We start from the raw sequence: 144,179 nt of genomic DNA on the forward strand, positions 1-144,179 counted from the left end.
TATATATTACAACAAAAGAGCATAGTAAATTTGGAATAGAACACATTTATTAAAAGCTTTGGTTAATATTACTCTATGGTGCTCAGAACTTACTAATTGCTTCTATGATATATCGTCAACCGCATTGTGGGGGTTGGAATTATTACTACTCCTGTAAAATATTAGTGAATGCCAATTCTTTTCGAGTAGGTACTTTATAATAAAAAAGGGTATTTCATAAAGGTTTACAAGTACTAATATTTCTTCTACCAACACGTGTTTCTATGGGCATTTACAATTATATTTACAAATAGCACCGATAATGTACAAAAATTTGCAATTGTTGAATTTATAAAAAAATTTAAGGAACATATGCTAAGGGTTGTGAATTTTTTTACTTCAGTAATTGATGTCATCTATCCTATATCAAATAAATAAGTTATGATTTTGATATAAACTTCCAGACAATAGAGATATTTTGACACGATGTCTTTGTCATATTTCTCTAGTGCTACATTTTAAAATCATTTTAGTATGCGTACTATTCTATTTCTTTTACAGTTAAAGTTCTGAAAAGCGTCACTAAAACATTACGAAACGAGTCGATGATGCTTTTGTAATATTACAATCTCTTCATGTCCTAGATATTGTATAAATTTGTATATACGTACACCTCAAACCATCTCCTTCATGTCTGTCATCTCACATCCACAGGTTGTCTGGTAAAGATCGCCTCGAGCGATAAGACCGCCTAATGTACCACATTAATTGTTTCTTTTTGTCTCTATTTATTGTCTACGGTGTACAAAAAATTGTAAATACATAAATAAATACAATAATGTTTTCATTGTAGACCCTTTCATTTCCTCAGAGCTTCCATCATCTGTGACTACCCCAAGTCGAAATGGTTTATCCATAAGGCCATTCAATTTTCAATGGTTATTGGCTTTGTTTTAACTGTCATCATTATCATAGTTTTTATTTGGTTGATATTCAAACTAATCTTAATACTGTTGTAACACAACGGATCACTAGTTTATGATTTAAAAGTTACATTAAGAAATATAATATCTAATTCTAAATTCAAATAAAAATATCTTTATCTACCACCCGTACAGAAATTTTGCTTCCCAAAATCATTCCAAATATAAAGACGACGGTAGCAAAACTGGCGGCGTCCAAATTCAAATAATGGTCGAAATTTGAAGTCGGACGCACTTGCGAATTATTAAAAAAAAATAATGTGGTCGTAGTGGCCAGCAATATAAAGCGTTTTGTAGCCTTTAAAAGGCAATTTAGAATCGTCAATTATTATTTTATTCTCTGTATCGTTCCGATTTTGGCATATGTACTGCCGAAGTAAATAACCTCAATTATTTTAATTATATAAACTAACATGTCGATCGGAAGACTGATCAGCTAAGAGCAGGCTAGAAACTTAACATTTGCTAGAAATAGAGTAACCGCATATAAGTAAAAATCTTTATATCTGAAATGAATTCCTTTTGCAAAGAACAAACACTAGATGACATGTTTAATCATAGCTTTCTCTGTATAAAGGTAGGTTGCCATGTGACGTTGCGTCATGTGAGACTCCTGTATGCAACGCGGCTCCTCCGCTAGTGCAAGGGTCCTCCAACGCCCATTGAGTTGCGTTCTTACTCTTGAGGTTGTCGTGAGTCGAAATTATTCCTCGCCTCTTGGCCGAAGCGAGTCCTTCCTTGTATGACATAATTACAGTGTATACGTGTTTCATTAGTCTAGTTTTTCCTCACTGCATGCTTGTCAATAAATATGAGTGTATGTTCATTGAAATTATTTTCTAGCATTATAATATATGATACGTTTTTTTTCTATTACATGAAAAAAAATAAAAAGAGACAGCGAATTCTCATGTATGATTTGAGATTACTTCTAATCGCCATAAAATAGGTATTACAACAACTACAGTGAACATATTTTATGATGTCTTACATATATAGAATTATAAATATAATATATATGGGAATGATGAAAACATTGGGTGCCCACCACGTGTATAGGACGATGAGGTGTACATACTTTTCCTATCACAAATCAATACAGATTTCTCCATGTCCAGGAGATCATAAACCACATCTTTAATGATATCATCAAGGATTAAACATCAAGGAGGAGTCCAGAAATTTTAAAATAATAATAGAATGATAATAAATGCGGTGTCAGAAGTAGCTTAAATTAATATATATGTGGAAGAAAAATGTTTATCGGACGGCAACATTAGGATAGAAGGATGTAAGGATTGACATTTCACAGGGGACTGTCAGATTTGCGATGTACGAAGAATGTATCAGTGTTTCTGTATATTTTAAAGTACTTTGCTTAAACAAATGTTTTCACTGCTATATCTCCACGTGTACATACATTTTTTAAATTTTATTTTTTAACATAATGTTTTTCTTAAAACAATAACTTTATAAATTTCCAAGTTATTTTTAAGTTGCATTATTCCAAACGATTAATGTTACATAACATTGAATTGCCGTATGCCTCTGTAATTGTATAAGCATTTACATTCTCAATGTTATTTAGTTTATTAAACTAATCGAAAATTCGCAGTAAGTTGAAATAAGTAGATATATCTAATATATAATCTATTAGGTACCTACGGAGTCTGCGTTTTTCATCTTCAACCACACCGTCGTTATCAATCAGACGAGTTGATGGTCAAACGCAGACAAGTAAACGTTTCAAAAATCAACAACCTCGACTAAAAATTAAAGACCGAACGAAAAAAAAATAAGTAGATAAAATAACGAATAAAAGAAATGTACCCAGCCACATAGGAGTAATAAGATGATGGAAGGAAGGCGATGAAAGCAAGAAGGAATGAAAGAACAAAATGAAAGATATTGTGAAGGAAAAAAGGTAAGAACAAAAGAAATTGAGAAGAATGAAAGTGAGTGAAGAATAAAGATAAAAATTTGAAAAACTTATTTGTAAACAAAGACCCTGATCTCAACAAATTAGGGGTACGAGAAGCCTCCAATAGCGGGGGCCATAAAAAAATTTAGAACGTACTGAGAATCCAATTGCTGGCCATCGCCATGATGTCATCCCTCTATCACATTAATGGCTTATTATACATGACTTTATCAAGTTTTAGTACTATTTTAACAGCCTTAATTTCTAGTCGTCTATGACTATGAGTCTAGTCCATCTACATAGCAGTCCATCCTGACACTATGATCATTTTCAACTCTAATTTCTAAATCACTGATTTTTCTTTCGGCACTTTAAAGACTTTTTCAATTTACATAGCAAATACTAATACGACGGCGATATATTTAAGTAAATAACTATATTTTCTTAAGACTTCACAACCACAGTTACTTATAGACACTAACAACAAATGTGCAATACAGTAATACCCCGCTTTACGCGAGGGATTCGTTCCAAAAAAAAAATCGCGTTAACTGAAATTCGCGTATAACGAGGTTTATGATTAAACATAGTCAAAAATTATTACAAAAAAAATACAAATCATTTAAATCAATCACTTTAATTCTACGAACACTTTATGCAACACATACTCTTATTTTTTATGGAAAAATACATCTATTGTCTTTTGGGTAACATTTTGTTTACGTTCTTGTTTACGTATTTGTTTACGTATTTTACGTTCATGACACCCAACACTGTTTTTATTTATTTGACAGATGGTCAAGACACCATAGAGAAGTTGATGACTACATTATATTTATACGCACTCTTTCGTGTAATTCGAGGCATTTTAGCGCGAAATTTGCAATTCGCGTTATAGTGAAACCGCGTATAACGGGGTCGCGTAAAGCGGGGTATTACTGTAGTAGAAAAAAATGTAAGTCCCCTTGTCGCGTTTAAACGTTGCCTTATAATTCCGACCGCAACAAACGACATAACACTTCGATAAAGCATTACAGTCACGCGCCGCACACATGTGACGCGCCGCGAAATTGTTTTGATTACGGCCCACAGGCTGTATTAACTTAAGACGAATATATCTCGACGTAGATACCAAAGTTATAACTTACTTTATTATTTATTTAATAAGATTTTTTGTTCTATAATAAAAAATAATCGTTTTTATAGTTTTAATATGCTCTTATGGACATACGTCTGCTACAAAGATTTCCAATAAGATCGATGCTTACACCTCGTCGTCTATATACGTACCGGGTCGTCGTGGTCTTCTTGTATGTGTTATTAAATATATACATACTTGCATAACAGAAATGTCCAATTGGTAGTCTTATCGAGAAACGAAAATTTGAGACAAAATGGTTTTAAGTTCTTACTTAACATACACTCTTGTGTAAAAAAAAAGTAGAAGAAAGGCGAGGAAAGAAAGAAGGTATAAAAGAGCAAAACAAAAGATATTGTGAAGGACGAAAGTAAAGAATGGAAGATATTGTGACGCGTGAAAGAGAGTGATTAATAAAGTAAATAATAAAAAAAATATTGAATAATAAAGTCCCTGATCTCAATAAGTTAGGGGTACGAGAGGCCCCCAATAGCAGGGGCCATATAAAAAAATAATAAAAAAAGAGTGTAAAAGTGTATATGTAATATGATCATAATTTCAACCGTACAACGTCCATATCTGGACAAAGAATTCCTTCGAGGATTTCCAATATGACCAATCGGAAGCGGTCTGCATATAGCGTCATACCTTCAGAAGATCATCAGTAGACCTGGATAATCGACGTCCAACGGTGCGCCTTCCGTGGTCTCAACTCAAAAATCTCATTGCCCCAGCGACTATTTATGCAGCGCTCTTTGTACGTAATTACAGAATGTATGAATTAAAAGAATCACCTCCTTTCCCAGATGATTTAGGAGGATGATATGAAAAGAGCCCACGATAAAACAAGAAACTACAAGAATTTTTGATGCCCACTAGGTGGGACCACGACATAGTTTTGGTCGCGGGAAATCACTGGATCCAGGTAGCGCAGGATCGGTCTTCGTGGCGATGTTTGAGGGAAAGGTCTATGCCTTGCAGAGGCCTCCAAAAGAAAGAATAACTGATAAATTAAAAGGCAACTTTATTCTTCAAATCTAATTATCGCTCGTTTATGAAATTATTTATTTATTTATTAAAAGTGTTTTAAATTAGATAGTACAAATATTAATTTTCGATTGGAGGTTAAATATGCTACAAAACAATATATATTTTAAATCGGTTTATTCTTTAAACTTTGATTTATTTGTTTTTAAAATTTGAAATTATTTATTTCTATCAAATTTAATTTTTATTTTTTTTAATGTAATGTAAGCATTCACGTTTTAAATTTCGTAAATATGATCATTCAAGACATTACCTCTTAAAGCAGACAAACAAATTTTTAATTAAATTCCACTTTATAACCGTAATTAGAAAGATTGAATAAATCTTTCAAAGAATAAGACTGTCTGGGAACGTTTTAATTCAATCTGTATGTAGAGCACGTTGTTATAGATAAGCCTACAGAATTTTCACTTTAAACTTTGTTCTGAATTTAATTAGTTTTAAAAGATATTGAGTTTTCTTCATATTTTTCATCTTTGAGATCACAGATTTCTTTTGAATAGAAAAGATGGGGCATAAATCGTCTGAAAGTGCTAGAACCTCTTTGACCCATTTACGACGGCTGAAGGAATATGGAAGTAAGCAAACTATAACTTGAAACCTTGTTTTAATACTTTCCAATTTGTGTCTCCCTTAGCGAACCGCCTGTGTCTTTCTTACGCGAGAATCTAAAAGCTTTTTCTATCTAACAATTTTTATACTTTAGATCTATTGGGATCGGAAAAACTTGATAAAACTCTAAATATAATATGCCCTGTATAACATTTATACTCAATATAAACTTATTTTGATTTATTTATTTAAAACTTAATTTTACATCTTATAATCACATTATAAATACAATAACGATGATCATCATCATAATTTCAGCCCAAAGACATCTTCTACTGGGCATAGTCCTCTGCAGCGTCTTAGACCTTTAGGTCCTGTACTAAATATTTTACTTCCATAACTAAAATTTACAAGATTAAAAAAAATCTTTCTCTCTCGAAAAGTATAGTATAGAAGCATAGAAGTGAATTTTTAAGCCAGTTGATGAAAAAGTGTGTGGTCAACTGGTATTGACAGCAAAAGTCAAGGATAAGTCAAACTCATATTCATAAATTTTTTAGTTAACTCTCGATAGATCTTGTTGACATCATAGTTGAGTTTAGCTGACAACAACAAAAAAAAAAACTTCGGGGCTATATATTTTTTAACACAATAAGATTATCTATTTCATAAGTAATGCGACAGCTAGGATGCGATCGCACCAATTCCAAGATGAGCTCTACATTGAAGTCATTTGCAAAGTTCTAAATTTAAAATTCGAAATTAAAGATATTTTGATTTTAATATAGGCGCATACGCTTTCGAATCGTCGATTATTTTAACACTATTATTAGTTACTTATCATCGGCTCTTAACACTGATCGGCTAAGGAGTCCACCTGACATTCAACTGTTCCTTTTTTAAATGAAATTTAACAATTTTTGTCATGTGTAATTTATAATATCAATTATATAAATTAGTCAACAAATCAAGTTCCACACATTTCGATCATCACAAAACTTTTGAATTCTACAATAAAATTTATTTAAATAGACACTTTTAATTTTAGAATCAAAATTAAAAAAGAATACTCTGAGATATCTTGTGGAACTTCATTATATATGCGGACACGTATATGTTCACTTTTCGAAGACGAAATTTATATTTATATACTTTCCGAGGTTATTTTTATTTTTTGTATATATCACGTGTCTGTTACTATTTTTCATACAGCCGAGTTATCACAGTGTAGCACGAAGAATTGCTCGTCTGAAATGGTGGGCGGGGCATATCGCTCGTGCAATGGATGGCCGTTGGGGCTGAAAGGATCTCGAGTGGCCACCATGAGCCAGTAGATTTGGTGTGGGTGGACCACTAGTTGGACCGACGTCACATTTATGGTGGCAGGAAGTCGCTGGGCCGGTCATAATGTCGCCCTTTGGAGGAAGGTTAAGCCTTGCAGTGCCATATCACACTAACGTTATTTGGGTTTAATTTTTTATATTCAACAATAGAAGATTTCTGAACATTATCAAGGAACCTGTTGTAAAGGTGTATACAAACACACTGCTTATAGATATATTTGATAACTTGTCGGTGTCGGTGTGAATGTCACACTTCCTAATAATAACTGTCAGATATATTGTAGTTTCATTATTTAACACCAATATTTATGATAACACAAGATAGGATAATGTGCCGGGGCTTAATGTAGACAAAGATTACTCCAGGTACTGGATCATGATCCATGATCAAAACAACGATGTGAAGAGAATACAGAAAGAAATTAAATTTGTAAATGATTGAAAACAAATGTAAGGATTTGTATACACGTAACCATATTGTTGTCGAATAATTTATCTGAATTAAGTTTATTAGAATAATGGAATCCTTGGGGCCCGGTAACCAACGCAAAAGCTTTCCGGTTGCAAATGACGGGAACGATTTATCACTAGACGTCGCCGCTACAAATGCGCTCGAGACAATTTAAGCGTTCGCTCACTTAGAGTCCACTGGCTTTGTTGTGTTGAATAATTACGTATATACAGCCCGCATAACGTATATACACATATATGATTTTTGATCTAAATACGATATGTCAATGATCTTAATATATAATTGTCTATGATCCTTATGACGGGGACGTCATATATACAATGAAATTTAAAGTCTCTCTAACTTCTTATTTCTCTTTATGATTTTCCAATGCGTTTATATATCATATCGAATTAGAAATGAGATCTGTAGACAAACGAAAGAGAATTAAATCAAAATATAAATGTTAATAATAAAAACGCGATGTTAACAGAATGTATACAAGAGTTATAGAGTGAGAGATATTGTGAAGGAAGAGAAAGAAGAAGAGAAATACGAGATTGTGAAGTACGAAAGAAGAAAAATGAAGAACAAAGTGCTGGATATAATATTTCGTAAGTCACACATCTTTGTCACAGATTAAGATAAAGGAACAGGAGGGATTAGAAAAAAAAGTAAGTCAGATAATCCAGCGGATCGGAATGTTGAAGTTAGAGTGGGAGACCGCGTAGTGGGCAGAAAAATGACCTCTAGAGCAATAAGGATGTGGAGAGGAAGCGACGAAGCAAGCATAAAACTTTCGCCCATAACATAGACAGACTACCTTGTCAAAATCGTCATAAGATACTGGATGCAAGTTGTTTCTTTTTATGTCGGAAATTTATATCTGGCAGTTCTAGGAAAAACGAAAAATCCTCCTCGTGTCTTATTATGATTATTTTCCAAAATTTTAATCACTATTCATCCAATAGGACATTCTGGGGAAAATACTAGTGTTGATTTCCCACGGTATAACAGATATGATTATTTAAAAAGAATAACGCTTTTATACCGTCTACTTATATTTGTGTATATTTGAAACTATTGTCTATCGCAGTCGTCGGCAAAGTTATTAAAGAGCCAAATACGAAGATTACCACTGTAAAAAAATTGGATGCCAAATCTGCTTATTTAGTAAATATTATTACACTAAATAAAGGTAAATTTGACAGTTAATAAATATTTATTACTGTGAATAATGTGCTTGTATATGCATGGAAAGTTCGAGAGTCAGATTTGTATGATGCCTTTAATTTTAAACGTAATTTTAAGTTCTCATCAATAAGACAACTTCTCTGTTTAATCTTGATAATATTTAAAAAAGATTTTTCGCATACATATGTAGAACCGATAAGGAAAACAGCTAGCTGATTGTAAGTTTATGATTTTTTTTTCTTACCAAGATTTTTTTTTTAAAGTAAATATTATTGATGGATATTTGGGCTAAATCACATGCAGCTTTGGAGACATTTTCCGACCACTGGTCTATCATATTAATGGTGATATTCTACATCCCTTACAGGTGCATTAAGAAGAACAGCAAGTCAATAAAACGCATACACAGGAACATGTTGACTGTGGAAAGAAATGAAACAGACGCTCAGATCGTTCCTACTTTGTGTACGACTTACATTTACACCGTATTCAACGGTATTTTTTTTTAATTCAAAACGAGTCTTCAAGTACGTGTTTCAAAAGAGAGTTTCAAAGTGTATTTGAGTTTAAAACAAAGGAGCTTTCAAAAGAGCTTTTAATGAAATGGTATATTCTGTTTAATAAAATACATTTGTTTTTAGATTATTTTTTTTTTTGTTAGAACGCTCGGAGCTCTTTGAAATTTAATATTTCACATTCCATAAAATTTTAATAACGGAATATAAAATTTAATTAATTTCAATGAATAATATGTAATCGTTTTAAAGTGAGAGAAAATGGTTTATTATATGACATCGTTAACTTTAGTCCTATTTCGTGTAATAAAACTGGTGGGCGATATCTAGATCGTTAGTATTAATTTAAGATTTTAACGAAACGTCAAGTCTTTTTTTTGAGAAGAGATCATCACAATATACGCTCAATTCTAGACATTCTCTCCCAAAGAACGCCACGATGGCTAATCTTCTGCTGCCCGCATCTAGCGACTTCCAGCACCCTGGACTATGTCATCAGTTTACCCAGTGGCCAGTCTACCCATGGCGTCTCTACCAGCTTGTCGTATATATAGAGATATTAAGTTACAAAATTCAATGTAATTGTACAGGGCCCCTTACGTCGAAGTGTCCAATGTTATGCAGTAAACCAATCATGGTGATGGGTCACTCTTAGCCCCCTGCATCTGAATATGACACTTACAGCTCATTTATGGGTCAAATAGCAATTGACATATTTTTCATGATGTTTTATCCACCTCTTGTTCTCTCCTACCATATCCTTGTTCACGGAAAAGCAGATTTTTTACTTAGTATTATTATGTTCAAGCTCCTCTCTCATCCTTCTTCTTTTTAGTTTCTTCTATTCATTTCTCTTTTTTTCCCTTCACAGTATCTTGCATTCCTTTTCTCACCTTTCTTTTCGTGCATCGCCTTCTCTGCGGGATCCTACGTTTACGTTTTCAACGTATTTAATATTGGTATTATTTCCTTCCTTATTATCTATATCACAGTTTAATTTCACCAGTCGTTCAAAATTTGTCAGAGTATATTTTACTTTTCTCTATTTCTTGTTTTATATAAATTATTTAAATTACTCACAGGACTCGCACATTAGCGTCACATTACCTTATTCTTAATCTCACTGATAAGGGAAACCTCAATCTTAACACCAAATTTATAATTTAAGTCACAGTATGTTCTTACGTAGATAAAGGCTACTGCTGTAGATTTAAAATAAGCCCAGAAGAAAGCGGCCTATATCCAGGCTTTTTGATGCCTCTAACAAGGTCATTGGTCCACCTTGTGGATCAATTTTACACTTGCTGGTGGAAATCAGAGTGTAAGAGCTTCTAGAGCCTAGAATTGGTATTTGCATTGGCAAATGCAAGAGTATACTGAAAGCTAGAGTAAGTTAGAATGGTGGAGCCCTCTCCACTGCACCATCATCTCCAATCCATCAATGGGAAACAAAGAGCGTCGCCACATCTGTCTGACGTATTACCAAAATAATTATAAAGGAGGAAGGTATTAAGGTAACAAGATAAAAAATTAATTAAAATGAGGAAAATAAAGAGTTAATATAACAAAAGTGTAAGAATCCTGAAATTGAACAACATTGTAAAAACTCAAAAAGAGATAATAAAAGAAATAAATAAAAATCTATAATGAAACTGTACTGTGATGTTCCAAAAAGGAGTGGCAAGAGAGGCGGCGTGTAAATGAAATACAAATAAATGTTAAGAAAACGAGAGAAAATGATGTAAAGGAAGTTGGAGAGCAATAGAGATCGTGAAGAACAGAAGAGGAGAGTGATAAGAAAACAAACTGAAAACTTTATTTGAAATAAAAAGTCCCTGTCCACAATATGGTAGGGATACAAGAGGCTCCAAAAACGGAACCATTAAAAAAGATCCTGAATACTCCAGCATTCATTCGTTCTGTATGCTTTATGGTCTGTCCACTGTCATTTCAACTAGCCAATTAGCTGAATTATATCTGTTACATATGTTCTTCTATGGATCATCTCATTCCTAAATTTAAAATGCTTTCAGACTTATTTTATTAACTTCTCGAACATATGACTTTCGCACAGAAGTTCTACCATAGTTTTTGCTATAATGTATTTTATGTCCAATATCAATAATAATTTATGAAACAGTGGACGTGAATATGAATTAAAAAAAACGTATATTTTTAAGTAATGTTTATATTTAATCTGTGTAAAATGCACATTTTAGTTTTCTTCGTCTACCCTTATCTAAAAGGTTCGTTTTAAGAGATCATTTGCAACGAGCGGCGCCCGTGACCCCTTAGTGTTTCAGCAACAACTTTTTTAAGAGCCACGCGGTATCGCTCTATACTCGTGTTTCTTAAATGCCTTTCAAAAAGCCTCACAATAAGTGGATCCGCCATGCAAAATAAAGTATACTTTAAGTTCCAGAGTGGTTTTTAAACGATCGAATAAGTGACGTGACTCTCTGTTTTGCGAGTGTTTCTGACTGCATTCCCAGTTTATGAAAATGTTCTTTAAATAAAAAGAATTTAAAAGATGCAAATTAAAACGAATTCTTATGTGAAGTCTATACGCGACATTACCCTAATTCAAATTCGAACGATGATTTGAATTCCAACGCCATCATTGGTGTGACCGCTGTTATTGCATTTAGGTTGATTTTGAGAACCATATAATACATATATAAATAGTTATTCACTTTTGTCTGGTAATCATGAAAAAGCTGTAATCTTATATGTATGTGATTATGTTAACTTTAGTGCTACATAGCTAGCTAAAACCTCATACTGCTCAGGATCTGTATTATAAACATTTTGAAGATCGCGACATTTGTTTTTTCACATCTTCTGGTTTAAATAATCTATGTTAGCGACAGATTGTATGATATTTTTTTTCATATCTGCAGTTGATTATTAACATATGTTAATTAAATTATTCAAACAATTCATTGATACGGTTTATACGGTTTTAATTTGTCAAAATACCGACGAGATTTAAGTTTAAACCACATTGCTTATTTGTTAATTAACGCCATATGTTTATATTGGTATATGATCATTTATCTGCAGTAACATATGAGTACCTATGTTTGACAAATGAATTTTGTTTGTAATTTATACTGTAGACATATTTTATAGAATAGTCTTTGAACCGATGTTAGCTATCACATGGGCAATCTTAATAACTCTAATATGCTTGTTGATGCTCATCCTTTTCGACATTCTGGGGTTTTTCAGTCATTTGTGGGTCTTTAACTTTGTTTTTGACTTCTCTGGTTTTACCTTGCCTTATTGCAAAAGATCCTAAAAAATACGTTTTTACTGACCTTTTTGTATTGATGTATTTTTTTCCAGTTCAATAAGATAAATAACTACACGTAGTATATTCAGACATATGTATTAGGGGGACCAGAAAGTAATGCGCATGACGATATTTGATTGTCATTTGGTAACTTATTAATATATTAGAAATAAAAACTTGTTAAAAATGTAGAATTGTGAATTTAACTTAAGAAAGCTTCATTACTTTCCGGTTCTCCTAATATTTCTTCCCAGCAATTCTAAAAATATAACTGCATATAAGATTTATTAGCTCAACTGTGAGGCAAATGACTTCACCTAGTAGATGAAGATGTGTCTCACTTTCTAGTAGCACTAAAAGATATCTGCGCAAAAAGTCCATCAGTAGCAGTAACAAGCCAAATGTTCTGCCGTAGCAAGTTAGGATGTAAGTTTTTCGAGCCAGTACTCGAAACATAATTGCATAGACAGTCCAATATAAATACTTACAAAACTAATAACTTGACTTGGTACTTTTGTATATATTTCTTACCAGTAGTGTCAAAACAGAACTGCGTAAAAGAACGAAGAATATCATATTTATACGAAAACTCCCAACACAATTGAAATTCCATTATTTTTAGTAAATAAATATTATTTAATGTTTTAAAATTGTTTTCGCAAGTGGCGCCATCTATGTTCAATATTATTAATTAATAAATACTAAAGAAATGAAATTTTAAAACCGCATCTCAAACAGTTCTTTTTTTCATTTTATTCGATTTTATATTTCGAAAGTCGTAAATGAAATTCATAACCGTTTTATAAAAGTTTCGGCCAGTATTGGGCTCAGAAAGTATACGCAAAAGATAAATTGGACGTGTACCAAATTAAGAAGTTTTGGCGTCACAATCGTAATATATAAACAGAAAGTTTTATTTTAAGTGACTTCCATAATTTTTTTGGAAATTTTCGTATTTATTACGAACTTATTAATAAATATAATGGGATCTTTATTTTACTTGTTATATTGACTAATAAATAGCTTAGTATAAATGTATTATTTCATAATTTTCATTCATCATCATTGGGGAAAGTTCATGCCTTGCAATGGGTATTTATCGGCTGTCATGGTAATGATGAACCTGTCTTCAAACGGTGATCAAGTAACTTACAAACTATAGCTAAGAACGTTAGTCCACCACTATTTCAACGTTTACAAAATTTCTTTCTTTGGCGTTATGATATTTGATATTGTACTCAATAATATAGTGAGAAACGGGCAAGATATGATACAGCCAGTTATATCCAAGAAAAGAATTCGTGAGCCACTAAACCAAATACAAACTAGCTTTCGTTATAAGCTTTTTATATTTCAATATTGAATTAAAATACGGTCACGTAGAACTGGGCCAAATTTCTGGCGCGTTTCCAGTTGTTAGGGTAATACAGAGTTGGTCTTTTTATACTCTCTGTTTCGAAGCGATACAGGCAGCATACGACGTGCCAGACTTCAGTTTTTGCGGTTACTTTTTATACTATGCTTCTAGAGTGTTATACTAACAATGTTTTACTACACGTAGCGAATTTGCTATTCTTATTACACTGCGGTGTTCGTTGAAGGAGTTCAATGTTTTTTGTAAACGAAACGAGTAATGGATGAGCACATGGGAGATTCGAACTGTTTCTTATAGTAGATGTCATTACATCGTTATTTCTTTGGGAACTAAATTGGATTTTCATATTTATATAAGCATTGCCTAGGAATACGCTACACGATCATTCTTATACTTACCGGTCATATAATCCTAACCGAAGACATCAATAAATGTTGGAGAAATAAATGGAGTATTGTTTCTTTAACGAATGCGATGTGAGCTTTTTCGATGTTATGATTGTAATTTTTGTGATAATAATACACTACCATACAACACAGTTTCCTTAGAAATTTATTTATTGGGATACGAGGGCTCTTGCAGTTTAAACGACAACTTTCTTCTTATTGCCGAGGCCTCGATGTTAAAACCGTTAAATAAGACTTCCAAATATACATTTACACTGTGGAGATTGTGGAGTGATGCAATTAATAATTATAATATTCGCAGAACGCAAATAATTCGACCGATGCTTATTTTTTCGTTGTCGCACTGACGTTCTTATGTCATTCTTCTTATTCTTAAATTTACGACATTTATGGGGTTGCCCACAACACTAAAAAAATAATATTTAATCATCAGCTGGTCACAAAATATGTCCATACACCAAAATTACCTCACTAAAGACCTAAATGTTGTGGATTGGAGACCACGTACCAGATAGAGACAAGTAGCAGTACCAAGTACCAAGTAGACAGATCTTGTAATGGTACTCGAAATACGCTGGTGCAGACCGCTTCCAATCAGTTCTATAACTAATCTATGATAAAGATCTATGATCAGCAGCTAAATTGAAGATGACGAGTTAAGTTTTCGCGGTCCTGCCACATATACAGAAACATTGCCAGTTTCGGTTGCAGAAAAGGATAGAAGAAAGTAACATCGCCTCACTAGTTAGTTAAGAGGTAGGATGTCAATCTTTCTGGAGTACTTCAGGAGATAATCGGAACAGTAATAAAATTAAAAAAGAAGTAAATCAATAAAAGAGAGATTATAAACAAAATATGAAAAATAAGAGTAAAATAATAGTTAATGATACAAAATAAATATAAAAATTGTAATATAAAGATTAAAAATAAAAATTCAGATTTGTTACTGTATTTTGGATAAAAGACGAACCAGGGTAGGCGATGTATGAAAGGTAATAAGGGATCAAAAGAAGAAGAAATAGAAGAGAATGAGAAGGACAATAGAAATGAAACATCTTAAGAAGGACAAAAGTGGAGTGTGGAAATAAATAAAGTTGTCATTATTGTCCTTAATACATGCAAGTTAATTGGATACAGTTGTAAAAGATTTAAAGGGGTAAATGCATAACTGATTTGTCAGCAAATGAGCTATGCATTAGCCCTATTGAAGTGTTAATATCTATACCCAATCAACCTGTATATATCCAAAATTAAACATTAAGTTATAAAGAAATTAATACTGTCATATAGCGAAACTTTATATATTTCAATATCAAATTCATTTTGGACCGCAAAGGATACCAATTTTACTAATGACATACATTATCTGCATTTAAAATCAAATCCGCACCTAGTTTAAATATATATGCGACGTAGATAAAAGTCATTAGATGGAAGATTATATGTTTATACACGGGTGAGGGAAATGACCCTTCAGTATAGCTATCCTTTGCCATAATCACCGTAGCGGCCGCGTCTTGTTAATCTGGTCCGTTTAGTGCTATATTAAAAGCACTTTAGGGAAGAGTAATGTATTAATTAGTTTTGTCTTATCTGAGATTTTTAGATTCACTTTAGACTATCAAAAAATTAGTCTTACATATATTTAGTGTATATTAGTTTTAAATTATGAAATTAAAAATATACTAATAATAAAGTCACCTAAAGAGCTATGGAAAAATATGCTTAGAGTTTTGCTGCGAAATCGAATCATAAATGACGAGATCTTCAGAAGGATTCAGGGCACTGAGTTAATCTAAAATTGTTCATAGCTCATGCAACCAATGTTCCTTGGGGCCGAGAGGTTCTAGTGGCGACCATAAAGCAATAGACGCGGCGTAGTACGGATACCACTAGGTGGGTAGACGACAAAGTTAAAGTCACAAATAGTAGCTGGATAATAATAAGATATAATAACAAGATCAATTATAGTGAGAATCTTTTTGGGACACCTGTGTCTTGCAGTGGGCGTCTATCGACAAAAATAAAAAGAAGATATCTTGTAATATACATTCAATAGTTTTTAGTTCATCGAAACGTGTGGAACTTGATCTTTTGACGTTTACACTGTTTATATTGTAATATATCTATCAAACATTATTGAATTTTATTCAAAAAGAGTAGCTTGAGTTTCTGGCAGACTCTTGTCTTATCATTCCGAGTCGGTGGTATCTTACTACTTATATTAAAATTGCATGTAAATTATTAAATTGTCTATTAAAGGGACATTACATATACTTTGACAAAAAAGGTTCGTAGTCGCTACTCAACGACCTTTCTATAGGTCTTTTAGTTTATAGATATTAATGTTTAAAATTGTAAATGATTAATAATAACTTATGTATTAAGGTATACTATTTGAATCAAAAATAAATAAACAGTGTAGATGTGCTCCGCATTGATACCATAACTAACTAACCTATAATCAAAAATGTCTATGGACTTTGCAAACGGAACATTACCTAGAGGTTTTGATACGAATTCTTTATCATAAACTCTCTGTAACTCTACTTTGCGGTATGAAACTTACGGTTGCAACTTTTTAAATCTTCTCATGCGCAACTAAGCTGAAAATTTTTAAAGTTATGACAACTGTGTTGAAGTTGGAATATGAATTTACCGTTCGCTGCCGGGGAGAGAAGTTCGTCTTATATTTAATCTTTATTACTTTAGAGGTTAAGACTCTATTCTCTTACAGCCGGTAAGAATGAATGTAGTTTTGATTATATACAATTTTTTCTTTACTTTTAATTCACCGCGTATGTTGCTCGTACATTAATGCACAAAGTTTCTTTATTTGGTTCTAGATGTCGCTAATTGTATTATATCCAATAGTAAATATTAGTACAGTAAACACTTTTATTCTACTTTAAATACTCTTATAGGCCAACTAGTATAGTTTATAACTAGTCTAGTTTTTGTTAGACAACTTATCACTTCGATGGCTATCGAACGAGTGACGTACGAGTGTCGTAAGTATTTGTGCATTACCGGAACGAAGCCTCGATCAAATGCATTGTTATGTAAAACTGTTGTGAGTATCTGTGCATTACTGGAGGGTAGCCCTGGTCAAATGCAGTGCTATGAAAACTGTAGTATTTGTGCATTACCGGAGAGTTAGCCCCGATCAAATGCAATGCTATGTAAGACTGTAGTAAGTATTTGTGCATTACCGGAGAGTTAGCCCCGATCAAATGCAATGCTATGTAAAACTGTAGTAAGTATTTGTGCATTACCGGAGAGTTAGCCCCGATCAAATGCAATGCTATGTAAAACTGTAGTAAGTATTTGTGCATTACCGGAAGTTAGCCCCGATCAAATGCAATGCTATGTAAAACTGTAGTAAGTATTTGTGCATTACCGGAGAGTTAGCCCCGATCAAATGCAATGCTATGTAAAACTGTAGTAAGTATTTGTGCATTACCGGAGAGTTAGCCCCGATCAAATGCAATGCTATGTAAAACTGTAGTAAGTATTTGTGCATTACCGGAAGTTAGCCCCGATCAAATGCAATGCTATGTAAAACTGTAGTAAGTATTTGTGCATTACCGGAGAGTTAGCCCCGATCAAATGCAATGCTATGTAAAACTGTAGTAAGTATTTGTGCATTACCGGAAGTTAGCCCCGATCAAATGCAATGCTATGTAAAACTGTAGGAAGTATTTGTGCATTACCGGAGAGTTAGCCCCGATCGAATGCAATGCTATGTAAAACTGTAGTAAGTATTTGTGCATTACCGGAGAGTTAGCCCCGATCAAATGCAATGCTATGTAAAACTGTAGTAAGTATTTGTGCATTACCGGAAGTTAGCCCCGATCAAATTCAATGCTATGTAAAACTGTAGTAAGTATTTGTGCATTACCGGAGAGTTAGCCCCGATCAAATGCAATGCTATGTAAAACTGTAGTAAGTATTTGTGCATTACCGGAGAGTTAGCCCCGATCAAATGCATTGCTATGTAAAACTGTAGTAAGTATTTGTGCATTACCGGAAGTTAGCCCCGATCAAATGCAATGCTATGTAAAACTGTAGTAAGTATTTGTGCATTACCGGAGAGTTAGCCCCGATCAAATGCAATGCTATGTAAAACTGTAGTAAGTATTTGTGCATTACCGGAGAGTTAGCCCCGATCAAATGCAATGCTATGTAAAACTGTAGTAAGTATTTGTGCATTACCGGAAGTTAGCCCCGATCAAATGCAATGCTATGTAAAACTGTAGTAAGTATTTGTGCATTACCGGAGAGTTAGCCCCGATCAAATGCAATGCTATGTAAAACTGTAGTAAGTATTTGTGCATTACCGGAGAGTTAGCCCCGATCGAATGCAATGCTATGTAAAACTGTAGTAAGTATTTGTGCATTACCGGAGCGTAGCCCCGATCAAATGCAACGTCGTATTTGTGTAGTATCGAAATTAAATATAAATAAATTTTAACTAGCGTTTTAGTTACTTTGTATTTAATGTAATTTTAACTCGTGTTTTTTAATATTACTTGTCGCATGCGCATTTACGAGCGGGCTGGCGGGCGGTGCACTTTCATGCACGACAACCACTGCATGTGCGGAAGTGGCTAAATATTGGTCCTTTCTTATTTAGGATGGACTTCCGCAATGTAACGCCTGAATCCATTAAATACTATAGATTAAGCCGCTCCTTCACAAAGTGTGCTAAACTATCTCAAAACTGCATATCGAAATGCTAATTTTATAAACAATTCACATTATCGGCGATGTAACGTTTATTTGCAGCACATAAATCACTTGACTATCGTCTTATGTTTTCAGCTCTGTTGATAATCGAATTAGTCGTTAGGGTAAAGAGTAGTTAATCTTATTTCAGTTACAATGCGAATATTTTACAAAAAGTAATATTCTACTATTAATTTTCGTAACAGTGTACATTTCACATTATTTGCGAACAGTCGATATCTTGCTGGAATATCATTAATTATGCAAATTGATGTTATAAATAAATACAGTCGTATTTTTCGTGCAGTAAATATTTGCGTGGATACGAATTTATTTTATGTATTTGGTAAGATGGCGGACGTTCTAGGGATGAAATGGTAATAATTAAAAGATGGATACAGTCCAACTTTGTTGTCTATCGACACACTGCAAATAGGCTATTTATTGTTGTTATTTTTCCATAGTACAAACTTGTAATAATTTACCGACACACTCACAATACACATACACGCTCACTCACGCACACACGCACGTGCGCGCACACACACACACACACACTAAATTTGTTGTTTTTTTTACTTAAATGAATTACATGTGATGTTAGTTTTCTAAATAAATTAAAGAAAAAATAGCCGAGGTAGTATTTATTTAAATGAAAATCGTTATAGACATTGCTTGTATGATTTTGTCGATTTCACAAGGCAATGAACAAGTTTCTTTTTATTCCTTAATAAATACTTCTAAAGAAACGGACTAAAAACATATATTTACTACATGTTCTAAGCATATATAACCTGATAATTATTTAATAGAAGTGTATAATAGTCGCAGAAGTTCTTGACACGTTTTTCAGACTAACGAAAGTGTAGCCGTCTGTACCAATATTATTTTGGTATATAGTCTCATTGAGTAGTGGTATCGATTGTAGGTCATGAATTCGATTCCCGGAATACAATCTTTAATAGTTCAAAGTTTGTGTTCAACAAGTTTCTAAATGTTGGCAGCAGTGTACTATGCGTACCAGAATACTTAACTGCGATCAACAACTCGTCTTTAATCTTCTTCCAATACAATTTCAGAGTATCTTCTTATCTTCTATAAATAGTGTAACTACATTTCAGGAGATCGGAACACTCTGGCGGTTCGTGCAACAAATGTTTCCGTGCTATATCAAATTGTTTCTAATGATGTTAATGCCACTATTCCGGAGGCTTTAATAGCTCTATCTGAAATGTACTCACGGAAGGGAAGGGTCCATGAACTTGCAATCTTTTCCTGTGCCACCAGTGTGACGTTTTTTCACCCTTGACAAGATCCTGAAAAATGGTTAAAAAATTAAAACAAAAATATAAATAATATAAGTAATAGTTGAATAAATATAAACTTATATATGAATCATTATTGTATATGCATAAATCATTATTGTCACTGTGATAATATACATCTACAACATTAGCGCAACTTAGTTCCTATATTGTTTTGTATTGCATATAGTGTATCTCAATCAATTCTATGAAGTCATAAACCTTTACATTCATTTATATAATTCATATATAGGTTGTAGTTTGTGTAATCGATGTGTCATGTAAAGAAAACGTATGCCTAAAAAACATGCAAATTTATAAAAGCAAAACCCTCTAAAGCACTAAAACTGGTCACCCTACATTTGTGTCCGAGATTAATCAAATTCATGGTAACTAAGTCACGGCTAACATCTAACTAGATGGAACGCCATCGGACCGTCAGCTCTAATACGCTATTTCGTTTTTGTTTCGCCGTGCAATGTAGGTTACCCTGTAATTTCGGCACTAAGCTAGGCATACTTAGTAAGGTTTTAGCCTGGAGACGTGCCAAGCCCGTCGAATTAGAGCGCTCACTTCGTTAGGTAAATTGATAAGGAAGGGGGGCGCCTTTTCAATTTAGCAGGGTTCCGACCGTGAAATCGTTGACGTGGGTGCAGAGTCCGTATCTATGTATTTAAGTTATTATTAAGTAAATTATTTACGTCGATCGTCACTTTAATACATTTCATAGAACCTTAATATGCTTTTAGTAGAATTGCAGTACCTTATATTTTAATATAAATTGAGAATAAATGTAATGTAGACAAAAAATAAAAATACTTTTGCGTAATTCGAATGCAGTTTAAAGTCTAAGCGAATAACATAAAAAGAATATTTTGAAACTCTTTTAATTAATTTATAGTATTGTAATGCTCCCAACATGGCTGTTGACAAACTAATCTACAAAAAAACGACCATTTATGATACTTCGTGTATATTGTAAACAGTTTTAACAATATACAAACGACTCATGCAGTTAAACATAAGGCAATGCACGCGATGTGCGGAGCCAAATAGGAGAGACAATCTACTTATTCTCTGTTATTGCGATAGCCCGAGGGCTTTTACAACTTCATCGGAGGGTTCAGGGAGCCGAAGGTTCCGTGAACTTAAAAATTCAAAAAATATATTAAGTTGGTCGGACGCGTACCAGTTGCATGAAAACGTTTGTACATAGCAAAGCGCTCTACCCGAGTAGAGCCGAGTAGAGTTTATGTTGTGCGCGTGCGGCTTGGGACGTCAGCGTGGACCACAGGAGAGCTAAGGTAGGATTCGGATCAAACCTCAGTTTGCCCACGCTGTTCATGGTTAGGGATCGGGCGGCCGCTCACTAAAAACGGTCGTTGTGGTGTGGTGTGAAGTATTTGATTATTTTGTATAAAACTCGGTGTCCTGTGCGGAGTGTCGCAGGTACAGTGGTTGCTAGTGCTGTGAGGTAAGCGCTTGTAATGTTTTGAATGTCTGTACTGGGTGTGGTGTAGTGCGTGTTTGTGGGAACCCTGTGATGGGCGTGAGGAGTACTTCTTTGGGATTGAATCTTGGCCTTTACTGAGGTACGGGGAGAGTGGCGAGAAGCTCTCGCTATGAGAGGGTTTGGGTGGGAAGAGGCCCACTCAAAGTAAGTATCTCAGAAGGCCCAAAAAAATTCTTGGACCATACTGACAATCGAATGCAAGTACTGGCTTTCCTTATACCGCTAACAACACCCCCTTATACTATATGTTAAGTTTTTAAGCACCAAGTGGCCTTTAGTACATATTTATTATATAACTATACTACTATCAAAGTTATATAACTCTAACATAGTTATAAACTTTGATATTTTTAATATAAATAATAGACTGACAAGTATTATAATAAATAAATTTAATTCTCCTATAGGAAAGAAATAAATAATAAGATACTTTTAATTTTAGATTTAAAACTGAGAAAGGGAAACATCTATGATATTTTTTGGAACTTTATTATATATGCGAACATCTAGACTCGTAAAGGATTTATTATCTTTTTGAAGGCAAATTTTAGATAAATACAACAAATAAAAATAAACCCGTAAGGTTTATATTTATTTGTTCTATTTATTGTGTGTCTCTTACTATGTTTTTGGCTAAATTATGGCGCATAAATAATTTGTCATTGTCGGATATAACCACCGCTTGGAAATCTCCAACTTTAAAACTATACATACTACATCTGCTACATCTACATCATCATATGCTACATCTTCGATATAATAAAATAAAGTGTATTTGATGACAACATGGATATTAAACCGATTTGTGATTGTCGAAATAAAATAAAATGTAAAAGCTAATCCTTGATTGAAAGAGAATCTTGTAGAGTCTGATGTAGGTGAATAAGTCACTGAACAAAGCCATCGTAAATGCAACTTGCGACTTGAAATGAAACTTAATGATTTTTCTAGCGGTAAACCACAGTCGATTCATGTTATATTACAACTAAGTCTTGAATTATCACATGATAAATTAAAAAAAATATGCAACAAAAACTTGTAAAAAATCTACATAATGTATTTTCAAGTAATAATAAAGTATTCTGTATTAATAATGTTTTTGAAGAAAATCACGTAAAAAATCCTTCTCAGTTTCTTATGTGCGCTGAAAGCCTTTAGTATATATTTTGGTTTTTAGTTTAAGGATATCATTATAAAAGAACCCAATCTGATTACATAAAGTTTACACTCTACTGTATTTTTTATCATGTAAGCATGCATTTTAATCGATTTTTAGTAGAAAATCGTCGTTTTAGCCCATAGACGCCCACTGTAGGACAAAGGCCTGCCCCAAAGCAATCAATAGTGGGATATACCATAATCACCACGCTCATCACCACGCTTGGCAAGTGGGTTAGCGATCGCAATATGGTATTATGGCACACAGAGGACGCTGCATCTCATGCTCTAGAAACTTATATGTGAGCTGTAGCAATCCTATGTTTAAACTAATAAAGTGTGAATTATATAATCCTGGGAATCGAAACCGTGTCCTATCGCAAGATACAGTACTCCACCGCTGGGCCACAACTGTTCATAGTTACAAGTGAATAAGAACATGAATTAAATAAAATAGATTCAATTTTTGCTTTACATATGTTACTGCGCTCTGATATATGTGAAACTGCATACTTTACGTCAACCATACGAGTGACATATCCACACTACAGCATTAATAAAAGTAACAAAGTCGTAAAGCAAATGTGATTAAATTTTCAACTGCTGTAATAAATTACAAATGTACTTGATCCCGATGACAGACCGTTCAGCGCTCGCTTTATAATTAACGAGCGCTCTAATAAATGCAGCTGTTAAATTCCAATAAACAGTTTCAGGGTTTTTTTTTTAAATGAAACGATTTTTTGTTCAATGCACTTTGTTTTAAATATCGAACTAATAAAGCATGTAACACACTTAAAGCTATACCGTCTTGTGTTACAACGAGATGGTAAATTGATAGTTGTTAATACAGGTTGATTTATAATAGAACCTTTAGAGGGGTAAATGTAGAGCGCATCTGTTGTTAATTAATATAAAAATCAATAGTTTAAATAATTTTAAGAAAATAGTTCTGAAGTTCAGATTACTATATATAGAATTTAGTTAATGTTTACTATCTGTTGATGTTGATGCTGTTAGCTCGAAGGCTTTTACAGCTTTATCGTAACTGTGTTTATGGAACTGAAGCACGATGATGTTTGCATGCAGTAGAGAGCTCTACCGGAGTAGAGATGTGTTGTATATTTGTGGCTTAGGATAGCAGCGTGGGTCATTCGGCGAACCAAGGAAGGATCCGGATCCATTCTCGGTTCACTCACGCTGTTCGCGGTTACTACTCGTATTTATTCATGTACATTTTGTACTGCCAGAAGTTGCTACAGATATTCCAATAAAAAAAAATAATGAAACATAGTATTGGTTGATCATTTTATACGAGGTGATGGCAAATTAGTATTAAAGCTATTACGTGTTTTTATTTTCTTTTATTATTTTTAGTTCTATAACAAGGGTGAGGTTTAAAAATAAACAAAAAGTTCATATTTTTGTGCCACTCTACAACCTTCGTTCGTAAGTTACACATCAAAGCCTCTAATCACGATCCTTTCACTGTAACTTATGACATAATCACAATATATTTTGCTCGAAACCGGAGAAGTTAAATCAATAAAACAATGAATAAAAACGCCTACACGATGTTTGCGGTTCGGTCAGCATGAAGAAATGTCGGAAGCCTCTGTTTTTGGCATTATTCCAATCTGAACACAGAACTGCTTTCAACCATTCATATGATACAATATAATATTATAAATATATTTAAAGACATAAAACTGTTTGTATTTTTATTGCGGAGAGCTTTTAAGAATTTTTCATTTGGATGTTTATTTCATTTTTAAAACCGAACATGTCAAAAACAGTTGAACGTATAAAAACAACATAATGTCTAATTATAGGGGCTTCGGTCAATGCACACTTACAAAATATATATATATATATATATATATAAATTTTTCCACCCTTATATATATATATATATATATATATATATATATATATATATATATATATATATAAGGGTGGAAAAATTTTTATCAGAAATAAAATGTATTTCTCTCTCTCTCACTTTTTCATATATATATATATATATATATATATATATGTTGTCTGTCCACCGTGCGGTTACAAGTCCGATGCTGGTCTGTGGTCACCGAGCCAATATCTCAAGATCCAAGCTGCGATTTGTTCTGCGCGCATTCAAAATACCATTTCGTTAGGCTTCACCGCCTACGTTCGTTTCGTATGTCTTCATTCTGGATTCGATATTGTATTGAAATCTCAAGCATCTCTCTCTAGCTTTCCATGGTTTAAGCAATACGCTCTTGCCAATGAAGTCCAAAGAATTTAATAAATTCTTCCCTTTGAATTCTATCTTTAACAGAAACATTTAATAGTTCTCGCTATCGTGAAACTTACAGGTCGAATTCTAGAGTCAAATACATAACGATATAATCAAATATTAAATAAATTTTTGTATTATACTTTGCGTGTTTTCAATTATTTTTAAAGACTGTAGTTAAAGATTTATTTTATACACTTCACAATATCAGCTTTCTGTTCGAGATTAGAGCTCTGGTTTTTAAAAACTTACTAAAGCAATATCACTTTAATAGAAACGTTAGCTGATATTAAATTTATTGCAATTAGGTAAATAAATATAAAGATAACTTTAATTAAAAATTATGACGGTTGAAGTTTCTGTAATTGTATCTAATTATTTTCTTATAATAAAGCATTATATAGCTAGTATTTCAGCACAAGAAAATAGACGGAAAAAAAGGAGAAATAAATTGCATTGACGCCTTGGAAATGTGGTTATGAAAATGTATGAATGGATTTTCAAATTTTAAAATACTTTAGATACTTATGCGAAAGGAAACGTCGCTAGGGAGATACTTGTTGTCCAAAGTAGATTAGGATTAAGAGGTTGTTCAGCTTTACGAAGAAGAAATCCCGTGGAGATTGTCGAAGAATCGTCTTCAAATTTAAGGCTGCATTGGGGCTGATAGCGAGAGCCTGTGAGGAAGGCAGTACTATAATTTCTAGAAGTTACTAGTCTACAGGCTTTCATCTCTATACCATATTGCTATAAATAAAAAGAAGAAATAAGAGAACTGTGAAGAACTTCTGCATGTCTTTTTTATTAAATATTGTTAGAGTGGTTGGTCACGGCATAAATTACTCAACAGACAACCAGAGACTATGAGAGTGATTTATTTGTCACCTGCGGATGTATAAGAGATTCTCCTTTGCCTGAAATTTTCAAGTAATCCAATCCCGTAGAGTGTGGTTTATTATACCAAATTCAAAAAATAGGAGTGATCACCTAAGCTATCAAAAAGTTAGTTAAAATGAACCTCTAATACAGAATGTGTCCGATGAAAAAAGCTGTGAAGAACTAAATGCAAATCAATGGTTTGCTTGAATCTGACTCATACTGCTGTTCACATGGCATTTATAAATTTCGCTTATTCGAGGCAACAGGGCGCAGACCCTAAGGCCTCTTTTAAGATCAAAGATCTCGAGAGCTTCCGGAGGAGCTTTAAAACTTTAATGGAATCAGGCGTTATTTTGCGTAAGTCCATCCACAGTAAGAAAGGACTAATATTCATGAATGTGCGGAAGTGGCTTAATATTCGTCCTTTTCTTACTGAGCCTTAAAACAACAAATAACTACTGAGTATTACGTATTGTTACAGCTTTCATCTGAAATTGGTTCACGACGCGGAAGGGTCCGTGAATTATACTAAAAACTAAAGCATTCGTGTTTCAGAAACTACACTTGACACCGCTAGAGGTGGAAGCAGTGAAGATAAGGTATACCTGGTTAAGTCAGTGTTGATATTGGTGTAGTAAGTGTGGAGTGAGAATTAGAGGGTAGTGTGGTCTAATCGGCAATCTAAGGAAGGATACAAATAACTATTTTGTCCAAGTTGCTTATGTAACTGACAGCGTGTAAACGACAGCGCAATGTAAAATGCAACCAGCGCCATCTAGTTTTGATTAAAATAACTTCAAATATATTGCACTGACATTATTTGTTAGGATATTTAATTTTAAGACAGCTATGTTATATACAATGACATACACGAGCATCCTTCGTAAATTGAAATGTCGACGTTCTGAAGTAAGATTTCACTTAAGACGCGGAGATATTTCACATATAATATTTATACTTTAGTCTCTCTCCTTTGTACTTTCATATTCATGATGTAATTTAATAAAAAAATGTATATATTTTACTTGACGTAGAATTTCATTACGGGCAAAAACAATGCCGACACAGTTTCCGACGAAATTTCGTCCGCCTCCATTTCAAACGCTCGGGTTTTGATCGAGTTTTGATTACGGATCTGCGACCCCAATATGTATATTAGAAACAATATTGGAAATAAGGAAAAATATTTCACAAATACAATTTTTTCCTACCCGAGCATAAAGTTCTAAGTTTGTGTTTTGGTACATGCTTCGGTTGTTTTTATGGAATGGTTCGTGGAAGAATTTTCTTGTTAACTTTTTACATATATTTATACGTGAACGGTAGGTTAGTTTTGCAAAATATCATTTCGGGCTTAAGGTTAGGAAATGGGAAAAGCTACAATTATACCTGTATACCTTTCATTTCAGTGAGTACAGGGAGAGGAACTGTTGACATATGCTGGTTCTCAATGACCTCTTGATGTTCATTTAAACAGTACCTTGACGCTGAACTTTTAGCGTTCATCACCTTACCCCGACGATTTACCTAAAACTTTTTCCACTATTTGGCAGTTGTTACCAGTACGCTTTACGCAGATTGACTGGTTATAGAAGTAAAAGCTTTAAAGGGCAGAATAAATAGCTTTTCTTATGTTGTGATACAAATTTGCAGTCAATTTCTGGTCAACTTATGGTACACTTTTACCAAAAAATCAATGATTTCAAAAATAATAAACAGCTTAATGAGAAAATTGTTTTTTTTTTTAATTCGTACTACATACAAAGTAATTATTTTTATATCTGTCCTTACAGACTTTGTACTGTCTGAAGTAAATAATCCGTCGCATTACAATAGAAAAAAAAATTAATGTACCATATTTTACAGTGATCACTATATAGTTGAAAATAATTTTATATTTACCTGTTCAAAGCTTTTACACCAATAAACAACCACCGTGTGTATTCGTTAAGATGCGAAAAAGTTTCTATAACGACGTAAAATTGCAAAAAAAAAAGTATGCTTCGATTTTCTCATAAATTTTTTAAATTTTATTGTACTGTTCAAGTCTAATTAAAACACCAGTATATTACTTTCTAACATAGCTTCAAATGAACCAAGGAAAAGATTACAATAAAAATATCACACCTTTTAAAAAGACTTGCTGTGTATGAAATAGAAAACATATCATTATACGTGATCCATTTTTAAAACGATATTACATTCCATTTATAAATCTTTAAATTAATATATAAACAGATAACAATATGCATTACAATTTTTTGCATTGAAAAATACTTTTGGACACATGTAGGACGCGTCTAAATATTAATACTTTTGGGGCAATATTGACGTCGTTGCTTTAGCCCATACACACCGAATGCATGTCCCAAGGATATCTATGGGAGATTAAGCCATAATCGTCACTCCTGGCAGCCGGGTTGCCGATTACAGTGTGGTATTATGATACGCAGAAGACGCTGCTGTCCATATTCTCTAAACTTATTTGTGAGGTGAGGCAATCTTACATAATTAATGCACAAAGTGTGAATTGAGACTCTCTGATCGCAAGTCTCAGTTCTCTACCTCTACGCTTCCACTGCTCGGAAGCATTGGCGATATTATAGTGTAAAGAATTTTCTAGAAATTGACCTTTCGATCTATCATCGTAAATGACTAATTAGCGAGTAGGTTATTTAAGATAATACTTTATATGAACGTCGAGTACGTAGTTTCCCATCCTATGGAAACTTGTTTATCAGTATTGGTAATTCTATATAACTAATACACCAAGTGAGATTTATTTAAAAGGCTTTATCTCGGGAATCCAATCCGCAACATACGATCGCAAATCTCACTCCTCTACTGCTGGACTACAATTCAAACATTATAACATGGTCGCCCTTTACTACCCTTTTAAATAGGGCTTACAATACCGAACTAAATCTGAGTACCAGTATTTGATATTTGAACTTTAAAATACCGGTATACCGTTATAAAAAACGGTATTATTAATAAAAATTACTAGTTATGTTTTTACTTACCTCATTTGTTCTATTAACTTGTTTACAAATAATATATGAAATCCAACAAATATTGTTCCGAAATGAGTAGATATTATTTATTCTATTACATATAGAGTAGGAGCAGATAGATACAAAAAACGTGAAAGTAAAAAGAGTACGTATTTGTTTGTCACATTTTACAAATAACAAGCTCGTGTGGCATTATATAATTAAAGAAGCGAAAAATATTATTTAATTTAAAGTATTTATGAAATAATATTAATTACTTGCGTTTTGTTTATAAAAGTATTCTCTTAAAAACATAAATAAGCAATCGATTCATCATCTAAAGAGACCGAATTTTCATAAAAATTAAATTAGATTTATATTGTGCATAAATTCAATGTTTATCAAGTAATGTAATACCAAAATACCCGTATTTTTACATGAATACCGGTTTTTAATACCGGACAAAAATCGTCCGGGATTCCGGTATTGTAAGCCCTACTTTAGATATTTAATAAAATTAAAAAATAACAATAAATGATTAACACACAGGCTATGTTTAATTCCAAATACTTAGTTGTATCGTTTTAATAAATACTCTTTGCAAAGCTAATTATAAAGCTATCAAACCAGTACGTATTGTAATATCTTTAAAGTTCTCAATGATATTAAATAAGCTACATGAATGTTTATTTCATTAGTATTCCTCTCTTTAAAGCGCTTGAGATGGCAAAACGAGAAGTAATAAAAGTAGGCCGAATATCTGGCTCAATTCCAACTATACTCAGTGTACGATTATGTTCTTTATTATTTTATACGCTTTAATTATTTTATGTGGAACATTCTAGAACTATGGAATACGTTGTATGAATTTAAATAATAAATGCAAGTTTATAAATTGCTAAATTAATGACTTTATTAGAAAAAAATCTGGTGTCGACACAAGACTAAATACGTTTGGATCCGTGTTTATAATAACAATTACTTTAATTTGTTCATTATTTAGTATACATTAAATATATTATATGCATACATTATATGCATTTCAGTTAGTAAAACTATACCGTGATTTAACTTAGAAACTATAAAAGTAATACAAATTATTACTATGTCAATATATCATTATCATTTCAGCTATACGTTGTCCACTATTGGACATATGCTTTGCCCATAGATATCCCGTAGGACTGGGAACCGAGTCTATCTAACATCCAGCGTCTTCCGATGATCTTAACAAGGAATATTGTTCACCTGTTTTATGTCTTCTGACTTCTGACTTGTCAACAGATCTGTTCATTACTTATCACAAGTATAGCCTTCATGGCCATATGAAAGTTTTAGATGTTATTTTTTTGTAACAAGCAGGAATTCATTGACGTTCATATATATTATTATTTAAAAACATTTTGTATAAATTACTATAATTTTTATACTGTGATTACAAATGAAGTTTTTCGGAAGATTACTTATAAGTACACAGTAAATTAGGATTTCAATTTTATTTATCAATAGATTTTTAACAGTATTAATGACTTGAAATGTAATATGTCAAAATCTATTATCGTTTTGTACAGGTTGGACAAAATTTAAAATTGTTATACAATATTATGTTTGTATTGGATACGGTATCCGGGGTCCCGGCAGCGGGTACCAAATAGGGTAAGAATTTCCTCACTAGAAAAAAAAGTTTCAATTTACCTGACTTGCAAAAAATATGCCAACGTCATGACATAGTTTAGTTTTCCGACACATTAATTTGCTTCGATTAATCCTGTGATGAAAGTAAATTTCTCAAGAATTGTTTTTTCAGACCTTAATCTTCTAGATTACTTGACCATTATTGTATATCGGTAGCAAAATGCATTTTTTTATTTTTTTATAGTAAAGAATTTGATCTCTGTCTGCCTGGTGTTAAACAATGACTAGATCTATAATGCTACATGCTTGCTTAACAGAAACCTGTACAACCTTTACTTGATGACTCCCAAGTTATAGCTAGCTTGAAACCAAATACGCTACAGACATCTCTATATTTTATAAAATAATAATTATTATTGTAAACATTTCGCTAACATAGAGTTTGGTCTAAAAAATGACTAAAAAGCTTTACGTATTTTTGTATAAGTGAATGATATATTTCGCAATAGTATTTTCAAATGTACCAGTGCCAATACATTCAGGATGATATTGTTTTGTTATAAATCGTCGCCATTTCGACGCAGGAAGTAATTCATTCAACATCCGCGTATTGATATAGATTATTCGAAATTCAAACGATTTCCATTGCTATATACGAATCGATATTTTACTTTCATCATAATAACGTATAGAACATTAAAAATAATGTTTTACTCGCATAACTAAGTAAAATTGTCGCTAAAAGGTTTGTCACGAATAAAGTAAATATAGATTTAGTAAATAAAAACGATAATAAAATACTTATAATTGTACAAAAGTAAATTAAAATCACAACAAATAGTAAAATGTAAAAAATAGATAAATTTAAACAAAACTGTGATAATGTAGCGAAATGTTGTAAAGTAAGGTGATGGATAGGAGATTTAAATGTGAAGAAAGCTATCTTCTTTCTTTCTAGGTTGTGAAGTATGAAAGTAGAAAGAAGTAATAGTAGTAGTAACCTCCTTAACCCAAATATGGAAGAGGGAATGGAAGCCCCAAAAAAGCGGGGCCATTTAAAAAGAAAAAAACACAATCGCCACGCTTGGCAGGCGGGTTGGCGATCGCAGTATGGTATTATTGTACGCAGAGGACGCTGGTATTCATTCTATGAATACTTGCTGTGACAATGATATGAAGTTAAAGTAATATAAGATTTTATCCCGAGAATCGAATTCGCGACCTACGATCGTAAGTTCTTACCGCTGGACTACACAGCTCTCTAGAATTATTTATAGCAACTCTGTAAAATGCACTTACAAAAGTTATAATAAATATTGCTAATAGCTAGCTACGATTAACGTTATAAAATATATTAGCAATTATAAATCTATTCCGGATCCATTTTTTATTTCTTTATACACAGGACCCATTAAACTAAGCAGGTAATATTTGTACAGCGCAAGTATTTTTAGTGCTTTCATTTCACTATACAGAATGATTCTTTCTAGGTACAAAAGCTTTAATTTTGTAGTGATAGTGTATCTAATTTGCTCTCAATTAATTTCTAGTACACTCAATTCAAAAACCAACAATTTAAAAAATAATAAATTACGTAATAAAAAATATAATTATACTTTGCTATCTGATTGTGCTTTGTAATGCCAAAAGTTATTGGCCTATAGGATGTAAATAAAAGAAAAAACAAGTCTGCCTATTTCAGAGGTATCAAATTATACAGGATTGGAAATAGGCGTAAGGGTTTTAAAAGTTGTTTTCAGACAAATTAATACATTCACCCCGTCAAAGCTTTCACACATATAATCAATGACCCTGTGTATTATTCAAAGTATTTACTATGGCCAGGTACAACTAACCAGCTGCCAAGGCAGATTGAATGAAGATATAGCTATAAAAGTTTTCGTTTTTGAGTGTATATGTAAAACTAGACATTTCTAGTTGTGTTCATATGAGCATAACTGCTTATCTACAACATTTAAATAATTATTTTATAGTACTCCGTTTGTACTATGGTTGTAGTACTAGAAATCAAGATAACCATTCAATTAGTTATACAATACAAAATACGGTTCAGTTGAGTGAAACCAGATTGCCTTATAGTATTTCGATTAGTCGTAACGGGACGCCATAGAAACACCCTCTCGTAGACGGCTCCGTTCACGATCGGCTTCGTGCTGATGTCAGACAATTAATCTTTTCCCGCGATGCCATTAGGGGGTGTTAGTTGGTTGTCATGGTAACGCGATCGCTGTAATATTGATTAAGTGAAATCGAAGTCATTATCATCGCGTACACAGGCGTGTTCGTAAATCAAATATATTCAGTTACTAATAAATTAAAAGTAGGTGATGATATTTTTATTTTCATACACTTTGGATTTTTATGAATCTCGTTATTGGGGACTCTCGTTCCACTGTCTTATTTTTGGGATAGGGTTAAGTTTTACAATGATTTTATTATGAAACTTTTTATTTTTCTTCTTTCTCTCTCTCTTTCATCCTTCATAATTTCTCTCTCCCTTTACATTTTCTATCACTCTCACAACATTCATTTACATTACATTCAGATATCGTCTTTAATGCTTCGCCACATTTCATGAAATTTTTATTATTTATATTTCAAATTAATCGTTGTATGTTACAAGATGATACAACGAGATATATATTCCTCTACGAGATAAAATCAGGAAGAATAGACGAACGAAAGAAACAGATGGAGCCTAGTGGATTGGAATGTTGAGGTTAGCAGTAAGTAGACCAAAGCGCGCAGAACAGATGTCTACTAGAAGCGCAATGTAGAACCTTCACCTACAAGATGGATAAACGACCTTTTTAACGTCATTGACAAATGGTGAATTCAAGCAGCTTCCAATCGATTCTATTGGATATCTTTGGAATTTTTTTTTTTTTTTTGGACGGATACTTAAGCTTTTTAGCGTAGTCTAAACACAGTGAAACTGACTAGAAATCCGTAACAAAATCTATGTCAATTTAACAGCTTACTTGTGCAATAACTTTGCTCGTAGGATTTCTACGACAATTTATATATTTTTTTTCTATATAATGGACTTACTAGTTATTCTAGGCGTCAATATCGTTGTCTATATTTGCATAAATTAATAATTTGCTGATAAAATTTGGCAGCAGTGCAACAAACAAGTAAAACTGATTATGAATACTGACTTGAACTGGCTCCCATCCAATTGTACCGGCTGTTAGAAAATAACGGAACTCTAATTTGATCCTTTGAATTGTTACGTTAATTTATTTTATAACAGTTGAGATTTTATAGTTAAAATTTTAATATATATCGTTTAGTATTTATGTTTTAGTTACAAATCAACCTATAAGACTATTTTAAAATATTTATTAAGATTTAACTTAAAGGATGGACATATGTAATTGTTAAGGTCACTAAAAGATGCTAGGCATAGACCACCTTCCCTGAAATTATCTTTAGGAACGATTGGAACGTCTTATAGAAATGTAGGCCCAGCATCAGCGAGCTGGCGGGCGGTACACTTTGTTGTACGACTACCACTGTGACACCACATGTGCGGAAGTGGCAAAATATTGGTCTTTTGTAACTAACCTATACTTACTTTTTAAGTAGCAACAAGTATTTACCTAAAATTACAAATATATTATTAAATATGTGTTATTATAGAACCCAAGAGGTTTTAGTTTATCGAAATGTATGGAACTCGGTTTGTTGTCTCATTTACATGGTTGAAATATAATATCAAATATTAAAAACGTTAAATTTCATTTAAAAAGAACAACTGATGAGTTTTTAGTTGGTTCCTCTCAGCTGATCAGCATTTTAAGCCGGTGGTAGCTTACTACTTTTAATATTAAAATAATTGACGTTCCAAAAATTCATGTCAATACATTCTAAATTGATATTTAATGGAATCAGGCGTTACCTTGCGGAAGTCCAACCAAAGTAAGAAAAAGACCAATATTTAGCCACTTCGCACATGCAGTGGTTGATGACATGATGACATTTCATGGACATGAAGATGCCCCGTGGGGGGGGGTGGACTACCACTGCATGTGCGGAAGTGGCTAAATATTGGTCTTTTTCCTATTTTAAATTGAATTTGAAATCAAATACATATGGTACAAGAACAAATTGTCGTGGCAAATCATGATGTCGATTTAAAAGTAAAGTTAGTGGTGCTTCTGTTTAAGACCTGGTTCAACGTCATATATAATTAATGTCCCTTAGAGGTGAAAGATAGAAGTACATATAAATTAAATTTTTTTAATTATTATCTGAGCATACCTTTAGTATAAAATATACAAATATTGGTAAAGTAAAGAGAGAGATATATACATAGGTCGTATTTTAACAAAAATCAACATCCACCCACTTGAATTATTAAATTTTCAATATTCGATACATTTTCGCCGAACTCGATTCTGACATTAACTCAATAATTAACCACTATATGAATGACCCACATTATAAAATTGGATTGAAATATAACTCAAATTTTAACATTTGTTGCAAGTAATGACTTTTGGTACGTTTTTTTTCTGTTATTTTACTTTGTGTCGAGTATTTTTTTATTTATAAATAAATACGTCACTTTTATTCTTAGATTGGTCAATTTAGGTAATGTAAATGTACTGTACTGTAGTAGCCCAGTGGTAGAAGACTGAAACTTGCGACCGTAGGTCACAGATTCAATTCCCGGGATTACAGTCTTATATAATTTACTTTTCGTTCATTAATTATATAGGGTTAAGACTCTGATCGCCAACCTGTCTGCCAGTGGAGATTGTGGTATATTACCCATATAGATTTTTGCAGGTGGCCTGTGTCTTGCAGTATGGGTCTATGGGCTGAAAAGTCGACGACGATATATCAGAAGGGCAAAGAATTTGCAAGATTTTTTTGTTTTATATTTCTTAATCTTAAATGATATTCCCATATTTATCATTGGATGCTTGTAATTATCGAATTATTTCTATTTAATATTTTGTTTAATTTAAACAGAGTAAAATACTTGTAATCTATACTTGAATATTTATTGAAAATATAAATAAATACTATAATTAGAAAGTCAATTACTACACGATTCTCATTAAGTTTTATTTGGTAACAAAATTTAATATATAACGAAACATTTTACACAGATAAAACATATAGACTATCTGGCAAAGCGAAGAAACAGATCTGATTTAGCAAAACTAGATAAAACTTCCACAATCTCGACAGTTCAAAGTAAAGTTTGTTAAGACTCGAAATAAGGGCAGACTTGAATTTGTTACCTAAATCAGATAACCTCTGTTAAACTATTTCCAAGCAATATTCTATAAAATAAAATATTAAGACCCGGCCTAGTATCCTCCCTTTAGCTGGATCGACGACGTAATTAAGGCTGCGGTCACCGTGACGTTTAGGAGAAGCCTGTCTTACAGTGGGCGTCTATTGGCTGAAAGAAGAAGATTCATATATGTCGCAGAGCTAAGCTTAACAGTGTGATGTCAGCAACTGTAACATTTCTGTGATAAAAACAAACTTTCTATACAACACAGTTGCGTAGAATCCTCTTAGACCATGGATGCACAGACCGCACCCCGCCGATCGAATACTAGTGGCCAGCCGACAGCAAAAATAATACTCTCGTACATTCGAAAAATATTTAATTCTAATTATTATCAATTCTTTATTGTCTTTAATCACCTATACTTCTGGCGGCCCGCCATCAGTTCATGATTTGCCCGAGAGGCCCCTAGTCTTAATAAGTCTGTGCAACCATGTCTTAGACCAACAGGCAACGAGAACGAGCCACGAGAATACAGACATCAAAACACTACTCTATTTACAATCAAGTGTTTACATAATGTGTCCTAAATTACAACACGCGTTATCTACACAGAGATCCGCACACTTTATACCTATAGACAATAATATATTTATGTATATACACATATGAATATATATATATATATATATATATATAATATATATATATATATATATATATATATGTATATATATATATATATATATATATGTACGTATATTATAAATGTTAAAAAACTATTTTCAGAGGTTGCATCGCTTAATGATTATATAGTTGTGAAAATCATTTTGAAATTAGAATTGATACATATTAAAATAAATTACTGTTCACTACGCATACGCAGACTTCGAACTGCTAGAAGTTATTGGCATGTTGCATTCCAATAAAGTCTCTCTATATAAGTTGATTGCGAATAGGTTTCAAATTCTAAAAATTTTAACTGACAATCAGGTATTCTTTTAATCATATATTCAGACTTTTAAAGCCTTTACACACATAAACAAAGTGTTTATTTATATGTCGCTGATTTGTGAGAAGTGGAAACAAATAATTTATTAAAAAAAGGTTTCTTTGTCAATATATTTAAAATTCGTGATGTCCTTAAGCGATATGAAATCGCAAAAGTTATTCCCGTTCCGTCGAATTCGCAAAAGGGAAATCTTATGAAAATGTAAATAAATTCATGAAATCCTACCAATATTGGGCCTGTGTCAACGAAACCGTTCATTTCCCCGCCCTTAATATAAAAGATTTAGTTCGCATAATATTCATACTCCGGCCGGGTCCATTAACTTCCGTTTGAGTTAGGGTTGCCGCCTTAGTAAGAAAATTTACGATTTTCACAGCAATTTATAGAGTTATTAGGAGTTCAACAGAGATTGTGATTTATTAATAAGTCTTTACGCGTAGTTATTAAGACTCTTTTCGTCCATCCTTTAAAGTTCCCAATAGTTCTTATTTATAAACACTCATACCTTATGATGTTTCTTTTAATTTTCATGTAACCTTGCAAAACTTTTAGCCTTTTAAACAAACAGTCTCAACATTCAATAATAATTTATTTTCATTCAAATTCTTCAAATTATTTTCTTCTTATTTTTTCTTCTTTTGTTAAGTTCTAACTTAATTACGTTGATATATTATATATTCTACTGTAGTTTTTATAAGACAATTTATGTTAAAGTATTGATTATAAGTGTATAAATTATATATATACATATACATATTATACATTTATGTATATATATAAATATATATATTACAAGATGTCCGTTCTCAACTTACCTCTACTCAGTGAAAAAAAATAATCTTTCGTACAAAATACATGTCGAAATGCTACTTACCCTTCCATTGTTTTCATATTGTGGCTGCTTGCAAGAAATTGCTTCGAGATATAAGATCACTCATTGCACTTTTAATAGCTTCTGGGGCCTCTTCTAGCCAGTTTCATTTTAAACCAATTGAAAAGCTCTTTCTCTAATAGTGGATGCCATTATTTTTGGTATCGTGGGTGGGGACCTGGGGTTCACAATTGCACAGCTGGTGTGGGGATTACAAAATACCCTGCCCTCTGGCGGTCGTCTTCTGTACCTTTGTTGGGGTCACAGGATATCCTACGGAACTAATACCTATCCCTCTGTATTATAAGATACATCCCGGGAAGAAGCTGATCCTCCCCGGTATCCACACTGTACCGCAGCAATACTTCGCATTACTGTCTTTCTCGGGTGGACTTCCTGGTTGACCCAAATGGTTTTCTCGCTTCCTACGACAGGCAATTAATACCTTCCCTATACTAATAAAACTGAAATAGATGCGGATAAAGAATAATAATAATAAAAATGAAACAGTAAAAGAAGAAGAAGGATTTAAATTACCAATTACATTAAAATCACCGCTCGCAAATTATTTGTAAGCCCTAAGGTTGAGCCCGAAATAACTTTAATAAAACGTGAAAGTAAATTTTCGCTGTAAAACACTGCTGGAACAGTTATTAATGTCAGGCACCCAGCTACAGTTGAGTGGAATTGAAAGTTTCGATTAAAATTTTGATTTACCTCACAAGTTCTGTTCGGAAATTACCTCGCATCATGATTCAAACTGTTATAAACGGGTCATTTTATTTTTTTAAATGGAAAAGTATAAGTATTTAACAAGAAAATATCTTTTTGTTACTAATAATTTTCATGTAACAGAATAAATAATTTCGTAGACACTGATTGGTTGCTACCAGCAATTAAGACTGCACACCAGCTTTTCATTTTGCATAAGTCACAGGTGGCGCAAAAGTAATTGCATAATATGATTGTGGTTTAATTTTTACAAATGACGCTATATGTTACTGCGCTTTGATATTTATTACATTGATATGTCATAAATCTCTCATTTTCATAAAAAAACACTTTTTGGGTATTGAAAAAGTTACTAGACTGTACATACACTGTACACTGTACGTACATACACACAACAAGAATACTCTAATACATGTTGTACGTTTAAAGGAATACTACGATAATTGCAAAGAAACTAGTTTCTTTAATATTCTATTTTAAATTGTGCCGCGCTTATTTAATGTCGGTAAAGCAGAGGCTGTTTAACCTTGACAGTTCATAGATGGCGCTGTTAATATAAGTGTTATGTTGGTGTCCATAGCGGTCACCGGTCGGTAAAGCGGTTAGTATTTAAGATGTTCAAGAGATAATTTTAAATATTTCAGAATAAACTTTTAAAAGGTAATCGCACTTAAAGTTATGTAAATTGTCAATTACATTTAATTATAAGGATAATAAATAATTCATAATTATGGAAGCAGACGTCTTGAACTGAATGAAATATGTTTAACGGATTTTATAACGTTATTTTGCTAACCGGCATGGACCAGCGGACTGATACCTTGAGATAAGAGTGATAAGTCCTAATAGTACGTGTAACAGATGTCTACAGGGGCCTTAAGTTTCTGAAGTAAGACTACGGTTAGACTAGAATGGGAAAGCAAATTGTGATGGTACGTGTAGAATTTAAAAACAAAATGAAAATGTGAACCAAAGAAATTAATTGTAAAATAATTTAATAAACAAAAGTAAAGGAAAAAAATAAAACAGAAATTAAAATATGAAAGTAGTACTTTGGAGGTGAAGGTGATGTGAGAAAAAAAAAAGTATGGCAAAGAATGAAGGAGTACGTGAAGAATAATCAAAAGATGTGTGAAGATAATGTGAAGGATGAAAGATGAGGATGAAATAAAAAAGTCAGTTAAAAATTATTGAGAACATACTGTCCCTGCGTACCTAAGACAGGGGAATGTACGAGAGATCCCAAATAACAAGGCCATATAAATAAAATAAGAAGTGAATCTACGGGCCAGCGAGTGAAGGATGTCCGTGTACATGATGAACAAATGATCTGGTTAAGAAGAGGCTACGTGGAAGCTGTTTCTGGATCTCTTGAAGATCTATGTAAGAGGCTTATGTTAATCGTTTTACGTGCTTCGGCTTATGTGATGATTATTCCTTTATATTTACATCCGTACGGTACGCCAGAGATGTTGGACGTCCATATGTCATAGTTATTCTGAGATATATACGAAAAAAAAACTTGAGTAAAGTCTAGAAGTCATTATTTATTACTCGTCGCTGAATATCGAACGCTGGAACTCACAAAGCGAGTCTAACCTACATACTATGAGGTGTTCAAAAGAATACTTAAAGGCAACAGATGAAAATGTATATTCTACTCCGGGGACGAATTTTTTTCGAACTTCTCTGTACTTTAAAAATTTGAATGGTCCTCTAGAACTTTGTCCTTTATGACGATCACATAAAATTTCCATATTTCAAGCGAAATTATACCGACACACTTAAATATAAAAAGTTAAGCCATTATAATTTGACTTTGGAATATTGTTTGACATAAAATCTATAATGGTTCTCTTTTTTGAACCATTAATCATTTGTTTTTAGGCTAACAATCGATTGAGTCATGGTTCAACACTCCTTGATACTTTAGAATGTCAATCCTAGACGTGTATTGAGTGTCAAGTGTTGTTGCACCTGGTTACTTTTTTTTACTCACTTATTAGGTGACTTTCGCTCTCTCTTATCATATTTATGAGACAGAGCATTACAATGTAATTATAATATATAACATCCTCAATTAAAATACTTATTTAATTTCACAGTTGAACAATTTTTGCATATTTACATAGTTTTCTGTTATATTTATATTAGCTTTATTTATTTCACATTTGTGTTTTTTTGATCTCAATGTACTTGGCTGCTTTATGAAGCGTTCACCGTAACGTGCTCCTGAGTACGTATCTGATCTTCCTTCGACGAAGTATACGCGTCATTTACCACCCCTGCATATTGGTGGAGAAGATAACAGCCAAGAGTGATCGAAGTTGTTTTCACAAATACACAAAGAATATTTACAATTTACATCACCCTAATACAACGGCAGCGACCACATCACCGATGACATCCGAATTTAAATCGGCGTTCGAATTTGAATTAGAACACGCAACAATGATAACACATTAAAGAAAAAATTGGTCAAAAAAAGTCAGCAATACGGAAGGTGAACGCTATAAATCATTAACATACAAATAATATGAATTGTGAACAAACAACATTGGTAGTTCGAAAATGATTAATCTATTTAATCAAATCTAAAAATCTAAAGGAACAAATAAAATATAAAAAAAATATTAAACACGTAATTATTTAAAATGTGATACACAAAGCATATATAAACAAAAAAACTCATAATAATAATTATATAATCGAAAATTTATATTTTAATGACATATGACATGATATTTATTTATATCATATGTATTAGTTTTGATAAATTAACGGTCATATAACTATATAATATTAGTTTTCAAACTATATATTATTAGTTTTCAAAGCGTCATTTCAGCCGTAGAATGCCCACAGCTGGACAGAGGCCTTCTCCATAGATCTCCAGTGGGACGAAGTGGTCTACATCCAACGTTTTCCCACGACGTGTATAATATAAACCCCCTACACGAGCACAGATTAAAAATATTTATAATAACAATGATATTTTAAACTAAGCGAATGTCAAAAAATGTCATTTTAAATAATGTTATTCTATAGAAACTAATTCGAACATTATGACCGTATCTGTTACGTTATTGGGCTCGATCCAAATACTTTCAAACGTTGTACAAATACCTCTTGAATTATAGAGGATGGAATAATAAAGATTTAAGTATATAAGAATAAAACGATTTTTAAAAAATTCTTTTAGTACTAAAATATTTGTGCAAACAAAGTAATATATCTTATTGTAACTTGGCTATATTTACAGTGGGCTCAGTAGTGGTAGCCCAACGATAGAGGACTGGGATTTACGATGTTAGATCACAGATTCGATTTTCACTATACACTCTTATATAATTCACATTTTGTGAAATAATTATATAAGATTGCCACTGTTTACAAACACGTTTACAGAGGATAGGTAGCAGTGTTCTGCGTATCATAATGCCACTCTTCTATACCAGCTACCAAGTATGGCGATTACGGTATATACCCTATAAATATTTTTGGGGGAGGCAGTGATCTTGAAGTAAGTGTCAATGGGTTGAGACAACGACAGTGGACAAGCCGACTTAATTGTGGACGAATATAAGTAGCTTGTTTATAACTACTTATAAAAAACCTGCAACTTAAAATATTTTATTCTGGCGATACTGGCATCCATCGACTCCCCATGACCTTGGCTATGATGTCGGTTCACCAAATAAAGGGCTAAGACAGTCCGCGTCCACCAGCTCCTGGTCGCCACTCGAGAAGCTTCCAACAATACAATTACTATTCATGGCTTAAAAAAATGTACACTGTAATTATTTTTCGATTCTCCGAACATATGTTTCATTGAAAGAGTATCTTAGTTAACAAAATCAAACTAATAATGTCGGAATATTAAATGGAATCAGGCGTTACCTCGAAGTCCATCCTAAGTAATAAAAGGACCAATATTTAGCCACTTCCGCACATGCAGTGGTAGTCGTGCAATAAAATGCACCGCCCGCCAGCCCGCTGATAAATGCGTATGCGGCAAACAATGCGAATCACACAACCGCCACCGCCAAATTACTCAACACGTGTTTCACCTCTCCACGGGGCATCTTCAGGAGTTATTTTACACCGATTAGTGCCAGACACAGAGTCGGTACAATAATAACAAATTATGTCGCTACAATATTTTTTTAAAAATGGAATACCTCGGATAATGTTCCTTTTTTAATGATAATCATTATTACAAATAAATTCCGTGTAAATAGACCTATAATTAACAATGAATATTAATAGGCAAGCTGTTCGTGTAATAACTCTGATATTATGAAAGGGTTACTGTGTATATAAATAGTGTTGGCAGTAACCGATATACATCGGTGCTTAACTATTTGTTACGGCGGAATTACATAACACATATCGGCATTTACACCGCGCATTGGATAATTAATTCTGCGATAACTTCGCTCTGTGTACCATTGGATTTAATATTGGATAATTATTATGTTTTGTTACTTTATTGAATAGATGTCAAAGCTTTACTACATACGCTTACTTGTTTCATGTATTTTGTTCGTTAATCTAAAGCGACATTTACAATTAATGAATATATGTATGCTGTAGTTTCGTATTAATGGAATATAGTTTAACTTCTTTTAGGTGATAGAATTGAAATTAAGAGAGGAAGAAGCGTTGAGACCCGTACGGAATTTGTTTATTTATTTCAGTCAAAATTAGAAATTGAAATTTAAGCACCTTCCCGTTGGTCGATTGATTTGAAATTTTGGTACACATATTTAATTTAGATGACAATACAATATAAAAAAATCAATAACACTATAAATCTAAGATGGCCGTCGATACAAAATGGCGGATTACGTATTTTTCCTTAACCCCCTCAATATGGGTATCAAATGAAAGGGCTACACTAGTAAAACACGATGATTATGTCAAAACTTAAAATTCAAGATGGACGCCGTTCCAATATAGCGGACTAGGTACATATTTTTCCACAACCACCACAATATGGGTATCAAAAACCGTTTAACTTAAAAGTTTTTTAAATGTATTTATTTAGTTGATCACCGGACAGACTATCAAGCAATAATTGTTCTAAATTGGTTTAGAACAGGACAGTAAGAGTATAGCAGACAATTAAAATATAAAATGACTAAATCTCGTCAATTTTCAAAAGTGCATACTGAAGGACAGATACTGTTACAAATGGTCTTCGTCGTCTTTTCAGCCTATATTTTTGATGGCCCCCGCTATTAGGGGCCTCTCGTACCCCTAACTTTTTGGGATCAGGGACTTCATAATTTTTTTTCAGTCTTTTCTTTTTTTTTATCACTCTCTTTCACGCGTCACAATATCTTTCATTGTTTACTTTTGTCCTTCACAATATCTTTCGTTTTGGTCTTTTATTCCTTCTTTCTTTCCTCGCCTTTCTTCCATCATCTTCTTACTCTAAGGTGGCTAGGTACCTTTTATTTACTTTTAATTATTTTTATTCTTTAATTTTACCTTAAATTTATTTTATCTTCATTTACACATTTATTATACTTTCTTAATTCTTTATTACACATTTCTTTTTCTATTTCTTATTATTTTTTCAACCCATAGACGCCTACTGCAAGGCATAGGTCTGCCCCAAAGGTATCTAAGGAATGATATTATAATCGCCACGCTTAGCAGGTGAGTTGGCTATAGCAGTGCGGTATTATGGTACGCAGGGGACGAAACTTTGTTTGCGAGCAGTGGTAATCCTATATAATGGCTTTTTTGCACCGGACGTGGACCAGACCGCGGTCCATCTGGAAGCCCACTGTCCTGCATTCGGAGGACTCCGGGTCTACTCCAAATGCCGTTTAGGCATGAAGATCTGCGAGGAGTTATTGACCTATATAAAAATGACGAAAAGAGACCAACATTCCTCGAACTTTGCAGGAAAATTACAGAAAAAGCACTCAGTAAGTGTAAACAATAAAATAGCAAATAAAGCAAAATAAAAATGAAAGGTATATGGAACAAAATGAATAAAATATGTCTGTCTCTATTATTAATAATAATAAAGCCTTTTATCCAGATCTTATAATATGTTAAATTTTACGAACTTAAAAAATAAGATTAAAATCTATTGTAACATATAATTTCATGTTTACCATTTATTTGTTTATGTTTGCTTGTCGTCAAAATCCTCCTCTAACTACTTGTTCTGTTTTGAGCCTCTATGTTCTAAGTGTGCTGTTGCTTTCTTGATGTCATAATCCTACCGTCTGTACGGTGCATCGAACTTGACTAAGGCCCGATGTTAGTTGATATAGTAGCGTTGGAATATTTACCAGCTGGGGTGTCTTTTGCATGGCAATATATATATTTTTAATTTAAGTTTATTTTTTTTACTGCGCAAACTTTATAATCGCCAATATTTTGAAGTATTTCTACATCAACTTTTTGTTTGAATTTGTGTTTAATTCCAGTTTCATGTAATAATAAGAATAAGAAAATATTATAATGAAATAAATAAATAAATGAATAGACAACGTTAAGATAAATAATTCGTTACAAATCATGAAATATCCGCAAAATTGACTAAGGAAATTATATGATCATCCCATACGACTCTGAACTCCACCCTACGGATGTCCATCATTATATCGAAGAGTTAGAATCGTGTGAGTGAAATTGAGGCCCCGCTTCCGCCGTAATTTGTTTGAACATTCTCGTATCTGTTTATTTTTACAAGCTATCCATATATACTTTTAACATTTAAATATTATTGCCCGATCCAATAAAAAATAACATAAAACAAAATGTATTTTGCAGGCACTTCGATATATATATATATATATATATATATATATATATATGGCAACAATGATAAATCATATCAAATAAGTATAATTAAAGTGTAATCCAAACTATAATAAATTGTTTAATATGTGTACAATTGTGATCCACATTATTATCTAAATTATTATCAGAATTATAATTATAATTAAAATAAAAATAGGTATAGGTCTAGTAAAACTAAATAAAAAATAATGCGATATCATTGAATAAATAAATAACAAATAATCATGGTTATTTTCCAATCACACTCTTGTGTAGTATATCCAGTAGTGATAGAAAGCACTTCCGTACACATCACGCACGACCATAGTTAAAATGTTATTAAAAATATAGCTATAGAACAAATTTAAAGAACTAATGATATAAGAATATCTATTCAAATAGTTAACAAGGAAAGTATATGACATCATTCGCAAGGAACAACAATGCAAGAACTTTTTCATTAGATTCGTTTTGGGTACATTAAGAGATCAAATTGCCTGTATAATTTCTTCATTTAAAATAAATATCAGAAGTTATCAGAAATAAAAAAATCTATGAAGACTAAAGTGCCAGCTCCAAGGCCACTCTATCCATTTTAATCTTCGTTTATGATTGTAACCATAGTTTGCGAATTTTTATGAATTAATACAATCATACCGTTGAGAACGCATTGCGACAACTGCGAGTACGTTGAACTTTTAGGACATAGCTGCCAAACGCGACATCTGGTTGGTTTTTTTTGGTTCCCGTTTTCGGAAACCTCCCGTTCCGCCATATTTACTTAATTATTTATTCACATACATTTTTTGTTTCGTCATTCTTCTTATGTCCATCTTAATATCTCTTATTCTTCTTATGCCCATCTTAATATCTCTCATTCTTCTTCAATTCTTATTCATTTCTTCACTTTTCTCTCCTCGCCTATTTTATAATTCTCTAATTTATATCATTATTTTTTTGATATTTTGTTACGTTCTAATTACATATGACTGGTTAGTGACATTTATTTTTTTTTATTTCCATAGGGGATTTTCCACATTGTGATTCGTTATAAGTGTTAGTTTTAAAGTAGTGAAAATTAAGCTCATTTGCTCACAATTAATGTATTATGGGCCATAAATTTATAGTTTCTGTATTAATAAATACCGTTATGATAACACAGTAAGAAAAAGCAATTTCATAATTTGGATTACTACATATTAAAATTATTTCATGTTTAGTATCTATCCCTGTAAATTTTGTACTGTAAGACGTCATTAGTTTGTTGCGTTAAATAAAAAATAAATGAACGTAACGTATTTCAGAATGATACATTTATAGAGGGTGATTGTTTATGGTTGTAAAAGTTTTGAAGCTTTTTGCTGACAAATGAGCTATAGCAGATCATCCTTTATATCAGCGGTAGATAATTACATTGAAAATGGGATCCAGTTTTATCGTTTTGTATTTTTTTGTGAATTTTAATTGGATGCTTTACTATTTAAAATATTTTATGTCTATTTCAAAGTGCTCAGCCGCTTGAAAAAATGAGCGGTAGAGAATTAAAAATAAGAAACTTTTGTTACCGTAATATCTCTCTAGAGATATCTGTGCCCAGTTCGTAGAAGTAAATATACTGTAACTTTTGATTACATAGTTTCTTTTTTCAGTCAAAGGTAATTATTGGATAGGGTCTCTTTGGTCATAATAATTGTTTTCATAAATTTGATGCTAAGAAAAATATTAAATTTATTTCATTTATTCTTAATCTATAGATGAATACTTCTTAAGAATTCTGACCCAGCATGTATTATCTTCATCATATAAACCGGTACACGCTCACTGCAAGGTATAGACTTCACCTAAGATCGCCATGAAGATAGGTTTTGTTTTGCCGGCTTCCACCGACTACCCGCGACCATATATCATCAGTCCATTTAGGGAAAGTCCTTTGCCGGGTCTACTAGCTTGTGGTCACCACTCTAGAACCTTTCCAGAGGTCTTTAAGTCTGCAGAAATACATGTTGAAAATAGTAGACGAGTAAATGTTACCTGTATAAAGGTACGCTTATGGTATACCAAAAATAAATAAACAGTGAAGATGAACACCGCGTAGATGCCATAATTAACTAACCTATAATCGATAATGTCTACGAACTTAGCAAACGGAATACTCCCCAGAGATTTTGGTATGAATTCTTTATCATAAATTCTCTGTAACTGTACTTTGCGGTATGAAACTTACGCTTGTAAACTTTTTAAATCTTCTCATGCGCAACTAAGCTGAAAATTTTTAAAGTTATGACAACTGTGTTGAAGTTAGAATATGAATTTCGTGTTCCCTACCGGGGAGAGAAGTTGATCTTATATTTAATTTTTATTACTATAGAGGTAAAAACCATTCTTTTTGTACTTAAAAAAGTTAATTTAGTTTTGATTCTATGTGGCCAGTATGTTAATTGAACTACGAAAAGAAGTTCATTTTACATCTTCATACATCTTTATTAGTTTAAAGGCTGTGATCACCAGGTTTGTGCTGACTGTATCTATTTGAGATTGTCATATATCACTGTTAAATATAGTATATATATATATATAGTAATGGCTCATAGCATTAGACGTTTTTTATTTACCTTACAGATGTGAAGGCCGAAAGTCACTGGATACGGGCCGCGGTCTTTTTCAACAACACATGTTTTATTGACATCTGATTCTCATCTTTCTTCTCTGTAAGAAAAGGACTAATATATAGCTACTTCCGCTATGTAGCAAAACACCGAGTTACTCCTGATATTGCCTCGTGGAGGAGTGAAACACATGTTGAGTGATTTAACAGTGGTAGTTGTGTAATTCGCGTTGTTTGCCGAATGCGCATTTATCAGCGGGCTGGCGGGCGGTTCACTTTATTGAACAACTACTGCTACATAGCGGAAGTAGCTATATATTAGTCCTTATCTTACTTAGGATGGACTTCCGCAAAGTAACGCCTGAATCTACTAGATCCTTCTTCTCTATTTTCCTTCGCCACAATCTTTGAAATCACCGACTCAGAATCGTTAGTAGTGATTACTTCTGTTTCATGAGAAGAAAGAGAGAATACAGTTGTAAAAAATGGCAATGTGTGGCAGAGGGTACAATACTATTATCGCAGATGAATAAAAATAATCTTTATATCCCAACAAACCGATACATTAATGGTGGGCAGGCCACATAGTGCGCAGAACTCTGGGACTTTTAGGTTCATGAGTAGAAATCTCAGACCAGGAAGCGCAGGAAAGGATGTCCACGCTAGAGATGAATGAACGTAGCGACCTTAACAAGGTCGTCGAAAGACAATTGATACAGGCAGCTTCCAATGGGTTCTATTGGAAATCTATAGAGGGTGCATGTTCATCAGTGAATACCTTAAAGATAATGATGATAAATGCGGTCATGTGTAAACACAATAGCTCAATAGCTGTTTTCCAATGCTCATGACAAATCAAGTCTCGTTTTTTATCCTTTATAAGCGAGGCATTTGACTTCTTCCCGGCCTGATCTTAAACGATGACCAGGTATACAAAGCTACATGCTTACATAGAAGAAACCTATTCATTCTACTTTTGAAGACTCTTAAGTTATAAATGGAAACGAATACGCCGGTAGATTGTTCCACTCCTTGACAACGGAAGTCGGAGCCTGACTCCGATCCCGAACCGTTATCGCAATTAAAAAAAAATAATAATGCTTTTGTTCATTATTTATATATATGCCGTTTACCCGATGGCATTAGCATCTTCTCCAGCTTGAAATGTAAGAGCGTTCAAGGTACTTAACCTATATATCTTCACAATCATCGAGCAAGAGCCTCTTTGTAAGTCTTTACCCCAGCTTATACCTTATTTATTTCACCGGATAAGATATATCTTTATATATATATATTTATTTTATTTTCTTTATAGTTACTAAGGGGTGGGAAAGTGTTTAATGCAAACTTATTTTAACTGGTCTTATTGGAAAATATCAAGAGAGCCTTACATCCAGCTAGGGCGGAAATTATAATGAATTGAAAACGCTCTTAGAAAACGTGGCTCTATGGAATGGGCGGATGACAGGTTCTAAAATCATTGCCGGACGTTCAGTGAGGTGAAGATCTCTAAAGAGGTTTGAAGACTTTCCTTTTAAGCATTCCAATTGGAATTTGGTATTCATTCAAAACACAGAAAATATTTATAATAAATATTGTCTGTATTAAACATAGGCCAGTTGCAATAAAAACAATATATTTCACCTTTGTTGAACAAAATTACATTCATTATGAAACTCCCGTGAAAGGTATTAAGCTCTCACCCTTGGGATAAACCCATAATCCATCAATGTATTGTTTAATGCGTTAAAAGTTTACGCACTCGATTTGCGGAGGGTGGGCCCAAAATATATTATAAAAGCTCGCACTTAACAGTGATGTTGATCTCTTTGTTTTCATTTTACGGTTCACGGGTGGTGCAAAAATGTTTTGTGTATTAATATTATTTTTTACGGTATTAAAAATATCACAAAATAGTAATAGATGCGTAATTTATTCACGTATAATAATAGTTCTCCACTTAGAATCAGAATAATTTTTTAAGAGTTAAACTTAATAGAAGACTAGAATTAAATGAAGCCTGCTGTTTCATGGACTCCTGGTAGAACCTAAACATCAATACTGGTGGAACTCTGATTGCCTCCTCATGTTTCCAGTGTACACACAAAGTGAATTTTTGAGTTTTTAGATCACATAGCTAAGAATTACGGTGACAACATAGAAAAACTTTTGGTCATCGGAATAGTGAATATATAGTCGGATTTATGATGTCTTTACACTTCGACCCGTCATAAACGTCTTGATACTTTTGTTAGTGCGAACAGCTAAAGTATGAAAAAATCTACAGGCGTCGATGTTTCCAGCTAAATATAGCAAAACATCATGGGAGTCTTCAAGTTCTTATTCAATATTGGAACTTTTAAATGCACTCTTATTGTTCGTCAACTTAATATATTATTAGATACATTTTTTTTTATTCTCCTGTGCTTCACATGGCGTTATAATTGTGGAAAAAAATCAAGAAGAAAATTCACGACAACACATATTTAAATAAAGTTTAAGATAGATTTGTACGTTTACACTTAATTAGATGAAGCCTTAATTAAATCAAAATAATCAAGCGACATCATTGCCAAGGATTGTTGTCATTTAAGTAGCTCCCATGTTTAGTAATGTTTTCAACAACAATAACTAAATAAGTTTAAAGGCACCTCGAACCATGACCGTAAGATATTTGAAATACCAGTCCACATTTTTATCGTATTTACAAATAAAATAAATATCCACTGACGCTTATTAATGTAATATCAAGTCGAACGGGCCACATAATTCAATGTATAACGTATTGAAATCGAATTTCAAATTTCCGCTGTTAATTTACTGTATATTAACCATAATTAAAATGGACTATTACGTATTTCGCTAATGAGTATGGAATAAACAAACAATGATGTGAGCATTTGGTACACGAGTCGCGACCGCAAACGTACCGGCGGTTGTGACTTTCATTTGATACGAGTTATTGCTGCGGTTATTTATTTCAGACCTCATTAAAGTACTAATGAGTTTGCCATTAATTATATTATAATATGAGTGTACTTGTTTTGTTCAAAATTTTTTTTTCGGTATTCAAAAACCGGGTATTCTAATAATATATATCTACAATTATATCGAGGATGTTTAAATAAAAATTTAGTTTCTTTTATTGGCGCCCTAAAAGGGACTACAAAAAATCGTGACCCTATTTGGTAAGTTGGCGTCTAACTATGTTTTTTTATTTTTTGGTCCCCTATTTTTTATCTTATCTTAAATCTTTGACAGGAACTTTTGTTTCAAATATTTTTTCAGTATTTTTTAATAATAGCGTCTCTTCTGTCATCCTTTACAAGTTCTTTCATCATTCATTTCATCATTATTTACATTCTCTTGTTTACTCTTTTCTTTCATTCACAATCCTTAAACATATCGCCTCTTTTACTTCCTCGCATTCTTTTAGTGTCACAATTTTATCCTTCTAATTAATATTATTGTTTCTAATTTTACAATCATTTTGTTACCGTTTCACTATGTCACGAATTGTATCGGTCTTCGGCGGTGTATATTACTTTGGCTTCCGTATCTAGCACGCTGGCACCTGACCAGACCAGATCATGAAGCTGTGGTCACGCCACACCCTTCCATCTATACATATCTAGTAATCACAAGTATTACACATAAATATTTTATGTAATTAATGTTTAGGACGATCCACCTCAGTAGTGTTTTACAAAACGTGACGTCAGCTCTGCAGATGTCATTTACACAGTTTTAGTGATTAAAATAAACCTGTATATAGAAAGGTTTATTTATGTTATTACGCAGTTAAATGTTATACATCCTTATAATCGTACATTCTTCTATACCGGAATAAATAATACTGTATTGATGTCTGCCTGAATAAATAAGCTTAGAATTTAATAATTATTAGTAATAAGATTAATAATAAAAGTAGATTTTAATTTTTCAACTTTATTATATATATTTTTATTCGCTACATAATTCCGACTATACGTAGTAAGTGATAAAAAAACTACTTGATATTGTAATTTGGCAACATCCTGTATTTAAACCTTATATATTAATAAAAACTCTTTCTTTGAATCGAATCGCGGTTAAAGATTGTAATTTGAAGTTATATCCTAGGCCTATATTAGACACATCCTGAGAAAGCATCTAAGAGAAATTAGACTTGTACTAATTTTTATAAAATATCTAATAACCTTAATTTGTAGGAAGCTGAGACTAGAACATCAGTCTCGGTTGAAGGGTAGGAACAGTGAAGACACCATCACCTCCTTGGTGAACAGAAAGGTCATAGGAGAGTGTTTAAAAAGGAGTGTATAAACAATAACTTTAAATACACAAATAAAAACTATAAAAAAACGTACTATTAAGTTTATATAAATATTAAATCTGTATAAAACTATGATATAGTAGTTAAAGAGAATAGATTATTAAAAAAAATAGGAATAATAACAACGTAAAATTGAAAATAAATGCATTATGTATTAGAAAGTAAAAAGTAAAAAATAATGTAATGAGGAAAATATAATACCTGTAAAATTTAATGAGGGAAGGCGAGGAAAGTGAGGTGAGATATGAACGGAACAAAGGATAAAAAGAAATGAGTAATTATGTGAGGAATAAAAGAAGAGAGAATAATTGACATTAAAATGTAAGAAATATGAAGATGTAAATAATAGAATTCTGTGTAATAATAATTATTATTACAAAATCTCCCCCTCCAAAAAGAGGAGCCATTAAATAAAAATATATATACAAATTAACCCTTAATAGCCTGTTTTACGAAAGTGATTTTTTTTTTAATATTACTGTGTTTGCTTGAGGGTCTAGATGAAGGGAAAAATAGATTTTTTTAAAAATTTCGTTGGAAAGAATATTATAGAACAGTAAAATTCGTACAGCCAACCTATAAAAAAAAACTAATAGTAATGTAAACATTCGGTTTAAAAGATTGGTATCAAAATTGAAACTCTAGGCTATTAAGGGTTAATAATTAAGTAAATTGGTTACTAGAGTAAAACTAAATTTATACGAACCCTTGAAATGAAAACCAGTATACGCATTGGATACATCTCAAAAAGGCTTGTTCAATGGAATACCTAATGAAGCATATGCGGTATATTTTTTCTATATAAAGTCGGTAGACCTAAAACTCTGCGCCTACCCCTTTCCGAGCAAATGGACAAGGATAACATCTTTGCATAATTTAAGATGTCTCGAATCGATTTCAAACTGAGATTCTAAGAAGATAGTGCCTGTAAGCCTTAAAATATGTAACAGTATAGCTTTGTACATAAACATATCTCTTTACAGAAATAATATATGAAAGTGTGCAGAGTTTTGTGTTTCATGTTTTACATTTTTAATATTAAATGTAAACCACTCTACATACAGGGTGGTTAGAAGTAGATATACAAGCTTTAAATGGTGAATAAATAGCTTTTTTACAGTTAATTAATTTGTGATAAACCGTATTCAAAAATGAATGTTGTATATTGTAAAAATTAAATATTTTTTACTATCTGTCCCAACTATGTACTTTTTTAGTTTTATAGACCCATTTTTGAGACCTTTTGTTCACCACTATCTTGAGAGAGACAGGGACTTTATTTTACAGTAATAATTATTTAAATTTTTCTTTTACTTTCTTCTTTTATCCATCATATGTTATTTCGCTCTTTTCATGTTTCATCACAACCTCTTACGTATTGTTATCATTCTTTATCATCCTACTATACATGACCTATCTTACTTTTTCACAATTTATATAATATCATAGTTTAACTACATACATATCTTAATTATTTTTTTCCTTTGCATCTTTTTGATTATTTCTTATTACCGACCTTATTTTACTTATTACTGTTTATTATCTCCTGGATTATTGTACTACAACATAGCCGTTCTCGCCCATTAGAGTGGCGAAGTTACCCCTTCTGTCATACTCTCTTTCTCTATCTCAAAATTCTTCTCTAGTACAGACTGTGTGCCGAAAGAAGCTATCGAAAAAATGTAACATATTTCATATTAATCACTTTGCACAGTATGATTGTGAATATGGACGTGCAGATGTAAATTTAACAGCTTTGAAGGGGTAAAAACAGAGCTTATTTGTTAGCAAAAAGGGTTAAAGTATAACACTATATAAGTATAATAATATAGGGTATCGGAATGGAACAGATGTAGAGAGGATTTGCCTTATACTCTATTATGGTTTTATATCTTATATTAAGTTTAAACCTGCCGGGAATCGAATCTGCGATTTACAATCATACTTCTGAATATTCTTGTCTTATGACCATTGTAGCCGAGTTTTAAAAAGAATTAAAAACTATTAGAAAATTTGTACCAGACACGTATGTACGAGAACTTTGAGATAAAATAAAACTTTATTTACTAACCAAGACAAAATATAAATACTAATAAATAAGACTTAATTCAGAAGAATTAGACAATTCTAAAGTTTGCCTGGTAAAGGTCGTTTCAAGCGACGAGATCGGCTTTTGTATGGCTGTATTTTTATAAAAAATTCATTTATTTAAATTTTTGTTATTTTATATATCCATACCAATATTACTAACATTACATAAGTTGTACGGTAATGAATATAAAAGATTTCAGTAGCCAGTTTAAGGTGAGTTTGGTATTAAACTGGGAAATCGAAAATCTTCTACATGTCTCTATTTCAAGTCATCAAGTCATCTTTTTTATCTGTACGGTATATCAGCCTCTAGTTTTGTATATTGGCGGTCGTGGTGTGTTCCATTTCGATGTCCTATTCACACGGTTATTCAAATTCCACTTCAGCATCGAAAGAGGAAACATATTAAGATTTTAAAACAACAAATTTACTTTACAAACTCATGTCAGTCTCCGCTATCATTTCCGGACTTTTTTGATTTCTGAAAGCACTAAGGAGAGTAGGTTGGCGATGAGTTCCTTTGTACTTGTGTCAGACCATCGAGTAAGTGACTGTCTTTTTTTTACTGCCTACATTGTCGACTACTGTAAGATTCTTCACATTTTGCAAGTTCTTCCGTGCATTGTAACCGAACTCATTTCATTTATAAATAATAAAGTTTACAGTAAACATAATTTATCAATAAATTCGGATTTCATTTTTTGTCGAAAATTAGTTCAAAACTCCCCGCGGAGACTTTTCACATCAAACGTATGATTTATTGTCGACAAGTAATGTACGCATGCGAAGAATAATTCGCTTTATAAAGCAAACAAATCGTTTTTATGAACCGTTGAAGAGTCTCAAGGGGTATGTGTATGGTTTATAAATAATATTTATTACAATGTTATTCTTATATTTTAACTGCTATCGCATTAATAAAAATTACATTATACAGAATAACGGATATAGGTGTAAAAATGTTAAAGTTGCGAGTTTAACTAATTTTTCATCAAAAAGCTTTAAATATTGTATAAAGTATTCACTCTGAAATATGTTACGTTAATTTATTTCTTCTGTTAGAATGCGACAGGCCAGTAACTTATATAGTACAAAGAATGCAAGAACAGATAGTGAGCAGTGTAAAAATCTATTTTTTAAAATCTAATATATAAAATTCTCGTGTCACGGTGTTCGAACTTAAACTCCTCCGAAACGGCTTGACCGATTTTTACCAAATTTTACATGCGTATTCAGTATGTCTGAGAATCGGCCACTATCTATTTTCCATACCCCTAAGTGATAAGGGTGGTCCACCCCTAAATTTTATTTTTAATTTTTTAGACATTTTTTTTATTTTTATTTTATTATGATACAGCATACAAAAATACATACAAACCTAAATTTTCACCCCTCTACGATCAACCCTTATCTTACATTTGTTAATTAAAAACAGCGAGTTTTATTATAAAAATATGTTTTTGTGGAGTTTCTTCCTGCTTCTTCTCCACAACTATAACCTTGTGAAGCAGAGTAGAGAAATAAATAAATAGACTATGAATTCTCGATCATTAAGTGTTCTGTAAAAGTTCCAATGTTGAATAAATACAACTTATTTTACCTTTAATTTCATCAAAAAATTTTAAATGAAATTATCCGAGCCTTGATAACATTTCATGCTATATTACTCATTTAAACTTGCTGATTAACAAACAAAGGCTATGCTTATTGTACTAAGCACAGCCTTTGAAATGGATCAGGTTAAAATAACATTTTGGACTTATTAGTGTTAGATTATAAATAAAGAAGACTAGATAAAGATATACTACGATATATACTATCTATAGAAGATTAAAACTAATGTGGTCAATAGTTAAATTCAAAAGAGGTTGAAAAAAAAGTTTCTAATGGTTTTAGCACATAGTATAGTAGTATAAGTGATACGCAGTACAAAGAACCATTTATGATTATTTAAAAAGTTGCAATCACTATAAACGACGTATTTATAAAGTATATTAAATTTAAACTCTCTCAATAATAAAACCAACCTTTTTAATATAACAGGGTATGTTTATAATTTACTTTATTAAAAGTATAATAAAGAGAACATTTGAAAATAATAAACTTCAATTTATGGAGACCTTGTCTGTTCTTCTAGCTCGGGATAATTTCTAAAGAGCGTCTAACTGATATTTCATGAATTATAGTTCATTACTTTAATTCTTCTTTAAAATGAACAACGTTCTTTATTGTACGATTTAAACATTTGTTATTATAAATACAAAAGCTTTCACATATTTGTATATAATGTAATATATAATATATATATATTTTTAATAGTTTACGCAGTATAACAATTTTTTTATCATAATTTACATATTGTATTATAACAGTGTTGCCGTGTACGTTGATAGTCGGAGCCATTGTTCGAAAATTAAATTTTCTCGTTAGCCTCATATAAATACCTATTTAAAATAAATACGTATATATTAATATAAAAAATTGCAGCAATTTTAAAGAAGCTTGGAAACACATAAATAACGATAATACTTCATTTAAACATAGAAACACAAAAATAAAAAAGAAATCTGGTACATTTATCGCAAGATGCAAATAATCCTTCAAAAAGTCACGTGGCTTGCGGGCCGCAGGTTGGCTCTCCCTGTTATAAAAAGTGGCGTTTGATGAAGATAAAAATTCGGTAAAAATAATTGTTAAATTTTTTATATCACACACCAAACTTTCCTAGATTTCCAAAAAGTCAGTAGTTACAAGCACTAGCAAGTACTGACTTTTTGGGAAAAGAAAGACAAAAAAAGCATAGGCGCCGGCTTATGCAGTGAAGAAGTCGATGCAACCTTCTCCCCCTCTCTTTTTGTCGTCGCATGCATACCTAAGGCCAGGTACAAAGGTTTCGGTAGCACTCTGCCAATATAAAGAGCATTACTAGTGTTAAAGTACAAAAAGTAAAGAATCCGATACTAAAACATACCTTTTCAATCTTTAAAAGAAACCGCGTGAGTATAAAAAAAATTGAGATGTACACGTTAGGAAAGATATATATAGTTGCATAAATATAATAAACGAGGTACAAAAGGCAGTATTGAAATAGAAGAATGACATGAAGAGGGTAATTAATGGATATCTACTAATATATACATATACATTAATTTATATATATTATAATAATAAAATACTATAATTTCTGATTATAAATACAAAGATAAATAAAAACATCAATTTAACTTAGATCTCACTAAGAAGAATAAACGGAGGAAGAAAATATTGAATAGATAAGTAATATATATATGTACGTAACAGAATTAGTTATATTACCGCATGAAACGAAAGCGTTAGTTAATATTGAAACCGGATCCGCGATTAAATTCATACATTTGTGTGTGTGATCTTGTGTGTGAAAGGCTTATAGTGTTACCAGTGGATGTGTGCGGTTCACGTAATAATATCTTCTCGCAGAGCGCTTCGGATTTCTGCATGCAACCTTATCTGTAGTAAATTGAAACCGAATTCAAGACATATAAACGTGTATTTGATTTTCAATAATAAATCACGTGCTTTCTCGTAAATCGTAAATACCTTAATTGATATACAATTACGTGTTATTAATGTATATATAACGAATTAATTATTTATTAAAATAAATTAATTCTTTACTATTTTATTTTATTATTTACTAGCAGATGTTCAATATTGTCACAGTCTAACATTAATAATTAAATACTGGATTCATTTTTAAATTTATTCTGTGGTTTGTATATGGATCGTCGTTTCAGTCCATAAAGCATGGGACTATCCCAAAGATGTCTATGGGGAGATATACCATAATCGTAATATGATATCTGCTGATATAAACTGCTGCCCATCCTCTGGAAACTTATTTGTGAGCAATTGCAATCAAATATAATGGAAAAAATGTTAAGTTTTATGGTATTGTATGGTACACTTCATAAGCGACCACGTCTGGGATCCATATGTCATTAGTGGAAACACTTTGGTCATAGACTTTCAATTTCAAATAATGCGGTATTTTAGACAAGAAGATATTTTGCACCTTTCTGAAGGCTACTAAGTTAAGTAAGAAAATGACCAATATTTAGCCACTTTCGCACATGCAGTGGTAGTCGTGCAACAAAGTGTACCGCCAACTGCATATGCGGAAGTGGCTAAATATTGGTCCTTTTCTTAGTTAGGATGGACTTCCGCAAAATAACGCCTGATTCCATTAAATGGCTATTAAATTTGTTAGGTGTATTAAAAAAACGTGTGACAAATTTAGACACACATACTTTCTTTTATTTAAACGTAACTTGTCGTTGAAATCGATATATTTTCATATCTATGAATTTTTCAATCTTTTTTGATTAAATTAAATTTGATCTTGTCATAAATAATATTAAAAATAAAAACAACATTTTTATTGTACATAATATCAATTACTGTTACAGTATGTTAGCTTAATATCTAATATATAAAATTTTCATGTCACAATCTTAGTTACCATACTTCTTCGAAATGGCTTGACCGATTTTTACCAAATTTTATAATATTTTATAATCAGTAGGTCTGAGAATCGGCTACTATCTATTTTCATACCTCTAAGTGATAAGGGTGGTCCATCCCTAAATTATTTTTTTAATTTTTAATATGAAATTTTTTGTTTTTATTTTTTTATGATACAACTTACAAAAATACATACAAACCTAAATTTTCACTCCTCTACAATAAACCCTTATTTTTTAATTTTTAAATAAAAACTTTATTTATATTTGCAAAGCAACGTTTGCGGGATCAGCTGGTATTATTATAAAATCATTAAAAATATTTAAAGCTTATTCAAAGTGGTCTTTATTAGCAGTAATGCAGTATCTTTGAGGTAGACGCCAGTCATCAATTGCTGCAAGCACTCTATGTATGGGACGATTTTTGACTGTCAATCATATGGATTGTTTTAGGGAAACTAAACTATCGTGATATTTAAAGTAAGCTTTATTCCGTAAAATTGATAAAATTACGTTCTGAAAGTTAAATAATGTAATTATTTAAATATTAAATTAAGAATGTGAATTTCAATGTTATACAAAAATTAAAAATTTCTCTACAATAACATAAATCCGATTTAACATCAATCCATATTTCACGAATGTTGGTGTAATAATTTCATGTAGCTGTTATCGATAGCCCTTGACTGGCAGCGGTACTAAAAATGTACTTGACCTATTGCGAATAACCACTTCAGCTTTTTATTTATTACGAACGCGTCGTTTGTACATATTTGCTATTCAAATATTTTTTTTTGTATAAAAAATCAATTGATACACTTTTATTAGTAATGCTTTAACATGTTTTTGTTAAATTATTTTTAAATATGCGATAACAATTCGATTTTTCCGTATTACTATTGATTTAGAATCATTTACACTGATATAAGTCATGAGAAGAATGCCAGATGATGCTCGCTTTGATCACAAACAAATTATTATTGAAGAAGGCAGTATCGCTTCCCTCGTGGAAGACACTAAATGAGGCTTTATATTTTTAGAATTTTCCAAGTAAGTAGTACAATATACAATATAAAAGAATAAGACTCAAAACTATGTCAAAAAGAGTCGAGCAATATCTCAACCTTGTCACGGATAAAGCAATATAGTTTTACCATATAGGAAAAATACTAAGAAGCTATAATTGTGTAGAAATAAACCTAGAAATAAAAATTATATAATTTATAAAAATGTAATTGAAATCGATAGATTGCGTAAAAACTGTTAAAATGTAACGAACGGTCTTGCAACAAATACGAGGAAAGAGGGGTGATGCACGGGAGATGATTTGAATGTAAAGAAAGAGCTTGTGAATGACAGAATAAAATTGTAATACAAGAGATTATGAAGGATGAAAGGAGAAAGTGTGAAAGAAGAACAAAATGAAAAAATATTTTACCCGAGTTGTAACGTACCTATCTTATACATGGCAGGACAGGACGAGAACACTTAGAACTTCCCTATATTATATATATATATATATATATATATATATATATATATATATATATATATATATATATATTACCAAGCATATAATCAAGATTATCATGTAACATTAATTGATCCGAGATAAGGTTTCTAAAATCAAATCGGTTTTTTTTTCTAACAACAGCCGTTAAATGTAATTTTTCCTTTACGTGTTTCATGTTGGTCGATAACAATCTATTGTCAAAATCAATTTAACTTCACCGTCGTTTACAGACTTTATCAGATAATGGATTAGAAAGTCGACTAGTTACGCCATTAATGTAAGAAAAATATTTTTTGTGCTCGTAAATCATTATTAATTGAGATTAAAACTAACACGATTGTTATAAAAAGTGAAAACATTGAATATCTATTTATATATATATTTGTGTGTGTGTGTGTCTGTGTGTGCGCGTGTGTGTTCGCGCACGAGTAGGTGTGTGTGTGTTACACATATTAGTTTATTTAGAAACAGAACTGGCCAATGAAAAAATAATATTAAAAAAATATAATACCAATACGATTGCGTTAGCTATTTGTTTTTGAAAAAAAACCCTTCTTTACCAAAACAACGCGTCAGCGCTTTCTGCCAAGGATCAATCGAGTCAACCATATCAAGTTAATGTCTGTGTGACCTCTAATATAAGAAAAAATATTCCTAGTTATTTTCAACTGATGTCTGCTGTTGCCTTTCTAGATTTTATATCCTCGTCAAAAGCCTCGTGGCTGGAGATGTTTATATCTCTGATGACTGAGTCGATACGCCTCATTTAATTTTAAATCAAGGCCTGCGTGTGTCCTAGCGTGAAGGGTATACCAAGATTTTGTGAGAGGTGATACTACTTACTTTAAATCCACGAGGTCTATGTTCCGGCACATTCTTCTCATTAATATCTCACAATAGTTTAAATAATAACTTGCCATCATTATATATGATTTATAATAACAAAGTATGTTTTATTACTAGACTTGTACGTCGTTTTTTTAATAAATATATGCTTCATTATTATTATTATTATTAAGATCTATTCCACAGATATTAACGTCCGTGCCGTAACGTTTATGAAAAAAAAATTCTCTCGTTTTAACACATTTAGCCTCTTAAAATATTTACTAACATAAATTGTAAACTATTTAAAACTAAGTTGAAGTCAAATAATAATAACAATTAATATTTTTAAATCATTGGTGTTTTGTTTGTTTTTAACGACGCCACAATAATGTCTAGTTTTTAAAATTAGGGTTACGCAAATACATTAAAATAGGCTGAATAACTGTGGTTTACAGTCGAAGGTGGATTCGACATTTGGCTGGTGTGACTATGTATGATATGTAAATCCACTAATCTGTGGTGTATCCTGTAATCTACATGGTCAATTACAGCCTTTGAACTCTATCTGAGAGGTAAAAATATGTAAAAATGAACCCCGGGATTACATATGTATTAGAGGATACATAAAATCTATACAACAAAATAGCAAGTTGCAAATAAATAGAGGGTAATCAGTGTAAATACAGCGAGTTGCCAGACCCTAAGCCATTAGGCCTGTCGTAAACAGAACATGGTGTAGCGATTAATACAGAGGGTGGGTCAGGTCCTACTGCATCATTAAGAAAGCGCTTGATGGCACGAACTGTTTACGTTCAATCACTTCGACTGATTGTTGTAGTGGCCGCGTAATTGTTGTTTTATTATCCTCTAGCTTCTGCCGTGTGTATGTATGTAAATGTAAGATATATATGTACACATATCGTTACATTGGAACACCTTCGAAACTTTGTGATACTAGCCGGCGCGCTCGGGCCGGGTTTTTAATTAAATTGTAATTTTTCTCTATGACAATGTATCTATATATACAGATATAGGTCTGCGTGTCTACGCTTAGAAATTAACAAAAAAAAAAGATTTAATTTATTTAATTTTTGCTTTTTAGTTTGAGTATTTTTCTAATGTAAAAGTAGCCTAAGTTACTCATTATTACATCAGCTATCTGCCGGTATAAGTCATGCCAAAATATGTCCATCCATTTCAGAGTTTAGCCTGAACAGTCTGACAAAAAAATTTTAAAAATGTACTGTGATACATGTATCGTATACATGTATATTCATATGCATGTAGTTAATAGCGGTTATTTTAATGTTACAAACAGACACTATAATTTTTTTATATACATAATGAACACACAACGCCTGACTGACTTTTATAATCGTTGACTTACTTTTTTATTTTGTTGTATTGGAAAACTTACAAACATATAGGTATGCACTATAAGTGTTTATACATATCTTTCTTATTAAAGAGTGAAAAAGAATTAGCACTCTTTAAAATTTACAAGGGTTATTTAAAGTAGTATTATTCACAAAAAATACATTTTCTATACGTTATTTGGTTCATTATTTAATATTTTAACATTTATGTTTTTTTTTTTGGTGGTTTTTTTAAATTTTAGTTAAGCGTTGAAAATCGTGGCCGATGTTCCTATTGGAATAGTACATATGTAAAGTTTGTTTAATAATTTATTGAAATATGTGAAGGTTGTTTAGTTGATTTATTTGCACGGTTGATATTATATTCACATCAACACTGTTAAATTTACAAAGAGCAACTTTCGTATTTCTAGCCGACTCTTTGCAGCAGTGGTAAATTACTATCTATAATCTTAAAATAATGACACATTCAAAATTCCATATAAATGTCAACATGAATAAAGATATTTAGAATTCGAGTTAATAAGGTAACTTTAGTTTATCAAACAACAATATACAGGGTGATTAAAGTTACAAGGTTTCGACTTCCCTCATACTATATGCGTAATCTCCCCCGAGCTTTAATTATCCACACCCCATGTGTAATACGCAATTGTTTAATGCAAAGGTTTATGTTCAATTCAACGTACACCGGCGGCGCGGAGATACGAATGTTAGTGTACCATCGCTCCGCGTGTCTCTAATGTAATTATTGCTCCGTGTTTTATTTTATCATATAATTAAGTCTTGAAATATACTATATCACTTCATATGTAGGTACGTAATGTACAAAGAGACTGGTTATATACGTATATCATAGTATATAAGTATATATTTATATGATGTAGAAGTCATTAGCATATTTATATGTTGTATGTGTTTCTGTTCCTTTTCAATTTGATTTTATTTTCTATTCGTTAGAAAAGGACCAATTTTTAGCCACTTCCGTAGAGTCAACAAGTCACTCTGTGTTTGGCACTAATCGGTGTAGCGTGACTCCTGGGTATGTCCCGTGGAGGGGTGAAACACGTGTTGAGTGGTCAGGCGGTGGCGGTTGTGTGATTCGCATTGTTTGCCGCATACGCATTTATCAGCGGGCTGGCGGGCGGTGCATTTTATTGCACGACTACCACTGCATGTGCGGAAGTGGCTAAATATTGGTCCTTTTCTTACTTAGGATTTACTTCCGCGAGGTAACGCCTGATTCCATTAAATTTTTTATTCGATTTTTAGTATTTTATGATATTAACTAGTTTCACTTACCTTAACAGTTTATCTCTGCACCGCCCAAACGATAATCTGGCAGAAAATGCCCTCGGCATTAAGTTCGCTGTTGTACGAAAATGCATAAATAGTTTTTAAATAAATAAAGCCGACTTATCAATTATTGTATGATATACTTTTATTGAAAATTTATGAGAGTTTTCAAATTAATATTGTATGAGCTACCTGAATATTTTTGAAATAAATTAAAATTATATATAACACTTTTGCATTTATAAGTTGAATTATGAACGCGCGAAGTTTTGCTGCCTTTTTCCTGCTACCATTGTGAGCTAGTCATATTTGCTGAGAATAAAATAGTAAATTTCACATAAAAGCAAAGATACCTTAGTTTGATAGACTGATGTCCGAAAGAGACAACACGACGAAAAAAACATGAAACCACGAAACACGAAAACACTGAAAAAAAAATGTAAATAATAAAATAAAGAATAAAAAAAAATTACCTAGCCACCTTAGAGTAAAGATGATGATGATGGAAGAAAGGCGATGAAAGCAGGAAGGAATGAAAGAACAAAATGAAAGATATTGTGCTGGAAATAAGGTAAGAATAAAAGAAATTGAGAAGTATGACAGTGAGTGAAGAATAAAGATGAAAAATCTGAAAAACTTATTTGTAAACAAAGACCCTGATACCAACTAATTAGGGGCACGAGAGGCCTCCAATAGCGGGGGCCATAAAAAAAGAGACAAAACGAATTCATATTTGATTCACTTACATGAGACCAGTTATTTATTTTAATAATATTGACAGCTTTGTAACATGATTTTCAAGTGAGAATGACATTTTTCGATTAATATAGTAAAACAATTTCATTACAAAGGTCACTAATATGTCACTTTATTGCCAACAATTTATCTTTTAATATTATGTCCAGTCACGATTCACCAGTTTGCAAGCGCTCCTAGGGGAAGCTATTAATGTTTTAGCATACAGCGATATTTGTCGCTTTTCCTAGCGTCTATCCTTTTATTTTTAAAAAAAGGAACATATAAATAGCTCAGTGAAGCATTTCATTAGATTTGTATACCAGTATTTCTTAATAAAAAGAAAGAAATAGATATAAAAACATGCCATTGGATTTTTGTATCACTACACTTACTATTCAAAAAGTGAATTTTACATAGATGAACCCTCAGATTTGTCTGTCAGTCTTAAAGATTAAAAAAGGGACAGTTAAACATCTTAAAGAAACGTACTATTAAATTTACATGTCAGTCTTTTTACTTTTAAAATAATAAGTACTTAAATTTCTTAAAGAAGCAAATCATTTGATGTATTCTTGTTCTCACTATTCAAAAAAGGAACGCTTATATAATATATTTAAGTAGCATTCCGTTACATTTATCTTGCAGTCTTATTAACCTTATCACATAAATAGTTTAGTGAAGAATATTAATACATTTCTGTGCCAGTACATATGTCTCTGTTTATATTTATAAAGTATGATAGAGAGATACAAAGATACAGCTTAAAAAGAATATACAATTAGTCTCGTGTACCAGTAACGATACAAATTTATTATTTTTAAAAATAACACTTATTTTTAAGAAAAGTATGATATATATTTTTGAAAAAGGAATAAACATTAATAGTAATTTATTCATTTTTAAAAAAGGAACATACCGATAGCATAACGAGGTAATATAACAAAGTAAAGTGCTCATTTGATTTATATTTTCGCGCCGGCTACAGTGGATGATTTACTCAGGCAAATTATCCACTATAGTGTGATATGGCTTATCAGTTAAACAATATTTATTTCGTTGACTGTCACTAATTTGTTTTGTAGCTGCTCGCTTATTATAATTGAGTTACTTTATTTGACTTATTGATGTATTTACTTAACTTTGACAGTTTTTTTTTAGCAAATATTTAAGATTGCTACGCATTCATGCTCTTTGACAAGCTGAAGGAATCATCACTGTAATTTGATTATTGTACATATCATTTATTCTAAATACATATTAGATAATGTTAATATAAAAAAAAAATATATATATATATATATGTTTATAGAAGTGGTAACAATTGTAAATAAATATTATGTTTACACACGTATAAGGCTGTTATAAAATCTGACCCTTGTGAAATTTAATAAGCATCATTTTGTTTAAAAAATAGAAACTTTCATCTGCGAGATCGAATTAGAAATGGAATAATTTTAGGAAGAACTAAGCTCACTGACTAGCTCGAAGAATTACTTGTCTGAAATGGCAGTAGGCGAATCATATTTATTATTAATATATTTATAATATACTGGTTAGTTAAACTATTACCAACCAAGTTTGTAGTTGCGTTATTTAACATTAGATACGCGTGTAAATAAACTATTGACGTAGGTAGGCGCCCACTAGTCGTGGGATGTCGCTGTATGTGGGCAACGCAAGACACGTCATTATGGGTGAGGCCTGCGACTTGCAGTGGGCATCTATCGGCTTACATGCGATTATGATAAAGATATTACACACACATACTTCTATGCACATACATATATAAGTATACAGACATACGCATTCAATAAAACTTCGTCGTAGCACTTGTATAATATAAAAAAAAATGTGGAACTAAATGACTTGAATAATAACAGTTGAACAAAAGGCTTATAAAAAAGTGTACAGTATAGTAATTATAAATGTGATCATGGAACTACTTTAAGTAGGATAATTTGGTTTTAAGAACAAAAGTGTTAGTTTTTCGATAAGTTTCGTCATGTTCTACGTTTTTTCGTAGCAGATTCGTAGTGTTGTAGTAGATGTAGAATTTCAAAAAAGTTTGTGGGAGTCGTATATATACTGATGTGATGTCTGAATGAATAATAGGTGTAAGATTTTGTGGGCGAGCGTAGCCGACGGGCGAACTTAGTGTGCCGAATTAGTGCAGCGGGCACATGCACGCACCGGCGACGCGGGCGCAGACCTTTTGTTACTTTTGTTTCTTTTATTTCTTTTGCGCCTTTGTTCTATTGCCCGCTTTCACTCGGTCGCAGAGCACATTGCACCCCAGAGTTCCACGACGAATACACGCCCTTTTTTGCTCGCACTCAAGCGCTAATAAAAATTTGTTCGTGTGTTAAATAAATTGTTAAAGTGTTACAAACGTCTTTTAATAAGACACAAAACTCTTTAAGTTTATTTATGTAACAGTTTTGTCGTAGTCCAGTAGTTTCTAGAACTACAATCTGTAATAAAAGGGGATCTCACTTTTGGAAATATTGATAACGTCGTCATCGACACCCCATAGACGCCTAAACGCCCACTGCAAAGCTTAAGCCTCTCCATACCATAATCGCCACACTTAGCAAGTGGAAACTTGTTTAAGAGCAGTGACAATCCTATATAATTAATATATAAATATAAATTGTAAAATTGTATCCCGGGAATTGAATCCGTGACTTACGACTGCATGTCCCAGTTCTCTACTGCTGAGCCACAACGACTCCACGAACAGTTATATTCGTAATTCATGTTACAAAACACTTGAATATTGTTTTAACGCTAATTATAAAACTCGTAAAGTTTTATGTGTGCCAAAAGCATTTCCAGCCAGAGTTAACGAAAGTCGGTTTTTATGTAAGACTTATTTTTACTTTTGTTCTTTTTCTTTTCAGCTTGATGAAGTTTAATGCCGCGCCGGCCCTACAATCTTCCTTTGCCATTTCTTATTCAATATTTCTGCGAGAAAAGCGCAGATTGAAGCTTGAATAAAACAACTACTCGACTGCTTGCGAGTGAATGTTGTATATTTGATCATAATCAATTTATATGTTAATAATATAAAGGATTATAAAGTGAGGAAATGAATTATTCTTAATCCTCTATTAAGTACTTTGTAATAATATTAAAAAGAACATCAATAAATTTCTTCTTAGACCTACGGATCACATTTGAAACACTCTTAACTTTATTAATAATTGAGAGATATCACTGTTGATATAATTTCATATGAAATTACGCTCTTTTGGTATATCTTGTCGTAGCGAAGTTTATAAATGAATGACTTAATAGATTAAAGGTTAGAAATTACTGTATAAATAAATATATTACGTAGCAATGGATTTACCACAAGGCGTACAGATGACATTAAAAACGCAGGATGCAAGCTTCTTTTATTCACTAATACGAAATCTACTGCGGAGATATATCCAGTGGTGGACTTTTGAAATGATGATATAGTGTATATATCAAACAGAATCGAAATTTAATTCAAGTAGATGATAGTTTCGAATAGTGTGGTGTAGTATTATTTAATGTTTTGGTTGATAGCAATAATAAACAATTTTAATTGCCTGTGATCATACAATTCTGCAGAAGCTAAATATATACAGTGATTTGTTATAGGTGTTAAAGTTTTTAGTGGGCGAAGACATAGCTCATTTTTCAACAAAAAAATTTCTAGCCTTTACACCTATTTACAACAATCTTTTATAAAGGTATCACTCAAAAAATTGTTTTTATGTTGTAATGCTACTACTGGTCGTAAAAAGTTTGCAGAGACAGATTATAAAAATAAAAAAATTAATTCTAAAATGTAACAGTTTGAATTTTAAAACGCTTTTGCTTACTATATTATCATCACGTTATTTAATAGTTCTAAAACCGTTAATTCTTGTATAGGATGTACCATACACAAATGAGCTATATTTTAATCTTTTAAATCACTTTATATATGAATATAACATTGAGATATATTGTAGGTTGATTTAAAATTACGTAATTTTAAATAAAAACCAATGGTTTCTGTTTACACGAGGAAGCAACTGTGAACAATTTTATATTACCTTTGATCACAAGACACTGCAGCTAAATTGAAATACACGTAATTTATGTCACATAACAATAGAAAGTAAAATCCTTTTATTTTTTTATTCGACCTGTTTTATTCAGTCTTGTTAAATAATTCGAGTGGCATGCGTTTTATTGTTCCTTTGCCTTCCCCCATTCAATCTTCCAGCAAAAGAAAAAGCGAAATAAGGTTCTGAATAAAAAACCCGTTTTCTACACTGTTCTTGTATACAGCGAAGTCCCTTTTGCTATTTAACTAGGTTTGACATAAAAGTTTTATTAATGAAACTAGTGCGGTGATATATATTTTTAAACACGTGTATTGTAGCCAACCGGTGTCTTCAGTTTGAAATAAAACCTTTTCGATAAATTGAAATAGAAAAGAATGTTAAAAACACGTCAAAACATTGAAAAATATGGTAAAAGAAAAAGCAATCGACACACAACCTTGTACACACTTAGCAAAATCACGTACGATTAACTAAAGTATTTTACATCTTTAATTCCTTTTTTTCTCAAGCGACAAGTATAAGTATCTGCGACAGCTTTGTCGACATCTATAGTATAATTATGTTGATTGGAATATAATTTCAAACAATATATATAGTTGATTTACAACATAATAACGTCTTAAGACGAGTCACAACTAATTTTTGGTTCCGTACCATCCGTGCATCTCTATTTCCATGTCAAAACATAAAAAAGGACTTTATTCACCTACTTTCGATAATTAGTCTATAATAATAAATCAACAGCTTAATCAAATTATTATTTATTCTAAAAAAATATGGAAACTTTTGTTATTTTTTATATTTAACACAGGTACAGATAATATTACTTTGTTCACGTGTTATTTTACCTGTGAATATAATTAGTATATTGTAGTGTCCAACAGGCGTCCAAAGAAGAAAAAAGGGCACTTGGAGAGCAATAGAGATGGCTATGCTTGGAGTTTGACTGCGAGATCGAATCTGAAATGAGGAGATACGCAAAAGAATTAGGAACACTGATGTAGCTCTAAGAGTTGCTCGTCATATCGCTCGTGCAACTTATGGTGCCGAAAGGTTTTCGAGCGGCAACTACAAACCGATGAAATAGTTAAATTCACAGGAAGTCACTGGATCTTTGGGAAAGGCCTTTGCCTTTCAGTGGGCGTCCAGCTGAAAAAAAGTGTTACCTCAAATGAATTTAACTAAAGAACATTATACAAAACGACAATTTAAGATATTCTTTGTATATTCATGTAACGTTTTCCGTAAAATAAAAACTATAAATTTCAGTTAATTTTTTGAAAAAAGATTTCAATTTAGAATGACGTTGTTTATTTTTAATGGCGGTTTTAAAACATTGACAATTATAAATTAACTATTTACCTACACTATAATCTATTTAATAATTAAAAGTAAAAACAAAAATAGAAAGCAAGTGAGAAATGAACATCTTAAAGTGTATACTACAGTAAGATTTATTTAAAACTTATTTAGGTCGCAGACGTAAAGAAAGCATCGCAGAATAAAATCAAGATAAGATTAACCTCCTCCTTTATTATTTTATTAAACGTTGTGGTAAGTTATTAAATTATTGCTTAATCTTTTATAAGTGAGATAAGCTCATTCTATTCGGGCGCCAAAAGTTCATTTAGAAACAAAGATTAAGTGAGTATTGTGAAGATCATTTTTATTATAATTCTACAGGATCACATTATATTCTGTTTTATTATTATATGAATTTCATATATATTTTATTTAGATACTTGTTATTTTACTTAAATGAATAGTTTCCCCATCTCTATTCTTCCATCGGATAAAAAGACTTACCAATTCACGACATCCGTACACGGTTGAAATTACTTGTACCCGCACTAGGCGTTTTGCTAATATTTTTTATAGTACGAATAGCCAAGAAGTTTTCAGAAATGTTTCCAGACAATTGTAACTAAGGAGTCTTCAAGAAAAGAGTGAATAGGTTTCTTCTGAGCAAGCATTTACCATTTTAGGTCTCGTCATCGCTTAAGATCAGTCAAGACAGAAGTCAAATGCTTTGCCTATAGAGTATAAAAAAATTACTTATTAAAGATAAAGTATATGAAATATTTTATAACAAATGTAACATATAAAATACATTTTTCACAAAACTAAAGCACATTCGTAGAACTAGTCGCAGAGATTTTATTAAAACTCACTAACTTTTAAATCCACCGACACGGCGCTGAGATGAAACTTTTGAAAGTTTCCACTGGTCCTTATTAAAAATGAAACCGCGACGGGAAATAACCCTCGCGTCGCGATATTTTTGTTTCAGAACCATCTCATTTATTTGCTTTATTCTGGCAGATACGAGAAATGTTTATTATTGTAACGATTAGCCAACGATTGTTTACACTTACCTAAGTACATACATATGTAGACTATATAACTATTTATAAACAACGTCTTAATAGCTAAATACAAATCCATAATGAACCTTGATAAAATTGGATAGTTCTTTAATGGTATCCATTGACTAGCGGCGTGGGTAGGTGATTTCCGTCGCAGGAATTTCCCAAATGCGGGAAGCGTAAGACCATGCAGTGGGCGCCTATGAGCTGGTATGATGATAATGATGCAAACTGATCAAAGATAGGTTTCATTGTGATCACTTTCACAAATATCCTTAATAAATTAGTAAAAGATTCAGTTCCTAGCTATATTTTGTTTCTTCATGGGATGTCTCAAAGATATCTATGTAGGATTTATAATAATCTATACGCTTTGCGGACAGGCTGGCGATTGCAGTTTGGTATTATGGGCGCTGTTGCCCATTTTCTAGAAATTTGTTAGTTGTGGCAATCCTATGTAATCAATGCACTAAGCGTCAATTGCATAAGATTGCATCCCGAGAAACGAACGCGTGACTTACAATCACAAAATAAAAAATAATATTTATATCAGCTATAATAAGTATTTAAGACATTTAAAATAATTTAAGTCAATCCCAATCTTGTTTATGTTATATATATGTTTAAAGTTTAGAGTAAGTCAATTCTAGAATTAAATTAAATATAAGATTATTTTATTCTTAGCCTGTACAATTTTTTGACAATAAAGTAGTATTGAATTGAATCGTGTGGTAGAATTGAACAAAACAGAATAATATGTTGTTAAATTGTCTGTTTGTTATATTAAAAATATTCACAATTATATAACATGCATATCAATAGGTATACAATACATATACCAAAATTGTATTTTTTTTTATTTATATCCATCTGTATGTTTGTTTATTTGTTAGTGTGTAATAAGTAGTAATTTAGAAACTTTTATTTTAGAAAAATAGTTTTAATATAAAAGTTAAAAAAATACCTAATCTAAATAGTATTTTTATTAAATTCCACGCAGATGAAATCGCAGATACATCTATTAAAAAATATTAAAGGTATCTATGATGGCAAGAGATTTCAATCGTGACATATAACGTGACGTATACAAATATTTGTAAAGGTTCACGTATATATATATATGGTATCCATTTGTAAAATGTGTTGAACTAGTCCATTTAAGGGATCAAAGATGTAAGTCCTCGAGATATCTCTTAAAGTTCTCATAACGATCGGACAGAGTGCGTATCGGAGATAAAAACTTCTCCCCCTCTGCATTATATCAATTACCGACCCCTCGCGTGACAGCTGGTCCCTAATGTCTATGGGTCGGTACAAAGACTCTTATGTAGTTGGTACTTCACATAAAACTCTATTACAATCTAACGGCATTGCGAACGTTGTAACCTTTACAAACGCTTATCTTTTTATGCGACAAAGTAATTAATATAAAGTAACAAATTAAAACTTGTTTTCAAGATTATAAAAGACAAAACTCTGAGAAAACATTGATAGAAATTGGGTAGTAGTTTCTAAAGCAGCATTGTTTTGTAAATGTTTCTGCCTATTTCAAAAATAAAAACAATTATATACGGAGTGACAAAATTTCTTTGATTTTGTTGTTAATACCAATTAATAATATCATTGTTTAGTTCTGTGAGTGAATTTAATAAAAACATTATTATAAAATTATTTCAAAACTACTACTACATAAGTTATTTTTTCTATAGTAATATATATGTATGTTAAGATAACTTATTTTAAAAGCTTTAGTAACATCACCTTAGGTTAACGATGTTTTCACTGATAATGCTTTAACTAATGAAGATGCAACTTATGAGATTAAAAGCACCAACCAGATATTAAAATTCGGTAAGATTGGTTGAAAATAACCAAAACTATTAATAAAATCATATAAAAATCTATACAGGCAAAGTAATGAAAATTACAAAAAAGTGTAGTTTTTAAGTGTATTATATAAAAATCAATTATAAAATCTGTTACATGTGATATAAAATTGTGATCAGGGAATGATGAAGATTTTCAAATGGGGAAAGACAGAAAATATTAATAACAAAAGAAAGGCGTAAAAGATATCGTGAAGGAAGACGAATGTCAACAAAAATTAAAAAAAAAAAAAACTGAAAAACACATTTATCTGAAATTTAACTCCCCTTATCCACACGTGGCAGGTGGAACTAGATATACTAAAAAAAAAAATATAAAAACTTATAGGATTACCACAGTATTGTCTCTTGTAACCAACTTCGATCACATAGTCAGGATTGATTTAAAGAAGAATATCAATAAAAATAAAAAATTGAAAAACACGGTTATCCGAAATTTAACGTCGCTGATCCACACATGACAGGTGAACTAGATATAGTCAAAAACTAAATATAAAAATTTATAAGATTACCACAGTATTGTCTCCGGTAGCCAAATTCGATCTGCAAGTCAGGGTTGATTTACCTCGAAATATTGGGACCCTAGGTATACACAAATAGCAAAATATAAAATCAAATTTCTTCAAGTTTTATTTACTTCAAAAAACAGTTTCTTATTTTATTAAATGTTAAAATATTAGATTAAATAACAACTTTGTATAATATATCAACTATTCTTTTCATCCAGATAATGTTACTTCCTTTTACAATGCGGTTTATGGTGATAATAAAAATTTACTATCTTACATGTTTGTAGATCGCCTTTATGCTACCAAAACAATCCTCTAACACTGACACTGTATTTTACGACTATTTTATGTAATCTTTTTATTTGATGTACACTCATTTACTTTTCTACTTATAGCAAAAATAACTTGACAATAATATTAAAAAAAACGATGGTTTTCAGATATGTTATCTCATGTTTATTGGTGACGTCACGGGCCTTTTTCCCATGGATCTGTATTTTTTTCTTTTCACCACCGATGGTCAAGCTTAGCACTTGTTACGGCATTGAAAGACGTTGATTACAGACAGCTTTGAACTGAACAAATGTCCGCTTATACCTTCAGGTTCTGGAGTAGAAATCAATAAAAATTAAAATGTTCTTTATTCGAATAGGATGTTTGGAGTACTTTCAAATCAACATAAAGTGTCGACATTCTTGCTCGTTAGACAATTCTGATCAGAAGAGCCGGCGAGAAACTCAACAGTTGCTCTTTACAAAGAGCGCTTGACAATAATTAGCTTCATGAGCAAGCATGAAAACATTTAATTTCACTCATTAACATCAGTATAGTATTCTTGGATACAATAATATACTTTTTAATAATATATTTTTTTAATGTTGGTTTTAAATCGCTCTAATGGCATACCTGAAATTGATTGTGGATTTTATTGCGCATACGTATTTATAGTAGCATAAATGATTTATTTATTTAATAATTGAAAACGAAATCTTGGAGTGTATACCTTATTTTTATTCCTTGTATTGACACCGTTTCTATTACTGTTTTTATTAAATAACTTTGTATATTTTTGCAGACAACCATAATATTATTATAGATATATTGCTACGCAATCGTAAGAATACCAGCTTTATTAAAAAATTCTTGCAAAGAATTCCGACCTCTTATGCAATAAATGATAATGAGCAGCAAGCGTAGCAGAGAACAATTACTAAAAAATATATGGCTTTGTTTAGATTTTCAGAGTATGCTAGATGCAAGCCGATAACACCTGGTATTATTGGAAATCTGTAGTTTAGACCTTTGACATACTACTTATGAAACGATAATTCATTTATTTATTCGTCTAATCATACATTTTCTTTATTTATTCATCGCGGAAGTCCATCCTAAGTAAGAAAAGGAGCAATATTTAGCCACTTCTGCACATGCAGTAGTAGTCGTGCAATAAAGTGCATTTATTACTATTACAGTATGTTAGATTAATGCATTAATATAAAACTATTAAAATATATAAAGCTTATACCATTGATCTCCACGGCCCCAATACAAGACTTTAGACATTAGGGCAGTCATCAATAGCAGCGTGCACTCTGTTTATGCGAAAATTTTTCACTTCGCATGGATTGTTTTAGTGACTCTTAAATATAATTGTTTTAAGAGTAAGCATTATTCTTTAAACCTGACCATGATTCATAACCCAATGGATTAAGATCAGGACTTGATGAAGGCCAGTATTTAACTTTGACGAAATTATGAACGTTCGTTCGTCGAGCCAAGTTTAAGAGGATCGATATTTATCAACAGGCGCCGAGTATTGCTGTAAAGGCCATTCCTGGTTATTGGACATGGTGTTGTTGTAACTAACTTCTCAAGAATGAATATATAAACTTGAATTATTTTTTTTTCAGTCATAATATGCATAGGTTATTTAAGATATAGAATCTTCTTCGGTATTTTGACATGCTTCTATTGAAATCTATTGATTTACTGGTCTATATCGACCTGGTGCCGCATTTATGCATTACCAGAGTTTTATGCGAGACATCTATTAACGAAACCTTTTTCAACGGTCATATATATAGTGATATTATTTATTAATCATAATAATGCAAATGATAATTGCATAGTGCAAGATTTCGTGTTTATTTTCGAACATTAGCTCTGTGTTTCAATTCAAAAAGCGTAGCGTTTACCGTAGCAATGTGGAACTGAAAAGAATAGTCTTTCGAACATTGTTGACTCATTACTAAACTAATGTTCAAATATCTCGGAAATTAGAATATGAGTAACCTCCTGTTCAATTTTCACTCACAAACTTTTAAATTGTTTGGCTATGCTTAGCAAAATCATATTAAATAAATAGCGGAATGCTCTAAGATCGTCAACTGTTTCTCGTATTCTCGATCATTCCTGTATTTTTTAATTTAATATTCATTATATGTCGCATACATAAATAATGAACTTTTATTATTATTAATTAACTTATTCATTTAACATATCTCAAATAGGTATAACGATGAATTTAAAGCCTCTGGCATTTTATATCGGTAAACCATTAGGGTGGTGCAGAGATAAATAGATGAACGTAAGTGAAATAAGTAAATATCATTAAAGATAGAAAAAAAGAAAAATCAAAATTGGAAAGAAAATAAAAACGAAGGTAGGGAAAACACCTCATGTAAATATACTCATGACAACTACTAATACATATATTTAAACATTTATGTATACTGTTTATTTAAAAATCCTTGAATTATTTTCCCTGGTTTATTTTACGCGTGGCTACATAAGCCTTAAAAATAGAAAATAAATACTCTGCGATGTTCCAAAATGCGAGTAACTTTTTTTCGAATTCTTTCAAAAGTCCATTGTCGTCTCTTGATGTTCCTTATTCAATCTGCCGTATAAAAGAGCACGAATGGGAAGTCCAAATGAAAAAGCTGTTTGTGCCAGTCACCGGCGTCCGAAATGAAGTCTTTTCACTCATTGTGGTGTTGTAACAATGAAAAAAATAAAACCTTCCGTTGTACGCATTCATTAATTTAGGCGGTACTTAATCATTGATTACAAGGTCGATTCAATGTTGTAGAAATTAATTATACTTTATATTAGGGTGACCGCAAAGTAATGTCGTTTCTGTCGACATATTTCACAGAAAAACCGATAAATTTTTATCACTCCGGCATTACAAATTTGTATACTAGATGACAAAAGGTTGTTGTAAATAACGTGAGTATATTGTTTATTAGAAATAAAACCTTTTTAAAAATCTAGTCGCGTGAATATAACTTGAGAAAGCTTCATTACTTTCTGGTACCCCCATTAAGGGGTAAATAAATTAGTAGTAATGTTTTAGGATGATATATTAATATCATCCTAAAACATTGCTACTAATTTTTAACGTTTCTTTTTTTATCCAATATTCATTTTTAATATAACAATAATTCATACAATGCGTAATTTTATAAGTATTTTTATAATATTATTTTCAACGAAATACTTTAATTATGTGTACCGTATTGGAATAAAAGGGTGATTGTTCTCATTAACCCAATAATTACGAACTTAGTTACATTAAAAATGAAAATAAGTGACGCTTATATAAAGTTTAGAGTCGGTAAATATTATTCTGTGGTGGTAACCTATATATATATTAGACGAGTATATTCAGACAAAATATCATACAATTACAAATATATCTAGCAGTTCTTATATTATAATTAATAATACATCTATAATTATGGTAGTTTCTAGCTAATGCAACCATTGACCCGTCTCGTTAGGTTCTATTAATAAAATAACTACAGAGTCAAACATAGTGATACAAATCGATATCATAGTAGCACCTATTTCTCTATACTATTGAAATGCTCTTTATTAATTGTTGTTAATTTTTATAAGTGTTTGCAGCTTCCAAATCTTTAGGCTGTTTACTAATATTCAATATAATCAAGTAAATAATTTTTGGTAATTAGATGCTTACAAAATTAGATGATTACCATTTACTTTTATTACACAGTTACGCTAACAAACATGTATGTTTGTGTATGTATATATTGACATATATGTATGTCATATATGTATACCGTCCAAAAGTTTGAAAGCACGTCTCTTATTGCCCAAAACGGAACAACACCTGCTATAGGCGGTAAAATTTGTAATTAATGTTATCTTTGCAGCTTTTTACTATTGTTTACAGATTAACAAGGCGATCGCCGGCTCGTATTAAACATATTTTACCAATTTCTTAGATTTTGACGAAACACGTGTTTTATGACTTAGGATTGCGGTTGCATCCTTTTGTGGTATATGTACATATACATATATGTAAATATGTTTGTGTGTGTATGTGTGTGTGTTATCTGCGTCTAAATTATAGTCGAGATTTTCGAAATTTAGGCATTGTTAACAGTATAACTAGAGAAGAGTTGAAAAATTATTAGCAGGGTCAAAAAATATATATCAAACCTGCTGTAATATTTGCATGCTATAGGCCATATACGAAACAATACTGGGAACTACTTAACAATCACAGATCCCGGATTGCATTCCCCATCCGGTGTTTTAATAATTCAATTTTAGGCTACAGTGTCTATACAAAGTAAATTTATAATACACGCCGGCAACGAGTTACAAACAATTGTTTTATTCAGCTCCCGGTACCCGCTCCGTTCACCGGAAAATTGAACGAGGGATGAAAAAGAAACAATGAAAAGGATGTTGCTAGACTTAATATTTCAAGATGGAACAAAATAAAAAGGGAATTAAAATTGAAACGTTTTATATGTTATTTAAAACGTTATTTTTCATTTATTTACATATTTATGGTAATTTTCATTCGATTATTAAAGCAATGTTTTAGTTTAATAATAAACCTCGATAGTAAATGAAGTTATATTTTAATCCAACGTCATCAATCCAGATGTATGACGTCCACTAGTGGACATAATTTTCACAGTAGATTTCACTAAGAGGGTCTTATTTTCACTTATCTAGTGAACTTTCTTAGCTCAATATCAATTTATTTCTACATTACTTACAATATCTCTCGTTATTCAGTCATCTATTGATTTGGCACTACAATGTTTGTTTAATTACATAAAAATTTAAATCAGAATTAAATTATCTACAAAAAATTGAAAGCGCAAGATATAACAATCAACAAATCTCTCTATAACCTGCTAAGAGATTTAGGCCAGTCAAAGGCAAACATTAGCTTATTTATAAGCATCTGTCTTCTATAACAACATAAGTTAAAAGACTGCAAAGCCCCTGAGATAATTTCTTACAGACAACCATATCAAAACAAAATTACCAATAAATATAATATCTATTACTTTATTATATTATATTATATTATATTGTAATACATATTCCCTTTATAATTACTATTATCTTTTCCTTACTATGGTTGTCTGTAAGAGATTGCCTTGTGTGATAAGACCGCCCATTGTACTTTTCTGTATATTATTGTATCTGTATATTATGTATCTTATCGTGTACAGTATAGAATATTAAATAAATACATAAGTAGTTATGTTTTATAATAAAAATGTAAGAATAATAGTTACAACTTTTTTATTTTAAATTTCCTTTTAAGAAATCGTGTCGTGAATTTACAAAGGCAATTAAGTTAATCGCGTTCGTAACATTTCGTGACGTCTAATATTGTATAAAGCTTAGTTCGCTCGTAATGTGTTAAAATTGCTTGTTTAAAAATTATTATTCCCTTGAGTGTCGGGGCACAACGGTCATTTGAATTTGTTCGAAATATTTGTGGTGGTTTTATTAGGTTGAATTAGAAATGAGGCGATACGCAGATGTACCAAGATCGCCAATGTTGCTCGAAGAATTGCTCATATGAAGTAGCAGTAGGCGGTGCATATTGCTCGTGCAACCAAGGTTTGCGAGTGGCGACCATAAGTCAGTAGACGTGGCGGAGATAGGCCACGGGAAGTCACTGAATGTGGAAAGCAGGACTATTCCTCGTGGCGATCTTCGGGAGAAGCCTATACCTTGCAGTGAACCGCCATTGTTTTATGTTAAATTAGTGAAAAATTAACATGGCATGTCAAAATGAAATTAATAACAAATAATTTTGTACATAAAAAAATGATAGATGGTATATAAAAATTCTTGGTCTTTCCTATGTATCTAATGGCTTGAAAATCGACAAGAAGTAAACTCAAATGTTAATATTAAAACGGCATCTTGACTCCAGAATAAAAAAATTAACACCGCATACTCAATCATGAAATAATATGTAGCTTAAATTATTGATCTTGTTTATGTATTCGTTGGCCTAAAAATCGATATGAAAGCCAACTATTATGTTAATGTTAATGAACCTTCGCGATTTAGCAATTCTTCAATAAATCTGGACTATGTTGATATAGTGATAGATGATACGTATTCTTCTTGTTTATATATCCATATGCTTTAAACGACGGCGATATTTAATTCGCTGTTAGGTTTTACTGTGGATTTTTTCTATCTTCTTCAATTGAATTCTTCCTATATTGTGGTTTTATTCTTTTATATTTACCAAGGATGACAATATTTTATTTTTCCTTGTGATCATGTGTTCTAAATACTTAGTAGGTTAATAAGTGATTGGTATAAATCGTTGAGTGACTTAGTTTTAACTTACGATCATGTGCCCAACAGGCATACACTATAAATTGCCAGTGAAAAAAAAGGAAAAGAGCTAGAGAACAAGATACGAAAACATCGCAATTAAAATATCATATCATAATATTCAAATTTCTAAAGATATGGATCTTTGAGACGAGACGATGAGCTAGCGGGATACAGCCTTCCCTCTAAGATAGAACGCTTCTATTCCAGCGATAGTAACAAAGCTAACATCGTCAAATAAATGATAGCTTTGTACTATATATCCTTGAATATCGAAATGTTCGTTCATTTTGCCGACCGAGTTACCGCTACAGCAGTTTAATGAAGGGTTATTACTCACTGTACCTGTAGAGAGTACGTTATTATTTATTCATATTTCGTTTGCTCGCGGCCTTTAAACTGAGGTAGAGTCGCGTGACACGCCATTAGCAGAGCGGCATTTTAGCGTAAAATTCGCGATTAAGTTTAATAAGTGTCATGTTTTATTCACCTATAACTTTGCTACTACGGCGTAGCACTATATACTACGTCGTAGCACTATATACTACGACGTAGCTCCGCTACTTAAAACGTGTAAAGGTTTTGTTACATTATACGGGTTATATTTGTAGAGGTAATTCATGAAATAGGGTAAAGGGTTAAGTTTCTATTTTCCTGGTAATCTCTTAAGGCTTTCAGAGATAAATTTACGGTAACGGTTCTATTTTTGGCTACCTTAGTTTGGTACTAGGTTGTGCTTAAATATATAATGCAGTGACAAGAGTAACTTTGAAACTATTATTATACTTAACCACAGTTTAATCTCTCTTACAAATGTTTTTAATTATTAATAAAACTGTACAGAAATAAACGTAAATTCAATAGCGCTTTTGCCTGTTCAATTTACTTTGATTATAAGTATGGTAAGATAAATATTGAAAGGATAATTTTCGTGGTAGATGTGTTTTTTAATTTTCTTTGCTTGCATAATTTGAAAATTAAGTTTCTCACGTAAAAATAGATTACTAAAGAATTCTTTTACGGGTGTTAATTTAAAATTATAAAATAAAGTTGAAATACATTTCATAAATAAATTAATTAAAAGTATAGTAAGTCTAAATAACTAACAACCAATTCCTACTTTTATAATTTATAGTTACTTAATCTTTTTTGAATGTTATTTATTTCAGCTTTAAGTTATCCAAATATTATTTATGTGATAAAAAATAAATAAAAATATATCATGAGGTATTAGTAAAGAAAAATTAAAAGCCATAAAATAGATAATAACATGCAAAATCTTGTAACAAGGATCGAATAAAAGAATATTTATTTTTATTTATATTAACTAATTTATTGTCTAAAGAAAAATAGGCATGAACCGCTAACAAAAAAAAAGCAGCGATAGATTAATCTTATTAAATTCTATATACTACATTGTTGTAGCCTAGAACGCCCACTGTAAGGCGTAAGCTTCCGTCAAGAATATCTATGGGAGAAATACCATAATCGCCACGCTCGGCAGGCGGATTGGCGATCACACTATGTTATGGTACGCAGAGGGCGCTGCTGTCCATCCTCTGTAAACTTGCATAAAGTGTAAATAACAAAGATTGTATTCTGGAAATTGAACCCGCGACCTTCTATCGCAAGTCTCAGTCAACACAGCTAGTATAGTATAAAAGTAGACTAGCTGTGCCCGCGAGTATATCCGTGTGGAATTTAAAAAAAAATTATTATTTTTTGTTTAAGAAATTTTCTTAAAATAAAGTGGCCTATGTTACTCATTACTAAATCAGCTACCTGCCAGTATAAATCTCAGTGTATTTTGGAGTTTTACTGAGACAAACACACAGACAAAAAATTTAAAAAAAATATATCTTAATATATATATTCATAGGCATGTAGTGAAAAGCGGTTATTTTAATATAACAAACAGACATAATGCTATTTATTCGTATAGATGTAACGTACTATGATAGCATAATATAAGACGATTTATTTGTAGCTTTACTTTGATATTATATAAGTAGCTAGTTTAAAAGTGTTAAACAAGATAAAGCATTAAGCCGATTGGGGTCATGTTATTCCTATGCTGCTATTGTGTCTGTAATGTTTCGTGTTTCACGTGAAAAAAGTTTACGAAAGATATTATTTCTGACAAAAAGATTATAACTTATATTTTAGAATGAATTACGTATTTTAAAAAAATGAGTAATTTTGATCATCAGCATTATTTCAACAATGAGATGTCTCTTGATGGATGACTCTACCGAATTCGCACAGATTTCCGCTAAGACTATCCATTTGTTCACATTGTTCACCTGAAAGAAGTTATTTTAAACTTATTATAATGTGATGTTTAAAATAAATTGATTTTATTTCTTTTTCTTTAGATTCTACTTGAGTTAGCAAACAAGTAGAAATTGCTCCAGCGATATTTAAAAATGTTTTCTAAGTATTTTAAAACTGAAGAAATTTTCACTTGAATTGTCTTCGGCATGAGATTAACTTAACAAAGTTACTTTTATCTTTCGTTTTCACTTAGCGCAAACATTTTAATTTGGAAATGAGCCAAGGACCCTTTCAATTATTTTTCTTTTACCGAAATTTCTTGGACGTTTATTATATTTTTGAATTTACTGATGCAGAGTCTTGTAATGTTAACTAGTAAAAGTGACTTTACTAATTTATAACATATTATCGTCGTAATGATCAACCTATAATTACTGCTGCATATAGGCCTTCCTTTAAATTCACTTTCAGCCACTTTTCTGTATTGTAAAATTTTCTTCCTCATCGGTCGAAAGCAAAACGACACCAGTTGCTATTTTTTACATACAAAACTTGCTAACATTATAAACACTCATACCATTAACAATGATTATAAATACTCATTAACTAGTTTTATTTTTTTTTCTAGGCGTAGCATTTGACCTCTATCTCGCCTTATGTTATGCAATGACGAGGTCTACGATGGTACATGCTTGCTTAGAATAAGCTTTTTCACTCTTGTCTTGACGAATTTGCTGAATCGGCTGAAAATTATGACGCAATTTAATTGTTCATATTATAAAATATAGAATAACGCTAAGTGCGAGTGTGATGTTCTGAGTCCGTGCGTCTTATTGTCCGACAAAAGAAAGTATATGGGGGAATTATTTGGTGTGATTCCGCTGCATACTCTCCAAAATGCAGCCTGTAGAATATATATATATATATATTGGAAACTTTTCGCCGATACTTCAAGGTTTGATATAGAACATAACTAAATACAATAGATTGAAAGGTATCTAAACACTTAACTTGCACACTAAGTTAAAATTTTCAGGAAACAATAACGCCGGAAGGTTGTTCCACTCCTTGGCTGGGCGCACTATAAAAATATTAGCAAAACGCTTAGTGCAATTAGAAGGAATTACAGCCGCGAATGTTCTGAATCCGTGCACATTATTGTACTATAGAAGAAAAAAATATTAATTGTTATAAAATAACTAACAAAAAAAATTAAATTTAAAGTTAAATATTTCAATATCAAAAGATTTTTGACTGTCCATCTACAATATTAGTTATCCTTTAAATCTCATTGTTATTAGAATTAGACTTATTTCAAAGATTTATTGAGACAACGAAAAAAAATACGTAAGAATGGAATGCTTTCTCTCTTTTCATCAATAATTCATGACTTACATTATAAAATGTTCCTCACATAGAATACCACTAACATGTATTAATATTATATTGTATCCAAATTACATAGAAATTCATTTTTAATCACTTACCGCACTTCCAAAGCTAACGTATCTTTAGTTCTGTAGTTATACAAATATATATATATATATATATATATATATATTTATATATATATAACTACACTGTACATAACTTACACAACTATAGATCTGTAGTTCTCTGTTAAAGGCCTATCGATATGTGCTTTACAGTTATCTGAGACGACAAACAATCGAGTTCAAACATTGTTGCATACCGCTTTGAGGTAGAGAAATTAATTTGCTAATGACATGTATCTTGTACTTGCTAAAATGACTATATGTCAATGTGATATGTAAGTACGTCTGCTTCTTATAAACACATACCAGTTTGTGTTATTATATAAATATCATCTGGATATTTCGTTAAAAATAGGACAGCATCGAAACAAGCGAAATGTAGAACCTCAATCTCTTCTGCAAAGAAAAAATTCACAAATGACCTGAACTCATTGTGATGGGAAAATCGTAATAAAATCTCTATAAATGAACGGAATACATTTATGTTGAACAACTATTTTAACTCGCTAAGAACAAAGAGAAAGATAAACAGATTAAACGAAATGAATTTTAATCAAATATTCAACTTAAATTAGAGCATCAACTGCTGGAAATAGGTTTACCTCATAGAAATCTAACATTACTGATAGGAAGCGACATGGATCCGAAAGAATAAATTACAATTATCTTTACAGAGTCGTTTGTTCTTCTTTACTACGCTACTCTTATCTTCCGTGTTCTCCACTCTAGAGCCTCATAAAGCTATGAGGTTCTTCCAGGGCCAGTAGGTCTTGAGGTAATAACAACACGAAGTCCGAAGTAGAAGTTCGTATATTCGAGTTTCGCCCATATTTATACCCATGTAAATAAATAATTATGTTTCTGTAAAATTCCCCTTTTTGATGACAATGACGTAATGTTGCTCCTATAATAAAGATGTAAATAAAGATTTATATTTCTGTAAAATTCCCCTTTTCGATGACGATGGCGTAATGTTGCTCCTATAATACTGATATATATGAAGAATAACATTTCTGTGGAATTCCCCTTTTCGATGCGCTGCTTACGATGACGTAATGTTGCTCCTATAATATGGATGTAAATAAAAAGTTATATTTCTGAGGAATTCCTCTTTTTGATGCGCCGATGTCGATAGCGGAATGTTGCTTTTACAAAGTATTAGTGAAAAACAAATTAAAATCAATTGTTATTTGAAATAATCACTACATTTACCGAGATATTTTACGATTGCAGTTTATTTAGAATACAAATGTAAAATAAATGAGTTCAAGCTTCGAAACACCAACTAATTGTTCTTCCGAAGTTATCCGGTGCTCTGGAAAATTGTAGATAGCGCTCTCCACTTCACAAATTCAACTTTATTAGTTATTTGGAAAGTTATTTCAGTACTTTTAATAATGGAAATTTTCTCTTGTTACTCTATAATTTTAAAATGAATGTTTACAATAAAAAGGTTCATTATAAAGAGAGCCCTGTAATAAATTTCACTTTAAATAATAATATTACGAAAATGCGTGAAAGAATATAATTTATTTCTTTCATAAGGTTTCTGACAAATCTTCCAGAACATTCTTCGAAATGACTGTAAACGTTTACAAAAACACGCAAGCTTAACCTATTGAGACCTTCACCGTTTCTTTTTGAGTTTTTTGCCTTAATTCACCAAATTCTTCTAAAAATTATAGAACATTCTGCTCTTGAAATGTCCTTTAAAAAAATCACAAGGTCACCCCTCCATGTCTTTTCTCTTCTATATAACTCTCTTATGATACTATATATTAGCGTTATATGTATCACATAAAATGACTCCTCTCAGCTGTAACTGTCATGGATTTTAATACTCATTGAGTTTTTCAACTTTTTTTTTATCAAGGAAATATTTAAAGCTGACATTGTTTTTCCAGCCCATAGACGCCCACTGTTGGTACCGTAATCACATCCTGGCACGTGGGTTGGCGATTGCAGTGTGGTATAATGATATGCAGAAGACGCTACTGTCCATCCTCTGGAAACTTGTTTATGAATAGCGTTCCATACAGTGAATGCCCATAGTGTGAATTATATAGCACCGTACCTCGATAATCGAACTTTGGACCTTCGATCACTCAGTCCTCAACCATTTGGCTACCACTGATCACTGATCTCAAATAAATAACACGATCGTTGACAAGACAGGTGGAGTTTTATTTTTAATCAAGGTCGTTTTAGCATATTTTATTTAGTAAGTCAAAAAGGGTATACATTGGGATGTTCTTGTTCTGATTTCCCAACACTACGTTCAGATAGGACGACATGACAGTCGTGATTTGTACCACTTAGTAAAAGATTGAAATGTTTGACGCATTAAATTGCATCCGCTCTTTGCCCTACGGATGTGTCAATATTTTGTTCATAACAACAATTTTAGCGTGATGATTGAATTTCCGTTGAACGTTATAACTGTTACGATATTGTTTCTGATTGTATTATTTGTCGATCTTTATATTTGATGCGCATTGAGCATTTTTTAAACGGTTTTATTTAGTTCGACCCTAACGGAATTTGTTTATTTGGGTCAAAATTAGAAATTGAATTTTAGGCACCTTCACGTTGTCAGATTGATCTGAAATTTGATACACACATTTAATTTAGATGACAATACAATATAATAAAATCAATAACATTATAAATCTAAGATGGCTGCCGATGCAAAATGACGGATTACATATTTTTCCTTAACCCCCTCAATATGGGTATCAAATGAAAGGGCTACACTTGTAAAATACGATGATAATGTCAAAATTTGAAATTCAAGATGGACGCTGTTCCAATATGGCGAACTAGGTACATATTTTTCCACAACCACCACAATATGGGTATCAAAAAACCGTTTAACTTAAAAGTTTTTTAAATGTATTTATATAGTCCTAAATAGATAGATCCAAACATCCTTCTTATAATTTTCATTGCCGTTTTAAAAGTCGCAAAGTTGTATTATTCACATTATTATTCAAACCCGAAAATCGAATTTATTTTTTAATCGAAATTATTATTTTGACGGGCCTTTATTTTGATGAAATAAAAATGAGTTTGTCAATTCAGTCCCTCAGATAACATTGGCTCTCCAATATAACTGCTTCTTTGTAAACCATTAATACAGAGAGAATGAGAAATCTTAATTATATCGTTTTTTTAGTCCATGGACGCCTATTGTAGGGTATAGACCTCTCTCGAAGATATCTATGGGACAATATACGAAAATCGCCTCGCTTGGCAGACGGGTTGCCGATCGCACTGTAGTATTATTGTACCCATAGAATGATTTTTTTTTAAAGTTGTATTTTTATAGTTAATGCAAACCTGCAACTTTCGATCGCAAGTCTCAGTTTTCTACCACTGAGCTTTCGCCATGTGTATTCTCATATTAAATAATTTCGTTTTCAAGTATCAACTTAATACTCTACGTCGCAATACAGTTTATTGTCTTGACAGTAGAACCTTATATAGAATGAATGTTTTGCTCATTTAAAGTAGTTGTGCGCGAAGCGAAATAAAGAATAATAAACTGAATAAAATTTTATTGTTTTAAATTTAAAAAGAATATTACAACAGAGTCTTGCAAAAACCTTTTGATTCAACCCATCATTGTGAAGAATAAATGCTAAAAAGAAAAAAACTGCAGTTTAAACACTTTGAAACTCCGGGCACGAAAATTTATTGCCTCGCAGTGAAAATTGTGTAATTAAAAGAATGGTAAATTTACTTTGCATCGCGCGAACAAAGTCGAAATAATGAACTCGCTGCTATCGCAGTGGCCCGGATAACTTCGGGAACAATTCGCTAGTGGCCGTTTGGAGCTCTTTTACAGTAAATTTGTACAAAGAATAACCTTTAATTATAAAGATTTTCAACTGGCTTCACTTCGTGTAAAATCATTTGAAGAGAATTATTAAGCATTACTTACTAATACGACTGCAATAAGACACTATTTAGTTCTTACTTTAGCTGATATATACAATTAAAATAGTCAAAATACATTCCGTTCTAAATTCAAGAGTGTTATAGCTAATGAGATTATTATGCTAATAAAAATTGGTAGCATAGCCTAGCATATTGGCAAGTATAAATGGTAGCAAACAGTCCACATAGCGTGCAGAACAGTATGCCGCGGGAGCCTTAGGATTATGGAAACCACGCTGGATGCACGCCACTTGCAACCGGTGCTCTTGGAAATGTAATAGGGATACTTATATCCAGTAGTGGAAGTCTTATGTCTAAAATGATGATGAACATGGAATCTATGTTGATCTACCATAACCTTACGCTGTAGGGGTAAGATTATGCAGAACTCTCAATGTTTTAAATACGGTCTTATTTTAATGTCAGTTGCATACTCCTTCTTTTAGAGCCGATAGATGTCAACTAGAAGGCATGGACTTACCCCAAATATCGCCACGACAACCTTTTATCGACGGCCCATCTAGTTGGAAACCTTCACCACGTCTACCGGTTCGTGATTGCAAATATAAAACCTTTAGGTGGTATGGTCATCTGTATCACGAGCGATGTAACTAGCCTACTGCTACTTCAGACACACACACTATCGTAGTTTTATCCATATTTTGGGTCAATGACTTATGGTAAAGCTACAGTATGTTGTTTGCTCACTACAAATCAAAACGTAGTAAGAATCATTACAGAAGTCATCAATCAATCTGATTCTTACATCTATCAATATGCGCTCTTCTGATGTTCTTCTTGTTAATTAGACTACCGGAAGAGCGTATATTTAGTGATAATTGTAAACTTAAACTTAAAATATCTTTATTCAAGTTGGCATTTATATATATATAGAGTTTTGCATTGTCAATTGTTTTAAGGTTATGAAAATTTAAGTGTAATGAGTAAGCAACCGAAATATATATATATATATATATATATGTATACATATACAATGAGTAAATGTCAACAATAAACTGAACAATATATAAGTTCATTTACTATATTTTTTATATTTAGATCTAGATACATCTATTAAATACTTGAAATACTCGAAACGCAGATCCCAAATAAATACTTGTGGGCTTCACAAATATTTACCCCTTCAGAGGGTTGAATCTACAATACACGGCAAAGCTATTAAATTAACACTGTGCCTCTCGTCGAGTGGTATACAAGTATACTTGGCATTGTCTGTCCTTCGCCACTGGTTTCTATTACTATCGGTTGATATTTACTGTTTTAAATCAGGATTAAAACTAATATTGTGATCAAAAGGTGAAGTAAATTTGTTAATAAAATGTTAATTGTTTATTTTTAAATCCAATTCAACTATCTTTAATGCAATCCCCTTCTGTCATTTGTAACAAAACATTATTGGAATAACATTAACATAATTCCAAATGCATATTAAAAATAAATTGACGTTAAAAACTTATGTATTGTATCTGCGTTTAAGTACAGACTCAGTTAATCGTTATATGTTCTAGTAGAACATTCAAGAACTATTCCTATAAGGATTACTGTAATTATTATCATGATACTTTTACATTATATAGTATATGTAAATATTTACATTATAACCTCCTAGAATGTTCATTGTATTCTACATGTTTCTTATTACTACTTTTACCATCTCTATTTGTATTTTTGATTACTGGTTATCTGCATACCAGTTTCTTTTATCTTGTTGGGAAATTCGTTTATGAAATACCCTTATGTTGCGGGGACAACGAAAGGGTTACTCCTATCGGCAAAAATCCCACGGTATTCTATGAAGGTTCCTGTGAAATTCATCATCGTATCGGACCATAGACGCCCGCTGCAAAGTACAAGCCTCCGCCAATGATATCTATGGGTGATATATCATAATCACCACGCAGTGCAGGCGAGTTGGCGCTCGCCGTGTGGCATTATGGTACACAGAGAACGATTCTGCACACACTCTAGAAACATGTTTGTGAACAGTAGGCGATATTAGTAAATCGTAAACTATGAAGAATTTAAGTGTCTAACTATGATTGCAAGTCTTTCCCCTTGACATACCACCATAGTTCTGAGGGAGATGGCTTAGTGCGTCAACGTGTAAGTAGAAAGCTGTATTGCCCCGGCATTATTATAAAGACACTATCAGAATTAGCTCACGCGTGGGGCCAGGATTGTATGATTGGTGAATTATATTCATCCTATAAATAACGACGTCTGATATCCATGTCTCCAACTGGACAAGAAGCTCTGATGTTCTTTCTCTCTCCCTCTCCGAAGAGGACCAGCACTCCATGACATCTCGTTCTACACCATCGCTCTACCGTAGGCTGGTAACAAGAGGATTACCAGGTTTCAATTATTTTTATTATTTAAAATATCTTTATTCGAGTAGATATTTACAGGCAATAAGCTATTTCAAAGTGGGTAAATGGTGTAAGCACACGTTCCTATCGAAGTCATCGTCAATTTATTTTAAGTACACTCCTTAACAAACAGCAGCAACCCATAACAAATGAAGGATAAAAATAAATGAACTGAACATTTTTATGACGGAATATGAGTAAGTGCCAACAAACAATTGTAATGGAAATTCTATTCCAGCTTTGAGCATTTCCAGTAACCCTTGTTAAGTGTGATTAATGCACGAATATCCTTCAACGTCGTCCAATATTAGCTACGCCTTTCGTCCTATTTGTCCATACGCACCAATGGACTCCGCGTCATTAGTAAACAGGCTCTGCGCATTATTCCCTTAGACCCGTTCGTAAATAATGAACACGCTCGTTCTATATACGTAATCTGATTTCTTTCTTACCCCATATATATTACTACTATTGAATACGATATACAGGCTTTAATAAAAACTATGATTGATATTATTGTTCTTCTTTTCAGCGATGTTTATGCAAAAATGTTTATTGCTAAAAATTTTACCGATTCTAAAACAAATACGTAAGGATATGTCATAAGTTTAATTTATACTTGATAGCAAATAGAATTTCTTTATAAATTTATGGAAATACAAAAAACGTATTTTTTTCTATTTTCTCAGTCGATCGACGCCCAATGCAAGGCAGCATTGACTATATTTAATGGAATCAGGCGTTACCTCGTGGAAGTCCATCCTAAGTAAGAAAAGGACCAATATTTAGCTACTTCCGCACATGCAGTGGTAGTCGTGCAACAAAGTGCACCACCCGCCAGCCTGCTGATAAATGCGTATGCGGCAAATAATGCGAATCACACAACCGCCACTGCCAAATTACTCAACACGTGTTTCACCCCTCTACGGGGCATCTTCAGGAGTTTTGTTACACCGATTAGTGCCAAACACAGAGTGACATTGACTATGTCGTCGGTCCACATAGTGGGTGTCTACCCACGCCGCGTCTACCGGGTCATAGTGCCACTCGAGAACCTTTCGAACCCAACGACCATCGGTTGCACGAGCGATGTGTCGCGCCCAATGCCATTTCATACGAGCATTTCTTCGAGCTACGTCGGTGATCTTAATTCTTTTGAATATCTACTCATCCAATCATAAAGTCTGATATGGACACATCTAAAACTGATTAAGCTATGTAAAATAATTGTAAGAAAACAAATAAAATCAAGAAATAGTAACAAACTAAATTTGAAAAAAAGAATAAGAGAAAACCATCGAGTAATTCCACGGCTTTGCAACGAGTGCTCGGCTATAAAAATCCTACTCAAATAAAGAGCTATACACGAGCCGTAATAAGAAGTAATAGCTACGTTTAGCTTTTGCACTACACGCCGTAAACGAATGTAAGCATCACAGCGCAGCTTAACTATAATAGCTTAATGTGCTGCGCTTATTGCGTCGCCAGAAATATGTTTTGCGTTCGTGGAGTAAAATATTTTTCGCTAAAAGCAACGTTGGTTATATCTCTCTACATTCTTTATTCGTTACGGCAAGATTCTTACAGTAAATTTACCTGGAAAAGAGATAAAATGTTGAAGAAATTTTATGACATTCTTATAATTAAATATAGCATAATTAGCAGGGTCAATCTTCACATATTACATTTTGTTCTTGATAATTTTGGTTGAAAAAAATTTCTTACTAGTGGACTTTTTTGACACAGAGAGCCATGAACAGGAAGGAGAATAAAGAGATCCGTTGCCAGTCCTATTTTTAAAATAGCGAAAAGATATTTATCTATTTAAATCAAGAAATAAATCTAAATCGTACTTACTCTTAAACGGAGATAATTATAAATGAGAGACAGGAAGTAGACAATATAGCGTGTAGAACAGCTAGCTGCTGGGGTTTTAAAGTTTTGAAGAAAAGGCCATGGACTAGCATGTGAAGCGTAGAACGTCCACAAGTTGAACAAACGATTTTCTTAAATTCGTCAGTAGATGCTGGATATATACACCTTCCAACCGGTGTGGGTGTGGATCAGACCATGGTGTACCTGACCACCGGCTGTCCCGTATTTTGTGTGGTAAGAGCAGAATACCAGTCTCGGCTCGCAGAGAGAATAGAGGAAGAGACAGGCCTTTTTAGAATTTGAAAATCGAATAAAAAAAAGAACAAGAATAATGAAAATAATAAACAAGAGTGGTAAAATGGTTGGGATTTTAGAAATTTAAATTAAGTGCAATATAGATATTAAAAAATAACAATTAATGGAGAAATAAATCGTAAAACAAATGGTAAAAATAATAAACGAAAAATTTCTAAATCTGGAGGTAAGGCGTAGGAAGTGAGGCGATGTATGTAAGAAAAGTATGGTAAGGAATGAAAGATTTCATCACAATATCTTTCGTAAAATTATAACATAAATAACGTCCCTATTGACCCATGGTACGGAACAGCGCCATAAAAAAACCACCTCTGCAGCCTTAATGTTGTGACGAAAAGACCATGAACTGGCGTCGAACGTAGAACGTCCACACGTTGGACAAACTACTGTCTTGTAATCAGAAAACGATCGATATAAACCACTTCCAACCGATCCTTTTATCTGTAAAGGTCCTGTATCCAACAGTTAAGCCAGAAGAGCACAACACTCAAATAACATTAATAACAATAAACCTAGTCCGCTTATAGCCAACTCGCCTGTTGGAAAGCAATAATGTGATCGAAGATGAAGCACACAGACTCATTAAGCATGTGTTAATCCAGGCCTTGAAGAGACACGGGTAATATTTCTCAGGAAATAAGAAATCTAGTGGATTGTTCCAAACTTTTAAATACATTTCATATCAATAACTTAATGTTTTTTAAGAATTCTTAAGAATCTTTAGATATAGTTTATAATTCCTACAATTGTTATCGTTCTTCGTAGAACCGATCTCTTTATAGCACTTAGTATAATCAAATGGATTTTGGTTTAGTTAAGTGTTGAAATAATGAGACTAGCGGGACTACTTGCTTTGTAAGTAAGTTACTTATGCTCATTAGTTGGAGAACTTAAAGTTAAGTTTCCATGTGAATGTTTTTTAAATAACGACATTCATTGATTAAATTATATTACAAGCAATATTCCCATGCTAACGATCATTTAATACTTTGTATAGAAATTTTAATGTTTGAAGGCGAATGTCTTTGACCAATGTATTGCCGATGATGAAATGCGGATTCGCACGTGGAACCGATGGCTGTTGGGATCGAAAGATTCTCGAGGGACGAACACGAGCCGGTAGACTGCCCACCATTAGGTAGACCATCTACTTATATAAGGTCGGGGTAAGTTGCTAGATACGGAACACCAGTGATCATGGCGGTCTTTCAGAGAGGTCTATGCAATGCAATGAGCGTCCATCGGCTGAAAAAAAAGATAAAAAAGTTACATCTTATATTTTAATAAATTTATAAAGATTCAATTACCTATCAGGTGTAAATTAAATATATACCATAACCCGTCTTATAAGTTTTAGAATCGATATTTTTTTTAGCATTAAATGTTTTTAGTGGTATAAAATCTAGATCATTCTATATAAAGCGTCACTGAATATTTTTTTTTGAAGTATTTGTAATAACAGGCAATAGCCACCCTTTGAATCGGAATGCTAATCGCGTATTGAGTGACTTGCGCCTGATCACTCCATGGAACATACATCTAAGCGATCTAATAGCTCTCTATCCAGAAATTTCGAAAGTAATATCAAGCAGAAGTTCCCAAAACTTCCGCGCAAGATACGAGACCTACATTCCTAAAACTGTGTAGAAAAATTGTAAAACGAAATAAGACTTGAGAAAAATTGTAAAATCAAATAAAAAATTAATGGTGAACATCTATAAAATTGTAAAACTAAGGAATTAGGTGACGGAAGAAAGGAATTTGAAATACGGAAATGGAATGAAAGAGTAAGACATACGAAATGTAGAAAATAAGAAAAAGAATGAAAAAACTTAAGATGAATTGATGTAGAGTGCGGAAATAAAATAAGATGTGAAAAAACTATTAACCGAAAAGAAATGACCCTGTCCTTCCACAAAATAGAGGAACAAGAGGGCCCTTATAACGGAGACCATTAAATAATAAAAAAAACCTTCCGCGTACCGTCCGCACTATGCAAAGTTCAAGTCCTCGGAATTTGTAAATGCCGATTGCCGTATTATATTTCGATGTTATACATATATAAACCTAATATATGAATACTAATTTATATTATTAAATTTCAATTAAATTAAGGCCCCTATCGTCTACCGCGTGTGTACATTTGATAAACATTTACAATGTACACTGTACACATTAAATTTACACAATCTGTAATACTCATCATGTATAAACAGTGTAGTATTCCTGAAAATTCGTATATTGCCCAGATGTTCTTTTGCACGCTTTTACCGTATGTTTACTTGGACTACGCCATGAAACAGCAATTTCTCGTCGGCGCGCGCTGCTGTACAAAGCATTGTTTGCGTTCGCCGCTGAGTCCGACGACGGTATCATTTTGGTCACGTTTCAAACGGACGGTTCGGTTTTTATTTTCTTTAAATAGAGTTCAATTGAACATTTACGTTTGCGATATTGCGGTTCGAGTTGTTTAATATTAACCCTTTCAGGACCATAAGGTTACGGTACCTTATTTAATTAATTTAGCTAGATGTAATGAATTAATAGGCATCCTAAAAACATAATTTATACTAAAAATTCAAAAAAGTTTTACATTTTTTTTGGAAATTTATGGGACAAATATGTCCCTATGGTCGCTAAGGGTTACTTTCTACTTAAACTCTAAATTATGGTTTAGTTGTTGTTAAGTCTGTTTTGTTGTAAATAATGTACATTTGTTACTTAGTGTACTTTTTTTTACTTGTTTATGAATAATATAAATATAATAGGGCAAGTTATTTGTGGTACTCGGCGAAACAATTCCTGTTGTTAGATGATTGGTTAGTGATTAGATGGATTGTTTTTTTGAGACGTTGAAGGTTCAGGTGATTCTTGCCGTTGAAGAGTCGTCGTCTCTTCAACCTCGACATCAAATACCCCTTGGTCATCATCCTGTACTAGAAGTCTTTGGTCTTCGTCATCAAGCACTAAGTCATGTTCCTCATCGCTATTGTCGCCCACAAAAATTTGAAGAATTTTATTTTTTCGAAGTTCAAAAACTCCACGTCTCTTACGAAACATATTCTGAGAAAAATATGAGTAAGAAAATGATAGCATTTTGGTATATCACCAGGCCAAAAGTTAAGAAATTCCGTATAAAAAGTATCCCTTTACGCCGACAGGGACTTCCGTGTCCCATAATCTTTATAACGATTTATCACAGAATACAACATAAATACATTACTACTGAATATTTAGAATAACAATTTACTTACCAGGTAATGATAATTTGACACTGTAAAAACTTGAAAAGCACTTTTACAATATCAATTATTTATTCCAAACAGCAGATCATTCGCGCCAAAAGAACTCTAACGTTCCGATGACGATAAACAACAAACGGTGTTAGTTATCCTATATTGCTAGTTAAAAATTATAAAAAGGTACTTTCCGAAATATTAAAACAAAAAAATAATTTACAATGGTTACGTAAATATTTAATTAATCCATGATTTTTGCTTGGGACACCGGCGTCCCCGTGGTCGTGAAAGGGTTAACAAAAGGCAATCACATTTTTAAGTATACGATTTAAAAGGATTAATTTACTTACATATTTATGAGTATAAGAGACAACTTACTTTACTTACTTACTCTTCTCCGCTGGTTCAGTGACCCAAAGTGGGTCTTGGCCTCCAAAGCGAGAGACTTCCACTTTCCTCTATCTTGCGCCATCGTCTGCCATTGGTTGACATTTAATTCGCGCAAGTCTGCCTCAACGCGATCAATCTAGCGATACCTGGGTCTACCCACTGGTGTTCGACCCCTCGGTTTTTCCAGGTACGCTACCTTCACGGTCCGATCCGATCCCATTTGCTCCAAGTGACTGTGGCCCTGCGCTGAGCCTCACAGCGTAGGGGGGCGTCCCCCGGGTGGCGGATAGAGGGATGGTTGGTAGCACAGCCTAGCTAAGCTAGCTGGCTAGGCCCGAACGGCCCTTTGACCAAAGTAGGATGTGGTCCTCCAGCACATTGGGGGATGCGCGGAGGGCTAACTACCCTCCCACGTAAAAACACAACTGTTACGAAACCGAAGAGAGAGAAATAAGAGACAACAGCTGAAGTTAATGACAAAAGGCAATAATGTAATTAAACTGAGAACCATTTTTAAATGGCCTCCGTTTTTGGGGACGTCTCGTTACTCGTACTGTTCGCTAAAGTTTTATTTATATCTCTTCTTTTAACCATCACAATATTTGGCATTTTATCTTCTTGTCTGTTATTTGTATGTAATTCTAATTTTTAAATATATCTTCTATCTGTGTCGGTTATTTTTATATGTATTTATTTTTGTTAATTCCTTTATATATTTTTGTCATATTTAATGAAATTGTGGCGGTATTTTGCTTCCCTTATTAGCGAGACGTTGCTGTCTCTGTCTATTTTGACTCCTAAGTCTATTTTTCTGGACAAAAACAGACAGTAAACAATTGCGTGCACCACGGTCTGGTCCACCTTAGGTTCATAGATGCACGGGAAACTCTCTTATGTATAAATCTATACAGGCACTCAGATAATCCCCGGTTCTTCGCGAATATTTTTACCAGAACCATGTCCAGTTTGATTTTCTGGGACACCGTAGACTAACTCGATGTATGGGGAAAATATCGTCATTTCTGAAGCCGTCCGTCTGGCGCCCCCCATCTTAGGTGACGCTTGACGAACACAAGCCAAATAAGCTTTTACTTATAGCTACCATTATCATTTCCAATATGATCAGTTGGAAGCGACTAGTATCTAGTCTTCGGGTAGGCAACGTTCGGCAAACTAGGAAACAAGTTCTATTGCAACTCTGTGTTAAACGATGAATGTCTTGAATGTCTATTACCAGTAAAACCTTATGGGTCATAGACATGGCCTTTTTCTTCGGGTCTCATTTGCAAGCTTACAGTCACTTAAAGCATTATGTTAAAAATATTTAAACGAGTAACCGCAACCAAAACGCTTTTCTATATTTTACTTACTTACTTACTCCGCTGGCTCAGTGACCCAAAGTGGGTCTTGGCCTCCGAAGCGAGAGACTTCCACTTTTCTCTATCTTTAACCATCGTCTGCCATTGGTTGACATTCAATTCGCGCAAGTCTGCCTCAACGCGATCGATCCAGCAATACCTGGGTCTACCCACTGGTCTTCGACCCCTCGGTTTTTCCAGGTACGCTACCTTCACGCTCCGATCCGATTCCATTTGTATTCATTTCTATATTTTAACGCTCTTAAATAGCGTAAGAATTCCTATGGTCAGCAAACTCAAATATCTCCTCTCCTAAGGAACAGTGGTTGAAAGAGAATAAATTCGTATTAGTTACTGACACGATACCTTAGTATCTTACTGGCATTGTATCTATCCATTTATTTACGTTAGTTACACCATTTATAACTCAAGAAGGGTAAAAACAATTTTTATTATTTTTATTTTGTCTTTAAACTTGTCTTTTGAAATAGAATAATAGGAATAAATATATGATATCCGTAAATCACAAAAATTGGATGTAAAGGCAGTGTAAATATTTGAAATTTTGGTGTGAATTTGAAAATTTAAAATCTTATTTACAGACAGTTTGGCAGAACGAAGTTCGCAGGGTTTATTCCTATCATTCTAATTACGTAATACGTGCTGCATATTCAAATAATATGTAATAAATATAACACTGTAATTATTTTTACCGAACATGCTTGTGTATTAAAACAAAAAATATCTTTTAGAAATTACGAGACTAAATTAGTAAACATTAACTATGCATTATCCGTTAATCGATAAACATAAACATTACGTAATTTTTCCATTAGAAAAAAAAAATAAAGCACTATAAAAGAATCTTTATTCTGTAACTTCGAAAAGACGCGAGCAACACGAACTCACGCCACGGTAATAATATTTTATTACTCCCAATAGTACACTTAGCAAAATTGACTTTCGAAATACAAAATAACGATGAGGTAAGCACTTACTCTGATCTTCAATATCAGCATTTCAGATTCCTTTTCATGTAACAGTTCTCCAAACTTCTACCGATATAGATCTAATATATTAAAGCTAATATACTAATGTAGTTTCAATTTGACATACTTTTTTTATCGACCATAGGCAAAGGCATTTGACCTCTGTCTCGCCTCATGTTAAGTGTAATGTGGAGTGAATGACACGTATGAATACGGTGATTAATACACATATCCAATTTCCCGAAATTATGACAAATTATATCTATGATATAGACAGTAAAATTATATAAGAAACGGATATAAAAAATTAACAAAAAATATGACATGTGTTAAAACCGAAGAAATTAAGTAATTCAATTTATAAACGTAAATGGAGAATCCAGAAGATAAGATGATGAAAATGAGGTGATGTATCTATGGAAAAGAATGGTATGGAAAAGATAATGTGAAGTGAAGAAAAAAGAACAAAAGGTTAGAAATGATTTAAAAAGAGAATTAATATAAAAGATTACGTGAAAAAATTGTACCACTAAAAAGTCACAGTCAAAAAAAATTGCGTCACAGTTTTCAGAGATCAATAAGAACCTCCTTTTCTTATCGTCGTCATTTCAGCTCATAGATACCCGCTGCAAAGCCAACCTCCCTCAAAAATATCTATGCATCCTCTGGAAACTAGTTTGTGAACAATGGCAATCGTATATTATTAATGTACAAAGTGTGTATTACATAACATTTTATATCAGGAATTGAACCCGTATCTGACCGTAATCCATATCGTGTGTCTTAGTAATTTACCTCTAGGCTTTCTTTATTCAAAGTTTACGATAATTCGTATATCTCTGAATAATTTAACTATTCATAAACCTGTATATAAAAACTTTAAACAAAAATTAAAAGAATGAAGGCTTTTATATTTGAATAACTTTTTTATAAAAATGCATTTGAACAATGGTTATTAAATTTTTAAGTGTCGTAGCAAAGTTAACTTCTCATTTAATATATTTCAATCGTAAATTTAGTGTAATATGTTAATCAAAGAAATTCTTTCAGGCCATCCTTTGTGCGCTAGCTCTGCTGTGTTTACATTTAAAAAGCGCTGCAGCTAAATAGATTACACAGCTAATGAGTCGCACCATTCTCTCTCAAGGCGGCGAGCTATGTAACATCACACTTTCTAGCTACACAAAAGAATAAATCTTGCTATTGTTCCGCCGTGTTCCGTAGCTTCATTCCTGTTAATTATCTTCTATAGCTTTGTCTTAATCTTCTGTTAATAGAAATAGTAAAAGCCTCCGTCCGTTGCTATCTCTTAGTCAATCTCACGGTCAAAGGATACCCGATTGGGGTCTTAATGAAGAAATCAGTTTGTTACTTCCCTTTGATGCCCGTTGTTTCTATTATCGCGAAGTTTTTCCTTAGAATCAAACCGCAAAGGGTTCCTTAGAGGCGCTGGTGATTTATTTACGAAATGTATATATACACGTTACTATTTGTACCATTTGATAAAAGACTTTATACCGTCTAAAGTTACTGGCCTACCGCAGTCTATGTAATATATATATATATATATATATATATATATATATATAATCTATTAAAAAGAACGAATTTTCTCCGGAAGAATTTTCTTTCCTTTATTTTACTCAAAAATTATTTTTTAACACGTCACGTTTTTTAAAAAATTAATCTATAATATTTCATATATAGATAAATAAAAAAATATTTTTTTACGCTCGCTGTGTTTTTTATATATAAAATACATATTTTTTGTACCGTACTTTCAATGTTTACTTTTAATCATTTCTTATGTAATATTTTTAACTTGATATAAAATAAAATGAATTAAACTATATTCATTTCATGTCAGTCGCTTGTGGAACTAATGGCCGTTTGTTCTGAATTCAATGTTTATACATATCCAATGTTTTTTACTAATAATACAGTCACAAGCGTACGTTGCCCTAGCAGAGGAAAAGTCTGTATAGTGTCAATGTCTGTGAATGACATATATATGAGAAATGTCACAATGACTATATTGGAGTTATGTTTCGTAGTCGGCATTTTGTTGCCACGCGCTTTTTACTAGGGGGTCCGACGATGTACGTAAATAAGAAAAGGATCAATATTTAGCCACTTCCGCACATGCAGTGGTAGGAGTGCAACAAAGTGCACCGCCCGCCAGACCCGCTGATAAATGCGGATGGGGAGAACTCCTCCACGGGGCATCTTCAGGAGTTATGTTACACCGATTAGTGCCAAACACAGAGTGCGCTAATTGGTGTAACATAACTCCTGAAGATACCCCGTGGAGGGGTGAAACACGTGTTGAGTGATTTGACGGTGGCAGTTGTGTAGTTCGTATTGTTTGCCGCATGCGCATGTTGCACGACTACCACTGCGTGTGCGGAAATGGATAAATATTGGTCCTTTTCTTACTTAGGATGGACTTCCGCAAGGTAACGCCTGATTCCATTAAACATGTACGTAAAACCGCGGGAAGTGACTTAATATAGGCAGCGCACGACCGGTTGTCATGGTGTTTTTGGAGGGAAGCCTGTGCCTTACAGTTGGCGTCTATTGGCTGATGTGATGATGATAAATTCTTCCTACATATCACCTTTCTATATCGAAACGCAGCAATTATAAAACAACTAAATTTATTACTTTTAGCTCTCTTGCCCACGTGGAAAGAGGATTACTAAACAATAAAGTTTCGTAGCATGTTATGGGAATATCGTGCACGGTTCCCTTGCATGCGTAGTTTACTCGCTGGGCGCTCGACTTGACCGTTTGTAATAACTTAAGTTCGATCGACTCTAACCTGTGGAATTAGAACCGAAGCTTTTGTAACTCTCGCGTTACGTTTTAATTTTACAAGCGTACTATTTTAATACGGAAAAACGGAAATTGTAAAAACACGTATACTAATATATACGTGTTTAGATATTTATAAAATTACATTTATTAAAATGGACAAAACGTTTATCACACAGGACTTTCAATTGTGGAATGCTATACCGTTAAATAGAATACGTGGTAACTCACTACCTATTTAAAAAAAAAAAAACGGTTAGGAACTATTTACTAGATCTATCATTATTTATCCTTTAATTCCACTTCTTTTTCTTTTTTTTCTCCGTTTCTTTATTCTTTGAGAGGCAAGTGCGATCCAAGTGAGTTTGATGTTCATGTATTATACTTTATTTAAAGTAAGTATATATGCTATATACATATGTATGTATGTTAGTATATATGTAAGTTTTGTACATGTTGACTACCCATTATTTATCTACTGTTTCCATACTATGGTTGTCTGTAATAGATTGTCTTGTGTGATAAGACTGCCTATTTAACTTTTTTGTTTATTATTATGAAACTATTTATATGTATTCTGGCAAATACAACAGAAATATGAAATAAATATATATAAATTAAAAATGAAAAAGATATCTATTTCAAGTACGCATTTTGAATCATTGATTATTTTAACATTATAAGTAGTGCGCTACTACCGGCGCATATGCAGCATATTGTTCTGTTAAAAATTCCCGGCCAAAAACTCAATTGTTATTCTTTTAAAATGAAATTAAATAATTTTCGTTATACACATTATAATATCAACGATATAAATAAATAAAAAAGCAAAGGAAATTACACACATTACGATCAACTAAAAGCTATTGGATATTATTAGAAGATTTATTTAAAAACTAACTGCGCCCCCGACTTCCTTCGCAGGAAATTTAACCAAAGAATTATTTCTTTTCGCTAAAGAGTTATTCTAAGATAAAGTAGCCTAAGTTACTCCTTATTAGCCTAGCCTAGCTTAGCTGTTTCAGAGATTATATAGAACAAACAGACAGAAAGACAAATATAAAAGGTTTGTGGTACATCTACGGTATATATATTCATATGCACGTAGTAAAATGCGGTTATTTTAATATTACAAAAAGAGACTCCAATTTTATTTATTTGTATAGACTTAAGATTTAAAATTAAGCGCACTCTCAGATCTGTGAAAGATTTGTTGACTATGTATATTTATAATTGCGTATATATAAATATGTATACATATAAAATCGATAATGAAATGTAGTCAACGATAAACTCTTTTATTATTTATCTTCTATTATTGTCAAACTGCTTACAAGTATTGCCATAACAAAATTATATTACATATTTCATCTGATTATTAATATATTAAGAGACATAAATTCTCAGCATGAAATAACTTTACCGTCTAGGAACCAATTTCATTGTTTTAAAGAAAGAGTGCCGGATAACACCAAGAAGGTTGAGAAAGACGTAAGAGGATTAAGAAAACCTTCTTGCAATACATTGGTGTTCACCTTCACTCCTTATTTAATCAAATTTTAATGATAAAATGTAAGATGATGTTCATTCTTTACACTTCTAAATCTTTCATTAAGTTCTAGAAAGATTTCGTTAAAGTCACTATTAATATAAACATTGTTATTTTGTTTACTATATCATAGTACTTTTTTATATTTGTTTCCCAAATCGTAACTTCTGCAACTACGTTTAAATATTTTTTTAAAATAGTGCTAAATTGAATTTACAAGTCTTAGACGTGGAAAAGACGAGGCATAGATAAACCCCACTAGATCCACTGTTGACATAGTGATAAAGGAGTGGCGAGATGATCGTGACGATCTATGGGGAGCCCTATACCCTATAGTGAGCGTCAAATGTTAAATTCTATAACCTATGTGATTCATTCGTTTAAAACACGCCATGTTTACAAATTAAACAGCTTTAATTGGAAAATATATCAATACATGGAAATACATCCCGAATGTAATAAGGCTTTCGTTGTATTTTTTAGTGTTCTTTCACAAAATCGATTGGTCTTTTGACTTCCAAAAACTTACGACGGATCGTTATAATAAAAAAAGGTACTGTATCTGAGTAAAGACCCAATTTTCTTCGTAATATTATAACAAAGGGTATATGAAAGAAGAAGTGAAGCGTAATTTCAAATATTTAATAAAGATAAAACACGTTGATACATGTTTAAACAACTTTATTACATCTTAGTTTCATCGAAGTGCTTGAATTGCCTTCTTTACAGCGGAATAAAAGTTGCCTCGTGCAATCAGCTGATTAAACTAACCGCCTCAAACGATAACAAGCTTTATTACTTACTCCACAGAGTCTTTTATCCGACGCCTCGCTACCGAACGTATAACCTACGTTAATGTTAAATTAGTGCGCGAATTTTCTCTACAGGAAAATTAGATGAAAGCTAGTAATTTCGTGAAAATTAAGAGTTTTCCCGGATTAATACGAAACGGGAAGCTTTATTAAAATACTTAGTATATGGAGAATGTTTATTTGAATATGAAATTAATACATTTATATTTAAAAAAATTAAAAAAAAACTTTTTTAAATTTTTCCGCTGTAATAAGTTTTGATATGAATATCCTTTGTCTTTATACGTTAAAAATGCGAAAGGAACACTTTTGTTGAATATATACATCCACTCTTTAAAAAATTCTTTAGAAAATAAGTCCTGATACATATAACACAATATAAAAAATCGTTTAATTCGTCAAAATATAATAATTGAAGAACTACATAATAACCACTATCGAACAGCAACAACATAATTGTATGAAAAAAGTATAAGAAATAATATACTTAAACCAGGAGCAACTGTGCGCATATTAACATTTAAACAAAATTGCTTGAGGTCAAATAAATCAAATATTCATCTAAAAACAACCGAACATTTAAATCAATTTAAGAAATAAAGTATAAATGTATAACTAAACCAATAAATTGAAAAGGTATCACAGTGTTATTTTCAAAATTAATTTAAAATCTATTTGAAACAGATCTATCATAGTAGCACAAGTAATATAGCCATCTAATCAAAATCACTTTTATATGATATTTATGAATATTTATACGCTTGAGAATAAATCAATAATAACACAATAATAATAAAAAGATATCACTCTGAAGAGGAACCAAATGAAAATTGTCTACATTTTTAAAGACGGGTTTAAACACTGTAATGGGCACCGCTTGCCATTTATTGTAAGTAAAGCGAATTTTAACAAGATTTAATAGGCAAAATGAAGTGTTGTGGATATACTTTTCACTTGCCAGCATTTTTTTCGATAAAAGATATCCTATGAAAATGCTTCTGAAATCAAAATTAAATCCTTTTATGTTCATTTTCTGTTTCTATATATTTTGACAAAAGAACTTTATATTATTTTTATGTAAAACATACGTTACTTTCAATCGGATTATACGGGATAGTTTGTTATAAGTATAAAACATTGAAAGTAATAAATGTTAAGCTCATTTTTCAGAAAAAAGCTTTATAGGTTTTACACCTATTTTCAATCATGCCGTATAAAATGGTCACTTTGAATAATGTTACCTTAATTTTTTTTTTACTAGAATGCGACAGGCCTATGAATTTAAAATTCTTGAGAATAAAATTCTGCAGGAACAGATAGTAAACAATAATGGATTTTAATATGATGTCTAAAGTTTGTATAAAAATATATCGAAGTTTTTTTTATTATTTATGAAATATTTGATTATTGCTTAGGGTTCAATATATATTCATTGACAGCAAATGAACTACATATTCAACAAAATTTTAAAGATTTTATTCCTATAACAAAACGTCCTGTATAACATTACTGGTTAACAGAAAACAAACCATAGACTTAGATTTTATTGTATCTTTAACCGAAAATCTCTCGTTTCTTTTACAGATTCGAAGAGGGATCACTGCAACAAAACTGTTGAAATCTATGAGGACGTGTCTTCACCACCAGTGACGGCTGACAATTTTGGACGGCCACTTACTTGCACGTATAGGTTAGAAGCTAATCACATTATTCTAAAATTCCATTTTATAAATATACAGACAGATTTTTATGACTTTTATTGCTGTTAAATACACCTTGCCACGTTTATTATGAAAATTATAAAATGCACAATATGCCCACAGGTTCCGAGCGTTTCGTGGATCTCCTAAAGATTGGATTCTGAGGATCAGATTTAAAAAGTTCAAAGTGGGAACATTGATAAATGGAACCACGTGTCACAAGGGATATATGCAGGTACATACATTTTGTAATACATATAAATATATATACCTAAATAACGCGTGAATTCAAAAAATTTTTATTTTATTTATATTATTGTTAATTTAAGATAATTTATGATGATGCCAAATATATAGAAACTAGTAACAAATTGAAAAAAAAAACTTGTCCAAAATACTGCTGTGTGAAAATGAAGGTCTTTGACCAATGTGTTATGCCGCTGATGACAAACGGATCTGAATCTTAGTCACTTACGAAAGTCCTCATAAGAAGAGGAGAGGGCTATTTTCACTGCGGGATCTAATCAGAAATAAGGAAATGAACAGAGAAACCAAAAGTAGCCATACACACACGCACACACGCACACACGCGCACACACATACACGTGTATATATATATAAATATTTGTAGATATTTATGTATATATATACATACGAGTATATATAGATGTTAGTATATATTGTTATTTAAATATATGTATTATATTATAATATATATACATAACATTATGATTAGTAGGAGTCATTAGTATATTTATATTGGTTTTAATTTTCTTTTATTATTCTTTTATATTTATTCATTTTATTAGTTTTCTCTGCACCGCCTAAACGATTTATTAGAAGAAAATGTCTTCAGCATTAAATGATCTTTTGTGCATATTGTAAAAAAAGCGTTTAAATAAATAAATAAAGAACAGCGAATAACATTCGAACAAAACGACCCCGAAGAAACTCGCGAAGTAATTTCGAAATCCTTTATTAATTTTTCTAATTGCTCTAATTAATTTGTGAACGTTGAAGGGTGACGGAACTCCGTAATTAAAACGGACAAACTTTGAACCAATTTGAACGTATAACAACCGAATCGCTTGCCAAACGCCGGGCTCAAATTGTAAGACGATCTCTTGTTCTAATTATGAATTGCGGAAATAGATCATTGTTTTTGTTTTTTTTTTTTTAAGAACAATGACAAGACAACTTCGGTTCTCTGTTTTGTTCTATTCGTGTTCATAACGGAACTTTATTCAGCGGAAATTCGTAGCTAGAAAAATTACTAAGCCAACGAGTCGTACCATTTTTGTCGCAAAATTGCAATTGAAAATGAATGCATTTTAAGATCGTTTTTGTATTGTAAAGATTCTTTTTTCATAGCATCATTGTTTTGTTTTCATAGGTATATAATCTGTGGCAATAACTAAAAAAAATTTGATACATTTTATAATACTTATAAATATTCAGACCTAAATAACGCGCGAATTCACGAGATTTTTTTTATTCATCTTATTGCTAACTAAGTTAATTTATGGCGATGCCGAATATATAGAAACTAGAAAATAAATCGCACCCACTAAAACCCAATTCTCGTCCAAAATACCGCAATATTTGAAGAAGAAGATCATTGACCAAGGTGTGTTACCGGTGATGACATATAAAAGACGTGGTCATTTACGACTGGCCTCATAAGAAGGCCCAGGGTCACCTAAAAAGCAATGGAGAAATGGGAATCAGAAATGAGGAGATCTACAGAAGAACCAATCAATGTAGCTCGAAGAATTGGTCGTCTAAAGTTGTAGTGGGTGAGGCACATCGTGCAACGCATGGTCATTTGAGCCGAGAGGTTCCAGAGTGGCAACCACGAGGCTGTAGACATGGCATGGCATGGCTAGGTCCTCATTAGGTGGACCGGCACTTAAGGTCACGGGAAGTCGTAGGATGTGGACAGCACAGGACCGAATATCATAGCGGTCTTTGACTGATCTTTCACCTTAAGATATAACGAAATATTCATTCTCATTCATTTATTAAAAAAAAAAATTATTTAACCTCATTAAAAACTTTTATTATCTATGCTTTCCAATCGTCAATAGTGTAACGTAAAGGCTGTGTCAACATCAATAACTAGCTACGAAGATATTACATAAAGTTAAATCGCTTTAGGATGAGCACCTTCAAACACATCTATCTAAAACCTCGAAATTATCAGATAAATAGTAAACATAATTATAATGTTCAAACTAAGCAATATCAGGACTGTAAGTAAATATTAATAATAACTACTGAAAGGGCTGTACAAACTTACAGAGCTCTTAAATTTCTGTGACTCCATTAGCAAAGGTCACTAAAGACATAAAAAAATTATGAACAAATGTTGTTACATTTAATATAATATATACGTGCAGGCACCAATGAACAAACAATAGCAAATGTTAAAACAGTTTACAATTTTCAGATCGTAGACGGCAACGCGAAGACGGACGTATCGAATCGGAAGGAGCCAGGGTTGTTTTGCGGCGAAATAGAGCAGCCGCAGACGTTCATATCGGAAACTAATTTCGTCAAAATAGTTTTCCACGCCGACAACTTCACGGATCAGACGTATTTTAGCTTCGATTCGAGGTAAATAGATAAAAATGAAACCTTGAATAACTTCAATATATCTATAGTTAAGATATTACTCAACAAACTATTTAATTATTTAATGGAATCAGGCGTTACCTCGCGGAAGTACATCCTAAGTAAGAAAAGGACCAATATTTAGCCAGTTCCACACATGCAGTGGTAGTCGTGCAATAAAGTGCTGCTGATAAATGCGTATGCGGCAAACAATGCGAATCACTCAACCGCCACCGCCAAACCACTCAACACATGCCCCACCCCTCCACGGGGCACCTCCAGGAGCCATGCCACACCGACTAGTGCCAAATACAGAATCCAGACAAACCAAACAGTTAAATAGATATACTAACAATATTCTGTATATTCACGATAATTTGCGCATTTAAAGGTTCGAAAACTCAAGCTTGACAAGCTCATAGATACTTCTGCTTTTATTCTGAACTCTTTAGGCTGAACAGAAGTCAGTCAGAACTACTTGCATTCAGCAACATCTCGCAACCTTAAATATGTCGACGGTCCACTTATATATTTACTGTGAAATAAATTATTATTTAACTTAATATTCTTTCTGTACAAAAACCTTCTCGTAAAATTGTTTACAATTAACAATAAACTTTTCAAACTATGAAAGATGTTTTTAAAAAAAAAACTCTTTTCATAGTTCGAAGTTTTAATCCGTTTAAAAACTTGAGTCATTTTCTCTTCTTATTGACGTCTATCTTGTACTATATTTTTTTGTAATCATTTATTTTCTATATTTCTCAGAGGGAATAAATCCGTGTTCGACAAAAAAACTTATTCATTTTAGCTTTTGATTTTATTATTGTTTTGTATACTTTCTTGTTGTACCTCATTTAAATAACTTACCATATTTATTATTAATTTACTACGTTTTATTGTTTGCAAGAAGATTGTTTAAAGGTGTAATAATTTTAAATATATAAATGTTTAGCTCATTTGCATTATTTCCAATCATAAGATCCAATATAAAGTGGTCACTCTGAAATATGTTACATTAATTTATTTATTCTACTTGCATGAAATAGATCTTTATATACCTTCTGGAAGTACAAACTCTACAGGGACATATAGTAAACAATAACTTTGTTTTTAATAACGCATTCTTTGTAATAATTATTACATAATTTATTATTTCCATAAACATTTATTTATGTAGTGTGTAACATACATTACGTGACAAACAAATGAGCAATGTTTAGAGCATAAACCTCTTCTGAAGCCTTTATATATATAATCAGTCATAAAATATAGTATGTGCTTCCATGGCTAAAATCGTTAAAACGTATAATTAACTTAAAAGTTAATAATATTAACTTAAATCTGTCCAGAGCTGAACAACAGTTTGAAGTATATTTGCGGTACGGCCAACATCCAGAACTGTACCCGAATCGAAGAGGGGAAGTGGTGGCTGGGTACGTATTTCTGGTACATTAGAATCCAATTACAATGATTCGGTATTATGAATAAAATAAATCACTATATTTCGTCGAGTTAAAATTAATTGTAATATTACAGATGTCAGGTAGTAAATACATGGTAACTCGGAATTGTTGTAAATGGATTGTCTCATAATATACTATAAAGTTGTAAGAATGATGACTTTACAAAAAATTTAGACATGAATACTTATACTAATAAATTATATATCTGTTCAGCATTTTGTATTTATTATTTTGATCGTTTCCAATAGAAATGAAGAAGATAGAAAATGAAATTATGCGGAAAAGAACGAGAATTGAAACTATATTTATATTTCAAACGCCATATAATTTTCATTTGTTACGTCGCAATAATTTTCTTAATAACCGTCAAGCAGAGAATTGTAAATCAAAAATATAATCACATTTCCATCCGTCCCAACGTTTCAAGCGACCCCGAAAATTCAAATCAGACAATGGCGAATAGCTTTCCCTGCGATTAAATCCAAAATTTTCATCACGTCCTCATCAAAACCTGCCTTTGATGTTCGTTTTGTAATTTGACGGGGAATCCCGGGGTTGTAACATAGGTGAAGCGGAATCGAAATTTGCGAATGTTGTGGATTAATTAAAACAATTCATTCAAATAACGCAAACCATACAGCAATCAAGGAAATAGTTTAACGAAGTGTGAAAAACGCAACGGGCAACTGTAAACATAGATTTTATATAAATTGGTTTATAAATGCACATTTAAATAAGTATATATATATTTATATAAATTTTATTAAATTACTGCTGATAATGTCACATCCTGCTCATCACTCATTGCTAAGTATAGTAAAAGATCGTTCCGTGGACTATTCATTCTTGAATATTCCACGGAACGATCTTTCTAAGCCTTAATTTTTACTATGCTTATCTATGCTCTTCAACTTGTTTATAGTTCTATAAGTACATTGATGTTATTAGGCGACCCATGAGCATTTTCTTTTCTTTTCTCCTATATTCTGCAGATATCCGTCCGTGCCATTGTTTTGACAATAACATTCTTTTTATTTTAAATTTTTGTTTCATTCGCATGTCAACGTTTACTAAGTCTCTTAAAGTATTTCTTAACTTAAATCTTAGGTTCTTAAATCATCGAAACTTGACATCACTAGCTTGGTGTTCAACCACGTGATCTTTTACCCTAGACCAAATACTTGCTTGTCTAGATTGCTAAAAACGTTTTTGTAAAATATGTCACGATAAAAAATTTATAAGTATCAGTAGTAACCTTTCTTTACATTATCGGGATATATATTTTTTGTACATATTTATTGACATTATTATCCATTTCATGTAATTTAAGATAATTACTTAGTTATCTTTTGAGAAGAGTCTAGAAAAACTTGGACGGTTTTTAAATTAATTTCAAAATAACTTTCATACAGTTAATCATTCATTTCAAAGCTTTGATGCCACTTAAAATCCTTTATACTGTAATAAGATATTTTTACAGTTCAATAGGTACTAGTTATAATATACCATCACTTTCTAAAAAGTGTTTTTAATTATTTTATTGAACAAGGTCAAAATTTTAAGTAGTTCGTCGTTAATGTAGTTCCGTTGGTACAATAAATATTCATGGAACATTTTGCGCGGTACGTTATTAAAGGCACTCTAGTAGCCCCCAATCAATCGCCCAGAACGACTTCGTAATCCAACAAATCATCTCAACGGCTCGCGCCCCGAATAAATCAAATTCGAAGTTGCCAATTACTTAAAGGGCCCTCCCGAAAATGTCACAGAAAGCGTCGGAATCATTTTCCGTCTTCAAATAGCCACCACTTCGGTCGGAACGTGACCGAAATGGTGAATAAATCGTGTCGAATTGCTGAAAATCAGTGTCGGATACCTATTATTGAAGTCGCGTGATTTATGTCAAATAATCAAGTGCCGAATCGACCCGGGTGAAGTGGCATTACGTTAGGGAAACGGCCTAAGATGCTCAACTGCCGACGCATACAGTTGAAGTGGGTTCTGTTTACTTTGTATACAGGTCTTACTGTGAGCGTGTATTCCGTGATTGTCGGCTTCAGACATGCTACGTTCAATCAGCTGCCTATCCGGGCGTCTATCCTAGAAACCTTCACTGCAGGTAATTGTACTTTTTTTCTACTAGTTCCTATTTACTAAATATTTTTAATTACCTTCCAACGTATGTACAAAGGAATGAACAACCTGATTTATATGAACATGACTTGCGTATAGATAGTTACATATGTATTAGTAGCCTAGCCAAGCCCACTTTTGATTGTTCGATTCAATTCATGGGAAATAATAAAAAGGGCTAACATTGTGTAAACCGGCAAAGACTGGTCGCTTAACATCGCTCTGAGAGTAATTTGCAACGAAAGCGATAAAATTTTTAAGTCATTCCAGAAAGATATGAAAACAAAGATCGAATAAGGTATTTATGACATTGTACCGCAATAGGTCTATACAGTGAATTCCAACTTTAATATGACTATTGGGAAAATATCTACGTCTCAGTAATATGAAAAACTATTTAATTTTCATAAATTGATAAAATACGTTAATCATTTTTGTATAAATATATATAGGATTGAGAAACATAGTTATACACATAAAGGAAATGGAACAAAATAAAGAATTCATGTGAAAAAGTTAAAGAATCGTTCGGAGAAAATAACGAGAGTGTAAATCAGTGTAATGGCCAGACTTCGGAAGTAATCTTAAATAAATAATTTTGTTTCCTAGATACCACCTCAACACACGACTACCCTACATAAAGCTGTACATAGAGAACGAAGAGTTTAATATAGACGGGCAGCGCTGCGAGAACATAATGACTTGTCCCATGAGGCCGATAACATCAGGTACGAAAGGTTTATTTAAAACAATGAATAGATTCTTTTTTACAACTACCGTCATTACTTAAGCATTAATTACTTTGATCAATTCGTCGAACTAAAGTTTATTTTTCTTTGTTTTTTAAGTTTACCATAAGTAGTAGACTTCCTGGCCTCAGTACCCTGACATTTAAAATACGAACACTTGACCGACGGACATAAGATCTATGACATTTGTCCGACGACTTATAAATATTGATTACCATATTTTCCTAAAACTAATGCAAATTATTAATATCAATATTAGTTTAAATGAAAGATAATCATTATATTAAAAAAAAGTCTTTGAAAAGATTATTCGACTCGCCAAAATTTTGATTCGTTTATGTCTGACGATCAAATATCTGATGGACCTCTTTCGGTGCTATGTATGGATGTGGAGACTTAGGAATCATAGACAGCAAAACGAGTATATACTTACTAAATTCCTGTTTAATAGTCTCGTATTTATAGTTCTTTTGTGTTAAAAAGGCAGTGAAACATTATTGTCCGTCGACTTAGCTACATAAGTCGACGGACAATGATCGATCAAATCGTTCTTAATGAGAAAGTCAAGTTCACAGTCACCAATTGAAGGTACTTTCAAACGTCAAGGTCGTGTACTATACTTTATTTATCTTAACTGTGTAATCACCCACAGTATTTATAACGCCAGTGAACTATATTCCACTTACTTTGTTATTAAGATGCAAAGAAAATAACTTTGGATGACGACCGCTGGATATTTTATTACAAAATCCTAGGAACTCTCACTTTTACGTGCTTTGTAAGAAATTTACTGTCGTCAGTTCTTTATTGAAGGTACAGAATAAAGGAAAATGCAGAATATGGAAATTGTTATGCAAACTCTTTTTCCTTAATCTAATAAAGTTTTTATATGTATTACCTTTTTCTGAATCGGTTATAAAACTCTATCTTTAAAATTTCCTTTTCTTGTAATAATTCTAGTTAATTTACATAAGTTCAATTACCATAATGTCTTTCTTGTTCTTCGAAGTTAATACAAAAATATTCAGAAAAGCCCGTTTGATGATTTTTTTTTCAATTACTTTCTTTTTAAAGACGGACGGCAACTTCGTTCGCATTTTACTTTTTTTTTCGTAAATGTTTTTTGTTATTTATTGCCTTTGCCTATACATAATGTTCATCCAATAAGATGTATTAAGCTTACAGAGTTTATCGGAAACTTTTCGATATTAAATTCTTAGCGACTGCCAAAAGTTATGGCCTTTGGAGATAGACTACGGAAAAGTTTTATTTATGTATTCGTATTTATGTGAATGTGCCTCTTTTACGGAAATTTTTTCAAATTGTGAACCAATTTTAATAAAAAAAAAAACGGTCTCTCGGCTAGAAGTTTTTTGATAAAGCGATTTTATTATTGAAAATGAAAATTCATTGCTATAGTAATTTCACTGTAAGAAACGCTTAGGCGGCGTCCAACTTTGAATTCAGAACACATACAGAAACGTTTATAATGATCGATAATATCTTTTAAGTGTATAAATATTTCCCAAACAATTAAATAGATGAATTATTTGGGATTTACTTCCATCAGACTGCAAGACGTACGGATTCACGTCATCCTTACACGGTTGAAAATCCTTCCACCCTCACTGTTTTGCTAATACTTTTATAGTACGAACAGCCAAAGATCAGAATATCCTACTAACGTCATTGTTTCCAGCAAATTATAACTTAGAAGTCTTCAAGACAAGAGTGAATAGGTTTCTTTTAGGCAAGCATGTACCATCGCAGACCTTGTCATCACTTAAGATCAGGCGAAACACAGGTTAAATGCTTCATCTATAAAAGATAAAAAAGCGTCGCTGAGTATATACGACTTACATAGTTTTACTCAACTGTTTATATTCATCTCACATTAACAGAAAATACAGAACAAAAATTAAACTTTATCTATTTTGTAAATAAATACATACAAAAAAAATATTTCAAAATATGTTTACTTGTATATGTAGTTAATTGTACTTTAGTAAAAAAAAAATTTAAAGTTAAAACCGTTTTTCATCATAACATTGTAATTATTTTGTTTGATCTAACTATACATTTTCAAGTACAAGCTATAAAATTAATTTGTAGCGTTTACAAATGTAATACAATATCGATAAGCATAATATAAAATTACATGATTATATGGTTTTATTCTCCAGAAGAATATTAAAAAAATTTAACTATACAGTTCAACGCATATTTAACCATAAATCATAGTCCATAAAAGCTATTGAAGAGATATGTTGATGAACGATACTAACCGATGCAGCAGATAAGAGCAGAACAGGGTGCTACTAGGGCTTTAAGATTTCGGGGGGATGACCACGAACCGGCAAGCGCAGCGAAGAACAGTCCATAATTTGGTCAACTTTTTAAGGTCCTCGGATGACGTTCTATACTGGTCACCTCTAACTGGTTCTGTTTAAAATTTAAATCGGAGGAAGGATGTGAGAAATTGCACAAAGGTCTTCTTTTTACTTTCATATCAATACTTCTATCAATTTATAGGATCAGAGAATTGTCCATATGATTACATCAGAATATACGATGGGAAAGACGAATCAGCTTCTGTCATCGGCACATTCTGCGGCATGGGAAAGTTTCCATACTCCATCATTGGTACTTCGCAGGACTTGTTCGTTGAATTCGTCAGTTCACCAGCAGGTAACATTGAACTTCTGCACTCTAACAAAATGATTTGTAGACTATTTGGTTTAGTTTACTATACTGAACCCGTGCCTTCTGTGCTACTGAAACTGCTATACCGCGCCTTAGAAAGGAACAGCGAGGGGAGGAGGGGTTAAAGTAGCATGGGGTCCACTGCTGTGAGCGTTGACACTGGGCTGATGTAACGAAGTGGACAATACTCATCACGACTTAACACACGAAAACGGTACAGCGGTAGCGGTAGCTGTATAAACAGTTGCTTTTTATTGCTGCTCTCTGAGCTGTTGACTCTAATAAGAATATGTAATTTGCAACTAAATTATGACAATATTTTATTGGGTACCCCTAATTATTCTTTTGGGCACAAAGTAAATATTGTTAGGTTAGTTATAATAACATAAATATTTATATTAAACATTTAACAGTTAAATTTAACGACAATTTTACTTGTCTAGGCCCTCTTTTGAACACCGGGTTTCATTTCAACGTGGGCAATTGGCCGGGTCATGTGGAGGCACCTGGATCAAGAGTCGGTACTTGCGATTGGCTCCTCACTGCTGAGTCATTGAAGAAATCTGGAGACACGGAGGGTATATTCCTGTCCGTGGCACACTGGTATCCTCCTCATACTTCTTGCACATATCTGATGCAGGGTTTCCCCGGGCAAGTAGTGAGACTATATTTTCCGAGGTAAGTTATGATTTATTTTTTACTAATTAAGCTATCACATAAGTTATGAAAAGGGTAAACAAATTAATAAATAAAATCTAGTTATTTTACATTACAAAATATAGTTTTTGTGAAAAAAGAAATTTAAGTAAAAAGTCTGCAGGTTTTCAGATTTCAAATAAATTAATAGTAAAATTAATACCTGTTATAAATTACTTTTCTTAACAATCGATAAAAAATATTTGGATTTTTTTTTGTCTGCAATAGTTTAACTAGACACCTAGTTTTGTTTGAAAAAAAATATTAATTTTGTAACAGTATTAGCACAACCTGTTTAGTTCCTGTATCCGATACTAGATGGCGTTAGTTGTATTTTAAATCGCGCTATCGTTTCAGCGCCAGTAACTTAGGTAACTTTAGTCGTTTTGATTCTCCTAATCCGTTAATATAGTAATAAGCATCTTACTTTACTACTAGTAAAAGAGGTTTAAAATAAGTGCCATCTAAGCTTTTCAGTATATCTTGTCCTCTCCATCCCCCACTAAATATAAATACTCTGAATTTTTGATCTTATTTCTCGTAATAAATATTTAAAAGACTAAACTGTTTTGCAGTTTCCGCATCAATAGAATAGAATCACCAATCGTTCCATGGAATGGTGATTGTGGTGAATCTCTAACGCTTTATGATGCACCACGACCTGATGACGCTCGTATTATCAAAACGTTCTGCGACACATTCAGCAGGCCTATGGAGAAACATGATTTCGTTTCAACGGGGAACGCAATGTTTGTACGGTTCGAAAGCAAGACAGGAAGTTACAGTGGGTTAGTATCAATCTGTGTATAAATAATTGACGATAACATTGAGGTTTTCTAAAAGTTCAATACCAAAATAATTATCTAAATGGATCAAATAGACAAGTTTTTCAAATAGACAAGTTTTTCAAATAGACAAAAAGTTTTCATTTATATTGACCAAGAAGTAAAAAGTTGGACGCATAACTGTTATCAGAATAAAATATTTTTCCCTTTATTCAAGTTGTATGGATCATAATAAAATGAAATATACCATGGAATTATTATTTGTGACAAATGTTATTATTAGTATATTGAATAATATACACGACAGTGCTGCAAATGTCAGAGATCTATTCTTCGATATCTTACGTAATAACACACCAATGATTATTACTCATGGCCATTTATTTGAACAGAAATTAAACCAATAAACCAATATATTACCTTTTAAAAAAAGAAACTCAAAAAAAACATTTATTACAGATCCTCACTATATTACTGGGCGCATTACGACTTCTTCAACAACACACGGTTTGGGGAACCTATACCTGGTACCGCTTGCGACGAGGTGATTGCTTCTTGGAAACAAAGAGCTGGACGTCTTAGATCACCGCTTAATACTCTGGTCTACAAACAAGCGCCTCCTGGAGAAGATGTTCACTGTTTATACAGATTCGTTACCGACAAGAGAATCTTCGCTAGGGTCATTTTGACAATTCTCAGCGTCAATTTCAAGGTTTGTATTTTTGTTTAAGAACTCTTAATTTATTGGATAAGACTAAAAATTGTGTCATTAGTGATGACTTTGAGTGTCATTGGCAAGCTCACAGTTGATCACCAGGTCACATAGATCTAAGCTCAAAATTTTTTTACTTACACCATTAAATCAGAAATTATCATATCCGTTGACGTACATGTGTAAACGGAAGAGCTCAGCGACCTGCATAACACGCAGAATGGTCACGGGACCCTTAAAGTTCTTAAGTGGAGACCACTGACCTGAAAGTGCAGCATTAAACGTCTGCTAAGTTGGAAAGAGGACCTTTTTGGTCTTTATAAGGCGGTGACCGCTTATAATCGGTCTAGTTGAAAATCTGTAGAAGCCTATGGCTGAGAGAGCGACCTATGGCTAAAATGACGATAAGACAAAACTTTTAACACTTACAGAGATTTCGTAAATTCAAAGGTTACTGGCAAGATGATTTATTATCTAAGAGACAAATCTATAAACAAGAATAATTTATAAAAAATATTCTCATTCTATTTCGTACGCTGTGAGACTTCCTTTTATCACGCCTTTTCATTGTCAAATGTTTAACAGGCGGGTGTTTTAATTTACTCTCTGGTTTATAAAGATAAAGATAAAGATAAACGTTAATTTTGTCCACTTTATTCATCACTAAAACCTTCATGCTTTAACAAAGAAGTAAAAATAAAATTAGTCGAATTATAAAATACATTCTCAACTTTTTGCATTGTAAACACATTGGCTATTCTTTTAAATTTACAGTAAAAATATGCTAACTAAAATATGTTTTCCACAGGAACATCCTTATACCGCTGTTTCGTGTCAAAATTGTTATGAAGACAGAGCTGACAAGTTAATAATTTGGGAACCACATTCAGCTGGAAGAATTGCGAATACCTCTAGTACCATAAGTACTACACCTTTACCTTTACATTTGGCTGTTCAGAGGTCACTTGGTTCCTGTCTTTGCGCTAAACATGCGAACACTGTATCACGTGCGAGACCATATAGAGTTGTTTCATCGGGGGAATCGTTAAATCTTCAATTAATTGTAGATAATGCTCACGCAGCTGCATCATATTTCAAAAACCCATCACCTCTATTTGAAGCTCGGTATGAATTTGTTCATGGACCTCTATGTGGACCGGCTGTACTTGCAGCAGCTTTAGATGGTGAAATCGTTTACCCGCATCTAGAAGCGTTAGGTTACACGGAACCACCTAAGAGGATCCAATGCATCTGGGACTTAGAAATTGAAGAGAAAAGAGATATATGGTTACACTTCGATAGTATTAAATTTGCATCTAGACATTGTGATGATGGTAATATACAAATATACCTACCAGGAAGGATTGAACCATATCTTTCAATATGCGGAGAAAATGTTTCATTAGCCCGCGAATTACCTATTCTTTCAGCAGGAGAATTAGGGTTTGAATCTTTAGATGATCCTTTAGTTATAGAAAAGGAAAAAACTAGATCTATAAGAATAGTTTTTATTGGAAGCGCTTCTCCTGCAAGAGCGACTTTTAAAATTGCATGGACTGGTCTCTACCATTTACCCAAAAACTCAGATGGTACTTTGATGACTTCGCGGTTAACTGATGGTGGAATAAAGTCGAATTCTGGCCAGGGATGTGATTTTATATGTCCAGGCGATGAAGCTCTTTGTATTCCAGCAAGATTGATTTGCAACGGCGTTGTCAATTGTCCGAATGTTACGACAACTGAAAGAAGATTCTGGACGGCGGAGGAAAAGAGAGCAAGAGAGTCATATTCGGAAGATAGCTTGCGAAGACTTGGATATTATGATGCTATTAATGGAATTCCACTTGGTCAATTACACGATGAAGCTCCTGCGCTTTGTGCTAGCGCGAGGAGCGGCGGAGGCAGTGATTGGATGGCACCTGCTTTAGGAGCAGGTTTGGCTATAGCTCTAGCTGTATGCGCTTTAGGCGCCGCTTGGCGTTTGTGCTGTCGCAAACGATCCCCAGACGAGGAATCCTTGGATTACTGACATGCGGCCCGCGGCGCTCCTCACGCGCCGCCTTCTCTACGCTCGCGATCTACATCCAGGGATTATGGATTGGACTGGAGTCTCCATTGACAGACACCTTACAGAGCGTCAGAGCCCTCCTTCGTTGGTTATTTGTATTAAACGTAAACATTTTATACCGTTACACTATTACACTACAGTATTATTGTAAAAAATATCATGTACTTTATTTCATTTAAATTTAGAGATTAAAATTTGAAAGAGGAATATGTGCTTTGTCAACGGATTACCATCCCTTCCAATTATTTTTGCAAGGATGAAATATTAAATTGATATAACCATGTTGATTGTTTTTTAACGTAATTGTAAAACTAATACTGATATTTTTATTAATTAAGAACGTATTTCGGAGGATAAACAACCTGTCGTTCGTCTTCTTGTTTTGTAATTATTGTATATATCGTGTCTTGAGTTGTTCTTATATAATGGATGCTTCTGAACGATGATAGGTTAGAACAAGGTGATAGTAGCCATACAATTAACGAAGTAACGGTTATTTATATTAACATTACTATAGGCTATTAGGATTTACAAGCACAATTCCTTTGAATAAATTATAACAATGGTCAAGTTTACATTGCTTTCTATCGACTGTTGATTAAAGTCTGATTACGACTTACTACTACGAGTTTTTTATGGTTCACTACATAGACCTAACTTCACTTAGTTTTAATAAATAAATTTTCATATTATGTGTTAATAACTATAGAATAGCTTATAGCAACAACGTCTGTACTTGCTAAAACTGATTTGTTTAATAATTTATCTATCGTTTTGTATTTTACTCATATTCAATTAGATCAGACAATTGTTACTGGTAAGGGGTTTGTAAAGTTACAATAAATATTTTTTTTGGTTGAATAATACATAAAAATTAAATAAATTTAAATTCTTTATTACAATCACCTTGTTTTTAAATTATCGAAACACAAACGTTGAATTTCGAATCACAAAATATTCTGAACATGCAGCATGAAGTTGTTCGAAATATAAATAAAACCTTTTTAAAATTTTATAGTTTACTCCAGGGGTGTCGAACTGGCAGTGTTAGATGAACATTTACGCATTCGATATATTCATTGGGATAATTTTGAAAGTATAAGAGTTGTCAGTTGTCAAGTTTCAGGACGTAAACAATTACTTTATGATTAAAAATAATAATATTTGTTCCTATGATCCAATTTAGTTTGACACCCCTGATTGATCCAAATAAAAGAATCGTTAATTTTGAATTGCCAGCTTATCATTAAAAAAACAAAAATAAAATTGTAAATAGGTATTAGATTAAGAATATTAGTACTACTCGCTCAAAGAGTTAAATTTCAATTTCTTTTTTTCCATTAACATTTATAATTTAAATATTTATATCTGTTTAGTCAAGTAATTCATTTATTAGGTTCTTCGTGTAGTTTCAAATTAGAATTAGTTGTTTAGATGAAAATTAGTTTGATAATTGCATTGATTTAGAAAACAATTTCCAATAGTTTTAGGATTAATGCAAAGAATCACGAACCAAAACGAATGTCACTGCCCTTGAGATATTGCGTCATTTAAAATTGTTGAATTTCATTAGATTATCATAAATTAATGATCGAAAGTATTAATTTTATTGGCTCAAATAATTTGCCAAATTATTTGTTTGTATATCTACCATATTTATATATCAGATTACGAATAATTTCGCACAAAAGCTTTTGTTTGAGATAATTAATTTTATTTAAATCGAAGTTGAAATATTTTGTAAGAACTGCAATTGTAACATAGACGTAAGTAATGGAAGTGTTAAAAAAAAATAAAAATATATTTTGTACAAAACAACGAGTTATTATTTCTTTTTCAAGCTAAAATAATACATAAAGAACAAAACTATAAAGAAACTAAAGTAATAATACATAAAAAACTGGCGTATTTTTATACTACAAGAAACAGTCACATTTATGACGAGACGATTTTTAGAAAATTTTAGGTTATATGTACATGTGAAAACTGGATACTTAAAAGTAATTATTTATGAACAAATATTAGCAAGTTGCTTTAGGTAAGTATAAATAACGATGCAACAACGGCACAAGAAGAGAATTGGCTCGATCTATAAAGGCATTGTCATGATGTCAGTTAATAAAGATAAAAGATAAGATATAATTATAAAATTCATTTCTTAAACATTGGAACTTTTCTTTTCTTCTTAACTTTGCTTCATTAGGTGTTATATTTGTAGAAAATAAGCTGGACCAACTCCACATCAACACTTATTTAAAAAAAAATTGATACTGATTTATACGTACATTATCAGATATAACTAAAATGAAATCAAAATAATCAAGCGACATCACTGCAAAGGAATCTTGTCATTTAAATATTCGTTTATTGGATAATTATAAATTTATTATTATTTAATAAGCCTTTCCCATGAATTTACTCTAAGCGTTTTTATTTTTTAAATGGCAGTCTAAAAATAATTAGTGGAATTTTATTGAAAAAAAAATATGGAATCCCTTTATTACAAATCAGACTTTTCGCAGTCGAAAGTTTGATTCAGTCGATTTTTCACGCTTCCTTGTAAACGTCCACTGTTTTCTTGATTTTTCACAAACAATTATAAACGTACAACGTAAGGAAATTCACATTTTCAAACCGCTTTCTCGAAGAGATTGGCGGCCTAAAGCCGCCAATAGCTGGGATTGGCTCCTCTAACCCAAAGCATCAATCAATAAGACGTAATGCTGTGGAAATAATAAAAATTTACTATCCTAGCAGTATCCATATCAGAGTGGCGTTTTATCTTCGTAACAGCATAAGCTGCACCACTAAACCTTAACGCAAGAGACTCCACGTGAGGCCTCCGTTGAAATGATTAAATTTTTAAGCACAGTGCCTAGGCTATCTGCCTCTTTCTCTCTCTCTCTCTACCTCTCTTTCTCTTTCTCATTTCTCTGCTCTCTTTTCTCTTTCTCTATATTTTAAAATTACTTCCACATCATTATTTTTATTTTTTGTTTACATAAGCAATATTTGCTTCATCTTCTCTCTTGATGCTATCAACATCATAATATGCTTTAGTTTGAAACAACGTTATTTTCCAGAGAAAATTTATTGATGAAAATATATTTTAGATGGCTTTTCGGCTTTAATGATATGTCGAAAGTTTGAGTCCATTTTTATTTATAACAAGATTCGTTTTTCGTCAAAGTTAAGGCGCTGTTAAGTGTTTATAAAATTATGATACGTATATCTTTTTCATTTTTAAACATATTTTTATTTTTATGAGAATCAATGCTTACTATGACCATTTGTGTACACTATGACAAGAGTAGGCAATTTTATGAAAAAAAAAAACTAAATATAGTATGAGCTCCCCGATAAGGACATACTTTAACATCAATAACTAAGGTTTGTGGTCACCTTTACAATATGCGTATTACAGCAGTGAACTAATTCGTGACAATTATTTAACAATATTCAGCAAAAATATTCAATATTATTTAACAAAACAGTGAAAGACACGGTGTTAATACAAGGCATTAAAATAAGTTGTATGCTCCCAGATGTAGTCTTCAAAAAATAAATGAATCATAAATAGCACAAGGTACGTATTTACAACAAAATTCCACAACCGATTTCGAATATGCCACTCGAGATATTTATAACTAATATTAACTTAACTTATTGATAAAAGTTTATTATTGTATCCAAGAATTCTATTTTCATGTTAATGCGTGGGATTGATTGTTGTTGACATAACTATATTTGTAAAGAGCAATTGTTAAGGCTTTTCTCTTTGATATTAGTAGGGACAATAATGCCGGCATTTTATGTTGATTGACGATTCGAAAGTGCTTATACGAATAAGGATCTTAATTTTGGAAAACTTGTAAAACTTTTATTCGATACTCTGATTTTTTACAAGTTTTTATTTAATATTTAGAAAAAAAGAGAATTTAGAAATACAACTAAAAGTTGCCTACAAATGTTACTATTGTATCCTAGAAGGTATAACAAATATTTTAGAACCGAAAATAATTCTGCTTCAAAATCAATTGTAAAATTATTAACTAAATCAAAATTTAACTACACGAGTTGTAAATATAATCAATTAACCTAACAATTATATTTAATTACCGGAAGCTAGAAACGCTGATTGTTTGTCGTGTGTTATATTAGATAAATACGTGAGTGTATGCTGTAAATTAGTTGCGAGAATTATTTTACGAACTGAATAATTGCGAATAGCGCCAGCGGCGAACGCGTAGTGGTTTGGTAGAATCAAAACATGAGTTTTAATTACTCACACAAAGCCGAAAGCTTTTAAAACTGCCTCGTAATCCTTTTTAAATAAACTAAATACAGTTGTAAGTTAAATGTTGTTAAATTTACTGACTTTTAAAATAATGTATTACTGAAATATATCAATTATTATCAAATACTGTTTTATTTTCTTACATGTTTAATAAGGATGATCTGCTATGATGATGCCCCGTGGAGGGGTGAAACACATGTTGAGTAATTTGGCGGTTGTGTGATTCGCATTGTTTGCCGAATATCTTATTTTACTGTCTTGAACACTATGACCAAAAATGAATGATTTCTATTGGTTTTTGTTATTTTATTATTATACACTATCTGTGCTAATAGATAAAAAGTAAACAGTATGAATAGCTTTAGCAGTTTTTATTTTAAAAAAATCGCAAATTAATTTATTTCTGAAAAACATGCAAAAAATATTATTTAAGCGAAGTTCAAACCTCTTGGGTATGAAAAAAATGTATGAATGTATGGGTGGCCAATAATTTTAAAATAATGTCGGTTTCATGTAGATTTTATAATGATATAATTCATAAATGTATCTTCCATAAATAGTGACTTATTGCCTTTAATGTAGAAAAGGAGAAAATTTGACTAAGTAACAAAATTTGTAATATGGGAACATTTTTTAAATTATGTATATGTTATTTATGATAAGAACCACAATATTTTTTATGGGAATGAGTCTTGAATTTAACTACAGTTGTTGTGTATCTTGTTATAAACTAATAAGATTTTATACTTCACAAGTAGCAATGACTTAAAACGAACTAAATTTAATAAATCACAATTTATATGGAGATTTTATAACTTTCTTAAAGTTACATTTGGAAAAAAAATCAATTACACAGTAGGCGTACTAGAGGTCCCCGTAGTGTTCTAGTCGAAGAAACCGGACCCCTAGTTAAGGTTGCGAATCTACTGAAGCCGAGTCTTTTCAGCCGGAGTTCACTAAACTGATACCATTTCGGTGTTATTGTAGAATGTAGCAGCCGAAGCTCCTGAAGGATTCCTACCTATTAAAGAGGTTTAGGCTTAGCTCGATCTGGAGCCTCCCTTCTGAGATATTAACTGAAAATGTGATATAGGCAGCAATGTGATCACGATAATGTGAATCACCAGAGCGATCATATCTCTCAAGACATTGTTATACTGTAATTGAACATAAACTATTATATTCGAAATTTTTTATAATCGCCTAAATAGATAGGTGATTAATTAAAAACACCGCTCAGGGTATTTCTTAGATATACGTATATTTCTAAATTAAATGTATTACTTATTCTGTACAATGTAGCATACGAATTGCCTCTTGAATTTAAATCACCTAATTGACTATCTGAATAAATCGATTTCAAACACTCTGCACATCCTAATCCGCTCTGGCCGCTGCTTTATTTATTCCAATGTATAAAATTAATTGTTAGAATTAGATATGAAAGCGATTTTGAAGACTTTAAAACACAGTTATTGTCAACCATCATTTCAACCCAAAGATGTGTAGGTTATGCCTCTTCTGGAATTCGGACCGGTTGGAAGCGGCCTGTATCCATCGGCCTCCAACGATCTTAACAAATAAATAAAGTCGTCTGTCCATCCTACGCTTCGATACTCTGTGTATCTCAAATCCAGTACCTTAAATCCGAAGCGGTCATTTTTTCTGCTCGTACGGTTTACAATGATATCCAACCCAAACTAACACTACGACAACGACAGCAAAAAACGCGATAAAAAGAAATAAGAGTGAAGGTATAAATTATAATTTTAAATAAAATTGTTGATATAGGCTAATAAATAGAAAAGTAAACAAAACTATATTGTAAAAATGTTAACCTAGAATAGACCACAAATGAAATTTAAAATAAAAACAAGAATTGTAATAAATAAAGTATGAGAAGAAGAAAGAATGGTCGAACGAAAGGAAAATGGGTGAAAGGGAAAGGTAGAAACATTATAGAGAGAAAGGAAATAAAAGAACGAAAGATCATAGGAAGAACGACAGAAGAGCGCGAAAAAAATTATTAATTGAAAAATGTGCTAAAAGAAAATAAGAGTCCTTATCCCATAGATAAGATAGGGGTACGAGAAGGCCCCCAATAGCGAGGAGCATAAAAAAAGACCTACGTGAGTTTTAAGATCACTCGTATCTTATTAAAGACCACAACAAATACAGTTGTAGTTTTTTGTGATCATTTAAAAAAATATCAAGTTGTGTTAACACTTAAAATCTTATATTACAGTCATTATTTTATACTAGTAATCTGTTACAAAAAGTTTATTACACGAGATAAAAGTAACGAAAATAATAATCCCAAGGACCTAACAATTTAGATCAAAACATATATCAAACATAGAAACCAATAGCATAAGATAAAAGTAATTAATTTGCCGCAATAAATCGAATGTTCTCATTAATAACATCAATTCTATTTACGGAGACAAGAAAAGTCCATTTCTTTGTTTTCGGACCCTGCTTCAGCGGAGGAAAGAATCTAGCTCAATTTATTATAATTAATGACGGCAATATTATAATGTCACATTCAAAATGGCGGAAGTAAAATATTGCAATGTCATTTTAGGTTAGCTTCAACAAACATAAAAATCTATCCATTTTTGGTTTCGTAAAAATAAATTGCCGACGCGCAATACTGCAAAAATTAAATTTCATTATTTGACATTATGATTTTGGAATTCGAAATTCGAATTTATTTCAAATTCAAGCAAAGAATTTTTATTTTAATTTAAATTCTTTTACGTTTCACCGATATCGTTTCAATTAATACTATGCAAATATGTTTCTATTACAGAAATAATAAAAAAACAAAAACCAATTTATTGCCTTATTATGATACTAAAAACAACAAAAATTTTATGTCGCAGGAAGCCGGATACCTGTTGCTTTAAGCCGTTAAGAAATCTATGAGGTAGATAGGTAAGATATTAATTATAGGCATTGCATGTACAACCAAATGAAAAACCGTTTCTAAAGACTATGCAGGTTTCTAAAAGATGCGTTGACACATTTGCTTCATAAAGTTAAATAAAAAGTGCATTAGCATTTTACAAAAATTTTATTTTATTTCTTAACATTATGTATATCGCAAACCGTTTATTCTTTATTACCTTAACTAAGCATGCGCATAAGAATTCTGAATTATTTGTTATTCATAATTGTAAATATTTAATTCATGTGCGTTAGATATGTTTTTAATAAAAATAACATGAAATATAAATATGATGTAATGAAAATTAAAAGTAATAATAAATGAAACTAAAAATATTGTAAGATTGCCGTCGCTACAATTTATCACGTAAAAAGTACACGTTTTTTACTCTCAATTCTGAGCAAGGTGATAAAGGGAACGAAGGAGAATTTACTGCACAATAAAAATAATTTCAGCCATCCAGCAGTGCTATAATGATTGTCCAGGGCTTGGTACAATTTAATAGCTGAGGCGGATTTTAATTACAGACCAAGCGGAATAAGAGATTCGATAAACCGATGCATATAAATAACAAATGACACCAAAAAGGTGTACGACTTATTTATTTATTTACTTTATTGGAGATAAATAGTAACAAAATGCAGTAAGAAAGTACAAACTTAGAAATATAAAATTAGTTACAACTGTTACCTTATAATTATCTCTAAGATATATTATATATCTATCTTAGAGATAATTATATCTATCACTAAGATTATTAAATGAATCAAAGTCAAACAATAACAAAACAAAAAAAAATACTAAACAGGGATCAAAGATCCAGCGCATTCTGCAGAACACAGCAAGCCGTCACGTTCGAATGAGATTCAAATTGTATTGTGCATATTCAATAATTTCGAATGAAATTGTCTTTTAAAAGATACAAGAGAGCACGAGAATATATCAATATCACTAATATATTGATTGTGGAGGTCACACATCCTGTATAAGGGTGCACGTTTACTGATATTTGTATTAGCAGTCGATAAAAAGAAGAGAGATCTAGAACGCGTTCTTGCTGTAAAAATTGGAAAATTTACCTCGGACAAGAGTTCCGAACAGTTGACATGGCCAGCACAAATATTTTAGGTGTAGTGGCGTCCATTAGAGAACGTCGATCATTCAATGATAACATACGATATCTGTTTAACAAATTTTTATAAGAATTCCAAGGGCAATATATTCGGTAGTTCAGAATATGAAGGAATTTTTTTTTTGTACTCTTTCAATTTTATTTTCGTAGTCTTATTGGAAAAAACAATCGTCGTCATCGCCATTTCAGCCCATAGACGTCTATTGCAAGTTATAGACCTTCCCCAAAGATATCTATCGGGGGGATATCACAATCACCACGCTCGACAAGCAAGTTGGCAATCGCAGTGTGATATTATGGTACGCAGAGAATACTGCTCCCCATCCTCTGAGATCATGATCACTCCTATCTAATTGCGAGTTACATAGTATATTTACATACGTATATTATTTATGTATTTATTATATCGTCTTATTAAAATGTGTGTTTATTGTTAATTACATTATACTTATTGTATATGTACAGAATATAGTATTATGTAATATTTTTTTTTCTGTTACTTCTTCGCAAGTGCCTTAGTTATCTCTGCACTACCTTAGGTGGACTTGTAAACAATGACTAATGGCATTAGATCTGCCATTACACCGGTTGTAAAAGTTGTGAATAAATAAGTAAATTACTGGAAAAAAGATTTGTAATTTACGCCTTTAATAACTATGGAAGCGTACTTATAGATAGTATTGCTTATTAAAGTGAGATCGTGAGAACCAGTTATGGCAGGGAAACGTGGTATCTCATATCGAAACACATTGGTAACCTCACAGGTACTGGACGACACATGGAGAGGGCTTTTGCTCGATATGTCTCTACAAGATGGAGGTACGAATGGGAATTTAAAACTTCTGATACGGAAGTCACGCGAGCAAGCGAAACCTTACTTCCGCCCCTAAAATATAAAGAAGATCTTTGCAAGTTCTATGTTAGACACTCAATGCTAGCCACATCCAATCGGCGAGAGAGAATGAAATAAAATATAAAGAACGGAAGAAGTTTAATAGAGATTCTTAAGAACGGAAGATAAAAGTGATGAAAAAATAAAAACAGATTTTTTTTATTAAAATTAAAAAGTTTTTATTCTTGATATGATAAAGTGTACGGGATGCCAAACACGGAGCCATTTAAAAAGAAATCTGTGGAATCTGCGGTTGAAATGATGATTTTAATCATTAATGTTCTTAGTTTATTGTATTTTTGAATTTAGATGGTCTAAGTTCTAATGTTTGTTCCATACGCCACACAGCCGTGGTAATTCCCGCACGTATAAAAACAAGTTTAACTTCCGCATTGGCTCGTAAACGTGGGGAAGAACCCGTGTAATGTGTACTGGCCAATCTCTCATCTGCGCTTCTTTTACGCAGTCGTTTCCACCTAAAAGTTTATGGTTTAAAATGTAACATTTATTTTACGTATCATCTAAACCTAAACTTAATTTAGCATTCGGTTTAATGTTATATTAAGATCTAATTTAGCTTTTGATTGTGATCCCATTTGATATTGTAGTGATGGAATATTGGTTCCTAAAATTTTTCTCGTTATAAACAAAAAACAATATTAACATTATTTATAAGTGTGCAACTGCTCTCTTTAAAAACATAGACTTTTGAACTTTTTTACAACTTTTAATCGACAAAGGTGTCAAAGCCTTAGGACTTACAGCACAGACATCTATCGAAACAATACAATACCGAATAATATTGTTATAAAAGATGTTTCTCTATTATATAATCTGTTTATATACGTGAATAAATCTATAATCACTATAGATATTATAAAAATATTAAAAGTAGATTTAAATCCAAGGTAAAACTTACAAACGGTTATGCATATTCACTTTACCGCGATTGGATTTAATAAGGCTTGACATGAACAAAGTCAACCGATAATACCACGCGTCGTGATCAGTTATCTGTGTTAATTTAACATTGCAAACATCAAAGCGAAACTCCAGAGTATAATCAATATTAAATTACTTCCTTTGTAATGTTGTTATATAGACATTGTTCGCCTAAAGTTTTAGTTTATTGTTAAATATATTCACATACATATATACAATATTTCATACTACATTTATAATCTATTTCATTTAAATATTAATCTTTATTAAGAGTAACGGAGAGAGATATTCTCGAAGTTACGCTACGAGATTCGAATCAGTAATGGAACGCGTCTTAAGTGGCAGCGAGCGAAACACGCTTGTCCAACTGATGGTCGAAAGTTTCTCGAGCCGGTAGACGCGACGTATATTGCTCTCCATCAGGTAGACCGACATACGCGGACAGCGCAAGACTGGTCATGGTGGTGACTTTGAGGTAGACTTATGCCTCACAATGGGTGTTTAATGGTTAAAAATAAAAAAGTTGAATTTGTTATTTAAATAGGATTTCATATAGTTTTTTTTTGCGAATACAATGCGTATATAGCGTATTTGCTTTATATATAGTAGTATTGTAGTCGCTTGGTGCTTAAATTCAGGAACTGAAGGATCTTCTCTGTGAAATTCTATATTAAATAATCAAATAAAAAAGTATTCTACAATTTTACCGACGACACAGTATTTAATTTAATTATATGTTTTTTTATGTTTAATAAAGTAACAAAAGATATATATCGATGCATTCTATAACTACATTGTAACTATATATTGTATGAAATATATAATCTGAAGTATACATCGTATCTCTACAAGGGGGACCAGGTGACGCATTAAGGAAATTGTCAATAACGATAATGAAGGATCCCTTTTGAAATACCTATTAAGGTATGTGGTTTGGACATCGGAAAGATTGGAATATTTTTGTATTAAAATATTTTTTTTTTCTTTCTATTTACTACACATTTTTGTATATTATATTATTAATACTTAATTAATACATATAAAATTATTACAATTGATATATTATTGTATAAATTCTATTACGTGAATATTTTTTATTCCGTGCACAGATAACCTTATTTAGATCATTGGAATACGCTACATGCAGGCCGTTTCCAATCAAAATCTTATGTTTCCATTTGAAATTTTTCGGGGAAGGACTATGTCCAACAGTGAAAGCTCTATGGCTGAAATTATGATGATGATACCGATATAATTTTGTTTTGTTTATTATGGTAATTTGTAATTTATCATTCTTTCGTTGGTTTAGCTTATAAACGCCTGGAAGGCATAAGTCTTACCCAAAGATATCAATGGAGGTATAAAGCATAATACAGAGGACCCTGCTGCCCATCCTCTAAACACTTGTGGGTGAACAGTGTCAATTCTATATATTTAATGCACAAAGTATAAATTAAACAAGATTGTATCCCGGGAATCGTCCCGTGAGCTACGTTCGCAAGTCTCAGTTCTCTATCGCGAGGTTACTACTGCTATCTTTATTTATCAATTTAATGTTTCTTAAATTATTTAAAGTCAGATTTTATTTACTGCGTAGTTTTGAGGACCGTTCTTTTTTTTTAATTTCATTTCCTATATCATAGGTTTATCATGGCGACTTTGATTTCTTTGATAGCTTGATGATTTTCGGTTTATGAAATTTATAGTAAATTTTCTCCTCTTTCAGCTTTCACATATCATTCCAAACATAAACATCCCTTTACCACAATTCTTACACTATTACGTTATGGTTCTTTTTTTAAGAATATGTGGCGACTATCGGCAACTCCCATCAGAGTGGCAATGCTGCTACTCTCTGTCTTCCTTCCTAGCTGCATCTCACACTCTGTTCTCTATTTACTGAATACGAAACAGCAAACGATTACGAAACCGCGGTCTCGTCTATTACTAGGACACGGGTACACGAGAGACTCTCCTAGAGTTTAAACCTGTGTAGATACTCCGAGAATCCGCCAAGCCCTTTGAGCATTTGGCCTAGAAACGTCATCATTTACTGGTTTTTCTTTAATCAATATTAGTAGTTGAGTGACAGATCAATTCAAGGAGGAACCTCCCAATACGAAAATATTGCATGTTATCACCGCCCAATATACCTAAACCTAACATGTGGATACGGTTAGAAAAATTGCTACTTCTTCGCTTATATTAACTAAATATCAATAGAGGTTTTAAGCAAATAATTTAGCTTATCACGGTTCAGGAATAATCTTATATTTCCAGCACTGTTAAATCTGTGAACTTTTCCACTAAAAGTAAACGTTTAGAGTAATATTACATAATAAGTATGTCGTAAAAAAAGGGATAATCCTTTTGGGACTTTCGTATATTGAAAAGTTTCGTGAGCACGAATATTCAAGAGCATTTATTAAATTTATTAAGGAAGCACTTAAGACTGCCGTCTTAAATGGAATGGACAGGCGTGACATTTTCGGGTTTGTGTCGAAACCAGAATCATTAGGAAATTTGACAATATAACATTTAACTTGTAAGATATAGTAATCTACAAATAATTTTTAACGTCAATACAAATGGAAGTAGTATTTCCAGCCAAATAAAATTTCTTTTTCAGTTATTATTTAACATAAGCCCTAGTAGTATCATGAAAATTTTTAATTTTCCAATCCCTCAAAATTCGTGATAGCATTTAGTATTTTAAAAAAGTTTGATCTTAATATTATTTAAGTAATCGCAGTAATGATTAACTGCGGTTACGTATTACACAAGAAACGGTAGTCAGGTAGTTTGAGGTGAAAAATCACGAACAAAGGCCATGTTAATTGTCATTAATTTCTCTGAAAAAATCGTATACATATGTATAATTACTCTAAAATATATTTATAAATTATGTTAAAATTAATATATGCTAAAATATCAGCCTGACCATTAGTAAAAGCTAAACATAAATAGAGTGAAATAAATAGGTATTGAGGTCCCCCATACTCGGGCTATGCTTGAGCCATCGGTCGTGTTACATCCGGTATATTTTTCTGCTTTCCAGCCTATGGACACCCACTGCAAGGTATAGGCCTCTGCCAAAGATCGCCATGAATACAGTTCATGCGCTGCCCGTATCCAGCGACTTTCATCGACTATTGTAACGTTGCAAGTTAACGTCCCATAAATCTTAGTTAAAATTTTAACTAAAAAATATAAACACGAGAAACATAAACATAAATCGCAATACAGCAAAAAATTTTTCAACCCTTAGCGGGTAACGGTACATCTCAAGTGGCGTGGGGTCGTGGGAGCGTGCTATTGGTTCAGCGGATCTTTGTTTTTATAGCAAAAATTCCAATGCGCCCGCGCACCAGTGACAGTTTACACCATTGCCCGGGAGAAGGACCCTGGCCTCGGTGGCGTTCACTAGCTAGGTGTCGTCTTACGCACCGACGCACATCCTTTGTGTCGGTTGCGTTCACCAGCTACGTGTCGTCTCACGCGCAGGGGCCAATCAGAATTTATGTTATAAATTCACGTCTTGGTCCTATTCATTCTCTGGGCATCATTTAGTTCACGCCACAACCTTTACATCGCCTCGCACCCGAAGTGGGGTGCGAGTTTTACACTTAAAATTACCTACTATTTGAGGTTGAATTCATATAACCCTGCACCGGAACCGACACATCCTGTGAACTACCGGCGCTCCCTGCTCTCGACTTGCTGCCGCCTGACTAGTCCTGGGAGATCGTGCGGCTGGCTACCACCACCATCAGGGGCGTACCGAGCTGCGGTGCAAAATTAGACCAGGCCTTCTGCCCACTACCCTTAATTAATTAAATAAATATATATATATATATATTTTTTTTTTTTTTTTTTAACGGCACACTTTTTTTTCACCTACCATCTACAACCTTATAACGGCACACCATAACTGTCGTCGGTTCACCTAATAGGAAGCCTACCCATGCCGCATCTACCGGCACATGATCACCACTCGATAAACGGATTTTTTCTAAAAGATGGCAACACTTTTGTTTCTTATTGCGCCATGCCATAAAAACTCGGAGATTCCCTTTCTAACTTAAAGTCAACGCAATTTGAATACAGTTTTATTTTCACGTTGTTTTGCTAATTTTAAGAGTTCAGTTTCAATTAAGTAGTGTGTTGTAATGTAGTGTGTTGTGCTTTTTTTAAAAGAGTTAAATTTATATAAATTTTTACGTGTTGTTTCTGGTTCCAAAAAAGGTAAATATTATTCCAATTTATTTATTGGCAGAGTTATAATATTTTTGTTTTTTAAATGTATACTTTGTTCAATTTTCTTTCTAAAAAGTAGTATTTTCGTGACCCTGGAACCTATCTTCGATTTTTACATGGTTTCCTATAGAAAATCTTAATTTACTTTGTGCCGTTTCAAGTTGCACCGTGTTTTTTTGGAATGTAACCTCGACGCAAAGAGGTATTGGTGTATACAAAAAACAGAACTTAACATACAGAAAAACTTTATATAGTTATTGATGTATATGTATCTCTATTTAAACATATATATATATATATATATATATATACATATACATCAATAACTATAAAAATTCTGTTTATATATATATATATATATATATATATATATTAACATAATTTTTAATCATAACTAAAAAAAGAAAAAAGTATAGCAGAAATAACATTATTTTTAGAAGCCTGTATTAAATATACAATGTTCAGTATACTGGCCTATTCACTACCTAATTGATGACACGCCTCAATGTTTACACATAGAACAACTGTAGAGAAGTACAAAATATGAAAATTATAATTTTCCAACGATCTGTTCCTAATTTCTTTTTAATATACACATGGCATGTCTATAATTGACGTAGTTCACAATGAAAGCCTTTGTTCGGTGGGTAGTTGTTTACATTATGCTAAGCCTAATTAAACTATCGTTAATGCTATAATGAAATTTTGTATTGCTCTAAACAGATTCAATTTAAGCCTATAATCCTAAATTATAAAAATAGGAAATTGTTCTAAAAAATAAATACATTCAAAAAACTTTTAAGTTAAACGGTTTTTTGATACCCATATTGTGGTGGTTGTGGAAAAATATGTACCTAGTCCGCCATATTGGAACGGCGTCCATCTTGAATTTTAAATTTTGACATAATCATCGTGTTTTACTAGTGTAGCCCTTTCATTTGATACCCATAATGAGGGGGTTGAGGAAAAATATGTAATCCGCCATTTTATATCGGCGGCCATCTTAGATTTATAAAATATTTATGTTATTGATTTTATTATATTGTATTGAAATTTAAATTAAATGAGTGTACTAAATTTTAGATCAATCTGACAACGGGAAGATGTTTAAATTTCAATTTCTAATTTTGACCCAAATAAATAAACAAATAAATTCCGTACGGGTCGAACTAAATAAAACCGTTTAATAACAACGATTTTTTTTTAAGTAATGTAAATGAAATTGGATTTAATCGGTGAACTTAAAGTGCGTTATAAATTGTATCACTTGCTTATTGCTTGCCGGCTAAGGATTTGTGCAGCTTCATCGATATTAAACTCGAGGAAACAGGAGGTCTGAGGACAAAAAAAAATTACCCTGGGTGATCGCATCAAAGTTACATCGCCGTACGCACGAAAAGAGAATGTACCCGTGTAGGTGTATAGTATTATGACTTAGTGTAGTAGTAAGTTAAGCGAAGCGATGTCTACTTTTTTTTATGGCCCCCGCTATTGGGGGCCTCTCGTACCTCTATCTTTGGTGGGACAGGGACTTTATGGGCAATTTTATTTATTCACATAATTATTTTTTATTTTCATTCTCTACTTTCATACTTCACATAATCTTTCATTCTATTCTTTTATACCACAATTCTGCTTTCTTTCCCTTTTGCTCTATTTACCTTTCTTTCATCCTCTTTTCATTTTACATTTTCTTAATTTCTATTTTTATTGTATCACATTTTTATCTATTCTATATCACAGTTTTATATTATTTTATTTTTTTAACTTGTCTTGTTAGTTTTTATTTGTTGTCTATGCCTAACTTTTATTTCTTTCTATTGCATATTGTGTGATTCTTTTGCAATAAAAGAGGAATTCTTCCCTGGTATCCTTTCCGCTTATCAGGGAGGCTATTGACTCCTCCCTGATTTCAACGCCAGAGCGATGTCTACTTGGCAGTCGGGAGTGACACGGGCCTCTCTTGATTGACTTCGCTTGAGGGCGGGCTGTCTAGTCCACCCTCAACGCCGTCTGGACGCGGCCTCCGGTGTCTTGAGTATATGTGTGATGCGTGTTCGGTGCATCATGCCTAACGGGAGCTTCATATGTGGTCAGTGTCGTGAGGGAATTTATTTAAATTCCGCTTTAAGAGCGGCAAAGAGCGCCAATTTTGCTTATAGGTATAAAAGCTGGAGAGCTAATTTGCTGACATAAATATCGTAACGTTAAAAACGGTTTCAAAATTCGAATTTCAGATCAAAATTAATTAATGTTGTCTGTTCCTGCATAATTTGTGTTGCCAGTAGTTACTGGCCTGTCATATTCGTCGTAAAAAAAATCAGATACATGTCCCTCCTATCTCCTCCGTGTAAAATATATTTTAGTATACTATTATTATTAAAAAAAATATGTCCTATTTTTAAAAAGTAAGGCTTTATTCATTACTAAGCTTTTTTATATTTTTTATGTAGTGGCAACCAAAAAAACGACAAGGAACCGATATGGAATTTAAAAATTAAAAAAAATGAAAACCCACTCCAATCATCCGACATTTCCTAATGAAATTTCACTTAAGGCTGAAAAATTAAAAAGGCACGTCGGCTCACATGGAGCTTTGCGGCAAGATTAATTAATGGAACCCTAATACCTTACTGGCACCAAGCCATCTGGTGCACTTTATGCTAAGTACTTTTAATAAGGGCTTTCCCCTTTTTACAATTCTATTTTTAAATTCGATCTAAACAGAACTTTAAAAATTTTAATGAAGAATCTTATTCGTCATCTTTTGTATGTTTTAAAAATCTATTTTTTTATTTAGAATCTAATTTACTTATATTGGTCATATTTCCCTTACGAACAGATCCTTCTGGTCAAACTAAAGTTTTCGTTGTTTGTAAATAGATGGCTCTAGCAGCAAGTTCTTCTTCGATGTTAAAAAATTCGCTTTGAATCGTAGGGTAGTTCATTATGGTATTATACACTAGACAAACATAGTCAAGTCGATTTTCGGGGAAGGCCGATTCCGTCTGTGATGACCGTATATTTATATAATAAAATCCACTCCGAGGATTGTTATGTCATTTCATTTCTGCTTTAGTAATTTCTAGAATTTTCCAAGTCAAATCTTTATTCTTATAACATGACTACTTCTAGGTTCTCTCAATATACTTATGATTTATTTGTTTTTTTTTCAGAATTTTTTTCTATTTAACATAATTTTTAAATTAAGAATATAAGTCGGAAGATGTCATAACCTGAAATATCGATGATAGGAAAATCAATTTACTTTTGTAATATAGATCACGAGTCTTTAATAAATTATTATACTTATTATTACTTTCTATTATGGCATTAGTTTTTTGGAATTTTAAGGGTAATGTATTATAGATTGAACAAAATATTCTAATAGGAGAAATTGAATATCACCTCTCCTAAGTCTATCTATATGCGCCTAGATACTAGGGTAAGCTTTCTTTTCTAAAATTAACAACTAACACTAATGTAAGCAGTTTCTGCTACACTAGTCAAGATTGTATTATAACACGTATGTTGTACTGCACTTACCCAAATTTCTGTTTTACACTCTTTGACGACATCCTGATGCTAAAACGACTTATTGACGCTTTCAAACAATAACTCTGTTCATATCACATACATATATACATGGATACCAATCCTTTCGGAATAACTAAGAATTGATTATGTGTGTTTGTGTAATAATTATTATTATAGTTATTACTATATTTTTTTATTATTGTGTTTTATATTATTATTTAATATAGTATTGTATTGTGTTGTGTGTTGGTAATTCATATATGCGTTATGTTCTCGGAATTAATTTACGTAGCCAGTGAAGCAAACGACGAGAATCAATGCGACTGGTGCAGAGCTCTCATCGCCTAATCAAAATTGCCGTATCGGCGTACATACTACCTCTATATAAAATGATTGTATTCTTAAAAAAAAATTATGGCTGAAGTGGCTTTAAAAAATGTGTGTATACGAATGCTTTGTGAGACTTTTTAGGAATATAAATATAAACGTTCCGGCAGATAATGACTCCTGAGTCGGCTGATCTGTATTGTAACGTTCATTAGAACGCAACCAAATTAATTATCTATGAACACATCTGTTTTTGCATGCCCCTTCTTACACTCGACACATCTCGCCCTCTTTTTGACGCGCCGCGCTGCCGAGCGGACGTGTCGCTTCAACCGCTGTTCAAATAAGGAAATACTTGAAATTCAGATTGATATTTCTTGTTCTGTGTTATTATAAGTTAAACCATCCGGTAAGTATTTTCTTTACATTGAATTATCTAGTACGGGACGAGAGGCCTATACTAACGACCACCCCTCAGTAAAAAGGTGTTCCGTTAGTACTCTTCTAAGCTCTACCACATCGAACGCGCGGTATCTGCAAATGTCATTTGGGCAGCAATGAAAGTTCAGTCCAAAAAAAACAATTGTAAATATCAACAGAATATAGAATAGAAAGAAGGAAAAATATGAAAGAATATATGTAAATGAGGAAAAATTGATTTTGTGAACTTATTTATCCGAATCCTTTACGTTTCCTCCCAATATGGCAGAAAGGAATGAGAGGTCCTCAAAAGAGGGAATAGAAAGAGTTGTAAAACTGCTGAAGTTTTCGAATCTCTTTAGACATGGAAACACTGTTAGTAAGTTGTATTAATAGCTGTTGATATAAATAAGTTACTTGTCAATATAATATATAAATAACTAGGCACTGATGGTACTTGTGAAAAGAGTTATTTTATTGATCTTTGAAGATATTGTTTTGTTATTAATCAAATGTAGTAATATTCTCCGAAACTGTTATGACCATTTAAAAAAAGCTATCGAGGCAATTTTACCGGTAAATATGTATATATAATCACAAGTAAAAACATGAATTCTGAACTAACAAACAATTATACATTACCGTATTTCCTTTTCATTATACGCTACAGAAGTTGTAGCATTGATTTACATAGCAATCTCGAACTAACAATCAAACTCAATGATAATCAAATGGTACGCGCCAGTCAGTTATGCTCTCTGCTCTCTGTTCAGAGACCCGACGAAACGTGGCTTAAATAAACAGACAAAAAAGACCAACTCTGTAACTAGATTGGACTCTTTTAAGTTTGCTCTGAAATAAATTTATTCTGTATTCCGTGTAAGTTTTATATATTCCTACTTTAATTTATACCCTTTCTTTAGTTTCGTTTACTTTACTTCTGTCCTTGTTCATCTATGATTGATTTTAGTTAAAAATTGTAAAGTTTCAACGAAAAATTTCGACGTCCTTTTTCTTAAATAAAAAAAATAAAATAAAAAATTAAACAATTCACCTTCAATTAATCTTCATTTACATAAACCGCGTAGAATAGACAGCCGTTATAGCCTTAAGGCTCTAGAGAGGAGACTACGGACAATAATTACACCTACCTCATAGATTTCCAATAGAATCATTTGATGAATTCATTGTCTTCCGTCGCCATAAAAACTTTGTTCGACCAATGTGGACAGATTATTTTTTGTCTCCGGTGTCTAGTTATTAATAACCATCGACAAGTAACTTAATTATATCGACAATTATTATTACAACTTACTATCATTCCATTTAATACTTTTTTTACCTTAAAATCTTCGTCTTCAAATACTGCATTGTTTGAATACGAAGGTCTCTGACAAAAGTGTGTTGCCGGTGATGATTCACAAATGTAAGACGAGTAACTTACGACGGGCCTCATGAGGAAGCTCTAGGTCATCTAGAGCAATAGAGAGAACTGTACTCAGAGTCTTGCTGTGATATCGAATCACAAATGAAGAGATCCTCAGAAGAACCAGAATCACTCATATAGCACGAGGAATTGCTCGCCTGAAGAGACAGGGGTGACCATAAGCCGGTGGACGTGGCGTGGGTATACCCCCGTAGGTGAATCGACCACATAGTGAAGATCGAAGAAAATCACAGGATGCGGGTCACACAGGACCGATGCCCCGTGGAGGGGTGAAACACGTGTTGAGTGGTTTAACGATGGCAGTTGTGTAATTCGCATTGTTTGCCGCAAACGCATTTAACAGCGGGCTGGCGGGCGGTACACTTTGTTGCACGACTACCACTGCATGTGCGGAAGTAGCTAAATATTGGTCCTTTTCTTACAGGACCGGTCATCGTGGCGACCTTCGAGAGAGGCTTATGCCTTGCAGTAGAGGTCCAGCGGCTGAAAAAGAGAAGATGAATATCTTTTCATCGTTTGTGTTATGCGAATCAAACTTCGCAAAAAAATTTACGGAATCTTATATATAATGGAAAATATGGAAAGTTTTTATAGAATAAACTTTATTACTAAGACTGTGCTACGTGGTTCTTTATTTTTGTGAAGTTCGCCATACACAGGTTGTGTTCAGACTGATAATCTGCTGAGAGTATGACTCTTCGTTCCTATTGTAAAAACCTTTACTAGAATGTCTGTTAATCGTACAAACAATTTCCAAGTACAGAGCTCTCTTCCGCAAAATTGCTGGCTTTCTTTATTCCTATATTTCCATAGTTAACTTAGATAATGTTTTCAAATGTTAAGTTTATTTCTACGCTCAAGTGTATAAATTTAAAATTTATATTTTTACATTTAATTTTTCCTATATCCCCAAGATGGGGTAGAGGGCATCCACAGCAAGTCACCATCCCGAGCGGTCTTGAGCTTTGCGCTTTACTTCGCTCCACGTCATTTTAACTGCCTTCACTTCTGCAGTGATCGTCCGCCGTCAGGTTTGCTTTGGGCGGCCACGTCTTCACTTTCCTTGAGGATTCCATTCTAGAGCTTGACTCGGTATATTATCAGGGTCTCTTCGGAGCGTGTGGCCTATCCAGTTCCACTTGCGGCGTTTGATCTGCTGGTCGATCGGCATCTCCCGCAGCGTTTCCAGAGGTCTACGTTGGAGATTTTCTCAGGCCAGTATATACCGAGAATACGTCGAAGACAGCTGTTAACGAAGACTTGGAGCCGACGCGTGATATCACTGGTAACCTTCCACGTCTCGCATCTATAAAGCAACACGGTTTTCACATTGGACGGGAATATTTTGAGCTCAACTCTCCTAGTCAGTTTCTGTGATTGCCATACAGAACGGAGCCGTGCGAAGGCTGCCTTTCTCTTAGAGGTTTTTTTTGTTTTGTATTTTTTTTATGTACATTACGCAAATGAAAATACATATGTTTAATTCTAACAAAATTCTATTACAACAAACAAGGCCTAGTATAAGTAGTGTGATATAAATTGATAGTTTCCGTTAGTTTTACCGCTGGTCGTGAATAGTGCGTGATAAATACGCGGTCATTAATTCCTAGGATCTAACGGCTAAAGTTGGACTCTGACTGATTCACAATCATTAGCCCCCGGATACGGGCGTGCAGATAAACACCGCAATAAATATGCCGGCTAAATATTACCCCCCGAATTAACGCTGTTACAACTGCGTTATAACATGACGCGGGTTAAATTAATTTGTCAAAATTTTAATGGAATTTCCTTTTTATAGTTTTGTAATAACATTTCAAATTAAATTTAAATTTTCTTTATTCTAGAATGCATTAACACGCACCTTAAAATTGTTAATTATTTTTAACATTATAAAAACATCTGGCTTGGAATACTCATTTACTAGTCGACCAGAAACCAAAATAGATAACCCAATACAGTGCTACTGTCCAATGTGTCACGCCTACCTTGGGAGTCAGTAATATAATCCACACAGATTTCTTCTGAGAATACACGACATAACTGTCTCTGTATCGCATACATTTCGTCACAGCATCTGTTCATCTTGTCCCCCGCACTTTCTTTATCTCCAATGGAAATATTCAAACTTGAACCCCATGAAACTGCGCAGTAAAATCCTTCTCATTAGGGGCTTTAATTTTTTTTCTACCTTAAGTTCTTTTAACATAAAGATATGTGTAATTTTTTTATCGGAAACTGCTTTTCCGTAATTATAATACGTTACAATGAGATAAAAGTCCATTTATAGTAACTGTTATGTTATTAATAAAGAAATATCAGAGACGACTTAAATTTAAAAAATCTTTATTAAACATAGGATGTATTAAATTTTAGTTGACGTCAAGTTAAATCAGCCTATTCGGATGAAATATTACAGACCTGACAAAAATAGACAAAATATATTCAATAGGTTTATGTATTGCTGTAAATAGCCTTACACCGAACACATGATTCACAAGTTGTGCTTCTATGAAATTATTACCGTCAGAACAAAAATGTTGTTTGACAGTTTTTTTTTATAAACAAAATACTGATCAACCTAACAAAGTGATGCTATCAAATTAAAACGTGAATCAATCCTGGGTCAATGGCCGACGAGGTATTGAAAGCAAATAACATATCACAAACGCGCGGCACTGTGGAGCAGATGGGAGACGTCCCTTTTCGAGAACACTTGAAATTCTGCCGCCCCAATTAGTGAAGCTTTGCGTAAATCCGTACGATACAAACGGTGTAATTAGAGAGAAGCATGTGAACACACAGCCAGTCTGAGCGGGGATTAGTAAAAACGTATTTCGCTCATGTATGTTATACTCAACTATCTCTCATTAACACATAAAAACATCCATTTATTATAAAATATTAATCCATTACTAGGATGGCAGAATCTAGAGGTGCTTTCAGGGATGGAATGCTTAAGCACTTTTAGTAAATCATTTAATTTCATTTTCATTTTTAATTGCGGATTCTTGCTCTTCTGAGGTAGCGAAGGTCCAGGACTCTGGCAGGCAGGGACTTCCAACTCGACTGTCGAGCTCTTAGATCTTGAGGGATGATTATAAAATGAATAGGCTCAACGGCTGCCTTAGTTTGGGCTGTCAAAAGCACTAGAGAGAACCGAACTTCGACTTGATCAGTTACTATTACGTAAGAAAAATATATACTATACTTAATTTATAACAATCGATTGTTCTTTTCATGTTATATTATTATTTAGAGTGCTGTTTAATATTGTTTTATTTTATTAAATTATTAACTTTTTTACATATGTTTGCATAATTATGACCGTAGCTATATGGGCTTTAAACCTGCAAAAATCAAACATGTGTAACTTTGTAATATACTTATGTAATGTATTGCTGTTGGCATGCCTATTTGAAATTTATAAAGAAATATTTTATTCATAGTCTATAAGTAAAAATTGTTACCATCTTGTTGATATACAATAGACTCATAAATTTCATATAGAATATATAATTATAATTTATTAATCTGCACTTCCGATAGTTGCGTATGAATAGAATTCAATCATTGAAGACAAGCTTATATCGAAACAGTTTGAAATTATGATTATACTTTTAAAAACTAATCACTTTTAGTTCACAGGTTTCAATATTTTTATTTATTTTGATGTAGCATGGTAGTACATACACTATCATCATCATATTTAATGGAATCAGGCGTTACCTTACGGAAGTCCATCCTAAGTAAGAAAAGGACCAATATTTAGCCATTTCCGCACATGCAGTGATAGTCGTGCAACAAAGTGCAACAGAGTGACTCTTTGTTTGGCACTAATCGGGGTAACATAACTCCTGAAGATGCCCCGTGGAGGGGTGAAACATGTGTTGAGTGGTTTAACGGTGTCAGTTGTGTAATTCGGATTGTTTGCCGCATACACATTTATCAGCGGGCTGGCGCGCGGTGTACTTTGTTGCACGACTACCACTGCATGTGCGGAAGTGGATAAATATTGGTCCTTTTCTTACAGGCATCATCATCATATCAGTCGATAGACGCACACTGCAAGCTACAGGCCTCTCTCAAAGATCTAGTTAATGGCCGTTCATGCGCTGCTCGAATCCAACGACATCCCGCGACTTTGGTTTTATCGTAGGCACGTGGTTGCCACTTAAAAACCTTTCTACCTCAAAAGCCAACGATTTCATGAGTGATATTCTCCGCCCATTGACACTTTTGTCGAGCACTTTTTCGAGCAACGCCTGCGACCTCGGTTTTTCTCCAGATCTTCTAATTTTTCATCTGGCAGCAAAGTTACCCTTCTTATAACGTCCACCGTGAGCATCTCAGATTTGTACGTTATCCCTGGCGGCACACACTGGTCAAAGACCTTAGTCTTCAGGCATTGCGGTATTTTGGACGAGAAGATGTTTCGGAACTTCTTACATGCCCATCTGAGTTGTATTCGGCGAGTAATTTATTTCCTGGAGTTGGATATTCTAAGCTTGATTGTTCATTCCAGGTATATATAATAGTCTATAACTTCAACCATAGCACCTCCAACAACTACTTTGAGTAGGCACGACATTATATTGTATTATGCAAATAAATTAAAAAACGAAATTTTTAACTATCTATTGATCTTGAAATGTTTAATTTAGGCAGATATAAATAAAAAAAGTTATTAATGATTTCGATCAGAACAAGCGAAAAGTTCATTAAATTTGTTTTGAACAATCCCTAAGCGTACCCTTTGTTTTAGCT

The 144,179-nt window shown here is 32.4% G+C and overlaps 1 protein-coding gene across 1 annotated transcript; it reads left to right on the forward strand.

Moving 5' to 3' along the window:
• The first annotated feature begins 7,027 nt into the window (after positions 1-7,027).
• On the forward strand, positions 7,028-119,172 carry LOC137932264 (uncharacterized). The gene is made up of 13 exons (XM_068775867.1): positions 7,028-7,087; positions 7,908-8,028; positions 105,171-105,276; positions 105,410-105,521; positions 107,736-107,902; positions 109,252-109,335; positions 111,386-111,484; positions 112,108-112,226; positions 114,780-114,935; positions 115,394-115,628; positions 116,222-116,434; positions 116,891-117,143; positions 117,952-119,172. The coding sequence occupies exons 1-13, from the start codon at positions 7,028-7,030 to the stop codon at positions 119,170-119,172; spliced, it is 2,946 nt and encodes a 981-aa protein (XP_068631968.1).
• The last annotated feature ends 25,007 nt before the right edge of the window (positions 119,173-144,179 follow it).

The sequence above is a fragment of the Battus philenor genome, unplaced genomic scaffold (assembly GCF_028537555.1).
Source record: "Battus philenor isolate CCGP_79_NKW_IND1 unplaced genomic scaffold, ilBatPhil1.0.hap1 SCAF_9, whole genome shotgun sequence".
Classification (NCBI taxonomy): domain Eukaryota; kingdom Metazoa; phylum Arthropoda; class Insecta; order Lepidoptera; family Papilionidae; genus Battus; species Battus philenor.

Excerpts from the sequence above, each read along its gene's own strand:
- LOC137932264 (XM_068775867.1), top strand. The coding sequence starts at position 7,028 with ATGTCGCCCTTTGGAGGAAGGTTAAGCCTTGCAGTGCCATATCACACT. Across the intron at positions 114,936-115,393 it reads ATTCGTCAGTTCACCAGCAG|GCCCTCTTTTGAACACCGGG; the intron begins GTAACATTGAAC and ends TTACTTGTCTAG. Across the intron at positions 117,144-117,951 it reads TTCTCAGCGTCAATTTCAAG|GAACATCCTTATACCGCTGT; the intron begins GTTTGTATTTTT and ends TGTTTTCCACAG.